Source organism: Rhodamnia argentea, chromosome 5 (genome assembly GCF_020921035.1).
Source record: "Rhodamnia argentea isolate NSW1041297 chromosome 5, ASM2092103v1, whole genome shotgun sequence".
In the NCBI taxonomy this organism is placed as follows: domain Eukaryota; kingdom Viridiplantae; phylum Streptophyta; class Magnoliopsida; order Myrtales; family Myrtaceae; genus Rhodamnia; species Rhodamnia argentea.
Genome location: NC_063154.1, coordinates 780,919 through 921,630, shown reverse-complemented (window position 1 = coordinate 921,630; position 140,712 = coordinate 780,919). Strand labels below are relative to the sequence as shown.

Genomic DNA, 140,712 nt, shown 5'->3' with positions numbered 1-140,712 from the left:
GTCATTGTCAATAGTTGTGAAATAAAAAGCGAGGTATGTTTTCGGTATTTTCCAGATTAACTTTGCCGTGTTTTACAAAATTAGAACCATAGGAATAATCAAAGTCTAGCATAAATCTCAAGTGCCCCATGGGCAATAATTATCAAAGTCAACTCACAGTGGAGGCTGCAATTATTAATCATAGTTAGGCACAAAACATTATGCAATAATTAATCATAGTTAGGCACAAAACCAACTTTTATGTTCTCTTTCATAGTTGACCTTTCTTTTCCCCAAAGAATTCACACCTCGGGTAAGGATGTTAAATGTGAAAACTACAATTTAGGGTCCTACCTTTTCGCTCCATAGTAGTTAAAATACTTCAAATCTAAATAGCATTGATACCGACACCGACACGCGACACGACACGACACTACACAACACAATACGCCGACACGTCGTTCTAAAAAAATAAAGAATTTCGACACTTTGGAACACATTATATATTGCTTGTGCAAGTTCCTTCTTCTTCTTCTTCTTCTTCTATTATATCACAATTAGTTTTTTTTTTTTTCGGGCTGAGTATAATAATTTTGGGGTGGCTAGGTATATAACTTTAGTGTATATATTTTAATAAATTTACATATTGATCCCTAATTTATTGAAAATGCTTAAAATTGACCCGTTTGTGTCAAAATGGCTTGTCGGGATGCTAGATTTGCGTGTTGCTGGTGTGTGTGTGCCAAACCCGATTGGAAAATCAAGTGCTCTAAAAACTGCATTGACCCTTCCTATACATGGGTCGGTCGCATGTCAAAAAGTGTCGGGATAGTGTTGGATTGTCGGAGAGTGTCGGACATGGCATATAGACCCATAGAGAGTGTCGGTGCTTCAAACTTCAAATTATCGTATTTTAATAATATTAACGCTTGTGAATCTCACCTTTTTTTAAGTATCCTTTTTATTTGGCTGTGGTGTCTTGTTTATTTTCTTCGTTGTCTTTTGTTGTGATTTCCATTTTCCTTATTTTTTCTTACTTCTCTCTGTTTTCTCTTGATCTAATCATGGTTCAAGCTTTGGTAGTATCTCTTAAAAAAAAAAAAACAATACTCTCCTTTATGATCTGCCTCTGGCACTTGGCATCTAGTCCACATTGGACTTATTGATTTCTAAATCTTTAATCGGAGTTTGATACCTAAGAACACAATAGATCTAAAGGCTATCCCATTGAATATTTTAATGGCAATTAGAACAGAGGGATTCAAACAATTGACAGGCAACATTGCCTCCTCATTGCATAGGGGGTTGGACTTGAGGAGTTCACTAACACCTCTTTAGCCCTCACGCTCGCTTGTGATGGCGGTTCGGCGATCGAGATTAGAGCAAAAGTGGAGAGACCATCGAGGCAAGCGGGGCCAAATCCTCACCGTGTAGAGGATTTTCGTTGTTGAAGGTAGCATTTTTGGTTTGCGTAAACAACTTTGTGAGAGAAGGGGCGGATTCGAGCCATGGATCCGGAGGTTGGTAAGTAATGGCAAATCGGCGATAATGGTGATGATCAAAACCAACAAGACGAATACGAAGAAGCGGACATTACCGATGAGTTTGATAAGGATTTGAGAGGCGCTCAAGCTCCTGGATTGGAACCTTAATCGGGGTTTTTCTTGTCTTCGTGATCGACTAATCGAAGTATTAAATGGGAAATGGGAAAACGAACAACATAGAGAGTGAAAGGCATGGGATGTGTGTGAGGAGTGAAGAGACGTGAGCTGGGTTTTTTAACTTACAATTGAGCTTTGAAATGAAAAGTGGATATTGAAGAGGACTAGTTGGGTGCGAAATAGGTTTATGCAAATATGGGCTTCAACTAAGTCAATTGCTTGTGGCGGTGAAGGAGGTTGGGGTGTCAAAAACTTGTCTATCAGTGGCATGAGAGGGATGTTTTAGAAAGAGAGAACATAAAATAAATGAGAAGAAGGAAAGTGGCACACAAAAAAAAAAAAAAGGAAAGAAGAAAGGCAAATGATAAAAAAGGTGGAACCCATAAAGGTTAACATTGTCAAAATAATGTGCTAGAGTGTTTTAATCATAATGAGATCGGAAAAAGCGCGACCCATTTATATAGACGGGAAAGATCAATGCCCATGAACCTCATCAAATTTGTGATTTTTTTTGGGGCGGGAGGGGGGGTGTGATGGGGTGGGGTTGAGGCTGCATTTAGTATGAAATTTCTGCTGAATTCAAGCAAGGTCATACTTATAAAAACTAAGCAGCTTAAACTCAAAAAAGTACAATAGCAAATTCAACTTAAACATCTTTAGGTGATTATTGATGGGCAACCACTAATATCGAAAGAAACTCCGAATATACCTCCTCTTATTGATACATAATATGAATCATTCAGTGATAGGAATGCTATTTTAACCAAATTGATCCTTCTGCCAAATTCTCTGTGACAAAGTCAAGGAAAAATTCAAGCCATCCATGTCATTTCGAGATATTTGAACACATGGCGTGTCGAATGCTGCAATCTACCAAACATAAGAAGTTCCTTCTGGTGAAGGAAAAAACCTCCCTAAAACTTGCTCAAGGTCAAGAATCCCCACCGGCTCTGGTGCTGTTTTTGTCTGCATGCATGCAGTACACGACCACCGTGCATATGGTCAGCCTCGTTTTGGAGAAAATTATATAAAAAAAAGTCTAAATTATTTATAATTTTATCAATTCAGTCAAAAATATTTTTTTTATCAATTTAATTCTAAACCTTTTATATTTGTATCAATTCAGTTCATTCGATCAATTTTGACTGGAGACCGTTGACGTGATGTTGCCGAGGCTAACCCGATAATTTATAATAGTACTTCAGCATTTTTTTTTTCTGAATTTTTTCTTCTCAATCTTCTTCTTCCTCTAGCCGACCGTCAAGGTCCAGCAACTTGCTAGCCCTTGCCTCTGGCCGGTCGCCAAACACAGGCGGTCTAGTCAGATTTAAGGGTCTATTCGAAAAAATTTCAGCCATTTTTTGTTTCTTTTTTTTTTCTTAAAAAGGAAATTTTAATAAAACGTCCCTTTGTTTACCAGAGGCCAGAGGGCAACAACATGAATATAAAATACAAGGTAAATTCCAGAATCAGGAGTGGGTCGGTAATGATAGTTTGAAATCTGAAATCGAATCAGATCGACCCGAGGAGTCTGTCCGAGACCGGTGGGACTCCTCTTACGATTAAGAAAAAAAAGAAATTGCATAAAAATCTTCGTGAGGATGTATGATGAAGAAGAAGAACGAAAGGAAAAAGTCAGATGGTACTAGATTTTTCTGCTGCTGGGATGAGGTGGCACCTCATCACTCGAGCCCATCTCTAGTCCATTCTCGAGGGGACTTCCCAGTTGGATTTTTCTGTATGGACACGAAAACGAAACGATGGGGGGATTGATCGTCCCTTCTTATTGACAAGCAAAATTCTCTGTTCATGAATTCTTGGGTTCTAATAATAATTCTCTGTGTTTGTGCTTAAAAACGATAAATAATTTCAACCCATTAATGTTCGGAACAATTCTCACGAGTTAAATTCAATTTCAGATAAACAAGAAATGTGAAAACACGGATTAATATTTTTTTTTTCGAGAGGGATTTCGATATTCATTACGTGAAGGACGGAAAATCAGTAGAGAAAGAACAAAACAGAGACACCTCTTTTTTCTTGGTTTGGCTTTCTAGAGGAAGAAGAAGCTTTCAAGCAAGCCTAACATCCCCCTTTCTCTTCGCTTTGCTGGAATCAATCCTCCCAATAATTTGGAGGAGGCAGATTGAAGTCTCTGCTCTCATGACTCTTCGTTCTGCAAATTGAGGGTAAAGCCTCTCTCATTCTCAGTCCCTCGCGTTGCAGTTTTTTGGTTGAATAAGTTGTAATTTTTCTTCTTCTTCTTTTTGATGGGTCCGTATGCTGTGATCTTTGGAAGCTGCTCTATGTCATCATAAATGGGAAGCTCATTCATTTATCACTTTTTTTCCTTCTACTCAATTCCCTTTCCAATTGCCTGGCACGTGGCGGGTGAGAAAAGAGAGTGAAGATTTGGAGATTTCTGGTGTTCACAAATCAAAACTTCCACACAGCAAACTGTTCATCGAGTTCCTTTCCTTCTCCTTTGCAGTGTTTTAGTATAAATTCTTTTGCTTTGGGGCCAATCCCACCTGGAGAATTGATCCAATTCCTTATCTGCAGGACGTAGATTCTGGACATGGAAATTCTCTCGCACAATTTTGCACCATGCTGTCGAGTTGCGGGTATGAGATGGAATTCGAACAATAAGCATCTGAATTCTAGGCAGGCTAAGCTTGTGGGTGGGAAAAGAAGTAAAGTTTCGCTTGTCAGGATCCATAAAAGAGTTCAGTGTGCAAGCCTGTCTGCAGGAGGTCATCCTGGCCTAAACCATTCTAGGACCAGTATTACCGTTAAATCTTCGAAAACCCTCCAAAGTTCCAGAAATGCAGACTTGAAGGTCTCGTGTGGAAGTTACAATGGGTATGTGATTGGTGGGGGAGAGGATGCTAGCAGTATTCCTGAAGAAGGGGAATCCAAGGCCAAGGTTTTGATTCCGGCTTTGCCTGATGAATCCAATGGCGAATGTGGAGCTCCTATAAGCAGCTGTTTTTGGGAGTGGAAACCGAAGCTAACTGTGCACTATGAGAAAGCAGGGTGCGAAAACGTGGGGTCCCCGCCGGTGTTGTTTCTTCCTGGTTTTGGGGTTGGTTCATTTCATTACGAGAAGCAGTTAAAGGATTTAGGTCGCGACTTTAGAGTATGGGCATTGGATTTTCTCGGGCAGGGAAGGTCATTACCATTTGAAGATCCTGCACCTCAGCATCACAGAGAAAATGACCCGGAAGGGAAGGAGACTGTGTGGGGATTTGGAGAGGAAACGGAGCCATGGGCAAGTGAGCTGGTTTATTCAATTGACTTATGGCAGGATCAAGTTCAATACTTCGTGGAAGAGGTACCTTAAATAGCTAGGTCTTTGCTTAGTGTATCCTCCAAAAGTGATACATGGCATCCTTCAGATACTACTATATGTAAAATTTATGGAGCTGTACATTTCTAATGCATATTCTACTTTCGACCATAAATCACTCGTGTTTGGCGGTCCTTTCATTTCTTCCAGATTGTTGTTCTGATGTGAAGTTAAAAAATACTTAGCTTGTAATCGCATTTAATTCTCTGCGCCAGTGGAACATGTTCTAGAAACTGCTTGTTATTTGGACAGATCTGGACATTTTTGTGTTTGGAGCAGAATGGACCAAAACTCAACTTAATGATTGAATTTTGCACGATTGTTTTTGTTCAGGTCATCGGAGAACCGGTTTTTGTTGTCGGGAATTCACTTGGAGGATTCGTCGCACTATACTTTGCTGCAAGCAACCCACACTTGGTCAAGGGTGTTACCCTGCTGAATGCTACCCCCTTTTGGGGGTTTCTTCCTAACCCCGTGAGATCTCCAAGATTGGCTAGGATATTTCCATGGGCTGGGACATTTCCTCTGCCTTCCAGAGTCAGAAAGCTCACAGAAATTGTGTAAGTTGGTCAGCTAAATTGGTCACATTCTCTTGTTTGCTACCAAGACTGGGAAACTTCATTGTTCTCCCTTGATTGAATTAAACAATGTCTTTTCCAAATCAGCATGTAAATACCAGATATATATAGTGAGATTTTTCTTTTCCTCATTTATGATTTATTCATCCAACATGGGAGAGCAAGATGGCCAAAAAAACCAAAAGGATCGGAGGGCAAGTTGTAAGTGTACCATGAAAATGGGAAAGTCACAGACAAAGTCATTTTATTCTCATTGGCTTCATGGACCATACCGCTATACGTTCCATGATCCTGACTGCCTCCTACGCTGTAACAGTTGGCAGAAAATAAGTGATCCAAGGAGCATAGCCGAGGTGCTCAAGCAGGTTTATGCAGATCATTCAACAAATGTCGACAAAGTCGTTTCCCGTATACTTGAAACAGCAGAACATCCAGCTGCTGCTGCCTCATTTGCCTCTATCATGTTTGCTCCTCAGGGACAATTGTCTTTCAACGAGGCTCTATCTGGGTAAAGATATAAATCGTTATTCTTAATGGTGGCATTATCATTATACAAGTATAATATGCTTTTTTCCTGTATACCACGTTACTCTATTGTGGTTACTTTGCAGATGTCGGAAGAACAATATGCCTGTCTGCCTTATGTATGGAAAAGAAGACCCATGGGTGAAGCCTGTCTGGGGCCTTCAGGTTAAAAGACAAGTACCCGAAGCTCCATACTACGAGATCAGCCCTGCAGGTCACTGCCCTCATGATGAAGTTCCTGAGGTATTGTTTAATAAGTTGAAGTAATATCACGCGCATGTCTTCTCCATTCTTTAAGTTTTACCTGTGGAGACAACCGTTACCGACGACTTTTTTTCATGTACTACTTCTTAGTTGCAAATGGTCGACTCTAAAGATGAAGGGTTGTGTATAAATTTACTGTTCTCTATCTACTTGAAAGTTCAAAATGGTGAATCACTAATCCTCTATGTAGTATGTTATCGTTGCTTTATATGTTCCTGACCAAAGTCCCCCGATACCCACTGGTTCAGGTTGATAATCTATTATCCGGAAGACCAAATCAATTTCGGCATCTTAAGTTTAGAGTGCCTCTCCTTATGTATTAATGTTAAACCGATTGAGAAATTTCAAGAAACTTTGAACTGCGAAATTGGTTCTACAGATTTGTCACTCTCACCGGATTCCTGGGATAGCTATGGCAGGTTGTATTCCAAGTCTGCCTTGGATGCTGTTGGTTCTTATGTCGTGTCATTCTATATGCAGGTGGTGAATTTTTTGTTACGAGGATGGATTAAGAACCTAGAATCACAGGGCTCAGTGGCATTGCCTCTGCTCGATGACTTGGAAACTATTCAGCACAGCGTTGCAAAGGATTTAGAATTTGCGAGAGAAGGGGCAAAAAGATCTGTCAAAGTGAGATTCGTCGGATCAACATCCTTACTTTGGAATAGGATAAGCTCTTTCATTGGATCCCATGTTGGGAAATTGAAACTGAAATCTTGATTTTAGACCCTAAGGTTGAGAGAAGAAATGTAAGATGGATACTCAAAGGTGCAAATGTAGTCTTTAAGTTGATAGTTTTTCATCTGCAATGTAATGGTTTGTAATCAAGCGCTTTCTCTTTGTTTTAGATTAACCCGATGTAACTAGTGAAAGGGAAATGTTAATGTCATAGTCATGATTATACACAATTACACATTTTGAGATTGGAGAAATCCGTTTTTCTGGCAGAAATATAGAATAAGGATCACTGTTAGACACCAAGTTGGATTATCGCTGAACTGTAGAAAGGCTACAGAAAGAGTTTGGTCAAGCCAATGAAAAATTGCTGGCCATAAAGAAAACCCAATCCGTAAGTTAATGGAGGTAATTGATTCTATGCTGGGCAAAAGCTGCTTTGCCTAGAAAATCAATCAAAATGTATTCCCCTGATGGACATCATAGGCCATGGGCCATGGTGAAAATAAGTTTGGAAAAGGGGAGCTTTCCCTTAAAGGAAATGTAGCAATTATGAAGTAGTTTAATTTTATCTCAATATGAAATTATGATTGCACTATTTGTATCCCATAGAAAAGAGGTATTGATTCCTTCAATATATATATATGATTAGCTCCGTTTGGTAGCCTAAGAAGCGTGAAAACAAACCTATTAAGATGAATTTATTAAGAAGATCAGTATCTTTCTCCAGTTTTGCATCATAAATGTCCTTAGATCAGGGTCCTATACATGGGGAAGAAATAAGCATAGAAGATTTCAATAAATCCATAGAAAATTGGAAAATCCCTAGAGTCCAGCTTAACTAAATATATCAACAATCAAAATATAAAATTTTTCAAAAATCAGATTATGTAGTCACAACTATATATGTATATACCAACTTTCGGGAGAACACCTCATAGAGCATTCAGAAATTCAGATCCAGATCTCTCTTTCTCTCTCCGAAACCTCTCTTCTCACCCTAAAGACCTTCCACCTCTTCAATACCCTTCTCAGAACCTTGAATACCTTTCATACCTACTTTCTGGAACCAGATCCAGTAAGTATCCTTTATATCCTCATCTTCTTTCTTGATTCCCTATAAGTTTCAGATCTGCTGATGGTCTGTGGATTTTAAGTTTTAATATCTGCATTTGTATGCACAGGGTCTACTAATCCTTTTATATCTCTGCAATTTTTCATATTGTATTCTTTCAGTTTCTCTTAATAAAAAAGTGTTTTTCATATCCAGAACAAACTCCGCAATCGGTAGGTTCTACCTCCTGTGTTTGGTCTGTATCTTTGCTTATTATCTTTACATACTTGCGTTTACATTTCTATATTTAAATTCCTATCATTTAATTTACATACCCTACAATCGGCAAGTTCTTCTTACTGATTTGCCCTTTTCTTATTATATGCTTGAAATCATATTTCTTTTCACATTATACATGCAAACGAATATTATAATCATAACTTGCCTAGACCTAATACAATTTATAATAGAACTTACTATTAATTGGATTGATTACTTTGATTACTATTTGGATATATATATACATAGACACACACACATGAGAAGCATTTTAAGAACTCATTACCCATAAAAACCGTGTTTCCTTGCGATGTATTTATCTATAATTCTCGAAAAGTTACTACCTCGATAAAAGAGAAATTAACTAATTGTAAATTACTAATCCAGACATATAGATAAAATTATCGATGTTGTATGCATTGAATTCATCACTAACTTGTGCAAAATTAATCCTATTACATGTAATTAACATTTCAACTCGATCTCAAGTATAGTTTAATATTTACGTTTCGTTTGTTTTGTGGAAAATGAATAAATTTAAAAACATTTTTCTAAAAATGCTCGTTTCTATCGCTTGAAATAATTAAACAATGAAAAAAGATTCATTATCGAGTATAATTATATTTAAATATTTCCTTGAAAAAATAAAATTATTTTCATTTATTGAGTTTTATAAACAATACAAACTACTAATTTTTCACGAAATAATCTGAATAAACTTGTAATTGGTTTGCTCCTCCAACTACCTACCCTCAATTCATCAGTAACTGTCACCGGCGAAAGAATCGGAGCATCCGAGGTTTTGGTCGTACGGCACGATTGGGCAGGAGCTGAATGAATCTGAATCTGCCCAAGATTGATCTCCAGATGACGAGGCTTCTCTCCGGGACATTTCGATCCATCAAGCACCCGAGCTCTGTTTCTACTAAGCCCAAAGGCCCTTCGAGATCATCATCATCATCATCATCATCTCCATTGAAGCTCTCGCGATCCTCGCCTTCAGCGTCTGCGTCGGCGATTTCAAGAACGAGATCGGAACCCAATACGGATGATTCAAGAACATGGTGCGTCTATCTCATCCTCTCCACCAGCCCCCCTATCAAGACTTACGTTGGCGTCACCAACGATTTCCATCGCCGGTAGGTAATGCTGCTTCGTTCCTTGATTGAATCTCTTTTTCGAGAAAAGTTCCTTTTTTTGTGCGTTGATAGGTGGATCTGTTGGTGGTTATGTAACTGGGAGCAGAAAAAAGATTGAACATTTGAACGGTTTTGTGCGTTGTCTAGGTACATTGGTAGTTTTTCATGTAATTGTGCTAGGTTCTTGCTGAGTTGGTTGACGACCAAGTTATGTATCTAATGAGTTCCCTTGATGCGATGTGCATTTTCTTGTAATGTTCTATTCTCATGATACATTAATGCACTAGAAAATGTGTAGCTTTTGCAGATTATTTCATTCTATATGCTCAGGAGGCAGGGATCACCTTCCTCCGGCAGCTCATGAATTGATGCTGGTTCCATTCTCTATATTCTCTTTTCGACTGGCTATGCCTGGAGGAATGTATTAAGCATTTGACTCGAGTGTGTTGGTAGGAAGTTTGGAGTATGTGACTGAGTCGTATGGTACATGTTGATATATGCTTGATATGCTGCTATTGGCTCATGAACTGTATTTCCCCCTCATACGGTTAAGTGTGCTATGTAGTCCTCTGCTTTGACTTCCCCTAACTTGGAAATGTTCTTGCGATCTTTCTTCCACTCTGATTCCCTGTCAATTAGTATCTGAAATAGCAGGCAGATACTTGGCTTCTTGTCTCTACTCTTCATTTGGGTTGTATATTTTCTCGTTGATGGTCATGTCATACAATGCTCGAATATTTGAATCTGTACGCCTCATTGCATCTGTGGTTAATTAGATAGCATGTGGTTTTCTGTCTGCATACCTAAGTGCTTATTTTCTTCGGTTGGCATGTCTTGAAGTTTGAGGCAACATAATGGGGAGCTTAACGGTGGTGCCAAAGCATCTCGAGCTGGAAGGCCATGGCTCTGTGCCTGCCTTGTTCAGGGCTTCAAGGACCGAAGTGAAGGTATTTTCTAACTTTCTTGTTAGTTGACTAGAGCGCTAGCTTGAAACTCATGTCTTTCTTCCACATCGGCAACTACAAGCTTACAACCATGTCTTTGAAAATATGCAACTCTCACCAAGTGCAACATGTACGAAATATAAGCAACATTCATTGCTCACCATCCTGCAATGAGTCACCTTCTGCAAGTTGTGGGCGTCCTCCCTTATGTTTTACCCTTTGCACATTTTCAGCCCAGATGTTTTGTTTCCTCATATCATGATGAGAATTATTGTCATGCCACTGGCTCAAGCATCCACATGATTGTGAGTACCCAATAGTTTTAAGCTCTGATTTTCTCCACATTTTGTGCAGCCTGTGTTTTTGAGTCAAAATGGAAAAGTTTCTCAAGGAAACTACCTCGCCGGAGGTCATGCGGTGACATGGAAAAGCAAGCAGAAGGTGTCTCTCAGTTATTGCTTCAGCATAGACAAATGGCTTTGGATAGAGTTAAAGGTGTGCTTGACTGCAGTCTTTTGGAAATTAATTGGAAACTGAATCTTACTTGATTCATGGGTTGTCACTTTCACCAAGGTACAAGATGTTAATATGTCCAAAGTTAAGTTACAGCCCTATAGAATTGCTAGCATATTGTGATACATGTAAATGCTATTGGCAGTTGCACAGTATGCAGGTCTTTTTATTCTGTTTTACTTGTAACTTTGCGATCATTCGAACTGGCGAAGGGGACTGGGTGAGATTACAGCCAAAAAGATGTCCCTCACATTCACATTGTAAAGTAAAATGAATGAAGAAAACAGTTGTTAAGGTTCCATGTGGAGGAAAAATTAGTTGTTTTTCATTTGTTAGTCATCCCATCTTTTCGATTAAGTTTGTATCTGCCCACTTGAACACTTTTTTGTACTCCTTGTTTCGAGAAATTACGGGAAACATCATTGTTTAGAGGCATATAACTGGTGTATTCGAAGCTAATTTCATTGAACCATTTGTTGTCAATTTTTGTTCTTTTTCATTCTACGGGCGAATTGGGAGACACCAACATCAGTTAACCTTTCTTTATGTGTTTTGCCAGGCTTCAGCCTCTCTCTATATTCCTGTAAATGGAAGAGAGGTCTGTGTATCCATGCTTGGAACTTGCCATTTTCTGAAGTCACGCAACCTTGCACTAATCACTAGAATGTGCGACTCATGTTGTGGGGTGTGTGTGTGCTGTCATCCTGATATTTAGTGTGAAAAGGCACCTTTCACCCTCTGTGTGATGCACCTAACTGCTGCGGTTAGCTATTGCGTTCAGCATAATGAACAATGTTTCTGCAAGTTCAAGAAGAAGAGATTGAGCTAGGTTCTTTGATGCAAAGACTCACATTATTGGACTGGTAAGCCAGAAAAAGAAAAAATACAACTAATTGATCCTTGGTGAGCTTAGATATGATTTGCCAATCCAGGCACTTTTCGTCATCTTCGATTCCTTACTCTAGTAAATTTTGCGAAGCAGTAGTCTTTCGAAATTCATTTAGAAAAAGTAGAGGACCGTTGTCATGATGAGTAGGTCATTCTCAGGCTCTCAGCCATGGACTGTTAAAACTTAAATGGCCGATCTACAGGTGAAAGTGATGGAAAAATTATGAAGCTTTTTTCTCCTTTCAATGCACAGTAAAGAGTAGAACTTTAACTGATGATGACATGCTGCTTTCGATAATTGACTAGTGACTTTATGGGGCCTGAAAGTAACTGGTGCATCGATTTGCTTGCCTGAGTTGTGTTTTAACCAGTGCAGCTAATGATGTGGATCTTCAGGTTTCGTTCTTGTCGATGACGAATCAAGGAAAAGAGGAAACTACTTTGATTTCACGTGGTGGTCTCAGCCAAGGTTGTGCCTTTAAGGCACGTAGGTTGGGTCGTGCCTAATGGGTAAGCAGCGACCACCATCATATATATATATATACACACGAATTGGATGGTTACACTTCATCTCCTACACTTCTTTGGTGACCACTTGGGGGAAAAAGGGAAAGGAGAGAAGAATCAAAGATGGAAATTGTAAATTTGTTCATTCACCAACTTGAGTTTTTTAACCGGTCAACTAGAATTTTTCCTGAATTAGACCGACAATTACCGCCAGCTTTCTCTTTCGCCCAAAAAATATGCGATAAAATGTCTAAACATAGAATTAGTGTGTCGTTCATCGCGGCTTTGGTGATATCCGGTAGGAGCAAGATACACATGTTAGAGCAACCGAAACATCGCGACCCGTTCAAAAGCTACGATTTTTGCAATGCTATCGACTCAGATCTTGGCCAAAAAGACCTTGTTCTTTTCTGTTCTCCTTGCTTTCCCCTTTTGTAGTTAGCATTGTCGTTGTGTAGCTGACAAAAGGTTCGTAAAGAAGAGGAGGACAATAATGGAGACCCACAACGTTAGGAGCAAGCAATCGATCGTTCTCTCTCGAAGCTGGACCAAGGTATCAACCACCAGATATATGCCAAGCTGATAAATACGCACATGACATAACAAAATCATAGTCCTCTTGTATTATTGCGTGTACATAGACCTCGTGGCCACTAGCTGTAATATTAACGCATTACTGCAATGATGCCCTACAGGCTGCGAAAGTACAATAGTGCTGTGCGATGCTGAAGAGGTAGCTCTCTGTCCAGACAAACCACTTCTCCAAAGTCGCGGATTTTGGAATCTTTATCCACTGTCTCCCTTCGACGACAAAGGGGAAAAAGTTTACAGAAAGTTGGAATGTGGGTACAAAAGAATAACGGAAAATCTAAATTTTCATGAAAGTTCAACACCAAATCGAACCGATTAAGTAATCGGGACTTTCGAATTTCAAAGAGCATGTAATATCGGTGCAATTCGTATCGGTATTTAATGGACGAGAATAATAATTTCACGTACATACTTTAATTACCTTACGGATTGTTATTGTAATTTCATAAATGAAACAGTCGAAAATGAAGAATTGTGCAATGAAAAGTTATTAAATGCTATAAAAACCACTATTCTCTGTGCATTCCAATGCTCATATGTGCGTAGGAAAATGCTCGGATGTATGGATTGGGCATCATCAAGGGTAAAAAGGTAAATGTCAAGGTAGAAAGGGAGGAAGACGAGACCAGAACAGAAGATGAGTTGGAAAAGGACTTGCGAGGAAAATAAAAGCAAAAGAAAAAATGAAAAAGAGGGTGTGTACAGATACAGTAAATGTACCGCGTTGACTTTAAGGTAAAATGAACAGGTCTGCAATACAGGTATGCTTGCGTGATAATATTACCACCTTAATACATGCCACGGATTCATCGGTAGATTAGATTGTCCTTGGGATTCCAATTTGGTAGTCTCTCTCTCTCTCTCTCTCCCTCTCCCTCTCTTCTGAGACTCCATTACAGCTCTGCTCATAAAGCCATCAAGGACCAACAGAATTTATCTCCATAAATTCTCTCATCACCAGCTTTCAAGTTTTGAACCAGCCAAAAATTCGATCTTTTCAGTTTTTCTTTGATGGGTTATCTTTCTTGCAAAGCTGAATCCTCCATTGCCGTCTCCCACTCTCACGCTCCGTCGTCGTCGTCTTCCAAGAACCAACGCCCTCTCAAGCAAGAGAGAGAGAGGCCGATCAAGATTCAGCAGTTCGACTACAGCGACGTCGAGGCGGCCACCAATGGCTTCTCCGACCAGAAGTTGCTCGGCAAAGGCAGCCATGGCTACGTCTACAAGGCCTTCCTCCGCGGCCGCCACGTGGCCGTCAAGAAGCCCTCCAAGGGACTCGAGCTCGCTACCGAGGTCGACAACGAGCTCGAGATCCTGTCCACGATCCAGAGTCCCCGGCTGGTCAACCTTGTCGGCTTCGCAAGCGACTCCAAGAACCGCCTCTTGGTCGTCGAGTTCATGAGCAACGGTACGCTTTACGACATCCTTCATTCCAACACGCGTGTCTTGAATTGGGGTCGCAGGATTAGGCTCGCCCTGCAGATCGCCAAGGCCATTGAGACGCTTCATTCTCAGTACCCCCCTATAATTCACAGAGACATAAAGTCTGCTAACGTGTTGATAGATAGGAACTTCAATGCTCGTTTGGGCGATTTTGGGTTGGCTCTCAGATGTCATGTCAATGATTTTAGGCTCTTGTCCACACCCCCAGCTGGGACTCTCGGGTATCTTGATCCGCTCTATGTGACCCCTGATAACTTGAGTACTAAGACTGATGTGTTTAGCTTTGGGATATTGCTGTTGGAGATTATCAGTGGGAGGAAGGCCATCGATGTTGCATACTCGCCGCCGTCCATCGTGGACTGGGCAATCCCCTTGATTAAAAAGGGAAAGCTCCTTTGTGTCTATGACCCGAGAATGGCGCCCCCAAAAGATCCGGTCGTTAGGAAGCAATTAGCTGTTATAGCTGCCAAGTGTGTGAGATCTTGTAGAGAGAGGAGGCCAGCGATGAAGGAGATTGTCGATTGGTTGACCGGGCTGAGCAAATTGGTCCCTCTTCATTCATGGAATGGGTTTAACAATCCATGCCTGATGGTGGAGACGATGGGACAGCCAGTCGAATCCAGGAATGTGCAGAGCAGTTCTAGATTAGATAACATTGACACGGAGTATCTAGACGCTCTGGATGGGAAATTTTCAAAACCAGCTATGAGAAATTCACGAAGAGTGTTCTCGGATTTGGGGTTCAGGAGTGACTTGATGGATCTCATGGCTGCAAATACAGACGAAGAATCTGAAGTGCAAAGGCAGGGTAGGGGACTTGAGCCTCCTTCGAAATTGCCAAACCACTCATACAGTTTTAGATTTGGTAGCGGAAGATACATGAACAGGGTAAGAACTCAATCTCAATCCTGTCGCAGAGATGATGCTGCCTTTGTTGTGAGGAGAAACCGTTCGGTCGGGGGAAGTCCCCAAAGCTTTCCAGCCATAGATGATTCGGCAGTTCGTTCACAAACTCAGTCATTACAGCTTGATCGCAAACTGCATTGATGTAGATATCCTGTCGGATCTCCCTCAAGAAATCGAGTTCTAATTGAATAGTTCATGTGTTTTCTTTCATTTTCTGATTATGTTGGGGACCTCACTGGTGTCTCACCACCTTTTATAGATGTCAATTGTACTTGTTATCAGTATTCATACCTGAATGCTGCAAATATTGTGTATGAGGAAATTGCTATTCAATACAAAGAGAGCTAGGCTAACTTTTGGAGTCCTTTAATTTTGTCCTAATCTCATTTTTTACAGTTAATATGTTCCTTCTGTTGAAAGGAGTAACTCAATCTGGAACTTTTATCTATTTCCCTCCAAAGAATCAGGTGATCCTTGAACAGCAAATTTTCTCCTCTGGTCAACAAAACAATGGCTCCTAACTGGGACGGTTTGAAGAACTAGTTTGTTAGATTTCTCCATCTCTGCAGTAGCTTCTTGTGTTAATAATCTCTTTGGTGCTCATGGTGGTCATAGTAGATCGACCAGAAGCTGCAAGTTGCAGATGCGGACAACCCCTCCATAATCTATCATAAGAAGAAAGTTTGAATTTCTTTGGACAAAATAATATGTTTGAGTTGGTTAGGGTGGCTATCATGACTTTAGAAAATCGTATATACATGTGTCACGTCAACCACTCAAGCACAATTGTGCGTCAAACGACAGATACTGGTGTTTGCGCAGGTGGCAACCTGATCTTAACTATCTGGTAACAACCCTGATATAATGGTGACACCATCACATCTCCAACTTTAAGTCTCCTCCATGGATCTTTCCTCTCTCCTCCTCTTCCGTAAGTTCGAGCTTAGGACAGATGAAAGACATTCAACTGCTACAAACAACAAAAGGGGAAAGGAAGCCTGAAAGAAGAATCTGGTGCAAGATAGGCAGATTAATCTTCGCTGTTATGGGCCGGTTTACAAAATTTTAGGACTATACTTGAGTTAGAAAAAAGAACAGCCATGTGAGACTCCAGCAGGCAAGAATCGTTGTTGCTGCCAAAACCGAAAGTGCCCAACTGTGCAAATAAGTGGAGTCAATAACAAAAACAACAGGAATTGGAGGAAAAGTTAGTATATTCAAAACCCTGGAAATACGAGGCATGCTGTCTCTTAGCTATCAGCAGTTAGCAACCAAGGATGAAAGTATCTGTGGATCTTTTTCCTCATGTCAAGGCTTTACAGCTATAATATATTTTTATACCAGCATGTGCCTCTTCTTTTCTTACATACCCTTTTGAGATCCATCATCTATGCATGGACCTTTGACCTCAACACCCATTTCCTCGAATGGACCGCCCAATTTGTGCAGGCAGACCATTAATCATTCCAAAAGAAAAGGAGCCTTTTTTCTTGTTAGAATCTCTCAGTGCTCCGCTCTTCTGAGTGCTTCGCTGGGGAAAACGGTAATTCTTTCACACGTAAAGCCATGGACTAAATTATATGAGTAGAATATTTGATAAGGACCCACCATAGAGTTGATTCTTTTTGGAGTAGCAATATAAAACAGAATTATGAGAAGATGGAGCATGGAATTGCTTATACAAACACACGACGGGACATTGTAATGCATTGGCCAAACAAGGGAAGATATCGAAGATATTTCATCTTCCCAAGGGCATTGTTTGTCCTCGAGCTCTTGGCCCTTTTTGATGATTGAATGAGTTATGGGTCAGTTTTTCTAGGCTCTGGTGTGTCCAGTCACTTCACCCACTTCATTGGTTTTGAATTTCACCTCATAACTTGTGTAAACTAGCATTGACAGGCTGACCTTCGAGGGGAGGCTTTTCTTATTTTAATCCTACTTCTGGCTAGATATGATTGTTGTTTTGCTTACATTGCTACTTGCTCCTTTCACATGCTCTTGGAGATTCAAAAAGAACCGTCTGCTTCCACACTCCGGTTGAAGTTTAAGCACCCTTGATGACTAATCGTTCATGTGCTTTGCAAAGCTAACTAAAAGGACAGAGAATTCTATAAGAGGTTTTCATACCAGCAACGTGCCTTTATTTTTCTACTATGATAATTAGAAGTCAATAGTCGCAACACTAGATTACAAAGCTTGCACATGATCCGCAATCCTACTACTTTTTTGCAGTTGTCGCAAAATGTTGACTTGATTACATAGGCCAGCCAGAAAATCCTAAAGGTGGATTTGCTCGTTGGAACAACAGCAACTAATACATCCCACCGAGTCTTCTCTCACTACTTCTGCCTTTCCCATTTCTTTATCTAAAAAATATTATTATTTTTCAGCGACAGTGTTTGCTGCTGTCTTCCTTATCTAGATAATGGAAATATAAAATAAAAACAAAACCAAAACACTTCACCCCGACATCGAGAAGAATTGCCTTCTCGTTACAAGCCTCTCTCACTCTTTGACAAGCTATTCACCAAAAAGATACCAATGATTCGTAAACAATCGTTCATTCATGCATCGCAGAGGGGACCAGCCCAGGAGAGTAACTCATAGCAAAAAATATTGTGTCAAAAACATCCAAGCAAGGCTAGTAAAATGCTCTCTAATTCCTTGACGCTACATATATTGGGTGGAAATCAATAATCACCAACTCCTTCAAAAACTATCCTAACGGCTTTCAGAAGTTAACATCAATGGAAAAAGACATTCTATAACAAAAGACCAAAAATTACTCCAGTAGCAATCTAAGAGAGCCATTCTTTCCACAGAAATGATCAATTCCCCTACGAAATCCACCACACAAGGCTAAGAGAGAAAAAAGAACAAAGAAGATGCGTTGAGAGAATTGGCCTCTTCTCAGCTTAGTCTCACATTCTGCCTCGTCTTGATCATCCGCTTCAACGTCGCCAACCAGAAATTGCACTCATCCCACTCGCTAGTCGTGAGAAGTACCTGGAGAAGAATAATCGAAAGACACAAAAATCATTGAATACACTACTGCCTCGTGCAATAACAAAAATAGTTACTCTCTAATTTGCAGGAAATGCACCTGTATTTGCAGAGCAGTGCTAAAATCACCGTTGTCTAAAGCCTGACAAAGCTGGACAAGTTTATCAGCTGCGTTTTTAGATATGTCTCCACTGTTGAGCTTTGCAAACAAGGCACCTAGTTTCCTAGAGTTATCTTCTATCTCACGCTTCTTGGCAGGATTTGCACGTGAACCTCCCAATGCTTCTGATGTCTCGTTGTAGAGTCTCGTCAATGTTGTGATGACTGGTTTCTGGTGGGCTGGTGCATGGATGCAGAAAAGAGTTCCAGTTATGTGTCAAATAGGAATACCATCAAGACACCACAAGGGAAAGCCGAACTCTCATTGGTTTTAAGGAAGTAGTAAAGTTTGCACATGCAGTCTCCACCAGCTATTTATTCAGCCAATGGATGCTAACTCAAGTGTAAAGTGCTTAGAGTTACTCGTACGCATGAGATGGAATTAAAAAGTAGCACGGAAGTTTGCCGTAGCCCCTTTCTAGACAAATAATGAGCTCGGCGTCTGGTTGTATGCTTCATGGGTTGTAGCATTTTCATACAAAAATTTGAACAGAATTGATCAAATCACTAGTTAGGAATTGCAATTGACTCCATTTATGCCAGCTCAAGTGCCTAGTGAAAAACCAAAGGATGGAATATAAAGAAAGCTCAAAATCGAGATTAAGGCCTGGTTTCCATGCGCCAAAAGAGGTTATCAGTTTCTTCAAACTTTCAGGCACTTTTGGGATAGTCATGACCATTTTTCCAGGGAGGGAGGGGTTAAGAGCATCAGAAGCTATCAGTTTTCTACTAAAAGCAGAATCAAACAAGTCTTGCTTACTGAAAACAGAAACAAAAACACAGCACATCCAATATGCAAGCACACGGGCATGTTTGAATTGATTTTGCATTTTACAAGTTTCTTAATCTAACCTCCGTGGAGTGGGATCTTTGAGTTTATTTCAACAATACTTGAAACCTTCACGACATAATTTCTACATCATGTTTAAAATATGGATGATAAATTTTGGCAAGAAAGCCAACTAGTGTTTTTTACTTGTCTTTAAGTGGAACCAAACAAGCCCTCATAAACCATAAATAATGAGAAAGGCAGCTATTTTTATAAAATCATATACAAGAAAGGTAGCTCCTACCAGGAACATTTGAAGTATCGGCTGTCTGCACGGTAGGTGGGGGTGCAGCAGGTGAAACAACTGGTTGTGCAGCTGCTGATTCAATGGGACCAGCCGGCTGCATGGAAACTGGCCCAGGCTTTTGAACGACCCCTGGATTAGTAACTGGCATAAACCCCCTCATTTGAGAAGGAGCCACAGCTTGTGGCATCATCTGGCCAGGAACAGAGCTCACCTGTGGTGGCACAGGGGCAACTGGACCAGGTCCATGAGGCAAAGGTTGAAAAGTAGGATTAACAGTTCCCTATGAGACATGAAAAGAGAACAGAGTCAGTCAATTTAGAAGCTTCTATGGTCAAAATTGGTACTACGTAGACATACATACCGGATACAAATGAGAACCCAACGTTGGCTGCTGATACTGCTCTGGGTTCCTCAGCGCAAGAGAAGGTGCTGGTATGAATTGCGATCTCGTCGCGGGCTGATTGGTTACAGGAGTTGGAACAAAACTTGGCTAGAAAGAGAGAAAAATGGTCAACCCAGTGATCCTTTGCAAGAAATCAAGGTCACAGTATGCAAAGCAAACATGATAAAACATTGTCCTCATCCTTGCTAGTATAAGTTTTCATATTTAGAAGATAAAAGAACATATGTACAAGTTCAATTATAAACCACTACTACAGTAAGTGTGCCAGCACATTATCTGACTCATACTCCACAGGGCACAGGTAGCAAGCAAGTAGTTACTTTTCTATTCTTTGGGGCAATGAGACAGCAAATGAAAAAAATTCATTTGTAGATGAGAGAAAGAGCAATGACAATATCCCACTATACTATTCCCAAATTTGATCATCACTCTTTTGAACAATTCACCATTTATCCTCGTTATTCTCAGCTTTTTATATTCTCACCAATCTTTTCCATTGGGTAAAGAAGGTAAAGGCTCCGATAGAGCCTGTAGTAAAATAAATTATCAGAAAAATCTAATACAGTATCAGCTCCCTCTTCATGCCAATGTAGATTATTTATCCACCAAAGATACCTGGGGATTCTGAAGTGGCTCAGATGGAACAAACATAGACGGCTGTGCAGGAGCCTGATATTGCATGGGAGTATTGTATCCTTTCCCAAATGAAGAACCAAAAGGCTGCTGATAATTTTCACCATAAGGGCTACCAGGAACAGTATGCTGCACCTGCGGTTGTGCTGCTTCCTAAGCAGTCATAAGAACAGGCCGAACATCGACAATCACAGAAAAACTTAGTTGCAAAAGAAATGAAGAGAAAAGAAAAGATCGGAAAGCTCAACAGCTAGATGAACGCACCGGATAATAGTGCTGAGAAGCATCAACCATGCCATAATTGGATTGATCGACACCATATACTGCACCTCTTTGATCTTGAGAGCCATTAAAAGCAGAGATGTTGGCTCCTTTTTCTGCAACAAATTCAAAAGAAAACGTTCAATCACACTTTTAGCTTTAAAGAAACATAACAGTGAAGATTAAAGATATTTCAACTTTTATACACTTCGAGTGCTGTTTGTATATAAAATGACTATCTTAAACTAGTCCAGATATTAGTATCACTTGTTGCATCCCTATCAAAACAATGTTGTTAATGGGAAAGGAAGCCCAAGTATCAAATAATTGCACTTCCTACGCTGCTTCTCAAGACATATTTTATTGCAGCCAAGAAAGTAGCAGAAACAACCCCATTGTTTATATTTAAATGATTAATTCAAAGTACTTCAACAAATTTGTTATTCAAGAAAGTTTGAACCCGCCCACCCTAAGGAACGAAGCTTTGTCAACCCTGTCCTTATTAGGTAGAAGGATATAGCAATTGCAAATAATTCTGCTACCCACGATTAACCTCATGTTCCTAAGGCTCATGTTATTCTTTTGAGCTTTTGGATTCTACTAGAGAAGAGACGAAGCAGAAAAGATAAAACAGACAAAAAAAAACAACAGCAAATGGTCTAGTGGACTGAAAGATAGTTCTAAACTCTTCCCACCGGTAACTATTAACTGGGCTTTGAATCTGCTCCAGAAGCGGCTTTCCCTGTGCTTAGCCCTCCAGCTACTTCTATAAAACAGGGATAAGACTTCCTTCCCAGTAGCTCCTAATTAGTTGAAACCCCCTTGGCCGTACGGACATCTCATTCATTAAACATAGAAAGGGAACTGCTAGTAGGCAGGACAAGCGATTCTCTCAATGTATGCTAGGAACGGAACATACTAAGTACAATCCATGACCGGATGTCCATTTTTGTATCGTAGCTTCAATGAAAGTATCAAAACCAGACTATTTGGACTTTGAGCATGCAAATCTGTCTTTAAGAATGTGTAAACAGATGCTATAGCAAAAGCATACCAGCTTCCACGGAGAAAGCAATACGATCTCTCAAGACTGCTAGTTCAGGTGACAAATCATCTGTCCCCAACAGCTTCAAATATTCCATTGCTGTTGTCAAAAGCCCTTGACTAGCCAATATCTCAGCATATTTTTCAACAAGCTTGCACACTGAAGCACTAAATTGTTTTTGGCCACTAGCCAATGCGAGGACAATGGTCTTTTCCATCAAATCCTGATCCGAAGAAAACACGTATATGAATACTTTTCAGTTGACCAGAAACGAATGACATAAAACGATTAAAAGGAGGTAACAACCTGAAGAAGGTCCATGTAGGACTTCCCTTCATGTTCAGTTGCCAGACTTCTCGACCAAATTTCCACTGTTTTGTCAATATTCCCAGCACAAATGAAACAGAGTGTTGCTGCCAACATGTTACCAGCTGCCATAAGTTTTGAGGCTAGCGAGTTGCAGAGCACTGCCCACTCCTCACCCTGTGCAAACTTTAAAAAACCAGAATTTAGATGCATCAGTAGATGTCCAAAGCAGTGCTAGTTAGTAATATGATACTAAATTTTACACCAGTGATTGACAATTTCAGTACATCAATGATGTGATTTAGGCTCTCCAATCAACTAGCTTGGATATATTACTTCCAGGCGTCAAATCAAGACGAGATGGAAACTTATCAGGGATATATAGCGAGCTGGACTTTCTCTGAGGAAGATAGATATCATGTGCATCCACATGACTTTACAGCTCTACCACCAGTGTCCACAGAGAGATCAAAATCAAAGCGGCACAGCAAAATAGTAATTTTTCTATCATTCCTGCTATAAAGCAGCAGATGCAAGGATATGGCATAAAAAAGGATTCATTGCACATCATACTAAGCAAATGAACAGAAGGCATTCAAATAATAGTATATTAATCATGAGCATGGGTTGATGAGGGCCATAACAACAGTAACTTCCATAGAAAGTTCCTGTTACAGAAACCCCAACTGGTGTAGTGTCTTAACCAACAATAACATAACAATTAAATTCATTTCTACCAATTTTTCCTACAGTATTAAGAAACTTACACTACACAGAATAGCGAGTGTCTCTTTCCAGAATTTGAGGGACCTGGTGTCCACAAGGCTCTGGAGATCATTATTCACCATTGCAAAAACAACCTGAAAGCAAGATGATTCATTCAATAAATGAGATAGATTTAAAGTAATCCTACTGTACCAAGGTATTACACCAAATTAATATCTATCCAAAAAGAGAGAAAAACAAATTTCAGTTATCTTAAAACATGTCACCTTCAAGTAAGGTGAGCGGCTCATCTTAAGGTACTTGTTACGGGTACTCTCCCATAGGGAGGCACCTCCGACATGTGCAATAACCAAAGCATCAGCCCATTTATTAGCAGATATGCACAATGCAACAGCAGCCTTGTAGTCTCCAACAGCCAAAGCACGTTGAACACTATCATCAAACGTCGGGTCAGAGCTCTCCTCAAATCCTCCTACTTCGTCTTGTGATGGTTCCATGGCAGCACTCACAGTGGCAAAGCCATCAGCAGAAGTTGATACAGGTGTCTCAGCCCTGGGACTAGGAAGATTGTTGAAAAAATCTTCGCCATTATCAGTAGGAAACACCGTAGTTTCACTGTTGTCCTGCTGCACTACTACATCTGCAGTTACATCCTCGAGCCCAAGATCATTAACTTGCTGGGAGAGATCCTCTTGTGAACCATCATTCATCTCCACAGGAATATCGAAACCAAGGTGAGTAAGTAGCTTTGACCTTGCAGTTCCATCGTCTTCTAACAAAACTTTCAAGAACCCCCATGTTTCGCGGTCATCCGTAGATCTGCTAGGAAAAGAGTTATTATTCTACAAAGAAGATAAAAAGAAAAATCATCTAAATGAATAAGTGACATACTCGCTATGTTGAGACTTCTTTTCACATAATGCTTTCAATGAAGATCTCTCCCCACTTTGGAATGCAGCTTCAAATTCAGATGAACGGCTCACTAAAGTTTGTTCTGTAACAATATCGTGTACAAAAACCTGGAAAAGAACACATTGAAAAAAAATGAATGTTAAGATCTAAATAGCAAAAGTAGTCAAGGGTAAAAAACATGTACCTCTGAGGAATTAACTGTAGAACCTCCTGTTGACCGTGTATGAAATGAAACCACTTTGCCTCCAAAACCAAAGGATGCGCCAACAGGTCGTTTAAACCATTTTGGAGCTCTCGGAGTTGCTGTGTGGGAAAATAGAGGTTAAACTTCTGGAGTGCAAGAGAACCACAGCAGACAAATTAACAGATGTGAAAAAGGATGCAAACTGTTTGTGAGCAATAGAGTATATAAGTTGTTTGACTCATCATCAGCTCCCTTTCCAACGAGTGCAGAATTAATTTGAAAAAATAAAAAAACTAATAGCATGAATGCTTTGGTTGTCACATCATAGAAGCTGACTAGAACTTGCCATATTACATGAGAGAATCAACTTTCTCATTTGTTCTTTAATTTCTGTTGAGTTGCTTGAGTTAAGACATGCAACTGGCAAGAATCAAGCTGAGATGAAGAGTGACCATATCTAATAAGCAAATTATAGAGGGAAGCATGAGAGGAGGACACCAAACAATTGATAAACGAACTCTCTTTCTCTCTTCCCCGTCCATAGGGGGCATGCACACGCGCGAGCAAATTTTAACCTGGCTAAATGTAATTGTGCTGACATATCATTTCTTCTCAGACAGTATTACACTATATAACCAAATGTAGACCAGCAGAAACATGAAATTATTAATAAACTGTAAAGGACAGACAAAAGAAAACTCCAGTCATTAGGATAGCATTACCAGCACAAAATTCATTTTCGCTGACACCATAGCGGCTACAACCCTGCAAAATAATGGGAGATTGTATGAGTACATGTCTATATCTACGAACAAATTTATGCATCTATACATCTAGGTAGATTAATAATGGAAATCTTCAAGTACATTAACGAAATATACCAAAAGAGAATAGCCCAGGCGTGCATCCAAACTCACTACACGTTCGTTTTATGATTGGTCCATCTGGTCTTACTAATTATTTAAATATGTTGTCACAATAATAAAGGGAAAGGAAGACGTGGCCCAGCTGGAACTAGCCACTTTTGTAATGAGGATGCAAAGGTTCGAATCCTGCTGGCTTCTGAGTCTCTTTCTTTTTTTTGTCCTTTTTTTTTTTTTTTTGAGATATTGCCGGAATTCCAGCCTTTACTCTTTCACTTTTTTCATTTTCTTTTCATTTTCTTTTCTTGTATGATATTGTTCCTTTTTTCTCAGCAAACCTAAGATTATGTGACAGAAAAAACATGAGGTTATCCACTGTCTCCTTTTTTCATTATTCTTGCTTTCCTCTTTATTTTTATTTTCCTTTAATCTATACGAACAAATTTTTCTCTTTTCTTTATTTCTTTCCCTACTTATCTGCTAAGCACAGTAGAACTTTTGTTTTTACACATTTCCAAATCGAACTTGCATATAGTTAATTGTCATACTTTCTCATACTTTAGATAAAAAAAAAGTTCACTACCCCGATGTTATTATCAAATGTTTAGGGCTGATTTTTCCTAATCTATAAAAAATCTCAATCTAATGATAACTTAAAATGGAATCACATATGTTATTCTTTGTCTTTTAAGTAGAAATAAGTTACGATTTAGCTCGGTTTCTATGCCAAAAAAAAAAAAAAATGTTCAAAAATTGGAGAACAAGAGAGTAAATGTCATTTGTCTATTTTCAAGCAATCACTTTACAATTTGGGGATAAATGAAAATACGTAGAGTTTCTCTTTTCCCTTAATGGAAGTACTACTTTGGTTATTTTTTGTCCCGTGGCATAGTGTGGGTATTTTTCTAGCATTCATAATTCCAAGATCCAATTGAAACCATTCTAATAGAGAGACCACATATCTCAAAGGAATCTATAAACAGAAAACATCTTTGGTGCCAATTTTAGTTATCTGCATCATATGAGAGGAAGCCTTGAGTCTTTCTCTACCTTGCCATCTCTAATATTCTCAAATTGAAATCATTAGGCCTTCAACAAGGTGCACCAAATACAGACCTTTCAACACAGAAGAAAAGGAAAAGAAATACCTCAACATTGTAGATGCCAATCTTCCCATCAAATGAAGATGCTGATATAACTCCAGGTATCTTAGGGTACCAATGTACATCAAAATTCCAGTTGGACCCAGCAGGCAATTCACAAACAATCTATGCCAAACATAAGTAAATGGAAATTGTCACAACATAAAGCCTGACATAATACCAGCCAGAATTGCCACTAAATGAGTGACGCAAAATAAAGAATAGAAATTGAATATGAAATGTGAACTAGTAAAGGTAGATGGGAAACCTAAAACCAGCATCCTAATAAGTACCTCTCCAGTAACTGTGTCCCAGCATATAGTTCGATTGTCTTTAGCACAGGTGACCAAATAGGAACTATCATTAGGACACCACGACATTGCAATAACACCTGATGTCGAATATGCAAGCGGGAGAGGTAAGCAGAGAAGCCATCAACTCAGTTATAGCAGAACATTTAATACATTCAAAACAGATACAAATGGTGGAAATTAAAAGATATAAGAGCAAATACTTATTACTATGCACGTGGAAAATGGTATGTTTCACTAATAGACAAAAGGATGTAAAAACAAACCGCAGCAAGAAAAGTGAGCCATACCAGGTATCTAAAGAATAAACTTTGATTACACTTAAAAGTAACATGGACTTCCACATTGCATTACACATGTTCAAGCAAAATCATTATTCCCGAGATAGACTGGTTATTCCGCTATAAGAACAGTATCATCTTGTCAACATAAAGAAAATAAGTGGAGGAAAGGATTAAAAAAACCAAAGAGAGATTATATCAAGCTGACAATTCTAACCAGATAAAATTGACACTTTTGACATCAAGTTAACTGCACACAAACATCAGGGCAATGATTTCTTCTTACAAGACAAGAAAGTGAAAAAGGAAAGAGAAGGAAGTCTCCGTGAGGCGGTAGCTAAGAGCAGTGGCGCTGCTCACACGCGCAGTCGACAGTGATCACCGTGGTGGCTGTCACCACCAAGACAATGCTCTGTTTGTCTGTATTCTATATTGTCAGGGTTCCATAACATTATTTTTGTAATCCATTTGATTTTTTAATTTTTGACCAATTTTAGTTAGGTCTCCAAAAACTCAATTGGTTAGGAACTGTTCTTATACTCGGTATTTTCTAGACATGAGATCCATCCTATCCTATCCTATCCTATATGATTTTATTTCTTGGTGACTAAATGCAACCTCAAGCTACTTATCCATACCACTTTCCAAATTAATCCACCTAGAAGATTACCATGAGACCAGTACTAAGGATTCTGCATTTGTGTGCTACAACCAAATCAACTTCTCCCTCCTCCCTGCCTCTATCAATATGACATTAGGAATTATAAAATTTTTAATGTAACAACAAAAGCTAATACTATTGGCATAGATGTGTACCTCTTGTATGCCCCACAAATTCTTTAACTGGTGACATTATGTTTCTCATGTCCCAAAGCTGTGCAAAACACCATCACAACGAGAGATCAATAAGACACTCTACCTACCCTGAGTTTATAAATGGGATAGCAATGCCAAGTCAGGTCATTACCCTGAGAGAAGGAGAACTATCTTCATCTGATGCAACAACGAGTTGAGTAGCCAGATCAGGATTCCATTGCAAAACTGAGCAACGCCTTCTAGCTGAATCTGAAAAACTGCCATTTGGTAAAGGGTAAATCATATTTAGTGTTGTCTAGATAGCTGTAAAGATAATAAAAACCAAGCAAATACACATGTGAGGAAGCTAGAGGTCAAAAGCTACCTTATGACTGGTTTTTGTTTTTTGAGATCCCATACAACTGAAAAGCAAGAAATTAGACTTTCGCCAATAAGAAGACAAACAGCACTTAAGAATTTAAAAAGAAGGGATAATATCTTTGTTTCTCACCAGTTGTCCCATTGTAAGAAGTGGAGGCTAATATATGTTGAACTTTGCTATTCCAAGATAAAAATGAAATTTCCCCTTGAGCAGCAGAACCACTACCCTGCAAGAAATAATATAAGGACTTGGCTAAGATGCCTCAGCAAACTCACCCTTTGATCTTCATCTTCCTTATAGGCATCATAGTCAACCAACAATGTTAACTTAAAAGAGCATTGATGGACACAAGTGACAGAATTCTGCATTCTTGTGTCTATAATTAAGTGAACTTTACCCACCAAGACAAGACGCATGAAATGCCCATGAAAATAAAAGTTTCAACAATCAACATCAGGAAAGAGATGCAAGTACAATTGAAAATTTGGCAGTTCCACAATATAAGTAGGAGATTGTTTCATATCACAGACCAGAGTACCATACAAAATGTCAAGGCCTGGCCAAGACACAACCTATTTGGGCATCATTCAATATCATGCTTGGGACAATGCATCACGGATTGTAAATGATGCATTCCATGCAGAAGTCTGATTATGTTCCGATAATGTGCACACTTTTTGGGAAAACCCGCCGAAACTACAATCAGAGACAAACCAGCTCACATGCAAGGGCAGAGCAGTCGAGAACCAATATATTTCCAAAACACGAATCGCATTTGTGCCTGGATGGCCTGCTCACTGGCAAGCAAGTAGCTGAGAAGTGCAAAATCCAAACACCAGCATGGTCGCTGCTCACTACAGTGGCTTGTGGGCAAAAGAATCCTCAAATACATCTGTCTAGTCTAGAAGTTAAAATTATACTGAACAAATCCAGACCTTAATCCCTCACTGATGAATGCCTTCATTAAAAAGATCCATGATGTCCCACCTAGGGGTGTAAGGCTTTGTTGATATTGGGAGCAAATATCCATTTATTACACAACATACATAGATTCATATGCAAGTGAAATATGGTAAAAATCCTCAGATCCCAACATACCCTGAGAGGAGGAAAATGAGAAGGTTCTCTTGGTGCAGCCAAATCCCAAATGCAAATTTCACCATCATCAGCCCCAGAAGCAAGCAAGTTTGGTGCAATAGTGTTGAACTCAAGACCGCGAACCTGAATTGAGAAATCAACATAACCAAACCATTAACCTAAGCATCAAGAGACGGAACGCCAATAATAAGCAGTAAAAAGAGGAAGACAAGGAGACTTACAGGTCCTTTATGCCTAGAAAGTTGTCCTACACTTGTCTTCTCACCAGCCTCAGAACTGAAAAGGGAGTAACATCAAATACAGAAGCCGAAGTATACTTCCTCCAAACAAAACAATAGTCTCAATCCAAATATACACCAGCTGATACTTTTATTGCAAATCAATAATCAGCACAGAAGTCCACAGGAATTGGCAGCTCAGCTACTTACAAAAATAAGGTCAAAAGCACGTGATATTTATTCAGCCATAAGAAAAGAGGGATACATGTAATCACCCTGTTGATCTTACCAATATCCAGGCCATATTAACAACCATCCACCTTTCCAGTTTACTGGTTATTAAAGTGCATGGATTCCTATCACTTAACATGACATGTCCACCTTCTCAAAACAGCTTTAACTGGCAGTTATCAGGCTATCTTACGATATATACTATACGGCTGCATTCTGTCGCAGAAAATACTTTCGGCAAGAACTTGCACGAAAAACAAATATAGAATACTTTTTCAAATCTGATTGTTGTTTTGGTTCTTGAGAATACGTTACTACATGAAAAAGGTAAATTTTACGAGAATGCCGACTGAAAATAAATTCTGTTTTAAGTTATTTTCAAAAGAATTTAAGAATATGCATTTGATAATCATGTTTCTTGATTAAAAAGACAAATGCCAACTAAAACCCCTCGACAAAGGGAAATCGAGGAGATTACCCTCCAAATTAAATCTCGATCACTGAATAGGAACCTAAACAAACATTCCAAAGCAACAAAACAAACCACATAACAAGCTCGAAGAAGCTTCAAGAAACGTCATCAAGAGTAACCAAAGCTTCAAGGCTTAAAGCTTCAGAGGAAGCTTGGACATGAAATTTCTTTAAAAGCTTTCTTTTGATCACTCCCATTGAAAATTCACTCTTGATTTTGACAAATCATTGAACTCAGTGGATGCTGATCTGGATTCTCACTCTTTTGTTGAAAAACTAAACAAAAGAACAGAGAAAATCACATGCCAGCTTCAGAGAAATAGCAGGACTTGAAAGACTAAATTACTAGGTCTAGCGGCACTTTTCATGATTGGTAAAGAGATGGAGAGAGGAAGAAAAGACTGAGTAGTGTCACCCCTTGCTCCTCCATGTTATGACATGTCTCAATGCCAAAACAAGACAGGATGTGACAAAAAGTTAGGATGGGAAACACTACCCCCAGGTCTCCAAGAGAAAATATTTCAAAAAAATAATACCAAAGTACTAACAGCAACATAGTGAAGGCCAGGCAAGACTTGTTATATTGGTCTCTTAATACACTACAGGATGGTCTGAATAGAAAAATTCGATGGAACCTTCATAAAAGTCAATTGTCAGAATAGAAAAATTTAGAGGAAGGTAGAAACTAAAGCCACCACGACAGAATGAAGCAGCTAGATCAAGATTTAACGACGAAACCCAAACAATATAGTTCTGGTCCAACTCCTGTGGTGAAAATGGAGATGAACATCTACAATTTTCTCTTCAGAACCAATAGGTAACCAACTCAGTGATCCTACTTCTTTAATCTCAGTATATGGCACTCCAACCCAATGACAATTTCACTTTGCATAAAAACGACATCAGTTCTGAAAAGAAGAGAGCCCTCATTATATGGATGGATTATTTGAATTATCTTACTCCAGAAGACTAAATAATCTCCACCAAATAATTTTAACATCTACTCTCTGTTTTCTGGTTGATTTGGAAGGAACAGCACAAGAGAGCTTTTGATAGAGAGGGATTTCCATTTTTGTTTTGATTGATAACTGAATTAAAGACTTAAACTTTTCGTATAGTAGAAACTTGCATATGGATGTTCATGCCTTGGTGTATATTAGTTAATGCAAGAGCTCTCTTCTGATCTTTGAGTTTCTTGTATAGGGATTCAGTATTTTGAGCTCGTTTTGCAAATGGGTTTCCCCACCCCCTTGGTCCTCTACAGTTAAATCTATTGACCTATCAGAAAAAAAAAATACCAAATTAATTACCCAGAAATAAAATGGATAATTGCAGCTTGCAGCTTACAAAAGCCCTTAACTCAGTTAAATGGGCAACATAAAATTGAAATCAACCTCGATCCACTACTGCTCTTGACCATATTTCTTGAATGAACATCATCACTCAATTCTTGTCCAAGTCGTTCATCCTATAATGCCACACCAGAATGAGAATATGAGGGGGGACATTTTGGTTCGAGAAACATTTTTGGCTACCTTTTCCATAAGAAATAGTGAATGCAAACACTTCTTATTTTTCGTTGCCCGCTATTCTGATAACGTGTTTAGTAAGTCAAACAAAACCTGTTTGATGCTTCAATTGAAAAAGAAGAAGAAGTTATGTCCCTTTCCTAAGCAAAAATGCTATAATTGTTCTTTTACTTAAAATGAGTTTGAGAAAGCTAAGAGCCTAAGACAACATGAAAAACATGTATATCAGTCCAAAATGAATGTGTTCCCGTTTCGGACTGAAAACAGTGAGACACCAGGAAGGTGTTTTCTTTTTTGTGCCTAAAAAACAAAAACGAGGTTACCGTGCCTTCATTTGCAAACTTTTCCGCAATCCCTCCAAACACAGTTTCAGTGGTGTTTTCATTCTCAAATGAGAACAAAAAGGAAATTTTGAAATTTTCCATCAAGGAAACAGGCCCTAGCGTAACAAAACATGGCTTCAAATAAGACCCGATAAGTGGCCAATAACAGAAAGGACTTCCCTTCAGATACCTAATCTCAACTAACAATTTCTGGATTGATTCTACTCTACCATTATTATATCGCTAAATATAAGAAGTACAAATACTAAGGGACGCCCATTCTGTATTTAGATGAAGGAGAATAAAAAGTAAGCCAAAATATTCAATTCAAAGACGTATTCTTCAAAAATGTAATCTCCTCTACTTCTAAACCACAACAATAATCCTGCTATACATAAGCTAGAAACATACAGAAACTAGATGGCAGTCCTTGATTCTTTATTCTGCAATGGAGCTTGTTTAAGAACTAGAGATGCAAAGCATGACAGAGAAGAAAATGAATTGGATTCGATCCTATGGACCCTTCTTTCGTATGGATACTCATTTCAAGAATAACTGGTCTTCCGCAATATTCACCAGTTCGTAAGGAGGAGGTTCGGACTTCAGAATAACTTACACCGAAAATTAACATTACCACCATTCTATTACACCATCACCCCAATAAACTAAAGGCCTGAAATCCCATTCAGTTTCCAAATCGAGAAACGGCGATTGCATCCAGGAACAACCATTCACCAGCTAAACAAACGCTTCAGCTAGATCTCCACTCCAAAACACCAATCCACACTCGAAATCAAATCAAACAATTCTCAATTACCGGATCAGAGGTAGTGGGTTCCAAAGACCAATGGTTCCATCAACGAGGCCACCAGCGATTAGCCCCATGGAGAATTCATCGGTGCCGGATCCATTCTTGCCCCAAGAAAGACGATTGAAGCGCTCAGAGCTGGGTGTTTCGGCGACAAGCGGAAGATCTCGATCGTCGGACCGGAAATCGAGCCTGAAGATCTCGAGACTGGCCGATGAGCTGAAGGAGAGATCCACCGCCCCAGCCATGGTCCCGGTCGCCAAGTAACCGCCGTCCGGCGCCATAGCCACCGACGCCGACCGGCTCACACCCTTTATGCACGCCATCTCCGGAATTGCAGAACCGCGGACACAAAATTAGGAAAAAAAAAAAACTCAAATTATGGATTTATCGATACAGCACAAATCAATCGGATCAATCTGCGAATGGATGTAATGAAAGAGCGCGAGAGAGAGGGGGGGCGTTGATGATCCTGATGGTCTAGGGTTTGCGTGATCTGATCTGTGCATGAGAGGGGAGGGAGATGAGAGACAGGGACAGAGACACAGAGGAGTGATTTGTGTTTCTTCTATGTCACTGAGGAATGTATTATCGTCCCCTTTTTCTTGTATTAAAAGCGTTAATTTTGTAGCTTATTAAGTCATTTTCTGATTGGGGAAACGCAGTTACTGAAGTAACGTGTGAAATTTTTTTACATTTCCAGTGCTGTATTTTACACCTTAAGATTTCCACAAAACCACAATTTCGCATAGGTTTAAGTTGCAAAAAGTACATTTTGGAGTTTCATATACATCTGTAAATATATATAAATATATACATATATATACACACATATATATAAATAGTGCGAATCTACACTCATTTTCGAATTATTAGTATGAGCAAAGTTTTGAGGTTTTTTTATTTATTTTTTATGATCGACATGCGATATTCTTGCCATGCTGATATAAATTTTGGAATTTTTTAATATGTAAAAAGATTTATTAGTTTAACAGTAGGCATAATTTACGATTTTCGTTTGTAGTCTCTGTTTTGTTAAAATACAAACCACGTCATTTTAGTATTATTTAAACATATTTTTGGTTACTTGTTTAAGCTTAAACTCGAATATTTCCATAAATATGGCTTGAAATTTTCGTTTACAAGTACATTTAAGAAACTATATAGAGAATAAGCCACGGTAGTGAAGAGTATAACTTGAATTACTTTCTCTAGTTTATCTTTCTCTGAATTTTAACTTAATAGAGATATAAAATATTGATATACTTTCATTATATCTATTTTTAATATCTAAACTTAATATACGTACAATATAAAAATTGGAAGATAATAGAGTATACATGATCGTGGTTACTCTAATTTATCCTTTTTGGATAGTTTTGAAGTTAATAAGAGATTAAGGCTTCGTTTATTTCTTGAAAAATGTGGCGTTTTTGGAAAATATTCTCTAGGAAGCTGTTTTTCGAGAAAATTATGATATATATTTTCAGTGTTTGACTTAAACTCGAAAACGAACCGAAAAATATTTTCTTCCATTTAGTAAAAAAACTCAAGTTTCGCCGAATACATCTTTTAATAATTTAAAAGAAAAATCGATTTACTTATTTTCTCTATCTTTTTTCTCTCTCATTTTTCATTTTTTTATTTTCTTGTTTTTATTTTTTCCTTTCTTCTTAGGCTGGCAACCGACCACCAAGCCTTGTCACCAGCCGGCGAGGCTCAAGCTCACCAGATTCCAATGGCCGAGCATTGCCAACCTCGGGCAAGGACGATTTCAAAAAAACTAGAACTAACTCTGATCATAGTAAAGTTTTAGATTTTCAGTTGATCAATCGCCTATATGAAAAATACCGTCACATTTAAAATTTCCTTCTCGTCCTTACTTAGAAAAAATACAATATAATTCTCCACCAAAAGTTTCTTATTTCCATTATCTCGCCTTTTTTCAAACGTAGCTTTAGTTTGCGACGCTTAAACCGAAGTCACACTGGTTATTCCTTAATTGGTTGAGATTGTGATTCAAGCATTGAAACCTATCATATTAGGCATAAATTAGTCTTTGGACGATGAATATATGATCCTTCACTAATTGAACGACAATTTCCCAGCTATAAAATGAAATAATGTTGCAGCTCTAAATTTTTCCCTCGAGCTATGTTGTTCTCGATATGGATTCGATTATCGCAACGCAATAACTTCTGTTTCGAGCAAATCGCACCGGGTATTGATCCATCAATTCGAAGTCGGATCTAGCGAGCTTGATGCCGTGAGGTTGGTGAACAAGCCTCACTAGATTTGGCAATGCCTGGCCTTGTTACGGGCCGGCGACCGGCTGAAGAAGAAGGAAAAGGAAAAAATTTTAAAAAGAAAAAAAATTTAAAAATAAATTTGCAAATTTTTAAAAAATAAATAAATATGAAAATAAAGTAAAAAATTAATTAAAAGAAAAGAAATGTGAAAGAGAGGAGAAAGGAAAGAAGAAGAAAATATTTTATGAAAACATCTACTGTTGAAGGATTTTTTTCATGGGTAAAAAATGTTTTTCTTGACTAACATATTTTCAATGAACCAAACGTTGAAAAATTCGGAAAATATTTTCCCGAAAGTTGATTTCGGCGAAACAAACGGAGCCGAAGTCTTCATTTATGGTTTGTAATTTAAATCCAATAAGAGATAGAAACTAGTAAATGCCAAATCATTACTTGATGCCACATGTTATGCTACATGACAAATTTCTCAGCTTCGACTTTTATCATATATAACAGACGCTAGATTTTAAAATTGGCTGATGCAAGTATTTATATGAGAAGCGAGGATAAATCTTTCAAGAGCACTCGAATAAGTTGATACATTATTGGAAAAGTTTTTTATTAATAATGTTTTTTATGAAGTAAAGGTTTAACAAACAGGGTCGATAGTTCAATCAAATTTGATTTAACTATGAACGAATAACGAATTAGTGTGGATAGAAGGTTATCCTAGCCCTAACAAATTGGTGTGCAAACACGATGATTATTTCTCTTTTTCTTCTTCCTCCCTAAATGAAGTTAACATGTGTACTTAACTCCATTAATCAGTAAATGAATAATTAACAACTTATTTGCGTCCCGTAAAAGGTTAAAAAAAAGTTCAATTAGCACATAAAGCATATTAAGTTATCTCTAAACAGCAGCCTCGCGGATAGTTTTGTCAGTCCGGCAAATTTCCAGTTTGGCTGCCGTGTGTAGTGGTTTTATGTCAGCCTGCCAATCGGGATATGCCAAGTGTGTACGCAAGTGTATGGTTTTGGATTGAGTTCCCCTTTTGACTTTTAATCCCAATCTTAACCACCATTAAAATGATAAATACCTTAGGTCATCAAAAAAAGGTAAAATTTAAAAACTGAATTAATTTTCTGAATGTTACAGAAAAGCTAAAGAGGGTTTTTTGAAGGCCCTTTCGGCTTAACCATATAGGAATGCACAGAAAATTTAATCACGAAAGCGTAGCTTATTAATTCTTTTGAGGAAAAGAAGATTGTCAAAGAAGTCATAAACCTTTTTGCATTTTTGCTAATTCAAATTTAAATTTTTTAAGTTTGTAGATTCAATTCTAAACCTTTTCATCTTTTGTCAATTTAGTCATAGTAATTGGAAATCGCGGACATGGACGCCGACCGTTCTACTGGGTACTACGGTGCTGACGTGAAAATTGTAAATATTATTTTACTATGTTTCCGAATATTTTTATTTATTTATTCATGTTTTTCCTTTGTCCTTTTTTCTTTTTTTCTTTTTTCCTTTCTTTTTTCCCTCTGATGTGAGGCGTGGGTCGCCCTCGCATGGAAAAAAAAAGATAATATCATATTAAAATGAAAGAAAGGAAACAAAAGAGAAAAGGAAAAAGAAAATCATAAAAAAATTAAATTAAAAATAAAAAATTCTAAAAATATTAAACTAATCATTAAAAATTGTTCACGTCAGCACCGGCTATGCCACGTGAGACGGCCAATGTCCATGTCAGCGATTTTCGGTCAATTGGACCGAATTGTCAAAAGGTGAAAAAGGCTTAGCATTGAATCAACAAACTTAAAATGTTTAAAACTGATTGGCCAAAGCGCAAAAGATTTAGGACTTTTTTGACAATCTCCCCCCTTGAGGAATATCAAGCGACATGCTCCATGTCGAAAACTATCATAAAACAGTTGATGAAATTAGAATCTGGTGGATTTTTCTTATTATTTTATCTTGGCGCATTTGAGTTGAAACACGAATGCCCTGAAATGGGTTACCAAATATGATACATAATAGACACATTTACTGTTATAATTTCCTGCCAACAAAAAAAAAAAAATGCCGGAAAGTGAAACTAAGTTCGTCTTTCTTAATCTTAATGGTGATATTGCATGTCAATTAAAGATCTCGATGATGAGTTTGCACGGTCGAAACGATCAATTTGATCCACAAATAGAAAAGCAGCTTCTGAGGATCGTGTTCCGAAAAGAGGGACTTCCAAGTGAGAAAATGGAGCGAGTTGAAACAAAGTAAATAAAGCTGATAAAAGCATTTGTGCAAGAAAAAAATAGAAGTAGAAAATATCACGGTTAAGTTTAAGGATATGCTTGTTTGAGTAAAAGGATTTTCAGCGAATTAGTTTTTTTTTAAAATTTTCACAATAAAGGAAAAAATGCTTTCTCAAAAATTATTTTTCAGGAAAATATTTCGTGAAAGCGAAAAATTCTTTCACTCCAACAAACACAACTTTATATTTCAAAGATAACCAAGAAAAACGAAATATAATAATGCATTTCGACATCTATATGCTTCCAGATGTTGTCACAAATTTTCAATCGAATAAAAGTTCCAAACCACGAAACTATCATATTTGATAAATCAGCAGTCGCTCTAAACTACAGTATGTCATGGACTAACCCAAGGCGAAATAATGAATTGAGCAATTCTACACCAACGGTTCCTTTTTTTTTTTTTTTTTTTTTAATTATATGGCAATCAATTCTTTAATACAAAGAATATGTAATAATTCCGAAATAGAAAGTGGTAAAAATAAGGCAATTACTCACTTGGACAAGCCTAAACTTCAATCAAATTTACTTGAGAAAATGATACTATATAAGTGTCGTAAATTTTGTACATCACTCACTTCATCGCCAAACCTTTTTTGAGGGACCACTTGAACCACAATTTGTTAAGGATCGGGCGAACGAGAATGGAAGCATCACGAAGGCGAAGGAGAGCCCTGTTTCTCCAGAAAATATTGAGGTTCTTTTTTGAATTTTATTGTTATTACTATTCTTTTGCCCTTGTGCTCATTACTCGTGGAAACACCAAACTGTCTTTCTAAAACAACCCCCACCACGTTACTCTCCCTCTTCGAAACCGGACCAAACCCGCCTCCCAATTCTTCGACTCTCTCGAATACAACTTAATCCTGGCTGAGCTTTTGAAACACGTTCAACTTAGTCTCGATTGAACTTTTATTTTGACCAATATGGTCCATGCACTTTAATCCTATGTGCAATGTAGTCCTGAAATTTTAATTTGACCAATATGATTCATGAACTTTTGAAACATGTTCAACTTAGTCATGGACCAAATTATCCAAAAAGTCATAAACTTATTACATTTTTGACAATTCGGTCCTTTTAATTATGCCAATTGAGTCCTAAAATCATTTAAGATTTTGCCTATTGAGTTCATCCAACTAATCTTAACTGAAAATCATCGATAAGAATGTTGACCATGATATGTGGCGCGATCAATACTGACATGAAACATTTTAATATTTTTATTTTTGTAGCCAATAAGGATCGCCAGGCCATCGCGGCCTCGAGCGAGCAAGGGGGCTTACCCCGCGAGTGCTTGGCAATCCTTGCCAGGCACAGTTAAAAGAAAAAAAAAAAGGAGAAGAAAAAGAAAATATCTATAAAATTTCCCTGTTTTATATTGAAAAATTGGAAAACCAAATATGGTCACAGAAGCCCCCTTAGAAACTTTTTTGGCACCAAAACGAGTGTTGTACTGCCTTTGGATGTCCTTTAACCCGATCTCCTCTAATTAACTTGAAAACTAGAGCATCATGCGTTTAATAGGTACTTCTATTTGCCTCCCTCTTCATCTACTCGAGCTCCAATACATTAATAAACCACACCTTTTCTTTCCCCGAACACTTGCATGCCCAGGTTAACAACTTAACATCATGATTAACAGGTTAAATCTGTCCTACATCGGCCAAGGAAAATCCAACATTTGGTTACAGAAACGTAGGTACGTTCCAAACAATGCAGCTTTCTTGACACACGACCCAAGAACAAGCACTCCCAACACCACCCTTTCACAACAGATGATGGTTCCAAGGTCCCCTCCGAACCGTGCTCATGACTAGCGCTCCTCCTTGTTCGACTCCACTGGCGGGTTTTGCCGGTCCAAGGGGAGCTTGATCTTGCCCAAAGAGCCGGCGGGGACGAGCTTGAGGTTCTCGCAGTTGCAGATCTCGATCATGAAGCCGTCGGGGTCGGTGAAGAAGAGCTGGTCGATGGACGCCCTGCTCTCGTCGTCGCTCACCATCCTCTTCATGTACTCTACGCCCATCTCGCTCAGCTTGTGCTCCACCGCACCCACGTCCTCACACTAGTTTATGATAATTAGATTAGAGAGTCAGAAATAGGTCACGCAGGTCAAGTTCGATATAACAACCTGGAAGGAGATGTGGTTGTCCATGGGGTCCAGAGGGTGAGACTCCGGGGGGAGTCGGTCCTCGTCGTGGGACTGGACCAGGTGGATGCCGATGCCGTAGTTGAATAGCCACGCGCCGTCGAAGTCGAAGGCCTGGGGCCGCTCGATCAGCACGAACCCTAGCACCTTCCTGTAGAACTCCATCGAATCCTTCACCGACCTGCACAGCCTCGACACGTGGTTCAGCGCCATCAACGGCATCTCCTCCTCCTCCTCCTCCTCTCCTTCCTCGCCGCCGCCGCCCGCTTTCTCCTTTTCCTTCTCCGCGTCGTCCACGACGTCAGCTCTTTCGCTCTCCCCGTTCGTTCGATCACGGGAATCGCCGTCGACTCGATGCGCTTTGCTTTCCATGTCTGCTTCTAATGTTATCCTCGCTTCTTCAAGACACGGCCACCTTTCTTTTGCTATATATATGGCGGCACCCGCCATGAGAGAGAGAGAGAGAGAGAGAGAGAGAGATGAATTAAATGGAGAGGGGACACGTAGAGTCGATGGCATTTGGTGCCACAGGACGTGTGAATACCGCAAGACGACTTCTGTTCCGTATCCCGTTTTATTTAGCTTAATGTTTAAGGTACACTCTTGTAACACCCCTCGCGGGTAAGGGGTGAGTGGTTCTAGGTGGGCGAATTCCCAGTTTGTGAAATCTAGAACCCGGCCCGGATCCACCCGATTTTTGGGCGGATCCAAGAACTGGCTGTATCTCCATCTTCTTTTTCATATTCCTCGAGTGGCGTGAGTGTGGCTGAGACTAAGAGAAATGAGAGGTGTCGAGCAGTGAGGGAGGCGTGAGTGCCTGATTGAGATCGAGAGAAGTGAGAGTGAGAAGCATGAGCAACACTAGCGTGACTGAGTATGAGACTTTAAGCGAGAAAAGAACGAGAACTAGGATTTTGAAAAATTAGAACAATGAGAATTGAAAAAAAAAAATCATTTCAATTTGGGGGGTCCGGATGGGTGGATCCATACCTGATTTCGGAAACTGGACCGATATTCACCGATTTGAAATTTTAGGAATTAGGAACTAGATCGATTCTTGCGCGAACCGCCCAAATAGGCCGGTTTGGTCCAATTCTTTTGCTGACCCTTACTCACGGGCGCACATATGATTTGATAGCTTGACCTTTTGAGTGAATTGAATTAAGAGAATTTCAAGTATTGAACAAAATGTTGGTCACAATGTACATTAGAAGTCCCTGAAGATATTCTTTTCTTGACTTTAGGATGCCTAGATATAGAGTAGAAAAGTGCAAATGAATAATTAGTAGGGAAAATGACACAAATAGTCCATAAAATTTTGTCTCCATGCGATATACTTTTAATTTATTCAATATAATCACTGAACTATTCGTAAGTGTTTAATGTCATTTTATTTGATGATTTGATTATTATGTGATGAGTTGGATTTTTTTAAAAATAATGAGTTAACTTGTCTATCTTTTTATCCACTACTTTAGAAGAAGAGAGAAAAAAAAAATAGGTCGTTAATATGTTCATCATTATATGATGATGTGAATTATATATCCTAAATAGAGGCGAGTACCTTACGTGAATAATCTAGTCTAAGAATTAGATTGAACAAAAATTTTATCAATTTTTCAGAGACCACATTGAACAAATAAAAACATTAACGATAACATTACATTAGGTCAAAATTCAAGAGTCATTTATGATTTTTCTCTAGTATCATGGTGTTTAAGAAGAAGAATAACTAAGTAACACCGTCACCGGCATGCACCAACTTCGAGGAGAGAGAGAGATGAGGCCGGTGGTGATCATAGGGCAACTGCCGTTGGTCATGGTTGAGGGGATGGAGACGCCAACAAGGCGGTGGGCGATGGAGCATCGCGAGGCTGTACGGGTAGTTAAGGGTAATGAAAAAAGGGTTTGCCGCGCTCGATTCGTGAGATTAGAATGTACATGTAGTTAAGGGTAAGTGGATCTTGAACTTTATTTGAGAGCCCGAAACGAGAATCATCTTATACATTTAATGTACTTTAAATGTGAAGAAGCGAGAAAGTCGCTTGTCGTTAAAGGAAAATCAGTAAGTTTGAAAGAGGAAAATACAATCTTAATCGACATGTTAATCCATAAGTTTATGACACTATTTTAATACGATCATGTAAAACTCTATCGAGTGAATTAATATTTCAAGCTGATTGCTCACTTTGATGGTAAGGGATTGATTGGGTATAGGACAGTAGATGGGAATGTTAATGTTTGGGATCTCAATTTCAATTCTTGCGCTTGTAAAAAAGTTATGATAATGATACTTTAATTCTTATAAAATGGGAAATTCTTGGAATATTTTAAAATATTTGCACGGTGAGTGTTCAAATCTTTTCATATTTTCTTGAAACTACGAAGAATTTCTTTTCTTTTCCTTTTTCAAAATTTGTTTCATTTTTGAACTTTGGGGTAAAGTAATGGATGAAAATTTCCAAAGCAGGACCCAAGCGATGTTAAAGTGGAGATGTGGGAAATGGATCTCCTAACATTGGAGATCCATAGTAGGGGTAACATAATTCATATCGGACCATTCATTTCTCATCAGAAGATTAACAATTAATCGCGTCAATTAAAAAAAAAAATTCCATCCAAAAATTTCTTCCTTTTAAAATTTGAATTGACTGATTATTGACCGTCTGAAAAAACAATGAATGATCTGATGAGATTATGTTACCCTTAATATGGATCTCCATGAAAACCACCACCAACCTTCGTCGTTGGCAAACAGCAATCGCACGCCCCGAACAAACTAAAAATCGCCTCCCTCTTTAATTGTCTCACCACAGACCCCAGCCGAACCGAGCCCCATCGCTCGCACGCCACAGAATAAAGAAGCAGCAGAAATCCCCACCAAACCACCTACTCGCTTGACAGCGAACCAGCGACCGAGCCGAAGAAGAAGCAGGAGGACGAGGAGGAGCATGTACAGGGACGTGTCGAGCTGCAACACGTACAACTATGGCGACGCCTCGTACTGGGACGCTCGCTACGTGCAGGAAGCAGAGATGGGCCATTTTGACTGGTACCAGCGTTACTCTGGCCTTCGTCCTTTCGTTCGCATGTACATCCCCAGCTTCGCCTCTCGCATCCTCATGGTTGGATGTGGCAACGCCCGTATGTGATTTCGCCTCTTCAATCTTTCTCTGTTTTCCTTCACGGCTCATTCGTGCCTTTTTCATGCATCCTCAATGGTCGTTGTGGGGTCGCTTTGTTTCGATCTGCTTGTCAGCTAACGGGTATGGGAGAACAGGCTCAACTTTGGGATCTTTAGGGAAAATTTTGGGATCTTGCTGGTGGATACCCACTAGTTAGTTCTTGGAAATTTACTATGAATTGAGCGGAAAATTATAAGTTACTGGTCCCAGTTTGTTTTCCCGATTTTGTTGTGCCGTGGACTAAGAACCTTGGACCTGAATCAATCCATCTGGTTTTAATTGCATTCTTGATTTGGATTTTTACGAATTCTATTCTCTCAAGGACATGAAAATTGTTGTCTTTTTCCTTTTTTTGGTTCGAATTGATAGTTGGCCTGGCCGTAAGTTAGACCCGCTGGTTATATCCGTCCAGTATCTGTTCACACATGTGTATATAGATTTTGGTGAAACTCTGCTCTTGCAATGCGTCGAGGAATTAAATCAGGAACATGGTATTTGAGGCTTTGAGCTTTTTGTTTTCTGCATTTCGATCATTGTGGGAAAGTATGACTTTCTCCAGTAGCAATTTAGGCTGCAGTCTGTATTTGGTATGCATAATTTGAAAACTCGGAAGACAATTACTACGCTACAAGATAAAGAAGGCGGCTTTTTGGATTGGAAGTGTGAGAGCTTTGAATTGAATCTGTTTTTGTAAGTGTTAGCTTTCTACATACGGTCATTCTGTAGGTAAAAGAGATGGATGAGTGAACATAGGGTCCCAATTATCACGATGTCAATGGTTAACCCTTCTTGAAGTTAGGCTATACTGCCATTTCCTCTGCTTATTTAGTGTTCTTCCTGAGGTCAAAAGGAGCCTGGCACCAGTGCTTTTAGATGCTAAACCGACCTCATCACATGCCATACTCGTGTTGTTATTTGTCTTGCTCCTGCCCTTGTTATGCATGTGGATACTCAGGAAAATGAGAGGTCTTCTTAATTTTGCCGCTGCACCACTTCAACTACATTATTTTTTCTTAGTGTTTTTTGACGTCAGGTGATTCTTTCCCTTACCATGATTAGTTTTCTTATTCTTTATCAGATTCATTGTGGAGCTTGATTCATATCATTTTCTTTTTGGCAAGTTCTTTTATATCGTTTGTGTAGCTATTTCCTCGGTATATCTACTAGTAGGAAGCTAGGCTATGGAAATTCGATTGTGAGATGGGCCAGGTTTAGAATGTTGACAGTGATTATGATGGATCATCGAACAAAAATGGGTGGATTGGGTTGGAATATTGTTGGGGATGTGATGGCTCTAAATCGACTGCCTGTCTTGGATACTTAGATAAATGGCAATAATGCAAGCATCCCTAGGATAAATCTAGTTAGTTATGGTTCATGATAAACATCCGTTTTCTCTCTTGTTTAGATGTCTAATCCACACAAAATGTGCTTGATTGATAGTGCTAGAGAAATATGGACTATTTTCTTCATCAATTGTAAAAGAGGAAATTATTCTTGTTTGCACTTTGGGAATCCTGGGTTTGATCCCTTCATCTCTGTCTGGGTTCTTATTAAAGACGCAGGGAGGTAAGTAATGTAACTCTAGATTTCTTGACCATAAAGTAGAAAAACATCTCCAGTCTCTAACCTCAGTTTTTTTTTTTTTGTTTGGCCATACGCCCTCAATTGCTTGTTAACCACTCTTTTTATGGTTAGTTTATTGCAACAGAGGAGTACCTAGCTTGTATTCTTCAATGCAGAAACATATCTAGTCACTAATGAATGTATTTTGATTTTCGAGTCACTATTTTGTTTCTCACTAACAGATTGTTAACCAAAGTCATCTGAAACTTTTGAATATTGGGTTTGTTGTATTGATAGGAGAAGTAATATATATTATGAAAGCTTATGGGGGTTCTGTAGAAGTTACTCCAGCAGAGTTGTGGCATTCTCCTGTAGTTTGAGATGATTTTATAAGAATTCTTCTTATTTGCAGTAATGTCGGAAGACATGGTAAAGGATGGGTATGAAGACATAACGAACATTGACATTTCCTCTGTGGCTATTGAAATGATGAGAAGAAAATATGAATGCATCCCTCAGCTTAAATGTATCCTTTGAGCTTTCTATATTTGATTTCGGATACTTTTCTCCTGCTGCTTCCAAATTCTGGTTATTGTTCCTTCATGAAGCCCGACAGACATGCAAATGGATGTTAGGGACATGAGCCTCTTCCCGGATGAGTCGTTTGACAGTGTCATTGATAAAGGTTAAAGTTCTCCCCCTCAATAAATACTCTTCTTATTCGCAAAAATTTGGTGTGCTGATCATCATCTCTTCTTCTTCTTTTTTCCTGAGATATGCATTCACATAGCCTGTTAACATGGGACCAGGAACTCTTGACTCCTTGATGGTATGTTGCTTATTCAATTGTATGAGTAGTGAGTACATACTCAATGATTTCATGCATCGGCATTTTTGTTTAATTTGTGCTTTTCTTGATTAGTGTGGCACCGATGCGCCGATAAGTGCTGCTCGAATGCTAGGAGAGGTGAGCAGGTCGTGTACATGATTGCCCTTTCTTGACTTCTTCTTTTTATGTTCTTTTAGAATTTCATAGGTACTTTTTCTGTAAGACGAAGTCCATCTTCTCTTTTAATTGCTATTGGCCTCACTTATGTTTGTTACTTGCTCGTAGACTTCTCAAAGCTGGAGGAATCTACATGCTGGTAATTAAATGCAACATGTTAAGCGTATCTTGCACGTATCCATTTCTGGTTTTAGGTTTCAATAATAGATGATGAATTGCAGATTACCTATGGTGATCCGAGTGCGAGGATGCTTCATTTGAACCAATCAGTGTACAACTGGCAAATCATTCTCTACATCATATGTAAGTCCTCCTGATCAGGAGAGAAGTCCCTTTTAATGTGGAAGAATATGACCAATATGTCCTGACAATCTGCAGAAACTACTTGCTGTAATTGAACTTTAACCATTATGAACATCTATTATATCTACAGGCATGGGATCATCGTAGAGCTTGTTGTCATATCCTTTACTTTTCCGGCCAGTTGTTTTATATCATTTGTCTCCTAAAAGCATGAGATCATCTGACTACTCTAATTTAATCATTAGTAAGTTAGTTCTGTGGTATTGCGTATTACACCACATGCATTAGTTTAAAGTACAATATGGTGCTCTTGATTGAACTTGTTATCCCTGTTGATTTTTCTAGCATAAATATGTTCTTGTGGCACTTGTCATTCCAAAGTGCAAAACAGAGAGAAGAATCACAAACTAAATTTTCATACAAGTTGCTTTATAGAAAATTGAAGCTTACCTTTGGTTTACATTGCTGGCTGTGACTTTCCTCGATTTCTAGTTTACTAAATAGTCGTTTGTCTCATGAGTTTTTTGTTTTGTTTCTTCTGTGAGGTAAAGAGAGAATTTGTTCTTAGTATTCTCTATTCATTTTTTCTACAGCCAGACCAGGATTTCAGAAGCCGGGAAACAATACTTCAACATCAAGGTCATATCTGGAACCTGTGCCTCTTACCGAGAAGGGTTTACTTCCACCTGATTTTGTGGTGGAAGATCCAGATTCTCACTTCATATATGTGTGCAAAAAGATGGACGAGACAGAGCTAAGTAGCATAACAACCTACTCTTTGGATGTTGATCATTTATAGCGGCTTCTCAGAGTATCTTGTTCGGGTTAGCTATCCCATTGTACTCTTCACTAGTTCTGAGGTATGTTATAGCTCGTCACATCATAGGCTACTGATTTAAGTAGCAGGACGATAATTCATTAAACCATCATAGATCTCTCTGCACGAAATGTGTGATCTGGGGACTATGGTGATGCATCTGGATGTGGAAGGTCCACTGAAGATGCTTTTCGAATTATGTAGGGGTCTTGTAATTTGCATCATTTGAAGAATTCTGTTCTGTCCTAGTCCCTATCCCTGTATTTGTGGTGTACATCATATTGATAAAGACGCTGATTAGCTAAATAATGTTGCATGGTCAGATCGTTGTTCTCGTCTGTGTTGCAATTGTACGTGTCTCTCTCCATGCATGCCAGTCGCACATGCTCTGTTTCTCTTTTTCCCACAGACAAAAGCATGCACAAGTACATATGTGCACGTGAATGTACATTATGAATGGGAGCGGATGAGGGATGATTTTGAAGTTTATGTGCTCTTAATTGATGAATTGCTTCTAAAAACTAGCTCTCGACAAACTTGGCAACAATTTCATGGCTGGATCATTCACTAGGGTCTTTTCTCATGAAGTTCTTTCACATTTTAGATATGGATTAAATCTTTTGAATATACCATTTTTTTCTTAGTTTAAATAACCATACTTTGAGAATTTACCGTTTTAAATTCGCTTCCTCTTAGGCGTAATTTGTTACAGTTAGATCTTGAGGAAATGGACGCTAGCAATCTATTTTCCGTTAAAGTGTGGAAATATATCTATTTTTGTGTGTGAAAATTAATCAGGTCACTATTTGGGACAAAGAGGAATTAAGTTCAATTTGTTAAAGAGTCCCTTTGTTTTAAAGGAAATTATTTTTGAAAATTTGTTTTTCGATTTTTCGTTATTTGGATGGCAGAAAATTAATCGAGTCATGGAAAATGTTTTTCATAAACAAAAATAACAAAGCTTAAATTGGGCCAGTATAACTTTCCCTTGTGGTGAAAAAAAAAACCGCTTTCCCTAAACTATCAAATAAATAAAAAATCATTTTTTTTTCAAAATGATTTTTATCGAAAAATATTTTCATTTATTATGAAATTTTTTAATAAACAAAGTCAAAGAGGTCTTGGATTTCGAAATCCCACGGTTAAATTGATTTTTACTGGGACCTCATCATGAGCTCAAATAATTGTGCCGGAAGTTGGTTACATTAAGAATCTAGAATCTCCACTAGATGTAATCCTAGTTTAAGGGTGAACTGAGATAAATATGGTGTATCGTTTTTTCTTTCTCGCATTTGTGCTCTATTTCGTTGGGGTTGTGCGCCGAATTCTAACAAGAAGAAGCATCGGTTTAATGCAGAAATTGCAAGAAAATATAAATTGATGGCAATTCAGTCCTGTACCTTTTTCTTTCTAATATTGAGTCACAAACCTTTTTTCCCAACTGTGGCCGACGAGATCTTCGCGGCCTCGCCATGGCCTCGCCTAGGGGCCGGCGAGCCACTAGTTTTGGAAGATGTGGCACTAAAAGTTGCAAACCTATCCATAGTGATTAAATGTAGCGACGACCAAACCCATAGGACCATGGTTCAATGCTAGCTTGAACCCCGAAGTAAGCTAGTTGAGTGGCCGGCGAGCTTCGCTGACTCTTGCCGGCCACAGTGAGAAGAAAAAAAAAGAAAAGAAAGGAAAAAAAAATTAAAAATTGTTCACGCCAAAGTCGGCATTATCGTCGATCGATCAAATGGACTGAATTGTATAAGTGCAAAAGGTTCATTTCTCAATTGGCAAAAAAAGGATTTATGACTGAACTGACACAATTGCAACAAGTTTATGGTTTTTTTTTTTGGTAACATTCCCAAATTCAAGAGTTGGGCAAATATTTGACGAAATGCACCACGAAAAAAAAAAAAAAAAGAATTTTAAAAAGGGAGCATAAAATGGAGAGATATTCATTTTCGCCATTTCCCAAATTGGGCAATAGTTGTTTTAATTGGGTAAAAAAAATTTGTACATGAGAAAAAGAGTGCTGACATTTATTGAATGTGTAAAGTCTTGCATCTGCTAGCAAAGAAATTACATCCACTCTCATCTGCTCATCAGCCTTTCCAAGCTGTGGGCATTCCAATTGAGGCAACAAGGCTATGCAAAAATTCTAACAACTATAATTGGCAAAACCAGACAACTCATGCTGCAGCTGATGCTTCGTTGCTTTTTGCCTGCTTTTGCTCCCCGCCCCACTTTTGGCAACTCCCCGCATTTGATTAAATTTTAGGCAGTATCTTTAATTAACTTAATCCCGCATCAAGGAAAATAAATAAATAAATAAATAAATAGTTAAAATAACACCTGTAAATGGGCTATAGAAAAAGGAAAATTCGGGGATTTGTTGGAATAAGAAGGCGTTACCTGTACAATATGAGAATATGTCCGAAATTTAGAGATTGATAAAGATGCCGATTAGCTAAACAACTTTGTCCGATTATTGTATCCGTTTTTCATTAAATATAAGTCTTTTTCCATGTCAATCACTTATGCACTGGTTTTTTTTTTCCATAAAAAAAAGTGTGCATCTATCACGGATTGATTCTTTATCATGATTAGATCGTGAATCGCCCGAATCAGCGAAGGGAATTCTTAAGTAGAGTGAAGCTCTAGAATATTTGTATTGCTTAAAGAAGTGAACGATACAAATGAGGAGGGCTCTCCTATTTATACAAGAGTCCTTCGAATTACAATGATTGATCTACTATACAATCTAACGGTAGAGAATGTCAATCCTTATCTAGTTGATCCGATGGTGGAGATTCACTTGATCTAATTGATCCTCGTCACCTTAATCCAACGATGGAGATTAACCCGATTCGACAGTTGAGATCGTCAATCCTTGTCACCCAAAATCGATGGTAGAGATTGAGTCCCTTTAACGGTTTCGATGAGCTCTCTTTGGATCGATGATGCAACGTTCCTTTGGATTGATGATGTGATGCTCTTCGGTCCTTGACAATTGCACACATGCACGCATGCAAATGTGCACCACGAATGGAGGCAAACTAGCCATAGTTGTGAAGTTTAGCAGCTCTGAATCGATACACACGGCAAGATCTGGTGTGACTCATTGGATTTTTGCCATTGCATGTGAAATTAACTCTCAACAAACTTAGGAGGAATTTCATAATTATAAGTGTATATTTCCTTGACTAACATCAACACATGAATTACAAGTATATAATTCCCGTTATATTCTCAATCTTGCTCTCAACCAAGAAAGAAAATTCTGGGGACAGAAAGTAGAGAAGCCCGTTTAAATCTCCACCAATTGTCAACTTGGTGCACCCTCTACCCATTACCCCCTCGTTTAAAGGAAGATCGATAAAAAAAAAAAAAAAAACTCCAAAGATCAATCTTGCTCTCTTACATTCTTGTCTGAGTTCCTCTTTTCGTAGTTTTAATAACCACATTTGAAAAAAAATATACCATCTTCCTCCTAGACGGTAACTTGATAGAGTTAGATCACGAGGAAATAGCTTTCCACAGATCGACTAATTCCAAGTTGAACGGCCCATTTTCGACGAAGTGCCGAGATAAATTTAGTCATGTGCGTGAAAATTAATCCCTCAATCACTCGACACAAAAAGGGAATTTGGCTAGAGAAACGAGGCTCGGCCGAGAGATGATCCAAAGAAAAGCTTAAGAGTGCTGGTCAGATGAACAAGCAATTGGCCGATGTGTCAATTAGAACTAAGATACTCGCATTGTTGCTCTCAGACTCGAAAATGTAAAAATGAAATCCTTTTGTAAAAGAGAATAGAATGTAAAAAATGAAATCTTTTGGAAAAGAGAATGGAACAAGTGTACTTAGAGACTTGAATGTAGATCTTCGGGGACTAACTAATTGCTTTATTTTTCGAGAGAAAGTGTGTATTCTCTAACCAAATATTCGATTTCATACGGAACACTTTTAGAAATCTTTTTCTTTCAGCGTTCCCTTCTCCTAGCAGTCAAGTTGCTTGCCTATTTTACAGTCTTCTAAGAAATTTTATAAGAGAGCTTTAATATAAACTTATAATATGAAAAAGCTTTATGAGAAAAAATCAGAGTGATTGAAACTTTCGAATTTTTTTATCTATTATTCGGCCAAAAAAAAAAAAAACCTTTGACGTATTATAAATTTATATTAAAGTTTGTTCCTTTACCGGCAAGATAAATTCGTCTTTTGAAGTATTTCAAATTATACTTTATTTTCTTCTTCATCAATTTTTTTCTCATGTGGATGTATACCTCTTTTCGTAGTTTCAATAAACATACTTAAAAAAAAATGTATCATTTTAAATTCGCTCCGAATAACCGAACCTTTTTTTTTTTTGTCGAAGTTAGATCACGAGGAAATAGCTTTCCACAAGTTAACTAGTTCCAACTTGAACCATCTATTTTCGATGAAAGCGCCATGATAAATTTAGTATTGTGTGTGAAAATTAATCATCGACACAAAAGGGAATTTGGCCAGAAAAGTTAGGTTCGGCTGAGAGATTGTCCAAAATAATAATAATAATAAAAAAGTGGCGGACAGATGAACAAGCAATTAACCGATGCATCTAGTGGATTAAGTTCATCGTCAATTACAACTCAAACAAATTTAGCAAGTCAAAGAGAGGTCTTGATTATTTGGAAATCTTGCGGTTACGTTGATTTTTTTTTAACAAGGATCTCATCTAAGACTGACTATATAAGTTGGTTAGATCAAGAATCCCGTGTGATCTATGCCGAGAAGTAAATTGTAGCTTGATGAATCATTTGCATCAACCGCTTAAATTGAAAGGAAGAACAAATTTTAAGAAGGTGGAATGGATTGGGAAGATTTTTCTTTCCGAAATTCATGGTAAAACAATCTGAAAAAACTGCCTATTTTAAATAATGAATATCAACTCGATAATCTCTTATTGATCAAGTAATGCCAAAAAAAGGGGATGGCTTAGCCAGAAGAAAAAAATCGTTAATTCTGGCATTTCAAGAGATGGGCAAATATTAAAAGGAATGTCAAGGAGAGGAAAATGGAAGAGATATCCAAATTTTTTTGCAAATTCCCAAATTTGGCAATGGTTGTTTTGAATTGGGTCAAGAAATTGGTATGTGAGAAGGAGGAGTTGCCATTTATTGAAGGTAAAGTCTGGCACCTCAGCATTCTAAGTAAAGGGATTGTATTTAATCCAATATGCCTTTTCCAGGCTATGGGCACTCCAAATATGGCAATAAGAGCACCCAGAATTCTAAAATTAGAAACAGCAGATTAGGAATGAAGGGGGGAGTCATCTTGCCCTCACCAAAAAACTTGTCAACTTTTGAAAATGAAATGACCAAAATTGGGAAAACCACACACCTCATCCTGCAACCCAAGGGTGATGCTTTTTGCCTGCTTTTTTACTCCACAGCCACTTTTGGCAACTCCCCCCCAATTTGACCAATTTAGGCAGCTTCTTCAATTGATTTAATCTGCATCAAGAAAAGGAAAAAGAACTGTATTCCCAAATTTGACTCACCACATTACAGACAAAAGTAAGTTCCTCTCTCTCTCTCTCTCTCTCTCTTTCCTTTCTGGTTTCACATATCTCTAAATACAGCAAGGAAATAAATGCAAGTCCTCTTATTATGGCAATGGGGCTATCCCATGTATGGCAATGCATTTAAAATAAAGTGGAAAATTTGGGGATATGGTGAAATAAAGAGGTGGATCGACACAATATCAATATTCACGAGGATTTCAAAAAGCAGGGAAAACCAGGGGTGGGCCCACAGAAGAGACCTATTAAAAGGAAAACACTCAAAGTGGCAAAAGAGGGAAGCATGCACAACTCTATCTTAGTCTACAGAGCCATGCAAACTTGCCGTTTCTAGGCAAAATTGCCATTTGGTGCAAAACGCTCTTTCTCTCTCTTTCTCTCTTCACGCCCTTTTATTTTCTCCTCTTCCTCTGAATTTAGTACTTCCTCCCTTGCCATCTATAGCACAAGAACCCAGACATTAAAACCCAGTTTTTTTTTGTTCTTTTTTTGGTTTTGGAGGAACGGAAAAAGGGTTGCTTTTTTAAACAGCCCAGAAGGGAGATTTTGTTTGGGATCAAAGTTCAATTTTTTTTTTTGGGTGGGAGGGGGTTTATTTTTCTGGGTTTTGATTTTGATCAATTGGGTTTTTCCAATCTTTTGTCTGAGAAAAGGAAAAATGGGGAGAGGGAAGATTGAGATAAAGAGGATTGAGAATGCAAATAGCAGGCAAGTTACATTCTCCAAAAGGCGTTCTGGGTTGCTCAAGAAGGCTCAGGAGCTCTCCATCCTCTGTGATGCTGAGGTTGCCGTCATAATCTTCTCCAATACTGGCAAGCTTTATGAGTTCTCCAGTTCTGGGTATGTGTTGTAAAGTTTTGATTTTTCTGCTTCTCCAAATCGATTGAGTTGCATGTTTCGATCTGTTTTGCCTGACCTTTTGTACGGACTACCCAGTTTGCTTTTTTTATTTTTATTTTTTATTGGACCTCCAATGGTCGTCTCCAATGTTCGTCTTGTGATACGCTGCTTGTTTGCTTTTGCTTGCACCAGATAGTGAATTTCTTTTTCTAAATATTTGCATGTTTTAAATCATGTCTCACTTAACTGTGTTAGTCAAAAAGATTTTTTCATTTCATTTGACTCGTCCCAAGTGATGCAGGTTCTCTCGTGGGTAAAAAATTTCCAAACTTAATAGCAGTAGTTTTCTGTGAGCTCTAGGGTTGTGGATATTTGGGAGATTCTTTTGCATAAATTTTAGATGATGTTCACTGAATAGTCCTCTGTATTTCCAGAAACTCTTGTGTCATATTTTACAAAATACTGGTACTGGTCTTCCGTCCATTAATGTTGCTGTGTTCCTTTGCCGGTTAATGGTCGAATGCTTGAAGGCTGTAGTAGAATTTGGCAACCTGTTCTCTTTCTAGGACTTTGCAGATGTTTTTTTTTGGTGGAAACTTTGCAGATGTTCTGCACATGCTAAATAGATCTTTGCAAATGATGCTAAATTGTTTCATTCTATTTCTCACCAACGCAGATTTTGTAGGCACCTGTATTCTCAAGTTCATCAAGAGTCTTGTTTCATCTTTTGCGCTCCCTGTTTCAATATAGAACAATTCAAGATCTCTAATAGCTATTGATAGTGGTTATAATTACCTTTTCTCAACATTATAGGTATTTATTCTCAAATTTTATTATTTTATCACTTTCCTTACCTCGAAGGTGTCGCCCAATTGTGTCTTGCGCTTTTCTGGAACTGACTTAAGCTTGGTCTTTCTCGTGGCACTGCAAATTAATTACGAAAATCCAGGAGGAATCTGAAAAGTGAAATTTTCGTAACGGAATAGTGGTGAGGGATTGACCTGACAATCAAGAAGTGCAAGGTTTAGCTGCTCAATTTTGTGCCTCCCCATTCTCACCAAGTGTGGAGGGAGGGCTTGGCTTACATAGTTTTATCAACCCACGGACCTATGCTGGTATGGTTTACCAGGGAGAGGGTTTCTCATGCCTTGAAGTTAAGACTTAACATCAACACACTTTTGTAGAAAATAGGCCTAGAAAATGGAAGCCTTGGAACAAAATGAAAAATGTTCCGTGCTAAAAGTCACTCTGGGGATCTTTGCAGTGTGTATGACTTTATTGAACCCATACGAACATCGAAGCAATGTGATTCAGTTAACATGTAATCAATATATGAATCACTTTGTTTCCTGAAGCTAATGTATAGCTTCACTATCAACTCATCCAATTCCAATAAGCAGATTGGTTTCTCACCTAGAGGTGGGATCGTTTGCTTGTTGATGTACTCCTACAATTAATGTATTCAAACTATCCTGTTATTTTATTGACCGTGTTGTTTATGATTTTTCCACATGTATCTTGTGTTGCAGAATGAAACAGATACTATCAAGATATAACAGGTGTCAAGAATCTCCAGAGTCTACTGTTGTAGAGTACAAGCCAGAGACTACGGTATCATTCTCATCACTGCTAATCTTGGTTCACTTATCTGGTCCTTTTCATCGTTTTTAAAGCCAAACGGGATCCATTGAATGCATTATCCTCAGAAAGAGTTGCCAGATTAAATCTTTCTTTAAATAAGTGCGTTTTGCTTACATGAATGTGGGGGTCACATATTAAATTACAAGAGAGATTTCCTCTAGCATCCCTCCCATTTAGACTGTACTTACATAGTCAAATCTACCTCTCTGACTTAACATTGTTTTGCCTGAAGAAAGAAGATGATAAGGTGGTAGACAGCCTAAAAGATGAGATCGCACAGCTGCAGATGAGACAATTGTGAGTGTTTTTTATTCCTCCTCCATTTTTTCTTGTCTGCTCCGTTCTCTAGTCAATAACTAATTGTTCATTTCTTGTAATTGATAGAAGGCTACTAGGCAAGGACTTGAATGGCCTGAGCATAAAGGAATTGCAGCACCTGGAACAGCAATTGAGTGGGGCTTTATCATCTGTCAAGGAGAGAAAGGTTTTCATAGAATCAATCTTCTTTTATCCTTCTCTTTTCCTTACATTCTAAGCTCATTAGGGGAAGCAAAATTTAAACTGAACTCTACATTCTGGGTTCTGGATTGCTTTTTCTTGGGTTGCCTTAACGTAATTTGTACTATTTCAGGAGCAATGGCTTCTCGAGCAGCTGGAGCGATCAAGATTACAGGTACGCTATATAATTTATCGAAAGACCATGGCTAATTCAGAATGAAAATCCCAAAAATTTGTGATTGGGTACTTATCATGGTATAGAGAAGAACTTTGAAAATTATACTATGTTCAAACAAGAAGTACAGAAATGCTACGTACTTTTTCCCCCTTTCGAGCAATCTGATACAGTGCTTCGTGACCAGAGTCTACTGTTGATTTGCGTGCTTTTCTTCACCCTTGGGGCTTAAGTTACTAATTGGTATCGTTGCATGTAGGACACCTTCTTGTTGGCTCACAACCACAAAGTTTTAAGTTTATCTGCTGCTGGCCACATAGTTCTTACCTGCTAATAACTAGCTCGATCTCTTCTTTTCAGGAGCAGAGGGCTATGCTGGAGAATGAAACTCTGCGCAGACAGGCAAATATGCTCTTCCCATCTTTTTCGTCCCTATAATCCTCATATAACCTCTTGTACTTGAGAATTGAGATGCTCTTTCAGATTTCCCGCACAAATGTTGCAGGTTGACGAGCTTAGAGGTTTCCTTCCATCTACCCATCCTCTTGAATATCAGCCAGATAAAAGGAGGAAAGCCCTCAACAACTCTGGTTCTGGAAGTCCTGATAAGGCCTGCATTCACACAGCTGAAAACATAGATTCTGACACAACCTTATATCTTGGGTACGAAATGACTCTATGCTGGAATATCATTGATTACTTTTGTATAGTTTCAGTTTCAGTTCTGTAGTTGGCAAAAGAACGTGGTAAACCACTAAGGGAATTCACTGAATAAAATCTTTAGTGTGGAATCATGAGCAGGGTTGGCAACATGAGACACAACCTGACCTCCCTGAAACACAAAATACTGAGAGAAATCCCTACGGCACAACACGGCCATTTTTAATCTGAACATCGACATGAGTTTGACACTCTTTTTAGGTGCTTGACAGCTCAATTCGCTAGTAGTTGTTGCAGCTACATCTAGATGCCGATTCGTATTGAGCCTAAGCTTTTTCTTTGGTTGTTCAGGCTGCCATTTGATGTCTACCAGAAAAGGAGCGTGTCCGACAAAGAGAACTACAACAGCAAAGGGAGTCAAAAGGGCCTGCCCTGAATTACCTTTCGGATTGTTTTCCTTCCTTCAGTAGGAACTGTGGTATCTTAGATGGATGTCAAAACAGTTAATGAGATTGTTGCATCGTTTTAGAAGCTAAGAAAAAGTTAATGTCTCAGCTTTACTCCTCCCTCATTTACAAAAGGGAGACAGACAATTTCTGCTCAGGATGTTCGGAAAGCTAGGCATTTGCCAATCTGTTTTCCGAGAGGTGGCCTTGGGAAACTGCAGATTGGAGGCTTTCTTTTGGGGCCTAAATTTAAGTTTGTGTAGTAGCCAATTTTTCCTCCAGTGGCTTGAGATCATTTTCTATCATCAGCCGTGTTTGAAGTCTGACAATAGTGTTTTGGCAAGTGGAAGATCAAATGATTCTTTGCTACCTCTGGACTGAAAAAGTAAACAAACAAACAAATCTTGTTTCGTTCTGATGAAGAAGATACACTCAAGAACAAATTCAATCGGAATTTACAAACAAATGTATGTACAACTGAGATCTAATGAACACAAAAGTATTGCAGGATGCCGCATCTGGTCCCCCTAATGCTTTCCTGGTCTCAAGCAATCAATCACTTGATTTCTGCTTGCCAACACATCAGAGAAGAGACCATCCACCTCCTTGCTCAATCCCTCCAACATCTTCTCTAATCCTTCCAATCTCATCTTCAATTCCCCAGCTTCATTACTGCTTTTTCCCTCTTCCATTGCAGCAACAAGGCAAGCCACTGAACCATTAATCTCCCGAACCTCTTTCAAGGCGCTCCCTTTCTCCTGCAATTCTTCATGAAACCCTGATTCCAAGCTGACCAAGGAAGAGTTGAGAAGCTTGGTGGCCCCTGTTCTCATTCCCATGTATGGTTTTGCATCTCCAGTGACAGCAGAAAGCAAAATCCCGCAAACCCAAGATTCAATACCCTTCATAAAAATCAAAGCTTTGTGAACTAACAGGTCCTTCCCAGAGCGAGCCCTTTCTGGGTCACCATCTTCCTTTGTTTCTTCCAATTTGAGATCCTTGATCAAAGCTTCTTCTGGCTCAAGGGCCTTCAAACGCTCCAGGGCATGAGACGGCGAAGCATCAGCGGAGCTCAAAGCATGGGAGAGAAAGACCCTGGCTTGGCCCAGACGAGAAATACTCGAGCTGATCAGATTCATGTGCTCCAGCAAATTCAAGCTGTAACTGAGATAAGCCTCCGCAGCGTCAGCTTCCCACTTGCTCATGGGGTGGTCCAACCCCACCACCAGCTCCGAAAAGGCCCTGTTCATGTAAGGCAAGAGCTCAAAGCACCGGCCAATCCAAGAGAAGGAGATGGACTCCGACCCGGGCGTTGGATTCAAGAGCAGGCTCTTGAAGCGGCTGGAAACATCGGATTCGAACGATTCCAGGAGCGAGGCGTGATCTTCCATCTTGGAACGGAATTTGGTGAATCTTGCCAACACAAGAATCATCCCTTTCTCGCTAATTTCAGGCGCAGGACACAACAGGAGGAGGAAGAAGAGGAACGTTAGGTTTGACCGGTCTAGGTTTCGATCACCAATTACCTCCTCGCCGTGCTTGTGGTTCATAAATATATAGAGAGAAAGAGCTGATGGGTCGCGTGCGCGTCGGGTGTCTTGGGGGTTGCTTTTCACTGTACAAAGATCAAGAGGTTGGAAAGAAAAACACTGCTTTGACTTTTTCCAAGAAAACAGCGGCGGCTATCTGGTCCCTGCCGAGACGATCGGCACCAAGTTTCCCAGCGGCAAGTGGGGACATTCGGGCGGCGGCGGTCAAAGTCAGACGGAGTTATCCTTTCGTGGCGCCTGCGAATCCTCGAATCACATCAGATCAAAGCGCGGCATTTCTTCACCCCCCCAAAAAAAAAAAACACACACACACGTGGAAAAACCCAGAAAGAGGAACAGCTCCAAGCGTGTGTAATCCTGTACGCTTTTGACCGACTCGTTTCATGTCCTGAACCAAGAACCGAAGAGAGCCGCGTGCCTGAAAATCGTGGGGCCAAATTCGTTCTCATGCTTCTTCTCATGCTGGTCTGATGGCACAGAGTCATATGTTTTTCCATCCCCAATTAGATGCTTTAAGCCATAGAGTTGCATAAAGGATTGAGTTTAAAACACCAAATCGAGTCGAGCTGCTTGAACTTACCGGATCGACTTGAGCTAACAAGACTAAAGAGTATATGTTTCGAGCCCCTTGGCTATTAACCGTGCTCCGAATACTTTGCCCGTTCGGTCAAGTTTTGTAGCTTTACTCAACTTGGCTTAGCTCGAATGTGATTTCAATATGATTTAATCAGAATCGTAACTAGTACTCAATTTGTTCATAACTGAGATGAGCGATTGGGAGATAATTAATCTTGAATTCATTCATCCATGCCCCTTGTGGAGTTCTTATTGTTCCACTCATCATTGGCTTTTTTCTCATGGAATGTTCATTGGATGCAACTGAAAGTTATTATTTTTTGTCTCCCCAACTCCTCCCCACCCCCCAACAAAAAGAAGAAGAAGAAGAAGAAGGCAGGTTGCCTAGGCAATTGAAAAAAATAAAGCCACCAAGGATAATCTTATTGTATCTATGGATTTGTTGATGAACTTTTGTTGGGATAGTCAGGAATGGGCCTGTGTTGCAATTGCAAAATCACTTAAATGGGCCATGCATGCCTTATCGACAGTCCCATTTTTGTGGTCGGTGCATCAATATTTTGTGGTGCGAAATCTAGGCTCGACCCAATTATCTGAGGGTAAGCCCACAACTAAAGGCCCGACCCAACAATTAAAGAAGGATCAGCTTTTGTTTTGTCCTTCTTAAACTCTAGTTATTGAATTTTCTTCACCGAATATATCATCGTCCTTTTGTGCTTGGTTCTTGTTAGTATGTCCTACTCACGTCTTCCACCCCAACCCGCCTTTTTTTCTCCCTTCGCCTTGATCAGCATTGACTGTGAATGGAATGTTATAAATTCGAAAGGACCATAAGCATCGGATGCGTATAAAGTAAACTCTAAAATTTTTGTCCGCACGTTCGCCTGAGAATGCCAAGATCGAAAATTATGTATCCGCTGTCCGCGAAAGGTATCCTTTCACCAAACCATCGTCCATTATTCTGAACAAGAAGAGTCCAGGGGGACAGCCTAAAATGATGCATCGCCAAGAGAAAGTTTGGCTGTGGAGGTTCAAGACAAAAGGCAAAGGTGGAATATGCCCTCTGCAAATTGGTGCTCAATGGGACTTTGATAGCAACCGGGTGGTGTTAAGTGTTAATAAATGAGGATGTGGACGAGGAACATAATCATTGTACTTCCTCCTCCTCCTTCTTCTTGTGCTCCTTCACATGGCTTCTGATGGTTGTCTGTAAAAATTCGAAGATTCGGCACAGGCACAAGATAATTCAGATAAGCCAAAAGAGGACGGTGGAAGAGAGAGAGTGGGAATCTCCTACCGAATTGATTTCGTTTTGAAACCGAAGTACCAACTAAGGATGGTTTGAATAGAACACATTTCTAATGAGTATGACTCCTCGTTTTCACTTGATAAAATAATTTCGACATTTTTTTTTTCAAAAAGAAGAAGAAAAAGTTATTTTATATTTCAGAAAAACACCCGAGGAGTTTTTTTTTTTTTGGTCATATCCGAGGAGTTGTATAGGCAACTTTTATTTATTTATTTATTTAAGATTAAAACGAAAACAATTTTTCATAAAAATATAAATCTTCGTTCTACTTGAGATAAAATGATACTTCGTAAAGACCACGTCTTGGGGAGTTACCCGGTGGCATTAGCATACCCCCACTACTCCGAGGAATAGTCCATTGCAAGTGGGACACCTCGGTTATAAAAAAAAAAAAAAATGATACTTCATATATCTCTATTAGTCCAAATTAGTTGAGAGAAAATTGACCCATCAGCTTTTCTTCTATACCTTGCATTTTTTCTAGTTCAAAGTGAAGAAAATATTCAGTGGTTTGATATCACCACATCGGCATCATATGTGGCATGCATTTTTTTTTTTCACTCATATCCATTAATATAGTGACAGAAGTCCATCAATCCTCGTCCGCAGCTGACGATGTGGAATCAGGTAAAAAATTTAAAAATCTTCCCTCTCTTCCATTTCCTCCTTCGTTCATAAGCTGCCAGACCTTTGCTCCTCCCTGTCGTCACCACCACAGGAGACACCGGCACCGAGACCAAGCTGACCACTAGTGCTCTCAAGCAAGCATGGTGGCATGCTTCCTCTATTCTCTTCATCTCGTCGTTCTCTAGATCTTAAGATTTGGTCATCCATGGTCGAAATCATCAGCGCTTGTCCATGGCCATCATCAGCATGCCTCGCCTAGGCTAGACGAGGCCTCGAGAAGCTAACCCTCGCCCAGGTAGGGCCTGGTGAGGCTGCCCTGGCATGGGCGAGGATCCGGTTTGTCCATTTAGTCCAAATCTGAAGTCTTGCTAATGACCGAGAGCAATCCATGGCCATCGGGTTCTCGAGTGCGTCGTTAAGGCTCGTGGCCATGGACAAATAGGGGTCGCCTGATCCGTGGATGAGTTGCCTCGCAAGCCATGGCTGCGACTAATGATGGAGGAAGAAGGAGTTGTCGCGAGCATGACAGAAGGGAAGCTTCCATGGCTGAACAGATCCTCTAGGGAATTTTTTTTTTTTTTACTTTTATGCCACGGCAGTAGACACATGTCAATTTGTGATTTGATTTGCATAAAAAGTGCATACCACCTCAGCAACTGACTTGACAGTAACAAACTACCGAATTTTTTCTCATTTGAGTGACTTGTTTCCTCAAGTTCGCAAAATATACGTGATAAATTGATATTCTTTTTCTTTAATTTTATACGATTGAGAAACGATTTTCTTATAGGATAGCAAAAAGATAAAAACAGATCCCACATATCATTTTTGACACGTGTTTTTTATTTTATTTTATGCATTGTCATAAACCGTTGCATTTACAATTGTTGGGAATGCGTAGTAGAAGTCTGATACCTTCGGACGGGGAGATTGTTTGAGTCTGTCAATATATCTAGTTAGACTCACTTTCACTTAAAAGCTATACTAACAATCTCCCCCTCACGTATGAGTCATTGCAATGCAACCACAACTATGCACTGCAATCAACTGCTAATTTGGGATTGCATCACCCATGATCTTAATCTTGCGTCTCTAGACCAATTGTCCATGGTCTTTTCTTACCAAGACTTGCGTTACCATACCAACTAGCGTCGATCAGAATAGATTGGAGGCCATCAATCAATCATGGACTCTGATGCAATGGGAGTGTGCAGCAGAAGTCCAATATCTTTACTTGGAGAGATTGCTGAGAGAGAGCCTAAGTCTGAGTCCGTCAATATATCCATTTGGACCTACCTTCACTCAAAAGCTTACGTTAATGAATAATGAGTCAACTTGGATCTATTAACTGCTCAACACCATACCAATTATCTGTTGTGGGACTTTTCTAATACAACCTACACGTGCATCTTAACAACAACATCGCTACGCTTTTTCTAATCTTTTCAAATTTTTATAATATTTCCTATCGTCAAATGTTATTCTTATTAGCTTTGAGTTTCTCTTTACGAAAAAGAATTTATTATACCAATTCATTGTTTGGAAAGCATTTCAATGCATCTAACCTAGCAATTTCTAAAGAATTATTTATCACTTCATTTCTTTTTAAAACTCCAAAAACCAATTTTTATTTGTTATATTTTCCCACTTTATTGTCATATGGATATCTAATTCCTTCAATTTTTCTCTTAATTTTTTTCCCGGTAATATCGGCCGCCACTCTTTTTTTTTTTTTTTTTTGTGAAATGTTGCGACACCAAAATAAGCATTGTATGAAAATTATGCACCGTTTTAAGTTTCCTATTCCCTTATCGAACAAATGTTAGTAATCATTCTGATTGATGTTGGTAGTTCTAAAAAAAGTTGGTAAATTTAAAAAGTTGGTACTTAAAATAACGGCGGCTAAAGTTATTTAAAAAATAAAGATTGGTATACTAATGTGAAAATTGGTAAATATTAGGTCGGGACTTTACATTGTACTTTCTATCACCTAGTGAATTAAGTCATTCTTACTTATGAAAATTAAGTGCTTTTTGACTTATACCAATTAATTAAGTTGTGAGTATTTAGTGGTAATCCAACGTACTCATTGATATCAGATGCCGACAAGTTATCCAACAACCAATGGGAGCAAAAAAAAAGGGTAACAAAAGGAAGCCTAAGTGTAACACTTTGCCATTATTTTCACTCTCCTAGTCATATAAATTCCAATTGTAAATACTTCATCAGTGTTAAGCCGACATCCATAATTTAGTAAGAAATCGTCTAGTATGTTTACAATCATCATTGAATCAATTAAATGAAAGTACATATAAAATAAGCATCACGTGTTTCCATATGACCAAACACTATCCATATTGGAGTCACATGGCACAACATGATTCCGAGATTAGAAAAATGTCAATTGCATGGACGTTAGTACGTAAGTCTAATCAAGCTCACTCTGGTTGTTGAGACTTTCCCGTTCAATCAGAATTGCCATCTTCTCTTTCATCCGATTTTCTATATATACAGCTAATTCGAATCCAATTCAGTATATTAGAACCACCATTAAACTCTCTCTCTCTCTCTCTCTCTCTAGTGGCTCAAAGAGGCAGAAGCCGAGAGCAGAGAGAATGGAGAGAAACCCGAAAACCCGCTCTTCCCTTCTTCTTTTCTCTTTATGTAACTTGTTGTCCCTAGTTCAAATCCAGGGAAGGAAGCAAGGAGATGCTCTTGATTCTCTATACAAAGCGAAGTCCGCGAAGTCTGGGATCGACATGAGCCTTTTTCCGGCAAGCGATGACCACGAAATGCTCAGCTCTAGAATTTATCATCAAGAAGGACTGAGGAAGAAAGATTGGATCAAAATGTTGCCTGGACAACCGCTAGTCAAATTCGATCACTATGGCGGCTATGTCACTGTGGACGAGTCAGCCGGTCGAGCATTTTATTATTATTTTGCTGAAGCGGAGAGAAATAAGGACTCGATGCCGCTTCTTCTATGGCTTAACGGAGGTGTGTGCTTTAGTTTTCCCAATTTCGCTTGATCTCCAGCTTCATTTTTCAGCTTTAGAAAGCAATGCAAAGTTTTCGTCTCTTTCGGTGCAAGTGCATCATTCTCTTTACTTAAGAATTTATGACGGGTTTTATTAGTCAACATATATAGTTGCATGGTTGTTGCGGGGTCATATTAGGCTGACATTAAACTTGATCGATCGATACAAGTACCTAATGCTACAATTAGATAATGAATATAACTTTTGTCATGATAACTGAGCATATCTCTATTTGTTGTGTATATGTGTGTGTAAATAAATAAATAAAAATATATAATATGTATATATCTCATATTTTCACGGTATCATGGACAGTCAAAGAATATTAATACAAGTTATTGTCATGATTTGCCAATTTCTAATCTACCTTATTCGATGCTCTTGTCATTCCGACATTGGAGTGGGTTATCAGTGATATGAAATGTAGCAGAATTAAATTGGTCCGATATCATTTCTTTGGTTATCTTATCTATGTATGTCATTACATTGTAAATAATCCCGATGCGTTGGATTAAGTAACTTAAACTATTTATGTGCTCTTTTTTCAGGTCCCGGTTGCTCATCCCTCGCCTATGGAGCAATGCAAGAATTGGGACCGTTCCGGGTCTACAGCGATGGGAAAACTCTTTACAAAAATAAATTTGCATGGAATATCGGTAAAGAATTTTTTTAAAAAAAATATATATTTAGTCTCCACAAAAGCACCTAACCTCTTCTTGTCGATTACACGGGAGTAACGATTTGTTTTGCGAGGCCAGCTGCAAATGTGTTGTTCCTAGAGTCTCCGGCAGGCGTTGGCTTTTCCTATTCCAACACGACGTCCGATTATCAAAAGAACGGAGACAGCAAAACAGCGGCGGACAACTATGTGTTCTTGCTAAATTGGCTGGAGAGGTTTCCGGAGTATAAGAGCCGGGATTTCTACATTTCAGGCGAGAGCTACGCGGGTCATTACGTGCCTCAGCTCGCTCACACCATCCTAACCTACAACAAGAAGGCGAACATGACCCTTATCAACCTCAAAGGGATTATAGTAAGTTGTTTTCGTGAATTGCATCGTCTCTTGTCTGTATCGAATCTTGAACGATGCGTGCTTAACGTCTAGATACAATCATAATTGGAAATGCTTTAAGCTTTCGCGTGGTTTTGTGTTGGCCCTTTTTGCGTTCTAATGAATGATTTAAAGCTGGAATTCATCATGCGCGTCATGGCTATTAATTTATTTTCCAAGTTGAATCTCATCGACGTGAAGGAAAATCTCTTTAGCTGTCGTAATGAGTGGAACGAGTGTCTTCTTGGGTTGTCTTCATCATTGGAGTTTTGCTAGCTGCTACTCAATTGTTCCTTTCGCTACAATTGGATTTAGATTAACAACCGAGCATGTGCTTAGTGTTTAACCATTATTGATTAGCACCAATCCAACCTATCATAGGATACGTTGCGTCTATTGCATCTAAAAATTGATCTTTGCATTATGATTGATCATTGTATGGCCTAGAGGAGCCCACATCCTCATGACCACCCATGACATCTGTTAGATCATCGTGCATAGGCAGACCAATCCAAAGAAAAAAGGAATGATTTTGACAGAGAACGTAATTGGACTAATCTGCAGATTGGAAACGCAGTAATTAACGACGAGACAGACCAGAGAGGGATGTACGACTACTTCGCTACGCATGCATTGATATCGGATGAAACAGGGGATGCAATTCAAAAGTACTGCGACTTCTCACCAAATGCCACCAGTCAAGTAAGCCAGTGCAATTCGGCCCTGCAGGATATGGCTAACAATGTATATTCTCTTGACATTTACAACATCTACGCCCCTCTATGCTTCTCTTCCAACGTCACTTCTCAGCCCAAGAAGACCAACGTGAGCTCAAATCCATTTGCTTTCTTCGTTCCCTCAAACTTTTGCGCTTTTGTACGGACTATTTGGAAAAACCTCAACTCAAATTTACGTTGGTCATCCATCTTCGGGTTGCATTTTGTTTTCGCAGATCATGGACTTAGACCCGTGTGGCGACAACTACGTGTATGCGTACATGAATAGAGAAGATGTGCAAGAGGCACTTCATGCGAACGTGACAAAGCTCGATCACGACTGGAGTGGGTGCAGCAGTGTTATCCGTACCTGGGGAGATAGCCCTTACACCGTCCTCCCACTCCTCCAAGAATTCATGTCCAACGGACTCCGAGTTTGGGTGTTCAGGTGAAAAGAAAAACAAATACTCCGTTCTGTCATTGAAGTTGGGGTATGTCTAACGAGTATTTGAAATATGCAGCGGAGATACGGACGGAAGAGTGCCGGTGACTTCGACCCGGAGATCTCTCAGCAAGATGAGTCTCCCAACGAAGAGTCCATGGCGACCTTGGTTCCTCGGGGGCGAGGTGAGGCAGCTCATTTGTTTCGATGCCTAGTTTAGTTACATATACTGGACTGTTTTCTTTCTGTGGATCCCCACGTTCTATAGGGTAAACCGACTCAGTTTGAAAAGTAATCCGCACCACCTTTGACGCATGTAGGTCGGAGGGTACGTTCAAGTGTACAAGGGAGACTTGACGTTTGCGACGGTGCGAGGAGCAGGGCATCAAGTGCCGGGCTATCAGCCCAAGAGAGCTCTCTCTCTCATCTCTCACTTCCTTGCTGGCTCTCCACTCCCATCAAAATAGGCCCTTCAAGCACTTGGATTGTGAAAGCTCACAGAAGGAATGCTCTCCCCAAGAATTGGCTGTCTATGCCCCCTCGCCCACTATGGGATTTATTGTGTTTTGATTCTGAACTTAATGTCTTTCATCCGTGAGTTAGTAATGAAGTTTATCTTATGACCAAAAAAAAAAAAAAAAAAGCGCTTGAAGATGATGAATTAGTGCTTGAGGACACTCGTAGTTGTTCAGTTGTTTAGGAACTGAACGACTTGATCACTTCTCTTTTTAATAAAGACATTGGTGCGGAGAGGAATGTGAAAGCAGGGGAAATTGGCGAGGAGACCGAAACACAAAGAAAGAACTGGAATTGTTTGTTGTCTAGGGCTTCAGCAAGACAGTGGTTATATTGTATTAGCAACGATTATGTGTTAAGAGGAGACAATTTGGCTTTGTTTTCATTAATGAGTATTATGCGGACTGATTTTACTCGCCTTATCAACAAAAGCACATCAAGAATTTGTGGAGCTCACACTGAACCTCCCTAATAAGCCACCGACGTACAAATACATATATCATATTGGAATTGTCAATAATTGAGCACATCATTGACAATTCAGACACCATGAGTCTTAGCGACTTAAGAAAGGCTTAGTGTGATCTTTCTCATGTAAACGAAAAACAAAGAAGCAACGGTGCTCCGATTGAACTAAGGCCTAATTTCAGAACTATTTTGTTGTTAATCCTGGGGGAAAAGCAGGGGGAATGGTGGTCTTGTGGGTAATTATATCATTGTGGCCCTCATGATCGATGGGCTTATTAGGCATTCCATCGATTGGGCCTTATGGATTAATTGAATTTTCATGACCTAGTTTCGGTCATTAGCCTCTTTATGTTTGGGCCCAAATTTTGGGCCGAGTGTCAAATAACAGGGATAACTAAATAGAAAAGTTACTATGTCAAAAGAAGGCTCACCTTATTTCCACCCTCTAAATGATTACGACTCTCTTGAGATTGTTGATCTGATGAAAATAATTTCAAGATAGCTTATTCAAAACCACAAATGGAAATGGTGAAAGTTGTTGTGCATTGAAAATGTAAAAGTCACATGTCATGAAATACACGACAATCCTTATTAATAAATAAATGATATTTTATTCTACTACCATGTACTTGTCTTTGGCAGTCAAGATAAAATTTAGGATATGATAAGATTTATCATATCCTGTTTTAGGTGATTGCCCATGATATGATAAAGTGGGATATAAGAGGGATATAGCCATGATAAAATTATTTCATACGGGAGGTGGGATAAAGGTGGATAGGATTTCTAATAATCCTAATGTATAAGTTATTTTTTTCGAATAAAAATTTTATTAAATTAATAAAAGTAAAATAGTATTAGAATATGAATAATATATGATTTCTAATATAAAAAATTCAAAATAACAAAAAATAAAAAATAAAAATAAAAATTATTTATTCCTATTTTTATTGATGTATTTGAATTTCTTTTTGTCTTATAATAGAAGTTTTATATATATACATAGTATTTACATTAAATGCATATTATTGTATTTTAGGGATATTAGTATAATTTACTATTCAATAAAATATTGTTCCGGAAGGATGGAAGGGCAAAAAAGAATTAAAAAAAAGGAAAAATATTGAAAAAATAAGCAATAAAAATGAAGTAGGCAAAAGTGTAATGAGAGATTCTTACCATCTCCCTTTGGGCAACTTTTAGGACAATAGACAAAATAGGATGTGAAAATATATGGCTTTATTATTACGATTCACCAAATAGTGGATAGGATGTAGCAAAACCCTAGATTTCATTTTATATCCTATCGAGTCCTAACTTGTCCAAAAATCTCCGTTTGGTCATCACTTGCAAAGAACTTTGGGATTTCAAAGTCCCTTGAGTAAATGCAATCATTTTTGGTAACATTTTTTGAGGCTTTTGTGGAGATGCAATTGTATCTCCAAAGCTTTCTAAAGCCCATTGGCGGAATGGAGCCTTGAACGTCCCTTGGGAAGTTGCATTCTCGGCATGCAACTTCCTAGTTTAATGAAAATGTGAAAATTGCCTATTTTACCCTCATTTGTTAACCAAAATTCCAGCTTTGCCCTTTGTTAACCAAAACCCTATTTTCTCACTTTTCTCTCTAGTCCTCTCACCTCTCTCGACGGCCACCCTTTTTTTTTTTCCCTCTTCTCTCTCCAATCCTCTCACCTCTCTTGACAAATGCGAAAAAAAACCTCACGATTGCTCACCTCTCTAGACCATTCACTCATGCTCGCCTCTTGTCCCTTGAGGCCGCTTGCCTCTTTGCTGTTGGTTTGTCCATTCAATTACTATAATCAACGGATTCATAATTTATTTCAAGTTCCTGGGACGACGATTTTCGGATAAGATTATGTAGCAGCTAAATTATCCACCAATTATGATATGGTGTCTAATGCTTTCGATTTTCCTTTTTTTGTTTGTGATTGCAGGAAGACATCTCGGGCATGGATAAAATTCTCTTCCATTATTGAAGTTATTGATTTTCGGATAATATTGTGCAGCAGCCAAAGTTAAAGTTATTGTTTTTTTTTTCAACTCTTAACAAATTAAAATTAAAAGTTTTACATTGGTCACACTAAAGGACTTTGCAAATACATGTTCACCAAATAACATTTTTCCCAAAGTTACATCCCAAGACACTTTTCAATTACAACTTACCAAACAATATTTGCATTTTACTAAAGCCCTTTGGCCTAAGGCCTTTGCATTTCCCCAAAGATTTTCTGCAAATGATGAACCAAACGGAACTGATTTATTAAAACTTCATTTCCTCTCTTCAACTTACTAATTTGTTCAAGCTGATTTCTATGAAGGATATATTTGTAATGACTTTGAACCTTTATCGTAATGCTTGTTAAATACGATAATTTTTTTACAATCATAAAGAGTTCACGAGTTTTAACAAAGAATACCCTAAGAGATCTTGAACTAAAGAATTATATATTACAAGGAGTTATTCCACACTAAACTTTAGAAACACATAACAGATAGATGTAAGAAAATTGTCAAAAAAGTCCTAAAATTTTCACACTTTTGCCAATTCAATCATAAACATTTTAAGTTTGTCGATTCGGTCTTAAATCTTTTCACCTTTTACTAATTCAATCCTATTGGCAGAAAATTACCGACGTGAACGCTGGCCTTCCTACATGGCACCGTCGGCGCCGACATGGATAATATTTTAGGATTTTTTTAAATTTTTTTCTTTCCTTTTTTTCGCCTTCTGGGTTTAGGGGCTGGTAGCCCCGCCAGCCATCGATTGAGGGCCAAAACTTGCTAATGCGTAACTTAAACTAGATAGAAGTGGGCTAGTCATATAAAAAGTTGGTAATTTCATATACTAGGTGAAAAATTTAAATCGTTGGTGAGGAAGGTTAATAAGCATTGGTAGAGGATCAAAGAAGTTTTAAATAAGGAATATTAAGCGCTGAAAAGTAATGAAAAATATAAAAATGTAATTTGATATATAACATATGAAATTAACTAGTCATTTTTATTGTTTTCAAACTAAACTTGGTATAATGACCATTATAGGAAGGTTTTGATAATATCTATAATAAGCGGATGTGTTTCCACATGAGCAAACACTGTCCGTATTGGAGTCACATGGCACAACATGATTCCGAAAAGGAAACAAATCTTAATTGCATGGACATCACTACCATATTCTCTTTCTTCCGATTGTCTACATTCATAGCTAATTCGAATCCGATTCTGTACATTAAAATCACCATTAATCGTGGCACAACATGATTGCCAAAAATCCGGCTTACTCAGGTTGTTGAGACTTTCCCGTTCAACCACCAATTGCCATCTTCGTCTTCCGATTTTCCATATACACAGATCTTTGGAATCTGAATCTAGACATTAGAACCCCCATTAATACATCTCTCTCACTCTCTCTTGGCTCGAAGAGCAAGAAGCTGAGAGCAGAAGGAATGGAGAGAAACCCCAAAGCACAGTCTTCCCTTCTTCTTTTCTCTTTATGCATCTTGTCATCGCTTGTTCATGTACATGGAAAGAAGCAAGGAGAAGTTCTTGATTCTCTGTACAAAGCCAAGTCCAAGAAGTCTTGGATCGACACGAGCCTTTCTCAGGCGAGCGATCACCAGGAAATTCTCAATTCCAGGATCTATCGTCAAGAAGGACTCAAGGAGAAAGATAGGATCCAAGGGTTGCCTGGACAGCCGCCGGTCGACTTCGATCATTATGGCGGTTACGTCACCGTCGATGAATCGGCCGGTCGAGCATTTTATTATTATTTTGCCGAAGCGGGGCGAAATAAGGACTTGATGCCGCTTCTTCTATGGCTTAACGGAGGTGCGTGCCTTGGTTTTCTCAATTTCGGTTGAGCTCCAACGTCATTTTCAGTTTTAGAAAGCAATATAAAGTTTGCTTCTCTTCAATGCAACCATGTTACTCTCTTTTCTTTGGAACTTGTCACAGTTTTTATAGCCAAGATATATAATTGCATGGTAGTTTCAGGGACATGTTAGGCATATCTTAAAACGTGATCAATCGGTATACGTACTTTAATGCTACAATAATATAATGAATATAACTTTGTCACCAGAACTAAGCATGTTTCTGATTTTTGCGGTTGGCTTTTTATCGATTTTGAATAACTTCGAGCTGTCACATTGATTGCTTAATGAAGCAGGTGCTTTGAGCTCAAGCGTTGCTATATGATCACGATTTGCCATTTTCTAACTTACCTTATTCATCTTGTCAATTCCAACATATACAAGATATCATTTTTATGGTTATCTGTCGGCCTCATTATTTTGTAAATCCTCTTTAGCTTATCTTCTGGTGGGTTTAAGTGAGTAAAAGTTAGCTATTTATGCTGTTTTTTGCAGGTCCTGGTTGCTCATCCCTCGCCTATGGAGCAATGCAGGAACTTGGACCGTTCCGAGTCAATAGTGATGGGAAGACTCTCTATAGAAATAAATTTGCATGGAATATTGGTGAAGTATTTAAAAGAATCAAAAGTATTTCACCTTTTCTTTTTGCTGATTATTAATCATTTGTCTCTTACGAGTGCAGCTGCGAATGTGTTGTTCCTAGAGTCTCCGGCTGGCGTCGGTTTTTCTTATTCTAACACAACGTCGGACTATAGCACGAATGGAGACAGCAAAACAGCTGTAGACAATTATGTATTCTTGCTAAATTGGCTGGAGAGGTTTCCCGAGTACAAGAATCGCGATTTTTACATTTCAGGCGAGAGCTACGCGGGCCATTACGTGCCTCAGCTGGCTCACAACATCCTATACAACAACAGGAAGGCAAACAAGACCCTGATCAACCTCAAAGGGATTATAGTAAGTTGTTTTCATGAATCGCATAGTCTTTTTCTATATCAGATTGTGATATCGTTGGAAACACCTAAAGTCATTGGAAAAGCTTTAAGCTTACGCGTGTTTTTGTCTTGGTCTTTTGCGTTCTAATGAATGATTAAAAGCTGGAATTCATCGTGCACGTCTTGGTTGTTGTTTTTATGATTGGAGTTACTAGATGCTACTCAATTGTTCCATTTGCTATAATGTTCTTCAACTAACAACTAATCATGTGCTTATTGTAGTCAACATTACATTGGAATATTTGGTAGGAACGTTGCATCTCTTGATAAATAAATAGCGTGAATGCCTCATTATCGTTGCTGTAGCAGGTATTGTAATGTAACTAGTCGCGCCATAAAACATATCAGATATGATGCTTTTTGTCTTTTTCTTTTTTTTTAGAGGGGGGGAGGGAATCAATTTGATTCGATGAATGTAACATTAGTAGGTAATATTCTCTTGTTACTAACCATTATTGATTAGCACTAATCCAGTCCATTAAATCATCTGACATATGGATGAATGCAGATTGGAAACGCAGTAATCAACGACGAGACGGACCAGAGTGGGATGTACGAGTACTTCGCTACGCATGCGTTGATATCCGATGAAACATGGCATGCAATTCAAAAGTATTGCAACTTCTCACCAAATGTTACTGATCAAGTACGCCAATGCTTTTCGGCTACGTTGGATGCGGATAATGACGTTTCTGCTATTGACATTTATAACATCTACGCCCCTCTGTGCTCCTCCTCCAACCTGACGGCTCATCCCAAGCCGACCAACGTGAGCTCAAATCCCTTTGCTTTTTTTTTTCGCCACTCAAACTTTTGCACTTCCGAATGATGATATGCAAATTTAACTCAAATTTGCAATGGTTATAGAATTTCGGGTTGTTTTGTTTTGCTAGATCATGAACTTCGACCCGTGTGGAGACTCCTACGTGCATGCTTACATGAACAGAGAAGATGTGCAAGAGGCGCTTCATGCCAACGTGACAAAGCTCGATCACGACTGGGAACCGTGCAGCGATGTTGTCCAGAGCTGGGGAGATAGCCCATCCACCATCATCCCTCTCCTCCAAGAATTCATGTCCAATGGACTTCGCGTTTGGGTGTTCAGGTAAATAAAATTTGCGCACCATCCATGTTATAAGAGAAAGATTGCGACGAGAAGAAAATCAGGTAGAACCAATTAATGTTGAGTCATCAACAACTTTCGGCAATCCTTTGAGTGTGATTGAAGTGGGATATGACTAACGGATGATTGAAAATGCAGCGGGGACACCGATGGAAGAGTGCCGGTGACATCGACCCAGAGGTCTCTTAGCAAGATGAACCTCCCAACTAAGAGTCCATGGCGTCCTTGGTTCATTGGGGGCGAGGTGAGGCGGCTTATTCTTTTTCACAACATCGACCCCTTTGAGTTACATACCCTTTGGCTATTCTTGTCTTGGATCCCCTCCTCATAGAGGGGTTGGTTGGCTCGATTTGCTGAACGAAAATTAATCCGCACCGTGTTTAACACATACAGGTCGGAGGGTACGTGCAAGTGTACAAGGGAGACTTGACGTTTGCGACGGTTCGAGGAGCGGGGCATCAAGTTCCGAGCTATCAGCCCAAGAGAGCTCTCTCTCTCATCTCTCACTTCCTAGCTGGCTCTCTACTCCCAGTCAAATAGACCTTTCAATTTAGGAATTGAAGTACTTCGACGAAGAAATTGATGCGGAGAGGAATGCAAAAAGGGGGAAAATTGGCGAAGAGAAGGAACCAGAAAGAAAGAGTTAAACTTGTTTGTTCTTTAGGGCTTAAATAGTACATGGAATGTGTTCCATTGTGACTTTGTTTCCGTTAACGAGTGGCTTAATCAGCAAAACAATATCAAGAATCTGTGGAGCTCAGCCTAGTCTCAAATGTTTCAATATAGTTCTCTTTGAAATCACTACCGTGGATGATTTTCGCGATCTTATTTCTTTTTTCATCCTTTTTCTATCCATTGTCTTTTTCCTTTTTTCTTTTCCGTATCCCCTGGTTGGTCAAGTGACAATTCCGAGATCGTGGGACGACTTGAACATAATGGATAAAGTGATGGGGGAGCATTGGGCTCTATCAATCAACTTATGTTGACACGCAAGAATGTTTGCCGATTATGTGGAAAAGTTATTGATTAATGAGTTGTCGATTCTTTCTTTGCCGATCAATTATTGAGTTACTGATTCATCGAACTAGTTGCCGAATTGCTAATCAATAATACATGGTTATTCTCAGAAATTTCCTTGGATACGTGCTGATCTCTTGAGGTCGTTATTTTCTGGTCAAGGTTGGTGAACGAATTTCAGTCCAAGTTTTATGAGTTTTGGATATGTTGAAGGTTTCAAGAGTCAAGTTCAAATTTCTAGGTTTTTTAATGAATTTTCTAGTTCCTAGGTTTTTATTGTGTTTTCTAGTTCTTATGTCAATTAATGTTGGGTAGTTCTCATGACTTTATTGTTTGGTCTATTCCCTATGTAACATTCACTCTATAAATGGAGACGAATTCTCAAATGTAAGGCAGACGGTTTTGATTAAAGAAATTATATGAGGTTTGCCACCGTGTGAGCAAATATCTATCTCTAGCATCTGTATATTTGAAAGTTGGACTCTTCCTCGGTGGTGAGCCAAAGAAGCACTACATCTTTGGTCTTGTTGGTGAGCTTCTCCTATCTCAAAGCCCTGTATTATCGGCTGGTGATATTTTGTTGGCCTTGGTGGTGAATTTCGTCAATCCCGATCGTGATCCTTAGCCAGTAATATTTTGTATGTCTTGGTTCTAATTGTAATCTATCATGTATTTCCATTTACCCACCGACATCCATTCCTTACAGTCTCATCTATCCCTACTTCCATCGACCATCACTCAAGACATCGTTTGCCCATCCCACACACTCATGAAATCGGTATCAAAGCCTAAGGTTGAACTCGTTTTGAGTGATTTGTTATGTTACCCATTTCTTATTTCATCTCATACTTCCATTAAAAAAAATGGCTGGTTGTCATCAATGTGGATCAAATGTTGCGTTTCCTCAGCCTGAGAAAGAGACCTATGAGATGTGGAGGTGAATATTTTAAGGAGACAAGTGCAGCAATTGGAGGAGCATTTGCAATGCCTTGAACTTCATAAACATGATGTTTTGCGTCGGGGTTCTAGAGAAGCTCTCTTTGATAAAGAAGATGTCAACCGCTTCGTTGGATCTAGAACTCATGCTTCAAGCGAAGAAGACCTTTCTTGACTCAACTTCAAAGGCCTCATAAGATTCATCAAGATTCTTATGTGGACGTTGAAATTCTTGAATTCGCCGGAAAAATGCTTCCGAAAGAATGTATAGATTGGTTGCACAATGTAGAAAGAGTCTTTGAATACAAAGAAATATCAAATGATCGAAAAGTGAAACTTGTTGCTATCAAGCTCAAGAAACATGCTTCTATTTGGTGGGAGTACCTACAAAAGCAAAGTGCTTGCGAAGGAAGGAGCCGCATCACAACTTGGGAGAAAATGAAGAGAGAATTGAAAAGAAGGTTCTTCTTGGAGAACTATCGTCAAGATACCTTCCTCAATTTTCACAATTTTAGACAAAAAGAGCTGCCTGTGAAAGAATATACAGCAGAATTTGATGACCTCATGATGTGTTGTGATGTTTATGAATTAGAAAAGCAAGCTGTTGCCCGCTACCTTAAATTGGCGAAGAGAGGGAATAGGAAAGAAAGACTTAAACTTGTTTGTTCTTTAGGGCTTAAATGGTACATGGAATGTGTTCCATTATAGTTTTGTTGACACCAGAAATTATCCAAGGATACGCGTGGCAAGTACGTCAGGGAGTCATGATCAGCTAGGAAAAGGTGTACTGGAGCTAAATACGGATCAATCGGAAAGACGCCACATGTTATGGTAAATTCTGGCGTCATTCCTTTCAGAGCAAGAAAGAAAACGTGCCAAAAGGAGAAAAACCTCAAAAGATGGCGTGCAAAGTAGGCAACTGTCAATGATGAAATCAGCCTAAACCGTCGAAAGATAGGAAGACGTGTTGAAAGTGGAGCAGAAAGTGGAGAGCCGAAGGAAATAACCGCTCGATGGTTACCTAAGCTATTATATAAATGCTCTGCGTTAGACACAAAAAAGAGAGGACATAACAAACAAATCCTTATCTTTTCAATTAGCTTTTAGCCCCTTAGTCTAGCTGTAGTTTTCAGATTCTTGTTATTGATTCGATTTCGGCGAGTTTCATAACCAAAGGTAGGTATCGTCGATCAGATTCCGGCGTCTGCTCATCGGGTCCAAGATCGTCGATTCAATTCTGGTGTTGTAGCCTTCATCCATCATGTCTAGTACCGTCGATTAAATTTCAGTATTATGTTCTACGGCGTTCGGTGCTGTCGATTAAATTCCGGCATTGTGTCATGTAGTTTGGTTCGGCCTCGTCGATTCAATTCCGATGTCGTGTCCTAAGTTTTAACGCGTTGAAGGTTGTCATATATGGTGGACCATCGAACGTGTTAATTATCAAACTATCAAGAGTCCGTATTATGCCTATGATGTTAATATAAACATTCCTTGCATTTGACATTCTCTGTACAAAACAGGCTCGGAACTTCTTATTGGAAAACGAACAGCTTGAGTTCGATAAAAGATTTCTACGTTTGCAATCCTTTTGTGCTTCAACCCTTTTGGGCCAAAACTCAAAAGTCTGCTTAGGCCTGGTCGAAGGATTTTAGCGCCAACAAGTTTGTTTCAGTCAACGAATAGTTTAATTAACAAAACAATATCAAGAATCCGTGGAGCTTAGCTGAGTCTTAAATGTTTCAATATAGTTGTCTTTGAAATTGGTACCGTGGAAGATTTTCGCAAACTTGTTTCTTTTTTCTTCCCTTTTCTTTCCTTTGTTTTCTTTCATTTTTTCGTATCCCCTGGTTGGTCAAGCAACAATTCCAAGATCGTGGGACTACTCAAACATTATAGATAAAGTGATGCGGGAGCAATGGGCTCTATCGATCCTCATGACGATGCGCAAGAATAGTAGCTAATATGCGGAAAAGTTATTGATTAATGAGTTGTCGATTCTTTCTTTGTTGATCAATTATTGAGTTACAAATTCATCAAGCTAGTTGCCCGAATTCGATGCTAATCAACAACATATTGATGGGAGGTTATTCTAAGAAATTTCCTTGGATATTTGTTGATCTCTTGAGATGATTATTTTCTGATCAAGGTTAGTGAACGAATTTCATTATAAGTTTTATGAGTATTAAATATGTTGTAGGTTTCAAGAGTCGAAATTCAAGTTTCTAGGTGTTTTAATGCATTTTCTAGTTCCTAGGTTTTTGTTGTGTTTTCTAGTTCTCATGTCAATTAATGTTAGGTTTTTCTTATGACTTTAGTGTTTAGTCTCTTTCCTTAATAATCACTCTATTAATAGAGGCGAATTCTTAAATGTTAGGCAGGCATTTGATGAATGAAAATATATGAGATTTACCTCTGTGTGAGCAAATATCTGTCACTAGCATTTATATCCTTGGAAGTTGGATTCTTTCTTGGTGGTAAGCCAAAGAAGCCATGTATCCTTGGCTGGTGATACTAAGTAGGCCTTGGTGGTGAACTTCTCCTATTCCGAAGTCTTGTATCATCAGCCGGTTATATTCTGTAGGCTTTGATGGAGAATTTTGTCAATCCCGATCGTGATCCTCGGCTAGTGATATTCTCTATGCCTTAGTTCTGATTGTAATCTATCATGTATTTCCATTTAACCATTGTTATCCCTTCCACACACTCATCTATCCATACTTCCATTGATAATTACTCAATACATCATTCCCCATCCCACAAACGCATCAAATTGGTGTAAGAGCTCAATGTTGAAATACTTTTGAGTGATTCGTTTTGTTACCCATTTCTTATTCTATCTCATACTTCCATTAAAAAAATGGCGGGTCATCGTCAACGTGGACCAAATGTCGAGTCTCCTCAGCCCGAGAAAGCGACCTACGACATGTGGATATGGATGTTTTAAGGAGACGAGTATAGCAACTGGAGGAGCATTTGCAATACCTTGAACTTCAGAAATATGATGTTTTGCATCATGATTCAAAAGAAGCTCTCTTTAATGAAGAAGATGTTAACCCCTTCGATGGAATTGGAAGTCACGCTTCAAGTGAAGGAGAACTTCTTGGACATTGACATCAAAGGCCTCATAGGATTCATCAAGATTCTTATGTGAATGTCGAAATTCCTGAATTCGAAGGAAAAAAGTGCCAAAAGAATGCATGGATTGGTTACACACTGTAGAAAGAGTCTTTGACTACAAATATATGTCAAATGATCAAAGGGTGAAACTAGTTGCCATCAAGCTCAAGAAACATGCTTCTATTTGGTGGGAACACCTAAAAAAGCAAAGAGCTCGCAAAGGAAAGAGCTGCATCACAACATGGAAGAAAATGAAGAAAGAATTGAAAAGAAGGTTCTTACCCGAGAACTACTGTCAAGATACTTTTATCAAATTTCTCAATTTCAAACAAAAGGAGCTGTCTATGAAAGAATATACAACAGAATTTGATCACCACATGATGTGTTGTGATGTTTCTGAACTAGAAGAGGAAGTTGTTGCCTGCTACCTTAAGTGGTGAACTAGCCCTAATTTAAGGGTGACCATTCAGAATTCATGTGATATTGTAAATAACTACTGTTAAATATATTTTCTTTCCCTTATGATTGAGTAATGTAATATAGTAGATGGATGTGCTAATTACAGTTAGCCCTAGTTTATGGTGAACAAGTATAAACTTTGTGTCTCTACTTTTACTCTTTATTTCATTATGATTGTGCGTTTAATCCTAACAGTCGGTATCCTCCATCCTTTGTGTTTGAATTGGCAATCTTAATCCATGGTAAGACTGCCTTTTTATTTGAATTTCATATTATCTAATTTACGGATTATGATCTTTAGGTAGTTCAATTTTTGAATGATTTAATTTTTTATCAAGATTGCACGTTTAAATTGTCTGCATATTTTAGATTAATAAGATGCTTAGGTTAATTTGATTCCTCTTGTTTTCTCATTACGTTAACTGAGGCTTGTCGGGGTGTCGACCTTTGAGCCTATAATGTCTCATGCATTATGTATGATTTTTAAATATAATATATAGTCTCTATGCATGATTAGTCAAATCTTTTTTATTTGCATCGAAATATGGACAGCAATATGTTCTTAAAGAACGTCGATGAGTTTTTTCATATGGCATATATCATATTTGTTGGTGCATCTTGTTGACATTCATCATTTGCATATCATATATATATATATAACACGCATATTTAAAATCCAGGGTGCATTCGTAATTCATGTTTGGAATACTGCATATCAACCTCAAGAAGCAGATAAAATAGTTCATGGTTTTCATTGACAAGGTAAATTTCAAATAAAAGATGCCATTAGGGTCTCATATAAGTTGTATAATATTACTTAGTCCCATAACATTGTTTACGGGATCATAATCTGCATTTTGTTATTAACGTATGTTAGATTAAAATTTATTTAGTCATAGCATTTTCATCAAGTTGTGTGTATTTAGTGGTTATCAAGCCCATGTGAAGACATTAAGAGCCGAAAATCATGACTTTCAACACTAAATATGGTTATCAAAGAGAAAAAAAAATGGTAACAAAAGGAAGCTGTAGAATAATTTTCTAGTTGTAGATACATCTTCAATATTAAGCCACGATATCCATATTTGGTAACAAATCCTATATGATTCGATTAAATTCAATAAAAGGAAAGTATTTCTATAGTAAGTAAGCTGCATGTGTTTCCATATGAGCAAACGCTGTCTCTATTGGAGTCGCATGGCACAACATGATTCCGAAAATGAAGAAAATATTAATTGCATGGCTATCATTACCTAGATCTAATCAAGCTTACTCAGGTTGTGGGGACTTTCCCGGTCAATCACCAATTCCTGTCTTCTCTTCCGATTTTCTATATATGCAGCAAATTCTAATCCATATCAATATATAAAAAACCACTATTAAACACACAAACTCTCTCTCTCTCTCTCTCTCTCTCTCTCTCTCTCTCTCTCTCTCTCTCGTGGTTCGAAGGGGAAGAAGATGAGAGCACAGAGAATGGACAGAAACCCTAAAACACGCTCTTCTCTTCTTCTTTTCTCTTTCTGCATCTTGTCATCGCTTGCTCATATCCATGGAAGGAAGCAAGGAGAATTTCTTACTTCTCTATACAAGGTGAAGTCCAAGAAGTCTTGGATCGACACCAGCCTTTTTCAGGCAAGCGTTCACCATGAAATTCTCAATTCCAGAATTTATCTTCAAGAAGGACTGAAGGAAAAAGATAGGATCATCAGGTTGCCGGGACAACCGCCAGTTGAATTCGATCATTATGGCGGTTATGTCACCATCGATGAATTGCCCGGTCGAGCGTTTTATTATTATTTTGCCGAAGCCGGGCGAAATAAGGAATCGATGCCACTTCTTCTATGGCTTAATGGAGGTGTGTGCTTTAGTTTTCCCAATTTCGCTTCATTTCCAACCGTCATTTTCACGTTCAGAAAGCAATATAATGTTATCTTCCCTTCCAAGGCAACCATATTTCTCTCTTTACTTTGGAATTTATCACGGTTTTTAGAGCCAAGATATATAATGGCGTGGTAGTTTCAGGGGCATAATAGGCAGAGGTTAAACTTGATGAATAAAATAATGCACATAACTTTGTCACCAGAACTAAGCATGTTTCTAATTGTTGTGGTTGGCTTTTTATCGATTTCGAATAACTTCGAGCTATCACATTGATACTTAAAGCGTTGAGCTCAAGCGTTGCTAGATGCGTTTTACGTTTTTAGGTGCAATTTATAGTCAAAGTATATGAATATAAGTTATGATCACGATTTGCCAGTTTCTAACTTACCTTATTTATCTTGTCAATTCCAACATATACAAGCACAAATGAGCCATATGTATCATTTTTATGGTTATCTATCCACGTCATTATATTGTTAATCATGTTCAGATTATTTTTTGGTGCGTTTGAGTGAGTAAAAGTTAGCTATTTATGCTGTTTTGCAGGTCCCGGTTGCTCATCCCTCGCCTATGGAGCAATGCAGGAACACGGACCGTTCCGAGTCCATAGTGATGGAAAGACTCTCTACAGAAATAAATTTGCATGGAACATTGGTAAAGTATTTAAAGTAAAAAAACACAGTTTAGTGTTCTCAAAAGTATTTCACCATTTATTTTTGCTGATTGGGGGGATCAAGTATTTGTTATACAAGGGCAGCCGCGAACATGTTGTTCCTAGAGTCTCCGGCTGGTGTCGGTTTTTCTTATTCCAACTCAACGTCGGACTATCGCAAGAACGGAGACAGCAAAACAGCCGCGGACAATCTTGTGTTCTTGCTAAATTGGCTGGAGAGGTTTCCGGAGTACAAGAACCGGGATTTCTACATTGCAGGCGAGAGCTACGCAGGGCATTACGTGCCTCAGCTCGCTCACAACGTCCTAAACTATAACAATAAGGCAAACAAGACCCTTATCAACCTCAAAGGGATTATGGTACGTTGTTTTCATGAATTGCATTGTCTTTTGTCTATATTAAACTTTGGAATTATTGGAAACAGCTGAAGTCTGAACATTCACAATTGGAAATGCTCTAAGCTTGCATGTGTTTTTGTGTTGTAATGGCTAGAAGTCATCATGCACGTCTTGGCTATAAAGTTACTTTCCATATTGAACCTCATAAAAAATGTACAGAAATCTTGTTATCTGTCATAATGAGCAGAACAGGTGATTTTGGCTGTTGTTTTCATGATTGGAGTTGCTATCTGCTACTCAATTGTTCCATTTGCTATATGGGATTCAACTAAAGGCTAAGCATGTGCTTATTGTAGGCAACATCACATTGGAATATTTGGTAGGAACGCTTCATCTCTTAATAAATAAATAGTGTGAATGCTGCATCTCTTATTGGGTGGTCAAATTTTGATTCGATGAATGCAGCATTAGTCGGTAATTCTCTTGTTCGTATGTAGCCACTATTGATTAGCACCAATTCTGGGCATTGAAGCCATTCCTCGTGACTCATTATATCTATTAAATCGTCGGACATTGGTAGATAGATGAGAAAAAAATAATAGGATTGGTTTTAACTGAGGATATATATGGACGCATGTAGATTGGAAACGCAGTAATCAACGATGAGACGGACAACAGAGGGATGTATGAGTACCTCGCTACGCATGCATTGATATCTGATGAAACATGGAACGCAATTCAAAAGTATTGCGACTTTTCACCAAAAGTCACCGATGAAGTAAGCCAATGCAATTCGGCTACGTCGGATGCGGACAGTAATGTTTCTCGAATTGACATCTACCACATCTACGCCCCTCTGTGCTTCTCTTCCAACCTGACTTCTCACCCCAAGAAGGCCAACGTGAGCTCAAATTCATTTCCTTTTTGTTTTCCACTCAATCTTTTGCACTTTTGCACGATAATATGCAAAACCCTACATAAAATTGGCGATGGTCATAGAATTTTGAGTGGTGTTTTGTTTTTGCTAGATTATGAACTTCGACCCGTGCAGCGAGAAGTACGTGCATGCGTACATGAACAGAGAAGATGTGCAAGAAGCGCTTCATGCCAACTTGACGAAGCTCGATCACGACTGGGAACCGTGCAGCGATGATGTTATCGAGCACTGGGGAGATAGTCCTTTCACCATCATCCCTCTCCTCCAAGAATTCATGTCCAATGGACTTCGCGTATGGGTGTTCAGGTAACTTGAAAAAGACATGTTTTTGTCTGTGGGTGATTGAAGTCTGGTATGACTAACAAATAATTGAAAATGCAGTGGGGATATGGATGGGATAGTGCCGGTGACATCGACCCAAAGGTCCCTTAGCAAGATGAACCTCCCAACCAAGAGTCCATGGCGTCCTTGGTTCAGCGGGGGTGAGGTGAGGTGGCTTATTTGTTTTCACGACGTCGACCCCTTTTAGTTACATACCTTGATCATTCTTGTCTTGGATCCCCTCGTCGTAGAGGGATCAATTGGCTCGATATGCTGAACCAAATGTAATCCGCACCGTGTTTAACGCGTATAGGTCGGAGGGTACGTGCAAATGTACAAGGGAGACTTGACGTTTGCGACGGTTCGAGGAGCGGGGCATCAAGTTCCGAGCTATCAGCCCAAGAGAGCTCTCTCTCTTATCTCTCACTTCCTTGCTGGCTCTCTACTCCCAGCCAAATAGGCACTTCAAGTGCTTGAAGATGATGGATTGATCCTTGAGGATTCACTTTTCTCTCTATTTTCTTTTTCTTTCTTTGGTAATTCATAGGGTCGCGCATGTAAATGTTCCGTTTATTTGGAATTCAAGAACTTCATTGTTTCTATTTTAACGGAGAAATTGAAGGGGAGAGGAATGTAAAAGCAGGGAAATTGGCGAGGAGAGGCAACCACAAAGAACGAGTTGAACTTGATTGAAGTCTTAGGGCTTAAACAGTATATGGAATGTGCTCCATTTTAGTTTGGTTTCGTTAAGGCCCTCGCATATCAAGAATAGGAGTGATCGGTTTTAGGGTGAGACCCCATCTAGATTGGGGAACCGGACCAGAATGGCCGATTCCCAATGGGAACTGGCCCATTTGGTCCTGGAACCGGACCGACCGGTCTGGTCCGGTTCCTGTGTGATTCCAATGGATCGGCTGCATTTGAGGTATACTTCCAAACCCATTCTGGTCTTGAGACAATTGAAGAAACTGAGAGATATTTGAGGGTTTGTCTCGATTTTAGGTTGGACTCAAAGAAAGGGAGCTGGGCTCAAGGGAAAAGAGAGATTGAGGGTTTCAAGAACAAGGATCCTATTTGGCCTCTGGAGGAGGGTGAAGATCAGGCCATCCTTGTCCTGGTTGTAGCGGTCGAAGGTGTTGCAGATCTCTACCTCCGAGGAGGACTAGTCGGATCCTCAGAAGGTCATGAACTTGGCGTGGCTTGATGAAACCGTCCTTGTCAGAGTCGATATCCTCCATGGTGAGGTCAATCTCGGTAGAGGAGGAGGCCAAGGACAAAGCAAGAGAGAGAGGCAAGACTAGATCGCGAGAACGAGGCTTTGAGCGAGAGGGATGCGACTCGGGTGAGTGGTGGTGTCGAGGCTGCGACAGGTGTGAGAGATTGAGAGTGAATGAGCATGAGGGTAAGACTGGGGGTTTGTGAAGAATGGATTAGGGTTTTCAGGTTAGGAAAAGAGGTGTGTTCGAGGTGACGAGGGTTTGTGAAGAAATGAGAGTTTTCAGGTTTTTAGCCTTGGAAAACAAATAAAAAAATGGGTCCAATCCAGGTGGTCCGGGTGAATGATTCCACTCTTGGAACCGGGAATCGGACCAAAACTCACCGGTTCCAATTTTAAGGAACCGTGAATCAGATCAGTGCCATTAAGAACTATCCGGACTAGAGGGAACCATTTAGAACGAGCTAGTTCGGTCCAGTTTGAGCAATTCCTTTTGCTCACCCCTAATCAAAAGTGTGGGGAGCTCATATCGAGTCTCAAATATTTCAATATAGTTATCTTTGAACTATAGTTAAAAGATTAGGAACGCAATTGACCAAATTAAAAAGTTTAGAATTGAATTGACCGTCTAACTCAAGCCACGATTTCAAGTTTATAGGAAGATTCCAACATAACGGATAAAGTCACATCATGGACGAGCACATGTGAACTACCCTCCTACGATGGCATGCTTTTGAAAGAAGGAAACTAACGCTTTCTTTCCAGATTTTTGAGCTGAAGATTTATGAAAGAAGATATTCAACCAACTATGAGCGAATTCATGGAAAGAAATATGGGGAAATTCGTGATTAAAGAGCATATTCTAGGCCATATATTTTCGGTGGAGTTTTGTTAGGCGGAGGGAAGCTATGTCAGATAGAGCAAATTCTTCGAGCACAAAAGAGACTGAGAGGAAAAAGTAAAAAAGAGGATTCGGCGACCATAGCTCCCGGGTAGAATTAGGAATAGGATCGAATCAGCTATAGGAACCGGTTTAGTTCCAAGTTCATTGGAAATTGGTCCGATTCTCGGTTCCATGTTTTTTTGGAACTTGTACTATGTGATTCGGTTCGCAATTCCCACTCGGGAACCGAATCGAGAATCGAGAACCGAGGAATTGGATCGAGAACTGAAAAAACAAGTTGAGAGCCGGACCAGAAACCAAGGCAACCCTAAAATAGAGCATGACATGTACAATATTCCATGACGCTTGGGTGAATGAAAAAATTATTCCTTCCTCCGAGAGCGACTCCTTGGCTTTCATCATGGTTTTTGACTTCTCCAAGAGCATCACATTTAGTTTTTCTGTTACGTGTTTTAGACTTTTTATTATTTATTTTATTTTAGAAGTTACTATTTTATGGATCATTGCTATTGAAAAATGGTGATTTTTATTGTCACGTCCAATCTCGTTTTGTTAAACGGTCAAATAATAAATAAACAGAACAATAAAATAAATAAGACACCAGATATATGTGGCTTGATCGTAGATACTTATATCCAAGGGAAGAGCAACAATGAATTTCACTGTAATCAAGCGATACACGGAGATTACAAAACACACTCTCGAGTTACTCAATCACTCTCGGTGTATTCTAGCGTCAATTACATCCAATAACGCACACAGTATTTAGCCCTCGGTTTCTAGTGAAATAATCTCTCAATCTCATAAATGAATTATACAAATCTAATGACAAGATTTAATCGGCTAAAAAACACTAAAAGATATTAGCGTAATTTCACGAACGAAGAACCCACAGATAAATCCCAAACAAGTGCTCACACACGGCGCTTCAATAACTGATTTCTCGTATCCACCCAAGCAATCCCCTGAAAATATATAAACGTGCGCATTTGCCAAGGAAATGTCAAAAAACTAATGTCAACAAAGTTCAAGTTGACCGAATACCTATCAGATTCTTATATATGTTGAACCAACCAATCTTTCTTGTTTTACTGACCGAATTCCACACGGAAATATATTTTCGTGATCTACAAAAAATCTGGTCTTATCTTTTTGTTGACCGCTCACTTGTTGCACACTGATTCAAAATCAAGATAAGTTCAGGAAATCACCGAATCAAGAAATCTATATTTCCATGGACATCCACATATATCCAATTTCAGATTTTTGCTTCGGGCTCAAACTTGAGACATATTTTAACAATCTCCCTCTTGGCTTGACGTTTGAACCAGGTCATAATTACTTCGCTAATAATTCGAACTTCAGCTGCTACTCTCCCATAGCCCTAATGGGTTGAACTGCCACAGATGCCTTCCAAGTCCAAGCTGCACTTGAACTTTGCCATAACCGAGGGCCTCATTAAAACACCAACTGCACATGTATCTTTGACTGCTCCATAAGAACTTTTTGACACAAGCTCCTTAACCACATATTAAGGTGCCCAGGAGCTGTAAGTTGAATCCTTTCTCAGCTCTCGTTTACTCGCCTCTCTTTCCAATTTTACTTTTCCTCCAAATTCGCAATTTTCTGATGCTTTTTTTTTCCCCCTCTCTATAATCATCAAGTTCAAACGAAGCGCTGCTTGCAAGAAGTTACTTGACATCAAAGGTGCCCAGGAGCTGTAACTTGAATCCTTTTTTGGGTGGGAAATGTTGGATGTTTTGGTTGGGTTGTCGCTCTTCTTATGCGGAATTCTTTGAAGCTCTTTGTTCGGTTCTTTGCTTTTTCACCATTTTTTGTGATTGGATGTATTTTGGGTATTGTTGAATTGATCGAGTGGGTATTGGCCCCTGTTCAGTTCCTTGTGTTTGGGCGTTTACTGCAATTATTCTATGTGTTCACAGATGGAACTATTGCTCTTGTCGCTCATGTGATGTTGAGACTGCTATGGATGCTTGTCTTCCAATTGGAATTACTTGCTACGATCGATTTTGGTGAACATGCTTGTAAAAGTGATCACACGATTTACAGTAATGGAAATAGCGACGACGTTTGATATGCTTTTGCATTTAAGTATCTGAAGCGCAAAATTTGATTTTTATTCTTTTAGGTACTCATTTTTTCATTGTCCCCTCTATCTTTCTTTGGGGACCTGAGTGAGTAGCAATAGTTATTTAGGCACTTGTTGCCCAGAATAGCATATCAAAAACTGCAGGATCTAATTCCCTGAATTGCTAATACTAAACTGTTGAATGGATTTTAGGGACAACAGATCAAAACTGCAATCGATAGGGAGTAATTTTCTCTGCTTTTACATTCCTCTCTCAGCATCAATATCTTCGATAAAATAGAAATAACCAAGTTCTTCGAGTTAAGGTTTTGCATATTGTCGTTCCAAAATGCAAAAGTTTGAGTGGGAAAGGAAAAGAAAAAAACAAAAGCAAATGAATTGGAGCTCACTTTGGTCTTCGTACCATAGAGGGGTGTAGATGTTCGTAAATGTCAATGCTAGCCGAGTTGCATTGAGGTTACTTCATCGGTGACATCTGGTGAAAAGTCGATTTGCGACTTTTCAATTGCATGTCATGTTTCATCGGATATCATACATCGCAAGAGTCACAAACCAAATGGTGTTTGCTTCGAGCAGAAAAACCTTGTGGTGGGAAATGACTGCATTTCCCCAGAAGCTCAACCAGTTGTAGCTTCGTGGCGCCCGCCACCGTAACATCGTATTTTTGACAAAACCCAAACAGCCAGGGTAACTAAGCTTGAAGGTGGCCTTGAGGAAGAAACCAAAAATGAAAGGCTAATTGGCTGAATGAGACCGTGTGGAGAATCAGAGCTGTACCAAGATCCACTACCTACCCATGTACGCTAGCTAAGCATATGTACGTGCTGAGAGACAATGGCGATCTCTACAGAGTCAAGTTTCGCATCAAGAAAAACGGCCTAAATGAGCGACAGAGCGAGTGTTGTTCAGTCCAGTCCAAGGTTACCTGACTCAGGTGAGCCCCTGTTCGCTGGACCAACTTCCTCCTCCCCTGGATTACCCCCACCCCCACCCCCACCACCACCAGCCGGTCGAGGCTGATCGTGGATGAAATTCTGCCTTAGCTGCTTCCACAAGACACAGGCAGGCTCACCATCCTCAAAATGGTCTGGATTCTTCAATTCATGTTCCGTGTAGCCCAGTCCACTACGGAAGAAATTCCGTGCAGCATTGTTACTCTGCCTCACATTTACACGCACCAATTCGGCATCATTAACCTGTTCAACATCATCCAAAGTACGGGTAAGATAAATAGACTCTATATGATCTAGTCTTAATCTCTTGTTAGTGTCAAATGGGGCAATCGACTCCGATCGTGAAGTGGAAGGAAGGATCCCCTCAAGGGCATGCCAAATCCCTCTTGCAGATTTGATCCCAAACGCAATGATTGCATTGGAGGAAAAACTAAAGATAACCGTAACAGATTGAAAAAGGAAAGAAACAGAGAAAACCCTAAAGCTCCGATCATCCCTGCACACCGCGGAACATCGCACAAACAGAGTATAGTAATACTAATTACGCTTTTACGAAAATCTTTAAAACCAGACATCCCTAACCAGAGACTCTCCTACAAAAGTGAAGAAGAACAAACGAGAAATGTACCGACGGGAATACCTCCATCAATTGAGAGTGAGCAACGTTCACGAGCTTCGAGGTGAGGCCGCTCCGGCGATAAGGCTGCAAAACAGCAATGGACCTGATGTAGCCGACCCCTTTCCTTCCCTCCATATCGTCCATATCAGCCATGACGTAGCCGACGATCCGGCCATCAAGGCCCTCCCGCAACCCTCCCGCAACCCATTGGAGATGAGGCCAGGTGAGGATGCCGATGGCGAACTGCTTTATCAAGTAAGCGTCGCCCTCGGACAAGCACTTCTGGCTGCAATCTTGAATTTGGAGGAGATCGTCCGCCTTGGCCCTGCGTATGCAAGCCGCCATTGCTGATCGTGGAACGGGATTTTGGGTTTCGGGAGAGTCGTCAGAGTTTGGGCGGGACGATTCTGTTTTCAGTTTCCAAGAAGAAAGACTGTTTTTGGGGGAAGGTCGGTGCTAGAAACTTTTCACTATCTCTTAAAAAAAAAACAAAAAGGAAAAGGAAAATTCCTGCCAAAAGGCAAAAAAAAAAAAAAAAAACAATTACTCAAAAAGTCCAAAACCTATTGTATTTGTGCCAATTCAGTCATAAACATTTTGATGATTTGCCAATTTAGTCATATATCTTTTGAAGTTTTGCCATTTTACTCCTAAACCTATTATTTGAGTAATTGGCCGAAAAGACTAAATTGGCAATTTGTTAAAAGATTTGGGATTAATTTGACAAATCATTAAAATGTTTAAGACTGAATTGACATGAGTAGAATGTTTAGGACTTAATTGACACAAGTGCAATATGTTTAGAACTTCTTCGATAATTTTCCCGCTTATTTAGAAATAAGTTTGGCCGTGCAGGAATTTTCTATTGGCCACTTGGACTGAATAACTTGAGGGAGGGAAGCATAGTCTTCACTCTAATTACGAGAGGGCCAGGCATATCAAAATTCTAATTTAGTGATAACATCATAATTTTTCTTTCAATTTGCTAGAACAACAACCATCATGTCATCACACATTGCCTTTCCTCTTCGTTCTTTTTGCTCCTTTTCTCCACAACTGGAAAAAAAAAATATAAATAAAAAGAGAACCTAAAATCGTCTTCAAAGGTGGAGCAGCTTCTAGTGAAATTCATGCATTTTCTGAGAGCCTTCTTCACTTTCTTTTATCTATCCCTCCTAAAGAAGAAGAAGAAGAAGAAGCTGATGATACTGGTTGGTCCATGACGTAACTCGAGACTAGTTCCCCCGTGCTTTGATCCAAAACACGCAGCACGCCGTCTATTCCACCAACAACCAGAATCGACATGTCATACTGCATGTGTCCCAGTGAGTACAGCATGTTTGGGCTCACTCGTCTTTCCCACAGAACCCCCATTTTCCCGAGTAATTAGCATCAGCTGCTTATTTTTTGAAGGGTATCGAATATGGGGACCAAATAAACCAAACCCACCCCCCACCACACACACTCTCTCTCTACATGTTCAGAGATGGGGAACATTCTTGATTTCATTAAGGTACCAATTGCAGAGAAATCAGCTTGCATGTTAATAAGTTGAAGAGAGGAAATGAATTCCATATACAACACGAATGGAAAATAACATATGGCGGTGGAATAAACTATCATTATTTTGATTAACAGAGATTGTTTGTCTTTCATGACAATGTATGGCTTTTACATTTTCAATACATAACTTTCACCGTTTCCATTTGTGATTTTGATTAATTAGTTATCTTGGGGTTATTTTCTTTGCTCAACAATCTCGACAGTGCTATGCTCATTTAGAGGGTGGAAATAATGTAAGCCTTGCTCTGACATGGCAACTTTCGTTTAGTTATCAGTTGATGTGGGTAAAATATGCACGAGCACATCAGCAGCTTTGAAAACACTAAACATTTTCTCCACGTTCCTATAGCCTAACCTAAATCATTTCCGCCCGCATATGTGCCAACTCAGCTTTCTAAAATTGAAATTTCAAGTTCAGAGACTAAGGACCAGCAACAACCAAAATGATAAGATGCCCCTGAATTCCAAGACAAAGCTAAAAGCTATAAATAAACGACTTCACATTGACGGTAACCCCGAATTCTCAGCTGTAAAAGTTAACTGAACTGAAATAGCTCGATGATCAAAAAGTAAAAACAACCTAGGCCTTGAGGCAGCAGACAGCCTGGATCTCTTCTTAGCCAAGCTCTCGCTATGGTGATCACGCCGCTCCTTCGACGCTACCAGGTAGTCAGCTACCTCTGCCTTTGCCTTGGCAATTCTCTACTTCTTGTTAGCAATTCTCTTCACGCTTCCTTTGTAATGTCAATGGCGTAACTGCCTCCTCTTAATCTTAGGTGCTTTGACATATTTCCGCATGTCATCTTCCTTCGACAGGTCAAACGAGATACGAACATCATCGGGAGCCAGCCCTCCCTGCTTCATTGGAAACCCTTGTTTGTCACAGCCTCCCATCATCTTATACACGTAGCCGAATTGCTGCCTCACATAGAGGATAATCAATAATTGAACTGACAAGAAAAAATCGCCGAAAAAGCTCCATAGAACTATTGCAGACACATACCTCAACCCGAGCAACTTCAATTTCTTGTGAGATCCTCTTGTCAAAGTCGGCCCGACTGCATGGAAAAGATTATAAAGACTGTCATTACTCCACATCCCTTTTCTATTGCTATAGAGAAAGTTGGCCATTAACCTCTACAGATGATGATATTTCCGATGAAATCAATGAAATAGAACTTAAGATTTAGGGGATCCATTAAATTGTTATGATCCAATCCTTAAGTATGAAATGCAAGTGATGCTGGTTTCCATACAATAAGATCAAGTGCCGCAGCACGGCCTCTAAGAACTTGAATAGCCAGATAAAACCAAATTGTATCCAAAATGTAGAAAAAAAAATTTCTCAGTTACCTTTCAGAGCCAAACTAAATGAACAAATGTAGTCCGCCAGCTTTGGACATGTCTAAGCAATAAAGAATTAGCTTTTCTTTAATACTAACAATTGGATCAGATATACATGCAAAAAGATCAAATTTTTATGCGCAGTGTATTTCTAAAACAATGAGGTTCATCTGGACCAAGGCTAAAAGCCAGAGTTGGAATTCTACAAATAATCCAAGTTTTGCAAATTGCATTTATAACTAGACTAAAAGAACAACACTTGGCTACCAAAACCCATAGTACCATCAATGCTTCGACATTCGCTACGTAATAAACAACTCAGAAATGTATCATCCTATCAGTAACTTTCAATTTCTTTCCCCCTGTTTAGAGTTTAAATCAACAATAAGCAACTTTTCTCAACCCAATTTGGAATATCCCCAAAATTACTCCATATCGATTACCCCATCCCACAATCTGTCCCTACAATCCATTCAACATTTTGGTATTGGCAATTCATGAAGGCAATTGTGTAGTCCATAGAAAGACTCAACTTATAGCTTCTGGTCATTTTCGATCTGAAGCTTCTTCTGGCAACCAGTGGTTGGATTCACTAGAGTGAACTTGATGATTATAGGGAGGGAAAAGAAAACGCATTAGAGAATTGCGAATCTCGAGCGAAAGAAAAACAGAAATAGAGGCGCGAGTAAACGAGAGTTGAGAAAGTACCTTTATGTTGATCGTTGAGAGAATCGGAGGGGGGGAGCGATTACAGCAAAGGACCAATTCGCACCACCAAGAAGTCGCTTTTGGCCGCCTGAGCAGAGCGGGGATTTCCACGCGGACAAGGGTTTCTGCCGTGCTTGTATACAGTGCAGTGTGTTCTGGCGGTCGAATCTTTCCATGGACTAGAATGGTTGATTCCATGGAAGAGCCAAAGGGGATTTTATATTAAACAAGGGCCTCAACAAGTGCCCTAGTTATTTTAAAGAATACTCTACCATAGCTATTTTCTTTATTTATTCCTTTCTGAATTTTTTTCATTATTTTCTTTCTCATTTTTTTTCCCGAGAAAAAAAATTATTAGAAAAGTTCTAAACTTATTGAAATTGTGTCAATTTAATCCTAAATATTTTTCAATTTTATCAATTCGGTGCATTATGCCCGCAATCTCTTGCCGCGGCTAGGCAAGGGTCGCGAGCTCTCGTCCAGCGGCCAGCAAGGGCTTGCAGCCCCAAACAAAACAAAAATGAAAAGAAAAAAAAATATGCATAATTTAAAAAAAAAAAAAAAAAGAATGCAAAAGTTTGAGTGAGAAAAGGAAAAAAAATAAAAGCAAATGAGTTTGGAGTTCACTTTGGTCTTCGCAGTCAAGTTGGCCGAGAACCACAGGGGCGCAGATGTCGTAAAGTCCAATGCCAGCCGAATTGCACCGCCGGACGAGAACCTCCGAGGGGCTGATGTGCTGGTGCATGTTTTGCTTACATCAACTGATATTCGTTGATGTGGAATGAAAAAAAAAATTGGTAATCTGCTGTGTTCAGCGATGATGGGAATTCTCTTTGCTTCATTGGATTTGCCGAGCTTTGACCTTAGCTTGCCGTCTGGTGGAACTCGATTTGTTCACTAGTACGCTGCGTTACATGGAACATTCTTACCGTTGCTGTCTCCTCAAACAACAAATTGAGTTCCACCAAGCATGCTCCCCCCCCCCCAAAAAAAAAAAAAAGACTGTAATCGAAGTACCTTTCGAAAATATATGGATCAATAAGTGAACCGACAAAAGATATGGGGCAAATGTCTCACGAAGCAGTCTATCATTTCGTGTAAAACTGGGGATTTGTTGAACCCTTGTGATGCTTTCAATCGCTTCCTCATTACTCGCTTGCAGATCATATGCTATATACTCGCCAAAAGGTACTAAAAACTGCACCGCCGGAGATTCCCTTCACCCGAATCCCACGGTTCGCAGGAGACCAAGGCTTTGAAGAATGTCTCTTCACTTCTCACACAAAACTCACGCGTGGGCATAGTCACGCCACCATATAGAGCCGACGGTGGCCAATGTCCAACCATGCTGAGGGACTCTGATCCAACTTTTGATAATGAAGTCCCAAGTTTGTTTATAGGCACAAGACAAATCGACCCCGAGTTAGGTCGCCTTTGGTTGGGCTTTAGGACTTTAGGTCTTTAAAATCCTCATGATAAAAAAATTTCAGACCATTTTTTGAAAAATGTCAGCTTTAACAAAGCGGCAGGTGACTTTGAGGAATAATGAACATCTTTCCCTTTCAATTTTGTCCTCAGTAACATTTACAATTCCTAATTTGCAACTGTTCGTCTTCTCTCTCTGGAAATTGATGTTACAGATATGGTCGCCAGTGAAGCTCTATCGAGGGTTGCACGACGAGAAAGCACCGCTGCCCATGGTCAATGAGCCACATCGACGATTGCAGGTCTATTATGCGAAACCTGGAAGGTTGCGGCTCAGGCAAGATCTGGCAAGTTGACGGCCGCCAAGGTTGATGGTCGCCGAGGTTGAGGCTCACCGGCACTCTCTCCCATCCATTTTCCCGTTGCATTTTCAATCACGCACAAAAGTCTTGGGCATCTTCCCTATTCATGCATGCATACACGCAGTTGTCGCGAAGTTCGTGATCTGGCAAAACACAACGCAACCCAAAACTCTTTGGTGGAAATGTACTGGCTAACTCGATTAGTGGCATTTGGTGAGAAGCCGCAATACTTTTGAATTGCAAGACCTGTTTGTTGGCCGTCCAAAACGGCCACTCGTTGTCGTCACCGTAATAAAAAAACTAGCCCCTTTATGCTGGTCTAGGGATTATTCTTAATAGCCAATCCGATCCTATAAAGTCTCAAACACCGAATCATGACAAGAATCGCATAAAACTGTATGCAGAGCCGTCCATAGTCACTAGTGTTCTCAACTCTACTGATATGGATTCAATATGATAGTGTGACAAATGGATGACACCTCATAAAAGAGTTATTTTATGTGTTATCCCCTTTGTTAGGCACATTCTCTTTCCTTAAGTGTCACGAAACCTTATGTGCAGCAAAAAATGTCTTTATGGTTCCAATGAACCTCGATATGTCTTTCATTCATGGTTACCATACCTTACGTATAACAAGACATATCCTTAAGGTTAATAGTTGAAAGCCCCCTAGCCTTTACTCAAGGTTTTACACAATACCTTGATATTTACACCACATACATGTATTCAACTCAAGTACTTCATTGCATGCAAAAAAGTTGATACATATCAGAATGTTACAAGATGTAACATACACAGATGCAAACTGTATTATAGCATGACAAAAATAGCTCCCCACTAAGCAATGGCATCTAATGATGCTCCTAGGCCCATGTTAATGACATGTCGTTCAAATACAAAAGGGTGAAGGATTTTCGTGAGTGGGTTTGCAATCATATTATCTGTAAAAATATGCTCTATTGCAATGTCACGACTCTGTACTTTCTCCTTTAAGGTCAAGTATTTGACCTCCATATGTTTACACCCCTTGAGACCTTTGTTGTTGTTGATAAACAACACTGCAGTTTGATTGTCATAATATAACTATATGGGTCTATCCACAAAATCAAAGACGGTCAACTCTCTAATGAGATTTCGGAGCCAAATAGCCTAAGTAGCAGCCCAATAGCATGCTATAAACTTCGAATGCATAGTAGAGAATGTCACATTAGTCCGCTTTTGACTTTTCCATGATACTGCATCTCTTGCTAATATAAAGATATACCATGCCGTCGATTTCCTCTCATCCCGACAGCTAGCAAAGTACGTATTCGAATACCCTACTAGCTGTAGGTCGTGAACATGTTTATAGAATAGCATATAGTCTTTTGTCCTCTTTAAGTACCTTAGTACCTTCTTAGCAACAACCTAGTGATCGTATCCTAGATTTGACTAGTATTTGCCTAGAAATCTAGTTGCATAAGCAATGTCCGGTTTAATGCAAACTTGAGCATACATGATACTTCCAAGTGCACTAGCGTAAGGTACATTCCTCATTTAGGCTTTCTCATCATCTACATGAGGACACTGCGACAGACTAAATTTATCACCCTTAACGACGGGAGTAATTCTTGGCCTACAATCTTAGCTATTGAATTTGTTCAAAATACGATCAACATATGCCCTCTAAGACAAGCCCAATAATCGACGGCATCATCAAGGCCCTTCATGTCAAAATTCGTTGATAACATTCGTTTTGCCTCATGTAGTAATCCAATATTACTGCTCGCAAGCAAGATGTCATCAACATAAAGTACGAGAAAAATAAATTTTCTCTCACTGACCTTGCAGTATATACACCGATCCAGCTTGTTCTCAACGAAGCCGAATGAAGTGACAATACTATGAAACTTCAAATACCATTGTCTAGAAGCTTGCTTAAGCTCATAAATTGGCCTTTTCAATTTACATACAAGGTGACTTGAATCATCGGCTGCAAAACCTTCGGATTGTACCATATAGACCTCTTCATCAAGATATCCATTCGGGAAAGTAGTTTTAACATCCATCCGGTATAACTCCATATCAAAATAAGATGCTAATGTCATGATCACTCTGAAAGAATCTTTAGAAGAGACTGGAAAAAACGTTGCCCCGTAGTCTATGCCTTCTCTTTAAGTGAATCCTTTGGCTACTAGTCTGGCATTAAATTTCTCAATTTTTCCTTTGGAATCCCTTTTGGTCTTATACACCCATTTGTAGCCAATGGGCTTGTGGCCTTCAGGCAATTCAACAAGCTCCCAAATACCATTATGTTTCATAGATTGCATCTCGTCTTTCATTGCGTCTATCCACAAACCAGCTTCAGGACAAGAAACAGCTTTTGTATAAGTCACTGGATCAACCACACAACCGACATCGTAGTCATGCTCTCCTAAATATACTATAAAGTTCGGTGGTATAGCTGATCGTTTCTCCCCGGTGGATCTCCTAAATGAAGTTACTACAACCTCATCCCGAATCTGAGGGGTTTGAATAACTTTATTGGGAACTATTTCAGCGATAGGATCCCGGACCTCAACGGACTCGGTTTGTGGTGTGGGAGGTTTCACAACTGTTTGTATAGGGAGAGAAATTGATACGGCGTTGGGCACCGAACCGTTTTCCTTAATAGTCTATAAGTGGCTACCCTTCTCTGCTACGTCAAATACCAAAAACTTTGCTTTTTGTGATTCCACAATTCTCGCACCTCCATTAGAGTTATAAAATCGATATCCCTTAGAATGATCTAGGTATGACACGAAGTAACACCGAGTGGTTCTTGAGTCAAACTTACCTAATGTTGGATTATATAACCTTACTTATGCGGGACATCCCCAAACCTTAAGGTGGTTCAAGCTAGGTTTACGTCCAGTCCATAACTCAAAAGAAGTCAATGGAACAGCTTTAGTAGGCACCCGATTTAGTATGTAGAGTGCCATTTTTAAAGCTTCACACCACGGAAAATCAGGCAAGTTAGTTCTACTAGCCATACTCCTCACCATATCCATACGGGTACGATTGCGCCTTTTGGCTATACCATTTTGTTCGGGACTTTCGGGCATAGTAAACTGAGTCATTATCCTAGAATCCTCCAAGTATTTGGCAAATGGCCTTTTAAGCTGTCCAGCATTGCCATGTTTGCCAAAATACTCACCACCTCGATCGATCTCGACAACCTTTATGACTTTTCCCAACCAAGAGTCCATGGCGTCCTTGGTTCCTCAGGGGGGGAGGTGAGGTGGCCTATTTGTTTTCACAACATCGAACCGTTTTAGAGGGATCGGTTGGCTTGATCGACGTATATAAGTCGGAGGGTACGTGCAAGTGTACGAGGGAGACTTGACGTTTGAGACGGTGCGAGTAGTGGGGCATCGGGTGCCGAGCTATGGGCCCAAGAGAGCTTTCTCCATCATCTTTCCCTTCCTTGCTTGCTCTCCCCTCCCATCTAAATAGACCCTTCAAGTGCTTGAAGATGATGGATGATAAATGCTTGAGGACTCACTTTTCTCTCCATTATCTCTTTCTTTCTTCGGTAATTCACCCAGGGGCGCCTGTAATTCTTCGATTATTTAGGTTGATTCTCGAGAAGAATGTAAAAGAGCAGGGAAACTATCAAGAATCTATGGAGCTCACACTGAGTCTCAATTGTTTCCGATACAATTCTCTATGCAATCGCTAAAGCGGATGATTTTCACACTCTATCGAATAGAGCAAAGTTGTGGACACAAAAGAGACGAGGAGCAGAGAGTAAAAGCGACTCCCACCCTATTTATAGTATAAAATTTTATATTCATTGCCTTCAATACATAACCAATGTAGATCCGCGAAGACCATCCTCACAACCGATGGGGCTCTCCCAGCTAAATTCGCACGGCACCATCACCTGCGATGATATCATTGTCGCCTCCATTGGTAGTGTTGTCGGGTGGTTGCTGCTTCTGGTCCTTCCCAAATCTACTTCAGGCCTGCATGGTCACCATTCTCATTCTCTGATTCTCATTCTAATAAAAAAAAAAACTGATTCCGGTTCAAATGAATTTTTTGATTACATTCTTGAATGAGTTTTAGATAATCAGAACGTGTTTGATAACTGCACAAAATTTATGTTTCAAAACAATGATTCTTTCCCTATTTTTTTCATTTAAGTCAAATAACTATGCAATTAATTTATAAAATTTCATCTTAAATTAAAGACTAATTTTCAATGCACACTCAAATAATTTAAAATACATTATTTTTTAGCATGTCATGAATGAAATACAAATTTTAATACATGATGTTTAAAGTTCTTCAAATGTTGTGTTTTCTAAATACATAGAGCATCTTGTGACGCACGGCTACCAGTATGCATGTTGGATGCTCTTATCCTCTGCAATATTCTTTGTAGGAGAGTGAAATCTATGAAATTTATGAAATTTAGGCCCAACTTTATGAAAATAAGGTCAAACTAGCATAATCTAAGCTTTTTCTATTTTTTAGGATTTTCTAAATTTTTTGTTATTTTTTTAAAAATTATTTTTTATTTTATTTTATTTATTTTTTCAGAAGCAACTTTTTTTTGCTTCTGGATTTTACTCTAAAACCGATTCCGATTCTCCAAAACGATTAGGGGAACGGAATCAGAATCAGAATTATTTACGTTACCAAACAGCATTCTCATTTTTTACTGTTCTAGGATGAGAATCAGAGAATGAGAATAGTTACCATGCGGGCCCTTCGTGTCACTGTTGGAGGGAGTTGTCGCCGAGCTATCGTCGTGCCAGATTTCCCAGAATTGTTGAATGAAACTTCTCTAGGTAGTCGTTGCTTCTCGCCCCCGTCGCCCCTATCATAACTTGAAGGTTATATATATATATATATATATATATATATATATATATATATATATATATATATATAATGTTTTGGGGGTTCGGAATTTTACAGATGACAAAAGAAGAAGAATAAAAAAATGAATAAATAAAAAGGAAAATTGATCATTCTAGTCTATGGAAAGAGTCAACGCCGGACACGACACTGTATATAAAAAGAGAAAATATTAGGTAGTCCGGCCACGCCCCGTCACTGTGTACCCCAACCAATTGGGAATGGACACCTGGCTCCACATCGCCCGAATGGAGCCCACCGGCTTTCCGCACACAAAATACTATTTTCCTATTTTTCATTAAAAAGTTTCCTCCTTGACTGTTTCTGCCCACATTAATTACCCTATCCATAGACGGTAGACCTGCTTTTTCTCTCTCCTCCTTTTTGCTCTTCCCGAATAAAGAAGACCGCTCCTCCTCCCTCTCCCGAACGAGTTCAAAATTTTTGGATCTCTGGTTCCCTCTCTACTCGATCGCTCGCTCCGTTAAGGGCCCTTGTTCCTACGGACTGCTCCGGTGCTCGGCTCGCTCTCCGCTTTGGCCTCCGCTCCCGCCCTCTGCTCTGTCGCTCGAGGGCTCTTTGCTCCGACCCTCATTCGATGAAAAGTCGCAAATGCTTTTCAAGTGTATATCACGTTTCATCGGATATTTGGTGACGTGAATATGCCCAAATACGAGTTTTTGTGTGAAAAGTGAAGAGACATTCATCGAAGCCTTGGTCTTCTGCGAACCGTCAGATTCGGGCGGAGGGAATCTTCCGGCCGCCGGTGGCATGATGGGACCGTCGCTCGCTGATGGGAGGTTGCCGAACCAAAGGGGGCTAACATAGGTAGATCAATCCAAAAGAAAATTTGGTTTAACTGAGGATGTATATGAACTAATTAAATATGCATGCAGATTGGAAAGGAAATAATTAATGACGAGATGGCCCGAGGAGAGACGTAGGGCTGCTTTGTTACGCGACGGAAATGGATGTATTAATGTTGTGTGCCATACATTCGTGGCATGAGCTAAGAAGCAAGACAATAGATATCTGTTCCTTTCTGGCCGGAGGTGCTATAATACCATAGGATATTAACCTGAAATCGGAAGGAAAAGCGCAAATAATTTTCCCTCCTACTGCGGCTATCCTATGATATTTCTCTACCTTCTCATGAGCCGATTACATGATTATCCGATTCTCGCCCTTGGGACTTGTTCTACCTTCTTATTATGGTGTGGCACATCAAATCAAACAGTAAAAAGGAATCAAACAGCTCTTCCGAGAGGGATTTTTGAATGATTCATGCCGGTGGGGTAAACTTATCGGAGTCTAACTCCCGACAAAATACCAGCTCAGGTCTAAAGGCGGTGATCAATTAGCTCCGGTGAAGGAGTTAACTGTATATTCTCTCTCTCTCTCTCTCTCTCTCTCTCTCTCTCTCTCTCTCTCTCTCTTTGAAATACTCTTCACTTGCTAAATTTGGACAAATGTTAGTTTGGTCTTTATCTGGTGGCTAACTTCTCTCTTTCCTATTGCTGAACATCGTAAAGCTGGTACTCTCAACCAACTTTATCACGTAGTTGACTAGTCGCCAGCTCTTGAGATGGATGAAGGGCTGACGCCGATTAAATTTTGCTCGATTGCATAGTATTGTTGCAGCTGTACACATAAAGAGTTAAAAATTCTCCGAGGCGGTTGGTGGATGTGAGGATGGTACCGTTCGTGGGTTTGACAGGCATAAAACCCTTGTTCACAATTTAGTGGTTTGCTTGCTGGATGTGCTTCCGGATATTGCATCTTGACGGGGATCATGATATTCAATACCCCTAAAAAGAAAGAAGCAGCTGATAAATGAGAAGATGCTAATTATTCAGGAAAACGGGGTGGTTCTGTGGGAAAGGCGAGTGAGCCCGAACGTGATGTACTCGCCAGGGCACATGCGGAAGCAGAATGACACGGCGGCTCTGGTTGTTGGAATAGACCGCGTGCTGCGCGTTTCAGATCAAAGCACGGGCGAACTCGTCATGAGTTACGTCATGGACCAACCGGTATCATCGGCTTCTTCTTCTTCTTCTTCTTCAGGAGGGATAGAGAAAAGAAAGGGAAGAAGGGTCTCAGAAGATGCTCGGACCGACAGCATTCCTAGAGCTGATGCTCGACCTCTGATCATGTGTTTGCGGCGGGGAATCAAGAAAGTTGTCGCCACTCACCGCGGAAGGCAAATAAGATGATGGAAGTTTCACTAGAAGTGATGCTGCTCGTTGTTTGAAGTTCGTTTTAGGTTTTTTTTTTCTTTTTTTTTCTCTTTCAATTGCAGAGAAAAGGGGCAAAAAAGAACGACAAGGAAAGGCAATGTGCATTGACGAGATCGTTGTTGTTCAAGCAAATTGAAAGAAAAATTATGATGATGTCACTAAAATTGTGGCCAGTAGAAAATTTCTGCAATAAGTGTGATTTGTCTTATTTTGTTCTTTTCCTATGTTTTTTTTTTTTTGGGGGCCGGAAATTTCCTTTTCCTAAATTAACATTGCAATTATAATACCCATTTATTGAGTAACCGATCACTTGTTAAATAATAGAAGTTAGCATATATTGTCTTAAAAATCAATTGTACACCACAAACAATATGTGACAACTAAATTAATAATACACGGCAATGGGGTTTACAAACATTTCAGAACAAAGAGAAACAAAATCAAATGTTTTAAAGAATTATAACGTTTCTACGTAATGTTAGTGATGATATGATCGATCCGGGCCGTCCAAATAAAAAATGAACGGCCCGGATTGATCCACATCACTCCTTTTAAAATTTCGAAATTTCTTGTCAAAAAATTTCTCTTCCTTTTAAAAGGTAATGTGGACGAATCCCGACCGTCCATTTTAAAATGAACGGTCCGGATCTCTCGATATCGCCCCTACCTTTGTGACATGGGATCCGGTTCCGACTCGACGTGCCTTTAAGCCCCTCCCTCACCCACGCTCGCACGAATTTCTTCTGCTCTCTCTCTCTCTCTTCGATCTCCAACGACCAGACCCCACTCCCCCTCTCTCTTCTTTTTCTCTCTGCGATTGCAGATGAGGCTCGTACGCCACTCCATTGCACATCTCCGAGCTCCTCTCTTCACGGCGACTGCCTCCTCTCGCGAATTTGGGGGATTATGCATTGCTTCCGGCCGTAGACCGCATCTCCCGCTGCTGCTGCCTTCGCGGCTTGCAGCGATGGCGGCGCCGGCCTCGAGCTCGGCTTCGGCGAAGGCCTGCTTGAACCCCGGATTGCTCGGACGCGAAGCCGGAGAGACCTGGGAAGGGCGCGGACTGACGGCTCCGCGCCGGGGACTTCGCCGAGCTCTGCGATCTATGCGCTTAAGCCGGGCTTGTGCATCGAAACTTAAATTTTTGTTTTTTTTTTTCTTCCTTCTTGCGTCAAAATTGAATCTTTAAGCCAAGTTACCCAGCCTTCAAGTGGTTGTTACTCACGTTGAAGTGACTTTCCTCTATGCATAGCATGGGTTTTCTTATAGAGAGTGAAAGGTTACTAAGTATAAATAGGATAGCACCGACCTTCCCCCCACCCCCGAAGCTCTTTCTTCTTCTCCCCCCAACAAACCCAAAACAGAATCCTCCCGCCCAAACTTTGAAACCCAAAAACTCTGAAGATCGGCAATGGCGGCTTCCTTGCGCAGAGCCACGGTGCACGATCTCTGCCAAATGGAAGACTGCAGTCAGAGGTGCATCCCCGAGCGCGACGCTTTCTTGGTGCAGCGGTTCACGGTCAGCGTGCTCTGCTGGCCTCAGCTGCAATGGGTTGCGCAGGGCCATGATGGCCGGATCGTCGGCTATGTCACGGTCGATATGGACCAAAGGGAGGGGATTGCTTACGTCAGGTCCATTGCGGTATTGCCGCCTCATCGCCGGAGCGGCCTCGCCACCAAGCTCGTCAACTTGGCTCACTCTGACATGATTCGGGTATTTGCTTTGTACATTTCTGGTTTGCTTTCTCTTCATTTTTGTTGGCGAGTCTCTGGTTCTGGTTAGGAATGTCTTGTTTTGGAGATTTCACAAAAGCGTAATTAGTAGTCTGGGTTCTGTTTGTGCGATGCGTAGGATGATCGGAGCTTTAGGTTTACCTGTCTTTTGTCCTTTTCAATCGGGATCCTTCCTCTTCACGACCGTAAATTAACTTAATGTGTAAGAATTGTACCTATGATTTTCTTGCAAGATTTGCAGTTGTTGCCTCAATGCTGCTGGTTCCCTTTGCCAAAACTAGAGAATGGATGCATTATACGTATTAGTTACATTGTAAACAATGCCTGACAAACATGCCTAAGCTTACATAGTTCACATTACTGCGTACATAGCTGTAAAAACAAAATGATGATGGCTTCATAGAATCACAATGGCATTACAGGACAATGTTGGTGATGTCTCAAACTGTTATGAATGTGCTGGCCAAATATGAAGGAAATACTTGGTGAAGGCTTCTTTCGCTTTGGCATCATATTTGGCATCCATATTATGCGTCAAGTTTGTTAACTTTTTGCAAGATTTTGACGATTTGAAGTTGAAATTTTTTAGAACACAGTAACAACAATGCCATTGATTCTGACTGATATATACAGTGCAACCCTTCTGTAATGGCATGAGTGGTCCCTTGTAGCATGTTGTTATCTAGTTAGTATAGAACTGCATAGAATTCCATGGGTCTTAACGGATGATGATGCTCGGGTATTTAATGCAACTGCCCAAAGTTACCGTCAGCAATGAACCCCTATGCTGACTGGGGCAAACTATAAGGAAAAGATGAGCAGAAAGCGCTATATGACACTTCAAATGCAAGAAACCCTTGTCATTGTGCTTGTTCATTTAGTTGCTTCTGAAACGACAAATACAGAGTAGGAACATGATAAGGATGACTCTATGGCGATTGCTTTTAAAATATGATAATAACTAACAATGCCAGGAGTTTTTATGTATTTCAGGTCGTGTCTGAAATAGATATTGGCATCCACACCAATCTTAAGTTACATTACATAACTTTGAATATCAATGTAATCAAACTGTATTAGTTGCCTTGGACCATTGTAAAATTTGGCACTTGGAAGTTTCCTTGGCTTTTCAAGATTTTATTTCTCAATGTGTAATCATTCCCTCTTCTACACTATTCATGTACTGGGCTCTATTTTTCAAGTTAGAGAGGAGTTGTGGGCTTGAAGTGGATTGTACTAGATGGTCGAAAGAAAACGGCTGTTCATCCCTGTCCATTTGTTGGTTGAATTAAGGGGAAATATCGAAGAGCTTCTTATCGTGTAGTTTGAGGAATTCATTCTGTAAAGTCTATTTAATTAGGCTGAAATCACTTGTAAATGATTTCTATGATGGCTCAATTATGATAAGGTGCTTCAGACTCGACAATACCTCTGTTATGTGCACCGTTTCCACTGATACACATTAAATCTGGTTGATGTTATAATTCACTTTCAACTGTCGAAATTTCATGCTGCAAATACATTTGTTTTAGATGTCTACTTGTCAATTTTAGATAACTTTCTAGCAATAGACTCCTATAAAATATATGTGGAACATCTACGCATCTTGTATTCATTGTATAAATGCATGTAGGCCTGCGTGGTTTAGTTTTAGTTTGTTTGACTCTTCTAGGCTCTATCAGCTGGTAATTTATGGCGAAGATCTTTTTCTGGATGCTACGGGTGAGATCCTAGAAAGCGATTTGGGTAGGCTGCTGTTAATGAAAATTCTAAGCGTATCTACGGATCGGTTGTCCCTTGAAATAATTAGATCATACTACACAAGATCCTTTAAAGTTATGGTAAGATTACAAAGGTAATGCAGTTAACATCTTTCTGTATACAACTCAATTCAAATAATAATTGTAATTATTGGTTAAATTTTTTCTATATGCAGATCAATGGCTGAACTATGATGTATGTAGTGTGACTTCTATGTTTATCTCTCTCGATTTCATAACCCCACGATGATATGCTCCAGAATACCTACCTAAATTTTGGGAAGTAAATACGTTCTACCTTGCATGCAGGTTTATGACGCCGAATGTGCGAAAGTAAATGTGAGGCAGAGTAACGATGTTGCACTCAAGTTCTTCAGTAATAATAGACTGGGCTACACGGAACATGAATTGATGAACCTAAACCATGAAGAGGATGATGGTGAGCCTTTCTGTGTCTTGAGGAAGCAGCTGAGGGAAAGGCAGGATGTCGAAGATCAGCCTCGACCCGGTGCTGGTGATGGTGGGGGTAATCCAGGAGATGAGGAAGTTGGACCAGCGAACCATAGGCCAGATGACCTTGGACTGGAGTGGTTGTTCATTTAGGCCGTTTTCTTGATGCCAACTTAATCGCCATTGTCTCTCAGCACGTACATATGCTTAGCTAGCGTACATGGTTAGGTAGTGGATCTTGGTACAGCTCTGATTCTCCACACTGGCTCATTCAGCCAATTAGCCTTTCATTTTTGGTTTCTTCCTCAAGGCCACCTTCAGCTTAGTTACCCTGGCTGTTTGGGTTTTGTCAATAATACGATGTTACGGTGGCGGGCGCCACGAAGCTACATTTGGTTGAGCTTTTGGGGAAATGCAGTCGTTTCCCACTACAAGGTTTTTCTGCTCAAAGCAAATACCATTTGGTTTGTGACTTTTGGTAATAATCTTTTGCAATGTATGATATCCGACGAAGCATGATATGCATCTTGAAAAGTATTTGCGACTTTTCACCAAATGTCACCGATGAAGTAAGCCCAATGCAATTCGGCTAGCATTGACATTTACAATATCTACGGCCCTCTGCGGTTCGAAGACCAAAGTGAGCTCCAATTCATTTGCTTTTCTTTTCTTTTTTTACTTTCTTATCTTTTCCCACTCAAACTTTTGCATTTTGGAGGGATAATATGCAAAACCTTAACCCGAAGAACTTCGTCATTTCTATTTTATCGAAGAAATTGATGCGGAGTGAGGAATGTAAAAGCAGCGGAAATTGGTGAAGAAATAGTCTAACTTGTTTGTTCTTTAGGCCTTAAATTGTACATTACCTGGGAGAATTCCATCTCAAAAAATTCAATACACCAATCATAGATCCGGGGAGACCATGGTCAGACCTCGTGGGCTCTCCCGGCTAAATTTGCCTAGCACCATCACCAGCGATGATATTACTGCTGCCTTCGTTGGTGGTGGTGCAGGGTCGTTGCTGCTGGTCCTCACACCAAATCTGCTTCGGCTCGCTGAACCACCGTGCCATTTGCCGGAGCTTTGCAAAACTTCTCCGAGCGACCGTTGCTTCTCTCCCCCATTGCCTCATATCACAACTTGAAGCTTTTGGTCGCATCGGACATCGAGCTCCACGGCTTACTTAAAATTTCTCAGACTACTTCCTCTGTGATAAAACCAGGAGGGCAAATCTGAGCCAGAGCTGCCTTCTACTCGCTCACGTGTGAGGCACATAATCAATGAACATACGTCAATCTATCAGTTGATGTAAGTAAAACATGCACCAGCACATCAGCGGGTTTGAAACCACTAAATATTTTCTCCACATTCCGATAGCCTAACTTAAATCACTCCACCCGCATGTGTGCCAACTCAACTTTCTAAAAATGAAATTTCAGTTGCTGAGACCAAGGAACAGCAACAACCAATGATAAGATGTCCCTGAATTCCAAGGCAGAGCTAAAAGTTATGAATAACTTCACATTAACAATTCCCTGATTTCTCAACTGTCAAAATTGCCTGAACTGAAATTGCTCAATGATCAAAAAGTAAAAACAACCTAGGCTTTGAGGCAGCAGACAGCCTGGATCTCTTCCTAAGCCAAGCTCTCACTGCGGTGATCACGCTGCTCCTTCAACCTGGTAGCAAGAAGCTTCAGGTTGCCTTAGCAATTCTCTTCTTCTTGTCAGCAATTCTCTTCACGCTTCCTTTGTAATGTCAATGGCGTAACTGCCTCCTCTTAATCTTAGGAGCTTTGACATATTTCCGAATGTCATCTTCCTTTGACAGGTCAAACAAGATACGTACATCATCGGCAGTCAGCCCTCCCTGCTTCATTGGAAACCCTTGTTTGTCACAGCCTCTCATCATCTTATACACGTAGCCGAATTCCTGCCCCACATAGAGGATAATCAATAATTGAAATCATAAAAGAAAGAAAAAATCGCCAAAAGCTCCATAGAACTATTGCAGGCACATACCTCACCCCGAGAATCTTTAATTTCTTGTGCGATCCTCTTGTCAAAATCCGCCAGACTAATGTCCGTCTCTTTTCTTTTGCTGTTAAGACAATTGGCCATTAAACTCTACAGATAATGATATTTCTGAGGAAAACAATAATAAAAAAAAAAAGACTAAAGATTTACGAGATTCATTAAATTGGTATGATCCACCTGCTTTGGACATGTATGGCCCAATCGCGGTGAGGGATCACAGGCCCTCGCCTAGGGGCAGAGGGAGGTCGCTGGCCCAAACACACAAAAAAAAAAAAAAGCAGAACAAATATTTAAAAAATAATTAAAAATTCAGAAACTATTAAAATATTATTAATGATCACCCAATTTTTTTGGTAATACTCTCGAACATCCAAACAGACTAAATTTACACGTCACTGTTTCCATTCCTATAAATCGTGTAATCACTTTACAAGCATTGTCCCCTCTATTTTTCTTTATCTTTCTTTGGGGACCTGAGAGATGTATCTTGTTGCCCAGAACAGCATATCAAAACTGTAGGGTCCAATTCCCTGAAATGCCAATACTAAAATGGTGATTGGATTTTAGGGACAGCATATCAAAAGGAATATTTTGGGGATATTCCAAATTGATTTGAGAAAAGTTGCTTATTGTTGATTTAAACACTAAACTAGGGAAAGCTATTGAAAGTTACTGATGAAATGATACATTTCTGAGTTGTCCCCAATGGAGAAAGTGTGCCTGGGGGTCGCGCGGGCATAGTCCCTAGTCTGCTTGTCCTGTTGCTTGGCCCTGAAGGTCAACTCGTAGCTACTCGCCAAACGGATGCCCCTGACTCTCAATTGCTTCGTGGATACTTTTATCGGATCCACCACTGCAAACCCGGTGAACCTGGTCATATGCACCGGTACATCATAGTCTGATCCCTTTGAGTCTGAACTCATCCTATAATTACCAAAATGAGAAAATTAAATATAAGGAATGACATTTTTTTCTTATCAAAATCAACTTTAGAACGTGATAAAAAAATTCTAGTGCCCACGAATTTTTTCACATGTCACCGATTCAATGATGAATGACAATCCATCTTTGGTTAAATAGATAAGATCTAGCGCCGCAGCATGGCCTACAAGAACATAGATAGCCAGATAAAGCCAAAATTGCATCCAAAATGTTGAAAAAACAAATTCTCAGTTACTTTCGGAGCTAAACTAAATGAACAAATATAGTCCACCTGCTTTGGACATGTCGAAGCAATAAAGAATTAGCTTTTTCTTTAATACTAAAAATTGGGTGAGATATCCATGCAAAAAAGGTCAAATTTTTATGCGCCACGTACTTCTAAAACAACGAGGTTCATCTGGACCAAGGCTAAAATCTAGAGTTGGAATTTTACTAATAATCCAAGTTTTGCAAACTTTATCTACCAAACCCGTAGCACCATCAACGCTTCGTCATTCGCTACGTAATAGGCAACTCAGAAATGTATCATTTAATCAGTAACTTTCAATTTCTTTCCCTAGCTTAGTTTTTAAACCAACAATAAGCAACTTTTCTCAAACCAATTTGGAATACCCCCAAAATTACTCCCTATAGACTACAGTTTTGTTAGCTGTCCCCAAAATCCATTCACCATTTTAGTATTAGCAATTCAGGGAATTAGATCCTACAGTTTTGATATGATGTTCTGGGCAACAAGATTCAAGAGGAGACAATGAAAAAATGAGTACCTAAAAGAATAAAAATCAAATTTTGCGCTTCAGATACTTAAATGCAAAAGTGAATTCAACGTCGGTATTTCCATTCATGTAAATCGTGTAATCACTTTACAAGCACGTTCACTAAAATCGATCGTAGCAAGTAATTCCAATTGGAAGACAAGCATCCATAGCAGTCTCAACATCACATGAGCGACAAGAGTAATAGTTCCATCTGTGAATACATAGAATAATAGCAGTAAACGCCCAAACACAAGGAACTGAACAGGGGCCAATACCCAGTCGATCAATTCAACAATACCCAAAATAGATCCAATCACAAAAAATGGTGAAAAAACAAAGAACCGAACAAAGAGCTTTAAAGAATTCCGCATAAGAAGAGCAACAACCCAACCAAAACATCCAACATTTTCCACCCAAAAAAGGATTCAACTTACAGCTCCTGGGCACCTTTGATGTCAAGCAACTTCTTGCAAGCAGCGCTTCGTTTGAACTTGATGATTATAGAGAGGGGAAAAAAAAAGCATCAGAAAACTGCGAATCTGGAGGAAAAGTAAAATTGGAAAGAGAGGCGAGTAATCGAGAGCTGAGAAAGCACCTCCATGTTGATCGATCGTTGAGCGAAGCGAAGGACCGATTCGCACCACTAAGAAGCCCCTTTTGGCTGCCTGAGCAGAGCCCGGCTTTCCAGGCGGATTAGGGTTTCGTCTGTGGTTTTTATCTACAGTGTTGCGTCTGCGTTGACTCTTTGGACTAGAATGACCAATTTTCCTTTTTTTCTTTTTTATTCTTCTTCTTTTGTCGTTTGTAAAATTCCGAACCCACAAAACATTAAAATATATATATTATATAGGCATTTCATAAGCCGTCGCGATAAAAAAAACCTTCAAGTTATGATATGGGGCGATGGGGGCGAGAAGCAACGACTACTCCGAGAAGTTTCAATCACAAATTCTCGGCAATCGGCACGACGACGGGTTCGGCGACAACTCCTTGCGACAGTCATTCGCTTCAGCGATTGCATAGATAAGCTCCTTCCTCAACTTCAAGCCGTGATCGTAAAAGCCCTAAATGCTTGGTCAACTCAAGATTCGAGGCCCGAAAAGGCCGGATTGGCCCCGATTTCTTCTCTTGGGCCGCCTCTCATTCTAACCGATCCATTGACACACACTTAACCTCACCATTTTATCGTTCTCTCGTCCACTCTCGGTCACCGACTCACCATGCCACCGGGACACCACCGTATGACCATCAATCTCCCGTCACGCCGCCGTCGACCCTCCACCAACCATCCTACTCTCTCTCTCTCTCTCTCTCTCTCTCTCTCTCTCTCTCTTGGATGAGTGGTGGGGACTCAACATCGGCGCAAAGGGAGATTGATCTTGACAGGGGTATTTTGAAAAACCGCCCTATTAGGCTTGCAACAATTAGATAGCAAAGGGTTTTGACGTCTAAATTTTGGCTCTTTTTTTTTTTTTGGTCGAAAATTTTGGGTATTTTGATTAGTCATTTATCGCATAAAAAAATAGAGATTAACCTCAATGTCAAAACAAAAAAATTAAAATTACATCCGGCATTATGCTTTTCTGTCATAGTGTATTTAGGTACTAATATCATTAAGGACAAATTCGTTTTGTTGATGAGTATGTCGCGGGGGGAAACATTATGTGCTTTTCAGTATGACCCGTAAAAGACTCGACCTGATCACTTTGGGTTATGTCTTTAGTATTTCAAGTCATGTTGGATCGGGTATCATGGCAACACGATCCGACCTGATCCATTGCCGCCCCTAGTTCTGGGGCCTTGGATGTTTTACTTACAGATCGTGGTTCTTTCCGAGTCGGAATTCGGACAAAGGTTAGTTGATTGATGGAGTCATATTCTTCGGGCTTTTAAATTGGGCCTTGAGTGATGATCCTTGGGCTTTGGATTTGGGCTGACACTGCGAGACCAACCGACCTCAATTGATTATCCTTCGCGAAACAAAATACCGGAACCCTAACGACCACCGCGAACTGAACTCAGCACTGCGAGAAGAAGAAGAAGAAGAAGATGACGCAGAAATCGAATCTTTTCAAAGGCCAACAGAAGAAGAAAATCATCCCTCCTAATCGCCACGGAAAAGCGCCTCCAACTCGCAAAGGTATCGTCTTTTCCTCTCGTTAGGATTCAAATATGAGTTTGGACACTGTTGTCGCCAGCTTCTGATGCAATTCAGCGTTCTTTCTTCTTCTGGTATGATTATGGTCTGATTATCTTGCAGGGAAGAGATTCGTGAAGCCATTGAAGGTCACTAAGGACATGGAGATGGACCGGGTAAGTGTTCACTCGCATCAGAGCTTAAATTTGTTCTGTCAATAGAATCTGCCAGCTTAATGAGGCCAATCTATTAGCTTAATGAGGCCAATCTTGATTTATAAAAAACTCATAACTTTTACTTTTATCTCAATTCTACCGGTCTAATATCCAAAAAAGCCCTTAACTTTACTATTTGTTTCAATTATATCCGAAGTTCTTTTTGTTTCACCAAAAATCTTCAATTTTTACTTTTATCTCAATTCTACGATTGTCGGCCTTCCGTCCATAATTGTCGATAGTTAATTCTACGTGAATTGACTTTTTTCACCAAACTTATCAATGAATCTTCGAAATTTAGAAACAATAGATTTCAAGAACGACGAGGTTTTAGATCGTTAGTCCAAATAGCTCTATGTTTAGCCGTTTTTTGTGCTGCCGAATGCTAAAGAAAATACGAAACGTGCCATCTTGAGTGACTCTATATCTCTCAATAATATGTAGAGAAGCAAACTACATAAGAGAAGCTCATGAGTTTTTTTTTTATGTCGGTTTTACTGAGGTATAATTCATTAATAACGTGAAAATGCCACATATGATTAACTAATAGTGATTATTGATGGAATAGAATTGGGACAAAAGTAGCAGTTGAAGGTTTTTCATGAGACAAAAAAAAGGAGTTTTTGATATAATTGGAACATATGCTAAAGTTAAGGGTTTTTTGGGTACTAGGCTAGTAGAATTGGGACAAAAGTAAAAGTTTAAGGTAGAGAGACAAATGTAAAAGTTAGAGATTTTTTATAAAACAAAAAAAGTTTTTGGGTAAAATTATCACAAATGCTAAAGTCAGATATTTTTTTGGGATATCGGGCCCTTGTAAGTATTAAAAGCAACACAAGGAGACGACCAGAAGTCATTATGAAATAAAGCACTTGCATGAAATTTCTCTGCCCTTTTGGCTGGTCATACGGGCATCATCAAGGGAAGGGGGCATCATCAAGGGAAGGAATAGAAAAGTTTGAGTATTTGTTGGAGGAGTGAATCAGAAAAAAAAAAAAAACTGTGATCACTCACACCCGACGTAACACCATGCCTTCATTAATCCTGAACATTTCTTCTTTAATCCAAAAAGGCCATCTAATGAACCTGAGGCTTGGAGAGGATGTGGAGACAGTAGCGCGGCATCGAGTAAGTCTCGCCCTCGAGGAAGCACCGCATATTGCAGGCTTGCATATGGAGGAGATCCTCCAGAAATCACGTTGGTTACCGGATTCTTTCATTAATATATTCACCAAATACTATTACTCATTGATCATTCAATCAACCTTGCTATGATAACATTTATTTGGAGCACACAACCAAAGTCCAATACCTTTATTATAAGAGATTGCCAAAAGAGAACTCAAGTCGAAACCCGTTAATATATCCAATTGGATCCACTTTCACTCAAAAATTTAAACTAATGAGTTATGAATCAACAAAAACGTATTAATTACTTTACGCCATACCAATGCTTAACATGAGACTTATTTAACACAATTCACATGTGCATCTCAACTATCATCACCAATTTTCTCAGCTTTCACGTTCCTCTCCACATCAACGCACTCGTTCAAAGAGAAACAATGAAGTTCTTGTATTCCTACATAACTGAAGAATTACATGCGCGCCCGGGTGAATTACCAAAGAAAGAGAAAGATAATGGAGAGAAAAGTGAGTGCTCAAGCATTAATCATCCATCCCATCTTCAAGCACTTAAAAGGATCTATTTTGATGGGAGTAGGGAGCCAGCAAGGAAGTGAGAGATGAGAGCAAGAGCTCTCTTAGGCTGATAGCTTGGCACTTAATGCGTGCACGCAGCAGTCGTCGCATGGGTCTAAGTCCATGATCTGCGAAAACAAAACGCTACCCGAAAATGGATGGCCAATGTAAATTTGTGCTATTGTTTCTCATATTGTCGTTCAAAAGTGCTAAATTATGAGGGGGGAAGGGGGGGAAATAAGAATGCCAAAGGATTTGAGCTCACGCTGGTCTTTTTTGGGATGAGAAGTCAGGTTGGAAGAAAAGCACAGAGGGGCGTAGATGTTGTAAATGTTAATAATAGGATATACACCATTAACCGCATCCGACTTTGCCGATTTGCATTGGGTTACTTGATTGGTGGCATTCAGTGAAAAGTCGCAATATTTTTTAATTGCATGCCATGTTTGTCCTGATAGCAATGCGTGCGTGCCCAAGTATTCGTACACCCCTTTGAAGTCTGTCTTGTCGTTGATTGCTGCGTTCCCAATGTAATGATCGTTCATAACATAGAATCAGAGATAGATTCAATGGGTTCCGCGCATTCTAGATTTTGATTTTAGCAATTTTTCATGTGAGATCTACATGATCTAATGACTTTGAGGCACCGAATTGGTCCTAATCAATAATGGTTACATAACACCAAGAGAATTATCTAGTAACAGCACATTCATCGAATCACAATTTGACCGCGATGGTCCTTGCCGCCGCTTCGGCAAAATAATAATAAAACGCTCGACTGGCCAATTCATCGATGGTGACATAACCGCCGTACTAATCAAATTTGACCGACAGTTGTCCGGGCAATCTTTTGATCTTATCTTTATCCTTCAGTCCTTCTTGACGATAAACCCCGGAATTGAGAATTCCATGGTGATCACTCGCCTGAAAAAGGCTCGTGTCGATCCCAGACTTCTCCCGCTTGGCTTTGCATAGAGAGTGAAGAACATCTCCTTGCTTCCTTCCATGGATTTGAACCAGGGAAGACAGGAAACATAAAGAGAAAAGAAGAAGAGGAGAGTGTGTTCTAGAATTTCTGTCCTTTCTCTCTGCTGTCAGCTCTTCCTCTTTGAGCCACTAGAGAGATTTCAATGATCATTTTAATACATGGAGTTAGCTGTATATATAGAAAAGCGAATGAAAGAGAGGACGGCAAATTCTGCTTGAACAGGAAAGTCTCGACAACCGGAGTGAGCTTGACTAGATTCATGTGATGATTGAGATTTTTACCTTCTATTATTTTGGGAATCTTGTTGTGCCGTGTGAGTCCAATAGATAGGGGCGGCGATACGGAATCACATTCCGCATATACTTCTTCTTTAATGATCTCGTCATAATCTGTCCTTGAATTTGCTTGAACAACAACGATCATGTCAACACAAATTGCCTTTCTCTTCGTTCTTTTTTCTTCTTTTCTCCTCAAGAAGTTCAAAGAAAAAACGAAAACAAGAACGATCCTCAAAGAAGGTGCAGTTTCTAGTGAAATTTCCACAATCTTATTTGCTTTCCGTTGTGAGTGGTGACGACTTTCTTCATTCCCACGGCCAAACACGTGATCGGAGGCCGAGCAGCTCTAGGAATGATGTCGATCCGAGCATCTTCTGAGAGCCTCCTTCCCTTTCTTTTCTCTATCCCTCCTAGAGAAGAAGAAGAAGAAGCTGATGATACCGGTTGGTCCATGACGTAACTTGAGACTAGTTCGCCCGTGCTTTGATCCAAAACGCGCAGCACACCGTCTATTCCACCAACAACCAGCGTCGACGAGTCATTCTGCATGTGTCCCAGCGAGTACAGCACGTTCGGGCTCACTCGTCTTTCCCACAGAAGCCCCATTTTCCTGAGTAATTAGCATCTTCTCATTTATCAGCTGCTTTTTCTTTTAGGGTATTGAAGATCGGGACCAAATGAATCCCACATACATGACATTTTTTTAAATCTCGTGAAGGTACCTATAGCAGAGAAAGTGACAGTCGTGGACTATAACTACCTGAGATCCCAACAAGATGCATATCCAGAAGCACATCCAGCAAATACTAAACTCGAACAAGGGTTGAAACATAATGCCTTTACACCTGTCAAAAATAGATAGCGTTCGAGTAGGTTAGCTATGGTGCAAGCATCTGCAATCTATCATATCCTGCCTAAGGGGGAAAAAAATCGCAGTGTGTAACACAGATAAATTCGACTCATAATATGACAAAGGTTTTGATGTATTTGCACACGCAACCCAACATAATGCAGCAAAGAGGAAGATAAGCAATCATCAGACAACTTTGACCATATTTAGACCCTTGAGACGGCGCTGTGGAAATCCATCATGACATTCATCAGTATCACATCGCAGATCAAAAGAAAGAACCTTGAACAATTGAATTTTACACAACCAAACCCCACCATTACGCACTGATGCCACCATGGCCATTTGCGACACTATAACAATTTTCAGGAATTTTTTTCCCCATGCGCTGGGAAAAGGACTAGCTGAGAGACAAGTTACAACCAAGACCTTATGAAATCAAGTTTCGGAAACAACTAGTTGCGGGAATAAAAGACGTGAGAAATACAAAGATCCAGACATTGACTGATAAAATCCCAAATTGAACATGACAAACTGAAACTCCCCATGCAAACCCACTCAAACAAAATGAATTCTAAAGATGTATGCTGTTAGAAATTAGCTGAACAAGCAAGCAAATAACCTATGCGATCATTCGGCCTCAATGTTGCTACTCGCTCATCAGATGAAAGACCTGATATTGTGATGCTGCCAAGTGAGGAACTACTAAAAATCAACTGCTCACCGCTCAAAGATAAGCAGGTCACTGGGGCAGAATGCATCCTGCAGTCAACCAGAACTATCGTTAGCGAGTCATTACAGTATAATCACCTCCCCAATGCATCATAATAGGATTGACATTGAACTTAGGTTCACGTAAGAAAATCTATTGACAGAAATTACATTTCAACTAGCAAAGCAGAATAACATACCTAATGATTCGAGAACATTTCCTACTGTACATGTCAAACACACGAACAGTACCATCCTCACATCCAACAACTGCCTCAGGATCGAGGTAACTGCAGATCAGATGTCAGTCTTACAATGACCAAAACTGTGTCATTACACCAACATATACAGTTGGGATTGAAATAAAGAATCTAACTTAATGGAGCCGTATTTCAATAGGTATGCATCCTAGATGCAAATACAGAATGGTAAGGAATGATAAAGCAACATTAATTGCACCGAATCTTCTTATAAGATCAATTTTCCTACTTTTCCCGGTCAAGGATAGTCCAGAATAAGTTTTAGTGTTCTTGATTAGAACGAAAGTTGAATCTGTTCTCATGTGCATAAAGTTGGAAAATGCTGAAACACATATTTCACGAGAAGGACATCCCAAATTCACTTCCGATATGAACATTAAATACTGAGCCAAATTACAAGTTCATAACACGGAATGCCTATTTCCATGCAAAAAAGTGAAAACGTCTCCGTTAACAAAAATCAGGGAAACTTGATAGATTATTTCCCATGGATATTGAAAGTATAGCAGGTTTTATGAACCTATTACTCTGAGAAGGCAACGAATATCCAAGTGAGTATATTTCAACTCACCGCAGACACAAACCCTTCGGAAACGTTCCTTCACGGGAGGGAAATATGCTTCTCTGGCCCCCACGCCTCCATATGCTTATGCGAGTGCCAATCAAGCCAACAATCTGCAGAAAGTCAACAGGAGAATTTCAGAGTTTCGTATGTAAATAGCTGAAACATATTATGCAATCGAGTACAATTTAATCGTTGTTAGACCTCTATCCATCTCAAGAACCAGACCAGTCAACCACATGATGAAGTTGAAGAATACCAGCTTTATGACGTTCAGCTATAGGAAGAAGAAATTACAATGGAAACATGGCAAGGCCTTTAGAGATGCCTTTCTGCACATGAAGCACCTTAATATGGAATCATGGGTTGTGCGCAGAAATTGCCAGCATATGTCTCTGAATTAAAGGGTACCGCAAATTTAATGAAAAGCTGTAAAATCATGTTCTTCAAAATTAGGTTGTCAAGACAAAAGAGCGCCTCATATGCACAGAATTAACTGTATTACATATATGGTCCTATCTGAGCAAGAATGGGCGTTCCCTTTTCCACCATCTCGAGACAGAGAAATCTTAAAATACCTTGCTTTCGTCAAAATCATAATCAATTAAAGAAACTGCATGTGGAATAGCATATTCTCCAAGGCATTTGTAGCTTTCAGCTGACCAGAGACGCATAACCTAACATCATAGCACAGTGTTAGTGGCCACGAGAAAAAGAGAAGTTAGCCACCAGATAAAGACTGAAAAAACATTTGTAGCAAGTGAATGGTATTTTAAAGCAAAACTTAAAGAGAGAGAGAATATAGAGTTAACTCCTTCACAAGAGCTGATCGATCACTGCCTTTAGATCTTAGTTGATATTTTGTCAGGAGTTAGACACAATAAGTTTACCCAGACAGGATAAATCATTCAAAAACACATCTCAAGAGTGCTGTTTCATTAATTTTTACTGTTTAATGTGCCATCATAGTAAGAAGCTAGCAACAAGTCGCAAGGGCAGGAAGCATGATACAAAAAATCAAATCCCCGACATATTGATCATGTATCCAGCTTATGAGAAGGTACAGAAATACAATAGGATAGCAAAGTAAGAAAATTATTTGCACTTTTTCTTCTAATTTCAGGTTCATATCCTATGGTATTACACCTCTGGCCAAGGAAAAAAAGGAAAACCCTATGGTATTACATTATATGAGAACAAATATCTTTTGTTTTGGCTCTTAGATCATGCCACCAATGTATTGCACAAAAACAATATTTATCAACAAGAAAAGCAAAGGGAATAATTCATGAAATTCAAATTCTTTTCATGACTTCCTTGCGTCTAGCAGTAGCTTTATTCGACTAAGCCACCCCAAGAATCATCAGAGTAAATCTCATGATGGTACCTCTTTCAAGTAAATAGTGAGAAAAAAGTAGGAGAGCATAAAAATAGACCGTACCTTGTCACCTACACCAGTGAGGATCAAACCCATCTTCATTCGGCACCGATTGACCCTAACAGAGAGTATGATTAAAAGCTAGTCTAACAAATAAAATCAGAAAGGAGGATAAATAAATTCTAAATCTTATTTTGGACTCCTTACTCCACCTTGGTAAAGATCAATTCCCCTGTTCTGATTAAGATCCATTTAGTCTGTTTGCCAAATAAACTCCATTGGATATTAAATCATATAAAACTGAGGATTTGTTGAACGCTTGTAGTTCTTTCAATGTCTTCCCCAGTTACTCACTAGCAGATCATATGGTATATGCTCACCAAAAGGAACTAAATACTATGTCATGGAAAGTAAAGCATCTGATTACCCTGTGCGATCAATGGTAAATGACCAGAAACACTTGCTCGTAAAGAAGTACAAAAAATTGCTCCTAATAATGAGCAAAAGCTTATGCTAATAGAGGGTAATCACCAAAGTAACAAATGCATGGTGGTTTTATTCAAATTCAAACATGGAGGAGAGGAAGTGAGTCTGTAGTGGTAATGGAAAACTTACCCAATTGAATGCCCTTTCCACTGATCAACTTCAACATGGCCTTCTCTCAAAGAAGATTGGTGATGTTTTATCGCCCATTCCAGCATATGGTGTCTCAGTGGTTTCTGTGAGAGTGCCGGCATATCGGAAGAATGTGCATAACTGCCACGCTGTCTATAATACAACTCTTGCAATAACTTGGATTTGTCGACAATCTTGTTCCTGCAAAACCGAAGGGGTAAAAGGCCTTTCAAAATGAAGCATATCCCTCCAAACTCTTTGATTCGCTCAAAAACACATAGGCTTCTTTTAAGCCCATCCTCTACCCGAAATCCCTCAGACCACTAGTCTTGAGAATCATTTGCGGCACTTTCAGTCTAACCAAGAAACACAGGTCTAAAGTCTTCAATTCACGGTATTTCCAATCCAAACCCCGCATATTTCAACTTGTTCCAATACACCGGCCACTATATATCATCTACTAAATGGCGAGCGAAGGGTTAAGACAGCTTAAGAAGCATAACTCCGAAAAAATTTCCAACTTTCGACACCAAATTGAACTAAAGTGCCAAACGAGAGGGAAAGGGAGAGGGAGAGGCAGAGGCAGACCAGAATTTGCAGACGGAGGAACAGCGAGCAAGGTCGAAGGGGCCAAGGAAGGAGAAGACGGCACAGAGAATGTCGTGGTCCAAAGAGTTTATGGAGGTGGTTCTCTCGCTGCCGCTCCTCTTCCTGGTCGGCGACCTCCCGTCAGCGAGCGATGGTCCCGTCATGCCACCGGCGGCTGGAAGATTCCCTTCGCCCCAATCCGCCGGTTCGCGGGAGACGAAGGCTTCGAAGGATGTCTCTTCCCTTCTCCGACAGCAATCGCACTCGGCATAGTCACGTAACCATGTAGGTCCGACAAACGTAGCCACACGAACCCGTTGACCAATTTCCGACCATGCCAAGGGACTCTGACCCGGCTTTTGATAGGCCCAAGAAAAATCGACCCCGACCCGAGTTAGGGTGCCTTTGGTTAAGCTCCAGGACTTTAGGTCTTTGAAATCCTCGTGATAAAATATTTGTGGACCATTTTTTTTTTAAATTGCAAGTCCTAACAAAGCGGTATGTAAGTTTAAGGAATAATGAATTTCTTTCTTTCCAATTTTACCCTCACTAACATTTACAATTCCTTATTTCCCTTCGTACAACAACGGTTCCTCTTTTTTCTTTGGAAACTCATATTGTAGATTGAATCGTCGGTGAAACTCTATCGAGGATTGTACAAGGCCAAACATTTACACTTTTAAACCCTCGACTATGGCTGGAAAAGTGGTTTAAAACAATACCGGTCCGGCGATCTCCGAAAGACGGGAAGGAGGAAATCGAATTTGCTAGTATCCAAATCGATTTATTCCTTGGAAGGACAAAGAATCAAATCCCTAAATAGTAATTGACGAAAAGGGCAATAGAACAAGTATAAGCAATTGGTCATCTTTCATGACTTGGGGCTATGCCATTGCTATTGTGATGGGAGTGAAGAGCCAGAGAGGAAGTGAGAGATGAGAGAGAGGGCTCTTCGGGGCTGGCAACTCGGCACCTGACGCCCCGCCCCTCGCACCGTCGCGAACGTTAGATCTCCCTCGTACACTTGCACTTATCCCCCAACCTACGCCATCCCATACGTAAATGACATTAAAGTCCCGATCTTCCAATGAAGTGTATCTAGATATCTCTGACAAATGAGAGGATCTATATCGATTTTTCTGTTGTTCAGGAGAAAAAGCTGGGCACCCACCTCGCCCCCCAACGTACCGAGGACGCCATGGACGTTTTGTCGGGAGGCCCATCTTATGAAGAGATTTCTTGGTCGAAGTCACCGGCACGACCCCATCCGCAATTTCCGTATCATTCGATCAGCGCATCAATCGAAAAGACACGTACCGTGTACAAACATTGATGCATTAGCTTCACTGTTCATTGACTTCCACATACTATACTCGACTTCGCTGTAGTTCATTCGGTATCCCTATCACTCACTTTCTAAAAGAAAATTTGCGCACTTAATGTGGGATCAAGACGAGACGAGCGAATTATATTTTCACCTGAAAACCCAGACACGAAGTCCATGGGAGAGTTCACGGAGGGCAGGGCGGATGGTGCGAGAGCTGTCTCCCCCGCGGCGCTGCATGGTTCCCAGTCAAACTTGAGTTTCGTCACGTTCGCATGAAGCGCCTCCTCCACTTCTGCTCTGTTCATGTACGCCCGAACGTAGTCCTCGCTGCACGGGTCAAACTTCATTATCTGCAAAACAAAGAGAAGGCACGAACCACATAATAAATAGTTTGTTCATATACAGCAGCCTATCACGACAATGAGACTTTGAACCGCAACTCCCGGAAGCCTTCTTGGGAAGCGAGGTCAGGTTGGAGGACGAGCCCAAGGGAGCGTAGATGTTGTACGGGTCGAGGGACGAGACGTCGTCGTCCGCATCAGCGGCGGCGGAAGTGCATTGGCTCGACTGATGAGAGGTGGGTTCGCGGAGAAGTCGCAGTACTTTTGAATCTCGTTCCACGTTTGGTCCGATATCAACGCGTGCGTCGCTAAGCATTCGTACATCCCTCTCAGATCTGCCTCGTCGTCGATCACAGTGTTCCCGATCTGCATAACCGGTCAATTAAAAGTCCACACGCACCCTATCGACCCTGGTTTTCTTTGTTTCAACATTTATATTCTTTGGAGTATGTACACCGGGAGAATTACCAAAAACATCCTAAATTTTTTTTATAATTGTATCAATTCAATCCTAAACATCTATTTTGCTAATCGGCTCTAAAAAAATTTTGTGCCAATTCAATCCGCCTGATTAATTTTGGTCTATCGACACCGACGTGGATTTTTTTAATAGTATTTTAATATTTTTTCATTTTTTCATTTTTTTTTCTTTAGTTTGTTGTCCCAACACTTAGAGCCGGCGAGGCTGTCATAGCCCTCGCTTGGTCTAGGCGAAAAAAATAATAAAAAATTCAAAAAATCAGTGACAAAATGTGAAAGTAAAAATTATTATAATAATATTAAAATCGTTCTTGTCTGTGCCGATCGTATCGCGTAGGGCGGCCAGCGTTCACATTGGCGATTTTCAGCCAAAGTTGGTCGAATAGACTCAATTGACAAAATGTGAAAATGTTTAGGACTCAATTAGCAAAATAAAAAAAAGCTTTTGACTGAAATGACAAGAGTGCATATGTTTAGGACTTTTTGGACAATTTTGCCCATGCATGCGTCGAAAACCAGTGGATGATGATCATTTGCATTTCTTTAAGCTAATGGATGAAGAACATTTGCATTTCCTTTCTCCTGTCAATTGCACAATCCTTCACGTATTGTTATGTACAACAATGTCAAACTTTTCAAGCAAAGTACTTTTCGCATAAATTGATTTGGTGTTTTATAGAAAAACTGAGAAAAATTCACATTTGAATTGACAATTCACGAAGTCCGATTGACAACGCATTGTGTGATATAATTGTATAAAGTAGGATAATTTTCTAATAGGGGGAGAGAGATCTTACCGTAATCCCTTCGAGGTTAATAAGGGTCCGGTTGGCCTCCTTGTTGTGGTAGAGGGTGTTGTGAGCAAGCTGAGGTACATAATTGTTGACCCCTAAATTTTGGATATTCCTTTTTAGTCGTTTATTTTGCATAAAATTAGGACTAATTCTAGTTCTAAACAAAAATAATCAAATCAATTTTTTTATTTTTTAGCACGCATGCATCACATCCGCATTAATTCTGAGTAACGGTGGATGGACTTAAATGAGTGATTTCTAAGTTTAATAGTATTCATTAGACTTAGTAAATTGAAAATTGGTCTAAGCCGAGAATCGCATTGAGTTTTGCTCGGATCAACCGAAGTCCACATTTTATTATCATAAAAGGCAAGGAAAAGACATGGCTAGGTCATACGTGGCCAAGCATGCAATGCAAGTGAGGAAAGATATATTTTCATGGTCAAAAGAGGAAAGAATTAGATCAAATTGGTTAAAGATTTGATTCTTCAAGCCCAATCTTCTTCTGCACGTGAAGGGAGGAAAAAAAAGATATGTGTTCATGCCCCGAAAGATTTGCCTGACGGAGATTATGTTTCTGACCATGCAAGGGTGTGATATTCATTGAAAAATATATCTTTATGTGAAGAAAGGAATTTCGGTCAAGAAAAAAAAAGAAAAATTGTGATATTCTTTGAAGAAGCCCTAGCAATCCACTATATAAAGACACATCACACACGCATTCTGGGGGGACGGTCATAGAAAAAATACACGTGAGCTTAGAGAGGCAAAAGGCAAGAGGTGTTCGGTCGAAGCAAGCTTTGGTCGAAAATCTTTCCCCCGCGGTCGAAAATCTTTCCCCCGCGGCATATCATCCCGACGTCGTCTTGTCGTCCGACATCCACCGAGACGCTGCCACCTTCTGCCATCCAGCACAGCGTCCCAGCTCCATCGTCCAGCCTTGCGTCATCCCAACTTAGCTCGTGCAGCCTTGTCGACAACTAAGGTTCATCCGCACGCTCGAAGTCGTCAACACCCTGTTGTCCAGCCCTTGTTCACACTCAAATCAGCCTTATTTGGGTGGTAAAACAGCTCGTTCTTTTGTCGTTATTTGAGTCTAACAAAGCTACGTCTGGTGGTGGAGTCTTGGCTATTTAGGAGCTTGATTTGCTGAAAATTTGAGCTAAAAAGCGGCTATTTTGGACGGATTACGCAGCGCAGATTTTTTGCTTGGAAAAGATAACATGTTGCAACTTTAGATTGTGGATTTATGCTTATTCAGTTGATAACTTGCACTTAAACTATTGTATCTTGCTAAACGTGCATCAATTTGTAATTAAAAGTTGATAGAGCAAATCCTTTCGATCATAAAAGAATGAACTTTTAATTGACTGTCAAAGGACTTTTGAGACATTGCTTTGCTGCATCACCTTCAATCAACCTTGGCTTTTGCATTTTATGTCCTTATGCATATTTATTTGTTCATGTGATTGATTGTTTGTTAAAAATTTGCATTTAAATAAACAATCTTGCCCATAACACATGCTCCCTCTTTGTGCCTTGTCCCTCGGAAAACGTACATTAAAGGCAATATATGACTTCGATCTCGAAGTACGATCGTGCCCGTATGTGTCAATTAGATATCAAATCCTCGATAACGAGGAGCGGATCGCTAATTCCTAAATAGAATTTCAAGGTTTGCCCTATGTATATAGGGACGACGGTAATTCTATAATATATTCATTTGCTAACCCTAATCTCGGGGATGTTGTGAATAAAAATTGGAATTTCGGATTTAAAGGTGTTTTATGGGCAATATTGTTTATTTTTGTTCAAATTTCATTATTTTCATGGTTTAAATAAATTCCTAAAAAATTCAAAAAAAGATGTTGCATTTTTCTTAGGTTAAATCATGTTCTCTCATACATTTGCATGAAAATAACATCTAATAAAAATTAGGACTTTGAGAAATCAATTTCTTAAATTAAATCGGATGTTATTTCATTTTAGGTAGTCTTTTACCTTTATTTTTTCATAAATCCGAAAATACACAAAAATGTACTAAAAAATACCATTCACGTTGCATAGCATTATAGTTTAGTTTCCATTATTATATTTTCCTTGTCATGCATATTTGCCATGTCATTATGCCATGTCACTATGCCATGTCACGTATTTTTGCCATGTCATTACATCTCACATGTCATATAGGTATATTGCATTAGCATTGCATTTAATAAAAGAAAACCCAAAAAAAAAAATCAAATCATCAAACTAAGGATTTTTCATGAAAATCGGGTACTGAAAGGGCATTAATTGAAAGTTAATGTAACCAAGTCCCCGAATCCATTTAATCTCTGGTTCGTATGAAATAAAGTATTTTCTCCCGAATACTTTATTTATGTTTCTAATCTACCTACCATAAAAGATTAGTGGCGGCTCCAATTTAAAATTTTGACACGTAATTGAACCTAAGTTGCGATTCGGTAGGACTTGGGAGAGTCCGAATTAGGTTAGTTAATCTGATTAACCTAATAATCCGTTAACCTGAAAAAACCAATTTTTAGGTCGCGACAATAATGCCCCGCATAGCTCTCGCCGGATAGGTAAAGATTCCTATTCTTGTGTTCGGGAAATCCTTCAAGCCAATTAAGAACAAACACATAGTTGTCTTCTGCTGTTTTCCGATCTCCATTGGTGCTATAATCGGATGTAGTGTTCGAGTACGAGAAACTGACACTGGCCGGAGATTCTAGGAACAACACATTCGCGGCTGCCACATAACAATGACAGTGATAGTAAGTCAAATAGTTCGCAATTACATGAATCAGACAACATATGATCGTCATTCTATACCAATATTCCACGCGAATTTATTTCGATAAAGAGTTTTGCCGTCACTGTGGACTCGAAATGGCCCGAGTTCTTGCATTGCACAGTAGGCAAGGGATGAGCAACCGGGACCTGAGATTAGAGCATGAAATTCATGATCAATATTTTTTTCAAATGCACTCGTAGATAGCTTCAAGATCGGAGACGATAAATAATCTTTATATAGCTCACGCTTACTCTTTGTGCAACCAGCCCAACAAGATAGCATTATTAAACGGCATATCATGATAAGTCATAACTCACATCCCTGTAAAAATATATTCGACCGTGAAAAAAGGCATTCTTCCAAGTTAGATTTTAAAGAGAAAAAATAGTGTTAAGATCTTCCGTTTCGTTGGCCATTATTAAGTATGTTGACCTTGCGGGGAGGGAGAGATTTTCCTAGAAATGATTAGATAATGGGGCGTATGTACTTCACTAAAAGTGAAGCGAACTTGATATTTCGTACCCTGAACCTGGCAATGACATTGGAGATCGAGCAGATGTGAGAGTCAAGAACACATAGTACCTCCACCAAGCCAAATAAGAAGAGGAAGAGAATCCTTATCACGCGGTGCTTCGGCCAAGTAGTAGAAAAATGCTCGACCCCCCGTTTCATCAACCGTGACATAACCGCCGTAGTGGCTGAGCTCTACCCGCGGCTCTCCGGGCAATCTCCGGATCCGGTCTTTCCCTTTCAGTCCCTCTTGAGAATACAGCCTAGTCTCATGTTCATCCTTTAATCCATGGCGGTCGATCGCATGAGAATGGCTCTTGTCGACCCCAGGATTCCGGAACTTCGCTCTTTAATAGTGGATGTTAATGCAAGATGTACGTGCCATACGAATTGGCATACGACTAGATATGGATGACGTGGCTCATTTTGGATCGTGGTTCTATAACCTATACCTATTGTCTAATCCTGTCCTACAAAAGTAAGTAAGCGATCGTATTTCCAAGGGATCTACTAGTCTTTCCTCATTTCTTCAAAAAGTATTCCCAATCCTCATACATCTGTTCCTTATGAAGCAACTTATGGAGATGAACATGGATGACTAACAAATATTAGATAAGGTCACAAAAGAAAAAAAGTCAAATAGATTTTATTTGAAATAATTATCCGAAAAATCTTAAACCTATTATACGGCAATCAATTCAGTCCAAATATTTCGACGATTTTTAGATATATTATTCAGGTTGATTTTGGCTAACAATCGTTGAAGTGGACGTCGGACATCCTACATGGCACGACTAGCAACGGCATTGACTTGGATGATTTTTGCAATATATTAAAAAAAAAAAAATTTATCTCCTTTTATTTTTTTCCTATTTCCTTCCATCGGTCATCAAGGCCTTAGTGATGGCTGATGGAGTTCGTCAACCACAAGCAAGGGCCGGTGAGGGCATTGCAGCCCTCGCCCGTAGCTAGTGACTTGCGACTGATGAGGGAAATAGGAAAAAAGAAAAGAAAAGAAGACAAAGGAAAGACAATTCAGAAAATTTATTAGAAATTACAAGGGTTGTCCCCTAAGGATTTTCAGCCATAATTGAACCAGAAGGACTACTTTGGAAAGTCGTTAAAATGTTTACGACTAAATTAGCCAAATTGAAAAGTTTGTAACTGAATTGGCCATTATACAATAGGTTTAGGATTTCTGGGGTGATTTTCCCTTTTTCATTTGAAACAACGAAACTTTCACAAAGTCTATCACTCGTCAATTATAACCAAAAGTTGTATTTTTTTTTTTTGTCCCTTTTTGTGTGTGTGTGTGTGTTAACACTACTCTATCAACTTGTGCTTCACTTTATAGCATATTCCACTTGTAACTTTTACGTAGGTGGTAATTATTTTCATTTTGTGATAGCCAAATAAAGAATTCTAGATTTATTTGCATCTGTTAATTTGTGTGCTTCGTTTGTGGAAGAAACCTAGTTAAGAGGAATTCCAATAAATAAATAAATAAGGTGAATGCAATATGCCCGCAAAAATAAAAATAAGAAGTCTTGAACACATTTTTACATATGATATATTACCGAACAACTATATTGAAATATTTACTTTTTATGGTGAGACTCGATGTGAGCTCCACAGATTCTTGACATTTTTTTTTTTTTTGTGGATTAGGCTGATCCTTAACGAAAACAAAAGCAGAATGGAACACATTCCAATTAAATTAAACACCGTAACGTTTAAGCCCTAAAGAACAAACAAGCTCGACTCTGTCTTTGTGTTTGCCTCTCTTCGCCAATTTTCCCTGCTTCCACATTTCTCTCCGCATCAATTTCTTCGTTCAAAGAGAAACAATGAAGTTCTTCAATTCCTGAATAAGTGAAGTGTTATCGCAAGCGTTAATCCATCATCTTCAAGCACTGGTAGGGTCTATTTTGATGGGAGAAGAGAGCCAGCAAGGAAGTGAGAGATGAGAGAGAGAGCTCTCTTGGGCTGATAGCTCGGCACTTGATGCCCCGCTCCTCGCACCGTCGCAAACGTCAAGTCTCCCGCATACACTTGCACCTACCCTCCGACCTATATGCGTCAAAAGAAGGTGCGGATTACTTTTGGTTCAGCAAACCGAGCCAATCGATCCCTTGAGGAGGAGGCGATCCAAGACAAAAACAATCAAGGGTACGTAACTAGAAGGGGTCAATGTCATGAAAACAAATAAGCCGCCTCACCTCGCCTCCAAGGAACCAAGGACGCCATGGATTCTTTGTGCGGAGGCTCATCTTGCTAAGAGACCTCTGGGTTGAAGTCACCGGCACTCTTCCATCCGTATCCCCGCTGCATTTTCAGTCAATCGTTAGTCATGCAACCACTTCAATCACCAACAAACAAAAACATTGAATATATACCTGAACACCCAAACGCGGAGTCCATTGGACATGAATTCTTGGAGGAGAGGGATGATGGTGAAAGGGCTATCTCCCCAGCCCTTGATAACAACGCTGCACCCTTCCCAGTGGTGATCCAGCTTCGTCACGTTAGCATGAAGTGCCTCTTGCACATCTTCTCTGTTCAGGTACGCATGCATGTAGATGTCACTACACGGGTCTAAGTTCATGATCTGCGAGAACAAAACGCAACCCGAAATTCTATTACCTTTGCAAATTTGAGTTAAAGGTTTTGCTATATCCTTGTTCAAAAGTGCAACATTTTTTAGGGGAAAAGAATAAGCAAATGGATTTGAGCTCACGTTGGTCTTCTTGGGATGAGCAGTCAGGTTGGAGAAGCACAAAGGGGCGTAGATGTCGTAAATGTTAATGGGAGAAACATCATTATTCACATCCGACATAGCCGATTTGCATTGGCTTACTAGTTCCGTGACATTTGGTGAAAAGTCGCAATACTTTTGAATTGCATACCATGTTTCATCGGATATCAACGCATGCGTAGCAAAGTACTCGTACATCCCTTTATGGTCCGTCTCGTCATTGATTGCTGCATTTCCAATCTGCACGCATGTTCAAGTAGTCCTTTGAATTATATGCCTATGTCCAATGATTTGGCCATAGCAAACGCTCAGTTGTTAGTTAAAATCCCATCCCATTATAGCAAATGGGAAAATAAATTAATAGCCAAGACGTGCATGATGATATGTAGCTTTTAATCATCCATTAGAACGCTGAAAGCCAACACAAAAACTCACGCAAGCTTAAAGCATTTCTAAAGAAAAAAGACTAATTAATTTGCGGAAACAACTTACTATAATCCCTTTGAGGTTGATAAGGGTCTTGTTTGCCTTCTTGTTGTAGTTTAGGATGGTGTGAGCGAGCTCAGGTACGAAATGGCCTGCGTAGCTCTCGCCTGAAATGTAAAACTCCCGATCCTTGTACTCGGGAAACCTCTCCAGCCAATTTAACAAGAACACATAATTGTCCGCGGCTGTTTTCCTGTCTCCATTTGCGCTATAGTCCGACATTGTGTTGGAATAAGAAAATCCGACACCAGCCGGAGACTCTAGGAACAACACATTCGCAGCTGCCCTCACAAAACAAATAATTTTGATCCGCCCTATCAGCGAAAAGAAAAGGTGAAATACTTTAAAAACAACTACACTATATTTTTAAGTACTTCACCAATATTCCATGCAAATTTATTTCTGTAGAGAGTCTTCCCGTTGCTATGGACTCAGAACGGTCCGAGTTCCTGCATTGCTCCATAGAGAGATGAGCAACCGGGACCTGAAAAAAAAAAAGAATAAACAACTAATGTTTACTCGCTTAAACGCACCAGAAAAAAAAAATCAAATATGCTTTGCAATATAATGACGTATAAAGATAACCAATAGAATGAGATAGATGGTTAATCTGTGCTTACAAAGAGGACGGTGATATATTAATTGGACCGATTCAGTTCTGCATATTCTATATCACTCTATTCAGATGTTGGAATTGACAAGATGAATAAGGTAAATTAGAAAATGGAAAATCATGATGAATAAGGTCAACCTTGCTAGCCCTTGTCTCTGACCAGTGGCTGGAGTAAGAAAGAGAAGAACAAAAAAAAAAAAAAAGATTTGAAAAAGATTTGAAATTTATTAAAATAATGTTAAAAATTGTCACGTCAACACCGACTAGCCAAAGTTCACTGGAAGGAATATGAAAAAAATTTGGTACTGAATTGACAAAAAATAAAGTTTTAGGACTGAATCGACACCATTACAATGGGGCTGTTACTACCATGCTATTATATATCTTGACTATAAAAACTGTGGTAAATCCCCTAGTGAAGACAATGGTATACTTGCACTGGAGATCAAGCGAAATTGGGAAAATTAAAGCACTCACCTCCATTAAGCCATAAAAGAAGTGGCACCGAGACCTTATTTCGCTCCGCTTCGGCAAAGTAATAAAATAAGGCTCGACCGGCCGATTCATCGACGGTGACATAACCACCATAGTGATCAAATTTGACTGGCGGTTGTCCGGGCAACCTTTTGATCCTATCTATCTCCTTCAGTCCTTCTTGACCATAAATCCTAGTATTGAGAATTTCATGATGGTCACTCACCTGAAAAAGGCTCGTGTCGATCCCCAACTTCTCCAACTTCGCTTTGTATAGAGAATCAAGAACATCTCCTTGCTTCTTTCCACGGATATGAACAAGCGACAACAAGAAACATAAAGAGAAAAAAGGAAGAGAAGAGCGTCCTCTAGGGTTTCTCTCCATTCTCTCCGCTCTCACTCCTCTATGAACCGCCACAGTTTAATATATAGAATTGGATTTGAATTATTAGTCGGAAGAAAGAGAAGATGGCAATTGGTGATTGAACGGGAAAGTCTCCACAACCTGAGTGAGCTTGATTAGATCTAGGTAATGATATCCATGCAATTAATAGTTTTATTTCATTTTCGGAATCATGTCGATTGCCATGCAACTCCAATAGAAACAGCGTTTGCTCATATGGAAACACATGCAGCTTACTTACTATAGAAATACTTTCCTTTTATTGAATCGAATCGAATCATATATGATTTGCTACCAAATATGGATATCGTGGCTTAATATTGATGATGTATCTACAACTAGAAAATTATTCTACAGCTTCTTTTTGTTACCATTTTTTTTTTCTCTTTGATAACCATATTTAGTGTTGAAAGTTATGATTTTCAGCTCTTAATGTCTTCACATGGGCCTGATAACCACTAAATACACACAACTGGATTAATTGGTTTAAGTCAAAAATCACTCAATATGGTAAGTAAGAATGCCTTACTTAATTAACTGATAAAAAGACAATGGAAAAAAAGATTTTACTGGTATATTTTCAAAACATTCCAATAATGCTCATTATATCAAGTACAATCTGAAAGCAATAGAACTTACTTAATTTCATATGTTATCAAATAACTTTTGTATTTTCATTTTCATCATTTTTCAGGGCTTAATATTCGTTACTTAAAACTTTTTTGATCCTCTGCTAATGCTTATTAACCTTCCTCGCCAGCTTAAATTTTTCACCTTGTATATGAAAGTACCAACTTTCTTATGCGACTAGCCAACTTTTATCTGTTCAAGTTTTGTACAAGCTAGTCTGATTTACTAACTCTCATTTGAATTGATTGAAATAGATTTAGATTCCCATAAAAAATTCAAATGTTCTAAAATAGCCTTTACTGAGACTTCTCATTACTGGTAAGCATGATGGAAGAGGAAAAATATAACTTGTATGAACATTTCCTAAACTGTAGTTTTTTTTTCTTTTTTTTTTGGTAAAATCGAAGAATTTTACATGTTCACTGTTTTTTTTACGAGAATCATCTAAGATTCGACTATTTTAATTAATTAATTATCATTACCCTAATTTAAAAGCATATATTAACAAAGTACATTTTTTACAATGTTTTTCTGAAGTTCATGGTGGAATAACTCCTTTTTTCTTTGTTCGAAAAATAATTCCTTTTAATCTATAATTCTTTAGTTCAAGATTCCTTAGGGGGTCTTTGGTAAATGTTGTGGACTCTTTATAATTGCAATATATATTTATATTATGTTAGAGAACAAAAATTACCATGTAGGTTCAAACTCATTACAAAAATATTATTTATAGAAATCAGCTTGCATGTTAGTAAGTTGAAGAGAGGAAATAAAGTTCATATACAACACAAATGGCAAACGACATATGGCAGTGGGATAAAATATCATTATTCTGATTAATAGGGATTGTCTTGTATTTCATGACAATGTGTGGCTTTTAGATTTTCAATACATAGCAGTTTTCTTGGTTTCCATTTGTGATTTTAATTAATTATTTATCTTGAGGTTATTTTCTTCACAACAACAATCTCAGGAGTGTTATACTCGTTTAGAGCGTGGAAATAATGTAAGACTTTTTTTTTTTTTGACACTATGCCCAAATGTAAAGAAGCTAATGGCCAAAACTAGGTCATGACTATACAATTAATCCATAAAGCTCGACTGGTGGAATGTCTAATAAACTTATCGATCATGACAGCCACAAGGCTCATCAATGCAATGCCTGATGAGCTCATCTATTACAAATTGGCAGAGTTTTGACACGTGGTGACAATCGATTCACTCGAAACATGCACATACATTTGAAGACCGAGCCAGCTAGGATCCATCGACTGAGAGTGTCACGCCCCGATCCCCGGGCCCACAACAACCCTACCAAAACGCCTCAGGTCAAAATCGACGTCATCGACCCATTAGTTTTATCTTAATAATAATAACGCATGCGGAACGTGTAATATCCCCAAACAAATAAATTAAAAGTAGAGATAGAACAAGAGGAAGTCAAATCAATCAATACTAACCAAAAATCACTTTTATTTAATTATCTTGTTAATCTTGGGAAATACGTACATACAAGCCCTACCTTAGGGCCACTTTTTACAATCCTCAAAAATACCGGTTCGGGGTTGGGGGTTAACACTACTTCATGCTACTCAAAAAGAAGCCTTTCTCACTTCCAGCTTCCCATAGTTAAGGCCCGAAAAATGGTTAACAACAACGGGTGAGATATAAAATCTCCGTGAGTCAACGCCTAAGTCCGAGTAGGACATTGACTCGCTCAAGGCATCCTAAGCATGCGGGATAATATCGATAACAGATCAATAGCGTGCGACTCACGCCACGCTATATCTACCACATGGCCAAGTACAATATCACAATAAATCTTCAATCACATGCAAACTTACCCCACCATGGGCCACACGACGAACAATTCATATCATAACAGCCAACAACATATAAACCATGACACTCAACCGTAACACCCATCACAATCTCATACATAATGTATCACACGTGTTCCGGTTATTAAAAAAAACATCGGGCCCAGCGCACACGACTGGTGTGGCTTAACACTACGACCGGCGGTGTTTAACACTACGACTGGCGGTGTCTACGGGCATGACCAGGCTTCGTCCCTTATTTCCGGCGACGGCGTCCGATAGTCCGTAAGATTCGTACGATCGGCACGACACGGAACTACCAGGAATCCCCGTAGGGGCTTCGGTCCTTCACAAGCTGCGACCGGCGTCTAATAAGTCATGTTATTCCGTACGACTGGCACGGCACGAACTTACTAGGAAACCGTACGACCGGCACGGTATAATCTCCTCATATGACCACGCAAGCACACGAGGCAATCAAGTCGGTTCTTATCTTTGCATTTAATTCAATGCACTCACAAACAATCGTGTTCAAAACTTGGCTCGAGGCCATTTTTATGCTCAAAATTCAGTCCACACGTGGTCACATAGATATACAAATCATCCACAAGATTTTGCAACCATAAACAGGGTGATCACTCACATCAATCCAGAAAAGTAGCAGTCATTATACAATCACCCAATAATAATACAATAATCACCCAATAATAATAATAATCGTACAATAATAATTAATTAACGTAATTAATTATCTCGATCACATTTAATTAATCCGACCTGATTAATTATTCCAAACTTCCATTAATAAAACCAAAATATTCAGGTGACTCGGCTTCACGCAAGTAATCCGATCGCATGCAATTAAATTATCCGGCCCCAGCTAAATAATCTAATTAGCAGTTAATAATATTACATCTATCCTTAAACGCAGTCAATTCCCTATTCAGAGTTTAGGGGTTAACTCACAACTCCTGCGTTCGATGTCGAGTCGGATTCTGGGATCACATTACAAACTCCCGTATCGGGTCGAGTCCACGTACGACTTTGGGTTGGCTCAACCTTGGGTCGGAACCGAGGCGGCAACGAGGCAACTATACGGTGGCTGAACAAAGATAAGGTTCGGGTTTAGGGGCTATCGGTCAGAATTTCGGTTCGGGTGATTCGAATCCTCGGGTTAGCGCCGCGACACGGATTTAAGCGTCGGAGCTAGCACATTCTCAGGTCCTCGGTTATTTTCGGATTTGGGACTACACTGTTTGGGTCTCGGGTGGCCGATAGAAGTGATGAACAGTGGAGGTTGGGATCGCGGCGTCACAAAACCGAGGGAACGTGGGCTGTGGTTCGTCGTCGGGACGCGGCGAGGTCGAGTGAAAGTGGTCGAGGATAGAGCACGGCGGCGTGAGCCGTGTTGGCTCTCAGTCCCTGAGATCCCACGAGTCCAAGATGGCGCGACGCCGTTGGGGTGGAGGCTGGCGCGGCGCTGAGCGGCGGAGGCAACGACTGGAGGTTGGTGCGTCGCAACGGCGAAGGCCGGAGGCGGCTGGGCAGTGAGACCGTCGGTGGTGGTCGTTGATGGGGGCTGGTTCAAGCGAAACAGAAAGAAAGAAGAGGAACAAAGAAGCAAAGCGAAGAAGAAGAAGAGAAACAGTGCAGCAGGGGGTTTCTGTCACGTCACAACGCAAGAAGAAGGAGAAAGAACGAGGGAGAAAACGATGCAAAAGGAGGAGATGGGATTGTGGTGGGGCCGCGTCGTTAGGGGGGGTCAGGGGAAGTGAAAAGAAGAAGACTAGAAAAAAAGAAGAAGAGAAAGGGAAAACGTGAGGTGGGGGAAATTTGGGCAGGAAGGGGGGAGAAAAGTCAAAACTTGGGGAAGGGGGTGATGAGGTGGGCAATGATGTCACCTTAACTAAAGTGGGGAGGCTGCACAAATTGGGGAGGGGAATTTCGACGGAAAAGGGGAGAGAATTGGGGGCCCACATAACTTTTCAAAAATTCCTTAATTCCCTTATCTTAAGTGCATAAATCCCACGGGCGATTTGGTAATTTAATAAATAGGTATCAGACGGTCACTTGACTCAAATGATCGAGGGTAAAAATGATATTTTGGTATTTATAGCTCGAGCAAACCTAAAATTGCGCGCGACGAATCTCGGTAAAACGAGTCAAAGTTTGACGATTCAAACTTGATTTTTCCCGACAAACACTCCAGAATAGCCAATCATCGACTATTAAATCCTCAAGATCCAAATTTACTATCCACCCTGGAATTTATAATTTTCTTACGAGGGTTGAAATTTCGGGACGTCACAGAGAGCGTAGCTAAAGAATCAAGAGCAATTATAAATCATACGTACAGTGACACACAAGTCAAACCAGTTAGAAATTGTTGCGGAGCAAGACCAAACACTACTTAGGGCATTGTCCATTGTGCAACCAGCCCTAGAAGATGGCATCATTAAACTGCATTTAATGATAACTCAAAGGTCTTATTCCGTACAAACGTATCTCGACGGCGAAAAAAAGCTTTGTTCCAAGAAAGAAATGAAAAATAGCAATACAGTTATGATCTACCACTTCTTTGGCCATTATTAGATATGTCGACTTTGCGCGGGGGGAGAGATTGCCATAGAAGTGATCAAATAATGGACAAATACTTGTGCTTAAAGTGAAGCGAACTTGTTCCTAAACCTGGCAATGACATTAGAGATCGAGCAAATGCGAGAATTAAGAACTCATAATACCTCCAATAAGCCGTAGAAGAAGAGGAAGGAATCCTTACTATGCGTTGCCAATTTATTAACCGTGACATAACCTCCATAGTGGTCAAAGCTTGGCAACTCTAATGAAGCAGAGAGAATTCCATCGCTGAACATGGCATATTACTAATTTTATTTATTTCATTCCACATCAACGAACACATGTCAATCTATCAGTTGATGTAAGCAAAACATGCACCAGCACATCAGCCGCTTAGAAAACTCTAAATATTTTCTCCACATTCCTATAACCAAAATCACTCCATCTGCATATGAGCCAACTGAACTTTCTAAAAATAAATTTCAAGTTCTGAGACTAAGGAACAGCAACAACCCGACGATAAAATGTCCCCGAATTCCGAGGCAGAGCTAAAAGCTATAAGTAAACAACTTCCCAATGACAATTCTCTGAATTCTCAGCTGCCAAAATTGCCTTAACTGAAATTCCTCGTTTCACCGAAATCGATCAAAAAGTAGAAACAACCTAAGTTGCAAGAGAGGCTTTGAGGCAGCAGACAACCTGGATCTGTTCTTAGCCAAGCTCTCACCGCGGCGCTCAAGCTGCTCCTTCAACCTGGTAGCAAGAAGCTTCAGGCAGTCAGATGCCTCTGCCTTTGCCTTAGCAATTCTCTTCTTCTTGTCAGCAATTCGCACACTTCCTTTCTAATGTCAATGGCCTAACTTTCTAATTTCCCTGTCGAAAGACGAGAAGAATGATCAGAACGTGTTTATAACTCAACATAACATCAAGAGTCAAAGTCAAATCAGAATCGATGCCTTTTAATAAGCCAAAAGGAAAAGAAAACAAATTTGAATAATGATGAAAACCCTCACCAGATTTAGTAGCGAAGGTCCTGCGACATGGATTGACATATTTCCTAATGTCATCTTCCTTCGACAGGTTAAACAAGAGACGAACATGATCAGGAGTCAGCCCTCCCTGCTTCATTGGAAACCCTTGTTTGTCACAGCCTTCCATCATCTTAAACACGTAGCCGAATTGCTGCCTCACATAGAGGACAATCAATAATGGAACTGATTAAAAAAACATTGCCAAAAGCTCCATAAAACTATTGCAGACACATACCTCACCCAGACCACCCCTGAGTTCTTGTGAGATCCTCTTATCAAAATCTGTCCGACTGCACAAAAAAGTTGATAAGGACGTCATTACTCCACATCCCTTTTCTTTTGCTATAGAGAAAATCGGCCATTAACCTCTACAGATAATGATATTTCCGACGAAGACAATAAAATAAGACTTAGGATTTATGAGAATCTTCAAATTGTTATGATCCAATCCTTAAGTATGAAATGCTAGTGATGCTGGTTTCCATACAATAAGATCTAGCACGGCAGCATGGCCTATAAAGAACATGGGTAGCCAGACAAAACCAACATTGAATCCAAAATGTCGAAAAAAAGAATCTCAGTTACCTTTCAGAGCTAAACTAATTGAACAAATATAGTCCTCACCAGCTTTGGACATGTCTAAGCAATAAAGAACTAGCTTTTTCTTTTATACTAGAAACTGGGTCAGATATCCACGCAAAAAGGTCAGATTTTTATGCTCAGTGTACTTGTTAAACAATGAGGTTCATCTGGACCAAGGCTGGAATCTAGTGTTGGAATTTTACTAACAATCGAGGTTGTGCAAAATTGTATTGATAACTGGAGTAAAAGAACAAGAATTGGCTACCAAGGCCATAGTACCATCAAAAGGTACCTATGCTTCGACATTTGCTACGTAACAGACAACTCAGAACTGTATCGTTTGATCAGTAACTTTCGATTTCTTTCCCTAGTTTAGAGTTGAAATCAACAATAAGAAACTTTTCTCAACCCAATTTGGAATACCCCAAAATCACTCCCTATCGATTACCCCATCCCACAATCTGTCTCTACAATCCATTCAACATTTAGCATTGGCAATTCGTGAGGGCAATTCTAGTCCATAGAAAGATTCAACTTACAGCTTCTGGTCATCTTCGATTACAAGCTTCTTTTGGCAACCAGTGATGGGATTCACTATATTGAACTTGATGATTATAGACAGGGAGGGAAAAAAAAAAAAAGACGCGTTAGAGAATTGCGAATCTCGAGCGAAAGTCAAACCGAAGTAGAGGCGAGTAAACGAGAGTTGAGAAAGTACCTTCATGTTGATCGTTGGGAGAGTCGGAGGGGGAGCGCTTGCATCGAAGGGCCGATTCGCTCCAAGAAGCCGCTTTTGGCCGCCTGAGCAGAGCGGGACTTTCCAGGCGGATTAGGGTTTCGTCCATGCTTTTTTATATACAGTGTTGTGTCCGGCGGTGACTCTTTACATAGACTAGAATGACCAATTTTCCTCCTTTTTTTTAATTCCCTTCTTCTTTTGTTGTTTGTAAAATGCCGAACCCCCCAAAAATATTAAAAATAAAAATAAAAATAAAAATATTCCGTAAGGTAAAATCTAGGGAGAAAGTGTCATGGATTAGGGTTTTGGCCTGCGCTTGTATATTCGGTGACATTTGGTGAAAAGTCGCAAATGCTTTTCCAGTGCATATCACGTTTCATCGGGTATTTGGTGATGTGAATTTTGCCCAAATGCGAGTTTTTGTGTGAAAAGTGAAGAGACATTCTTCGAAGCCTTCGTCTCCCACGAACTGTCGGATTCGGGCGGAGGGAATCTTCCAGCCGCTGGTGGCATGATGGGACCGTCGCTCGCTAACGGGAGGTCGCCGAACCAAACGGGGCCAACATAGGTAGATCAATCCAAAAGAAAATTTGTTTTAACTGAGGATGTATATGAACTAATTAAATATGTGTTGACACCTAAATTTTGAATTTTTTTTAAGCACAAAAAAATAGAACTAATTTTAGTTCTAATTTAAAAAAAAATCATCTTTAGCATATTTAATTTTTACTCACGCATTGCATCTTGCATTGGAGTATCGGCGGCACAAATTTGAAATTAAATTTGACGGACAGGAGGCCACACAATTGTCAAACACGGCAGATTTTGGAGGGCGACACTTGGAGAATTTCTATTTTTGCATATCATCCCCGAAAGTTTTTTTTTTCTCTGGTCAAATTAAGTGCTCCCTTTTACGCCTAGTCCAGTACAGGAATCGTTTAAAATTAAGAGTCCACCGAAGCCAATCCGCCACTGTTCAAGCTCGTTTGCTGCTCCTGATTCGCGCTGTCTCGAGCTGCTGTTCAAGAGCAATTCTTTTGTTGTTTGGCCTCTGATCATGCACGGTTTGGTGTTAATTTTGCTACTTTTCAGTCCCGATCTTAGCAGTTGTTTAGTCCGCTGTTCAGTGCTGATTTTTACCACTGTTTTGCATCCGTTTGGCCCTTATTCTAGCTGCAATTTGGTATTGGAATCCCCTGTCAATTAGTGCTGGAATTTGCTGCTGTTCTAGTCTTATTTTGTCACTGTTCTTAGTCCAAAAAGTGCTATTTTTTGGACGATTTCATTAGCTCTGCAGTGCAGATTTTTGCTAGCCGTTCGGGATCAAGTACCACACTTTTGAGCGCAATCTCTCCGCTGATTTGGTGCTGTTTGAGGTGCGAAATAGCGGTTGTGATTTTGCCTCACTAGTCCTAATTGTGTATACGAAACCTCCCTAGCTGATTGGTTGGCGAGAATTCGCCCGGTGCTCAAAATTTTCTGCTAAAGCTTTGGAATTAGGTAATGATTCTTATCTCGAGATATGCTGGAAGTTGGTGCCACGATTTGAAATATTTGATTTACTATTTGAGCTATTTCGTGATCCAACGAAATCTTTTTAAGTCGCAGGTGATCAATTAGGAAAATATTTCCTAATTCGCAACCGCACATATGGATTTGATTATATCCATAAGGCTTTAGATGGAATCATTGACATAGCGGGTATTTTGAATTTTTAGGATCTATCTATCGGGCTTTAGATCGAAACTTGATTCGAAAGAAATTGCGAAATATTCAAGAGGATTTATTTGCTTCCATATTTGAATTGAACTAATTGGATTTGCTATCTTCTTGCAATATTTGAATGCATGTTGAAAATCTCTAAAAAAATATTGCATATAGGTAATTGCTGCATATAGATTAGATTTACGTTTCATTCTAGATAGAATTGCCATGTTTAATTGAAATTGCATTCTAGGATAAAATCATATAGATAGGATTGCATGTTTATTTGATTCATAGAATAAATTAGATTAGATCCCCATTCTAGGTTATATTATGCATATTTAGATAGATAATTATGCCCAAAATAGCTTATCTTCGATAGGTTAGGGTTTAGGTTCATTTAAACTCTAAGATAAACAAGATAACTATTCCTTTGGCATAGTTTATTTTAGGGTCATAATTAAATCCGAAAATAATAAAATGTCATATGTGTCATGTCATCATGCATTTGTCATACCATTTGCCATGTCATTAGTTCATCATATAGAATTGCATAGTATGGACTTTAATTAATTCGAACCACGTAGTCGATTTAATTAGATTTAATATTATTTGCGTTATAGTTTAGTTTAATTGCATGTTTGGAATAGTCATGTAGATTAGATTAATTTCATATGCATTCATTCTTGCCATTGCATTTGAATAAAAGTCAAGCATTGCATATAGGTTAGACTTCAATTAAAAAAAAGTGAAAATCAAAAAGAGAAAAAAAATTGCTTGGCGCATGCTCCCCGCTTACTTTGAATTCCGGATGTTCATTTAATTGATTGCGCACCCGCATGATAACCTATGTTTGTGGCTTAGGTTAAAATCAATTAAAGCTGCTTGATCAATTTTTTTCATGAAGTAAAATGGTACCGAAATGGCGTTAAAGTAACTAGCGTAATCAAGTCCCCGTACCCAAAATCTCCGGTTCGCAGAAATAAAATAGTCCTCTCGTTATTTTATTTAGGTTCCTAATCAACCTATCTTAAATGATTAGTGACGACTCCAATTAAAATCTTGGCATGTTAATTATTTGAACCTTAAGTTGCGAATTGATAGAGATTGGGAGGACTTGACCTAGGTTAGTTGCATTAATTAACTTAGTAATCCATTAACCTGAAGATTGATTTTTTTTAGGTCGCGACAATATGCGTGCAGATTGGAAAGGAAATAATTAATGACGAGATGGACCGAGGAGAGACGTAGGGCCGCTTTGTTACGCGACGGAAATGGATGTATTAATGTTTTGTGCCATACATTCGTGGCGTGAGCTAAGAAGCAAAACAACGGATATCTGTTCCTTTCTCGGCCGAGGTGCTATAATACCATAGGACATTAACCCGAAATCAGAAGGAAAAGCGCAAATAATTTTCCCTCCTACTGCGGCTATCCTATGATATTTCTCTACCTTCTCGGGAGCCGATTACATGATTATCCGATTCTGGCCCTTGGGACTTGTTGCTACCTTCTTATTATGGTGTGGCACATCAAATCAAATAGTAAAAAGGAATCAAACAGCTCTTCCGAGAGGGATTTTTGAATGATTCATGCCGGTGGGGTAAACTTATCGAGGTCTAACTCCCGACAAAATACCAGCTCAGGTCTAAAGGCGGTGATCAATCAGCTCTGGTGAAGGAGTTAACTCTATATTCTCTCTCTCTCTCTCTCTCTCTCTCAAATACTCTTCACTTGCTAAATTTGGACAAATGTTAGTTTGGTCTTTATCTGGTGGCTAACTTCTCTCTTTCCTATTGCTGAACATCGTAAAGCTGGTACTCTCAACCAACTTTATCACGTAGTTGACTAGTCGCCAGCTCTTGAGATGGATGAAGGGCTGACGCCGATTAAATTTTGCTCGATTGCATAGTATTGTTGCAGCTGTACACATAAGAGTTAAAAATTCTCCGAGGCGGTTGGTGGATGTGAGGATGGTACTGTTCGTGGGTTTGACAGGCATGAAACCCTTGTTCAAAATTTAGTGGTTTGCATGCTGGATGTGCTTCCGGATATTGCATCTTGACGGGGATCATGATATTCAATACCCCTAAAAAGAAAGAAGCAGCTGATAAATGAGAAGATGCTAATTATTCAGGAAAACGGGGGGTTATGTGGGAAAGGCGAGTGAGCCCAAACGTGATGTACTCGCCGGGGCACATGCGGAAGCAGAATGACACCGCGACTCTGGTTGTTGGAATAGACGGCGTGCTGTGCGTTTCGGATCAAAGCACGGGGGAACTCGTCACGAGTTACGTCATGGACCAACCGGTATCATCGGCTTCTTCTTCTTCTTCTTCAGGATAGAGAAAAGAAAGGGAAGAAGGGTCTCAGAAGATGCTCGGACCGACAGCATTCCTAGAGCTGATGCTCGACCTCTGATCATGTGTTTGCGGCGGGGAATCAAGAAAGTTGTCGCCACTCACCGCGGAAGGCAAATAAGATGATGGAAGTTTCACTAGAAGTGATGCTG

The 140,712-nt window shown here is 39.6% G+C and overlaps 13 protein-coding genes and 4 pseudogenes across 19 annotated transcripts; 10 read left to right on the top strand and 7 right to left on the bottom strand.

Annotated features, from left to right (window-relative positions):
- The first annotated feature begins 3,358 nt into the window (after positions 1-3,358).
- LOC115742317 (pheophytinase, chloroplastic) lies at positions 3,359-7,304 on the top strand. The gene is made up of 6 exons (XM_030676539.2): positions 3,359-3,829; positions 4,203-4,974; positions 5,323-5,549; positions 5,884-6,075; positions 6,179-6,335; positions 6,837-7,304. The coding sequence occupies exons 2-6, from the start codon at positions 4,219-4,221 to the stop codon at positions 7,074-7,076; spliced, it is 1,572 nt and encodes a 523-aa protein (XP_030532399.1). The 5' UTR covers positions 3,359-3,829; positions 4,203-4,218; the 3' UTR covers positions 7,077-7,304.
- A 1,798-nt stretch (positions 7,305-9,102) lies between these two features.
- On the top strand, positions 9,103-11,259 carry LOC115742359 (structure-specific endonuclease subunit slx1). Of its 2 annotated transcripts, none has more exons than XM_030676594.2 (3): positions 9,103-9,428; positions 10,344-10,450; positions 10,802-11,259. In XM_030676594.2, exons 1-3 carry the CDS (start codon positions 9,199-9,201, stop codon positions 10,993-10,995), a joined length of 531 nt encoding a protein of 176 aa, XP_030532454.1. In that variant the 5' UTR covers positions 9,103-9,198; the 3' UTR covers positions 10,996-11,259. The 2 variants fall into 2 exon arrangements, with proteins under 2 accessions (XP_030532454.1, XP_030532453.1); XM_030676593.2 differs by having other exon boundaries at positions 9,103-9,503.
- A 2,493-nt stretch (positions 11,260-13,752) lies between these two features.
- On the top strand, positions 13,753-15,676 carry LOC115742213 (serine/threonine-protein kinase-like protein At3g51990). Its single transcript, XM_048279352.1, has one exon. The coding sequence runs from the start codon at positions 13,958-13,960 to the stop codon at positions 15,434-15,436; it is 1,479 nt and encodes a 492-aa protein (XP_048135309.1). The 5' UTR covers positions 13,753-13,957; the 3' UTR covers positions 15,437-15,676.
- Positions 15,677-17,889: 2,213 nt separating this feature from the next.
- LOC115742212 (protein transport protein SEC31 homolog B) lies at positions 17,890-33,034 on the bottom strand. Of its 2 annotated transcripts, none has more exons than XM_048278447.1 (22): positions 32,468-33,034; positions 29,100-29,154; positions 28,879-29,001; positions 27,910-28,006; positions 27,784-27,820; positions 27,571-27,676; positions 27,420-27,477; positions 26,305-26,402; positions 26,018-26,137; positions 24,729-24,771; positions 24,007-24,125; positions 23,802-23,929; positions 23,177-23,732; positions 22,952-23,044; positions 22,185-22,370; positions 21,888-22,101; positions 20,837-20,949; positions 20,555-20,725; positions 19,898-20,026; positions 19,534-19,816; positions 18,402-18,640; positions 17,890-18,304 (listed from the first exon to the last, which is right to left on the bottom strand). In XM_048278447.1, exons 1-22 carry the CDS (start codon positions 32,782-32,784, stop codon positions 18,209-18,211), a joined length of 3,381 nt encoding a protein of 1,126 aa, XP_048134404.1. In that variant the 5' UTR covers positions 32,785-33,034; the 3' UTR covers positions 17,890-18,208. The 2 variants fall into 2 exon arrangements, with proteins under 2 accessions (XP_048134404.1, XP_030532210.1); XM_030676350.2 differs by having other exon boundaries at positions 23,177-23,729.
- Positions 33,035-38,690: 5,656 nt separating this feature from the next.
- On the bottom strand, positions 38,691-39,586 carry LOC115742335 (glyoxylase I 4-like). The gene is made up of 2 exons (XM_030676561.2): positions 39,151-39,586; positions 38,691-39,084 (listed from the first exon to the last, which is right to left on the bottom strand). Exons 1-2 carry the CDS (start codon positions 39,538-39,540, stop codon positions 38,836-38,838), a joined length of 639 nt encoding a protein of 212 aa, XP_030532421.1. The 5' UTR covers positions 39,541-39,586; the 3' UTR covers positions 38,691-38,835.
- A 2,309-nt stretch (positions 39,587-41,895) lies between these two features.
- LOC115742341 (EEF1A lysine methyltransferase 4) lies at positions 41,896-46,379 on the top strand. Of its 2 annotated transcripts, none has more exons than XM_030676571.2 (8): positions 41,896-42,220; positions 44,332-44,445; positions 44,536-44,604; positions 44,729-44,748; positions 44,842-44,894; positions 45,034-45,064; positions 45,147-45,228; positions 45,822-46,379. In XM_030676571.2, the coding sequence occupies exons 1-8, from the start codon at positions 42,157-42,159 to the stop codon at positions 46,025-46,027; spliced, it is 639 nt and encodes a 212-aa protein (XP_030532431.1). In that variant the 5' UTR covers positions 41,896-42,156; the 3' UTR covers positions 46,028-46,379. The 2 variants fall into 2 exon arrangements, with proteins under 2 accessions (XP_030532431.1, XP_030532430.1); XM_030676570.2 differs by having other exon boundaries at positions 41,902-42,312.
- A 5,591-nt stretch (positions 46,380-51,970) lies between these two features.
- Positions 51,971-55,968, top strand: LOC115742229 (agamous-like MADS-box protein AGL15). 2 transcript variants are annotated; one of them, XM_030676382.2, is made up of 8 exons: positions 51,971-52,440; positions 53,970-54,051; positions 54,314-54,378; positions 54,469-54,565; positions 54,713-54,754; positions 55,115-55,156; positions 55,260-55,417; positions 55,766-55,968. In XM_030676382.2, exons 1-8 carry the CDS (start codon positions 52,259-52,261, stop codon positions 55,848-55,850), a joined length of 753 nt encoding a protein of 250 aa, XP_030532242.1. In that variant the 5' UTR covers positions 51,971-52,258; the 3' UTR covers positions 55,851-55,968. The 2 variants fall into 2 exon arrangements, with proteins under 2 accessions (XP_030532242.1, XP_030532241.1); XM_030676381.2 differs by having other exon boundaries at positions 51,978-52,440; positions 54,466-54,565.
- Positions 55,969-62,479: 6,511 nt separating this feature from the next.
- On the top strand, positions 62,480-96,585 carry LOC115742228 (serine carboxypeptidase-like 40). Of its 3 annotated transcripts, none has more exons than XM_030676377.2 (8): positions 62,480-62,919; positions 63,509-63,616; positions 63,719-63,993; positions 64,576-64,836; positions 64,964-65,175; positions 65,249-65,354; positions 65,490-65,636; positions 96,525-96,585. In XM_030676377.2, exons 1-7 carry the CDS (start codon positions 62,538-62,540, stop codon positions 65,634-65,636), a joined length of 1,491 nt encoding a protein of 496 aa, XP_030532237.1. In that variant the 5' UTR covers positions 62,480-62,537; the 3' UTR covers positions 96,525-96,585. The 3 variants fall into 3 exon arrangements, with proteins under 3 accessions (XP_030532237.1, XP_048135527.1, XP_030532238.1); XM_048279570.1 differs by lacking the exon at positions 96,525-96,585 and adding an exon at positions 65,811-66,070 and having other exon boundaries at positions 65,490-65,643; XM_030676378.1 differs by lacking the exon at positions 96,525-96,585 and adding an exon at positions 65,815-66,070 and having other exon boundaries at positions 65,490-65,647.
- On the top strand, positions 69,396-96,594 carry LOC115742227 (serine carboxypeptidase-like 40). The gene is made up of 8 exons (XM_030676374.2): positions 69,396-69,999; positions 70,539-70,646; positions 70,726-71,000; positions 71,547-71,807; positions 71,932-72,143; positions 72,300-72,405; positions 72,555-72,686; positions 96,510-96,594. Exons 1-8 carry the CDS (start codon positions 69,618-69,620, stop codon positions 96,522-96,524), a joined length of 1,491 nt encoding a protein of 496 aa, XP_030532234.2. The 5' UTR covers positions 69,396-69,617; the 3' UTR covers positions 96,525-96,594.
- Positions 79,162-82,395, top strand: LOC115732266 (serine carboxypeptidase-like 40). Its single transcript, XM_030662916.2, has 7 exons — positions 79,162-79,551; positions 80,124-80,231; positions 80,335-80,609; positions 81,229-81,489; positions 81,617-81,831; positions 81,907-82,012; positions 82,160-82,395. The coding sequence occupies exons 1-7, from the start codon at positions 79,170-79,172 to the stop codon at positions 82,304-82,306; spliced, it is 1,494 nt and encodes a 497-aa protein (XP_030518776.1). The 5' UTR covers positions 79,162-79,169; the 3' UTR covers positions 82,307-82,395.
- Positions 89,643-136,540, bottom strand: LOC115742302 (annotated as a pseudogene).
- LOC125315192 (N-terminal acetyltransferase A complex catalytic subunit NAA10-like) lies at positions 101,463-104,332 on the top strand. Its single transcript, XM_048279572.1, has 2 exons — positions 101,463-101,888; positions 103,978-104,332. Exons 1-2 carry the CDS (start codon positions 101,586-101,588, stop codon positions 104,269-104,271), a joined length of 597 nt encoding a protein of 198 aa, XP_048135529.1. The 5' UTR covers positions 101,463-101,585; the 3' UTR covers positions 104,272-104,332.
- On the bottom strand, positions 105,459-108,581 carry LOC115742202 (annotated as a pseudogene).
- LOC115730757 lies at positions 109,876-110,259 on the top strand. The gene is made up of 2 exons (XM_030661362.2): positions 109,876-109,994; positions 110,115-110,259. Exons 1-2 carry the CDS (start codon positions 109,904-109,906, stop codon positions 110,210-110,212), a joined length of 189 nt encoding a protein of 62 aa, XP_030517222.1. The 5' UTR covers positions 109,876-109,903; the 3' UTR covers positions 110,213-110,259.
- On the bottom strand, positions 111,864-129,107 carry LOC115730753 (annotated as a pseudogene).
- LOC115730755 (F-box/WD-40 repeat-containing protein At3g52030-like) lies at positions 113,320-118,383 on the bottom strand. The gene is made up of 9 exons (XM_030661361.2): positions 118,138-118,383; positions 117,550-117,750; positions 116,998-117,052; positions 116,135-116,233; positions 115,566-115,669; positions 114,935-115,024; positions 114,646-114,785; positions 113,934-114,018; positions 113,320-113,783 (listed from the first exon to the last, which is right to left on the bottom strand). Exons 1-9 carry the CDS (start codon positions 118,299-118,301, stop codon positions 113,423-113,425), a joined length of 1,299 nt encoding a protein of 432 aa, XP_030517221.1. The 5' UTR covers positions 118,302-118,383; the 3' UTR covers positions 113,320-113,422.
- LOC115730752 lies at positions 118,930-125,166 on the bottom strand (annotated as a pseudogene).
- Positions 136,541-140,712: the final 4,172 nt, after the last annotated feature.

Bases quoted from the DNA above. Each gene is read 5' to 3' on its own strand.
- LOC115742317 (XM_030676539.2), top strand. From the start codon at position 4,219: ATGGAAATTCTCTCGCACAATTTTGCACCATGCTGTCGAGTTGCGGGT. The intron at 5,550-5,883 runs GTAAGTTGGTCA...ACGCTGTAACAG, and splicing joins AGAAAGCTCACAGAAATTGT to TTGGCAGAAAATAAGTGATC. The intron at 6,076-6,178 runs GTAAAGATATAA...GTTACTTTGCAG, and splicing joins TTCAACGAGGCTCTATCTGG to ATGTCGGAAGAACAATATGC.
- LOC115742359 (XM_030676593.2), top strand. From the start codon at position 9,199: ATGAATCTGAATCTGCCCAAGATTGATCTCCAGATGACGAGGCTTCTC. The intron at 9,504-10,343 runs GTAGGTAATGCT...CATGTCTTGAAG, and splicing joins ACCAACGATTTCCATCGCCG to TTTGAGGCAACATAATGGGG. The intron at 10,451-10,801 runs GTATTTTCTAAC...CATTTTGTGCAG, and splicing joins CTTCAAGGACCGAAGTGAAG to CCTGTGTTTTTGAGTCAAAA.
- LOC115742213 (XM_048279352.1), top strand. From the start codon at position 13,958: ATGGGTTATCTTTCTTGCAAAGCTGAATCCTCCATTGCCGTCTCCCAC.
- LOC115742212 (XM_048278447.1), bottom strand. From the start codon at position 32,784: ATGGCGTGCATAAAGGGTGTGAGCCGGTCGGCGTCGGTGGCTATGGCG. The intron at 27,821-27,909 runs GTGAGAAACAAA...CTTGCTTTTCAG, and splicing joins TTCTTACAATGGGACAACTG to TTGTATGGGATCTCAAAAAA. The intron at 23,733-23,801 runs GTATGTCACTTA...CTCTTTTCCTAG, and splicing joins AAGAAGTCTCAACATAGCGA to CAGATCTACGGATGACCGCG.
- LOC115742335 (XM_030676561.2), bottom strand. From the start codon at position 39,540: ATGGAAAGCAAAGCGCATCGAGTCGACGGCGATTCCCGTGATCGAACG. The intron at 39,085-39,150 runs GTTGTTATATCG...ATCATAAACTAG, and splicing joins ACAACCACATCTCCTTCCAG to TGTGAGGACGTGGGTGCGGT.
- LOC115742341 (XM_030676570.2), top strand. From the start codon at position 42,120: ATGTACAGGGACGTGTCGAGCTGCAACACGTACAACTATGGCGACGCC. The intron at 42,313-44,331 runs GTATGTGATTTC...TCTTATTTGCAG, and splicing joins GGTTGGATGTGGCAACGCCC to TAATGTCGGAAGACATGGTA. The intron at 44,749-44,841 runs GTATGTTGCTTA...TTTCTTGATTAG, and splicing joins GAACTCTTGACTCCTTGATG to TGTGGCACCGATGCGCCGAT.
- LOC115742229 (XM_030676381.2), top strand. From the start codon at position 52,259: ATGGGGAGAGGGAAGATTGAGATAAAGAGGATTGAGAATGCAAATAGC. The intron at 54,052-54,313 runs GTATCATTCTCA...TTTTGCCTGAAG, and splicing joins AGTACAAGCCAGAGACTACG to AAAGAAGATGATAAGGTGGT. The intron at 54,566-54,712 runs GTTTTCATAGAA...GTACTATTTCAG, and splicing joins CATCTGTCAAGGAGAGAAAG to GAGCAATGGCTTCTCGAGCA.
- LOC115742228 (XM_030676377.2), top strand. From the start codon at position 62,538: ATGGAGAGAAACCCGAAAACCCGCTCTTCCCTTCTTCTTTTCTCTTTA. The intron at 62,920-63,508 runs GTGTGTGCTTTA...CTCTTTTTTCAG, and splicing joins TCTTCTATGGCTTAACGGAG to GTCCCGGTTGCTCATCCCTC. The intron at 63,994-64,575 runs GTAAGTTGTTTT...ACTAATCTGCAG, and splicing joins TCAACCTCAAAGGGATTATA to ATTGGAAACGCAGTAATTAA.
- LOC115742227 (XM_030676374.2), top strand. From the start codon at position 69,618: ATGGAGAGAAACCCCAAAGCACAGTCTTCCCTTCTTCTTTTCTCTTTA. The intron at 70,647-70,725 runs GTGAAGTATTTA...TTACGAGTGCAG, and splicing joins TAAATTTGCATGGAATATTG to CTGCGAATGTGTTGTTCCTA. The intron at 71,808-71,931 runs GTGAGCTCAAAT...TTGTTTTGCTAG, and splicing joins CTCATCCCAAGCCGACCAAC to ATCATGAACTTCGACCCGTG.
- LOC115732266 (XM_030662916.2), top strand. From the start codon at position 79,170: ATGGACAGAAACCCTAAAACACGCTCTTCTCTTCTTCTTTTCTCTTTC. The intron at 81,490-81,616 runs GTGAGCTCAAAT...TGTTTTTGCTAG, and splicing joins CTCACCCCAAGAAGGCCAAC to ATTATGAACTTCGACCCGTG. The intron at 82,013-82,159 runs GTGAGGTGGCTT...TAACGCGTATAG, and splicing joins CTTGGTTCAGCGGGGGTGAG to GTCGGAGGGTACGTGCAAAT.
- LOC125315192 (XM_048279572.1), top strand. From the start codon at position 101,586: ATGGCGGCTTCCTTGCGCAGAGCCACGGTGCACGATCTCTGCCAAATG. The intron at 101,889-103,977 runs GTATTTGCTTTG...CCTTGCATGCAG, and splicing joins CTCACTCTGACATGATTCGG to GTTTATGACGCCGAATGTGC.
- LOC115730757 (XM_030661362.2), top strand. From the start codon at position 109,904: ATGACGCAGAAATCGAATCTTTTCAAAGGCCAACAGAAGAAGAAAATC. The intron at 109,995-110,114 runs GTATCGTCTTTT...ATTATCTTGCAG, and splicing joins AGCGCCTCCAACTCGCAAAG to GGAAGAGATTCGTGAAGCCA.
- LOC115730755 (XM_030661361.2), bottom strand. From the start codon at position 118,301: ATGACGGGACCATCGCTCGCTGACGGGAGGTCGCCGACCAGGAAGAGG. The intron at 115,670-116,134 runs GTATTTTAAGAT...GACTTTCTGCAG, and splicing joins ATGATTTTGACGAAAGCAAG to ATTGTTGGCTTGATTGGCAC. The intron at 113,784-113,933 runs GTAGTTATAGTC...CTAATTACTCAG, and splicing joins GCATCTTGTTGGGATCTCAG to GAAAATGGGGCTTCTGTGGG.